This window comes from Ammospiza nelsoni, chromosome Z, assembly GCF_027579445.1.
Source record: "Ammospiza nelsoni isolate bAmmNel1 chromosome Z, bAmmNel1.pri, whole genome shotgun sequence".
Taxonomy (NCBI): domain Eukaryota; kingdom Metazoa; phylum Chordata; class Aves; order Passeriformes; family Passerellidae; genus Ammospiza; species Ammospiza nelsoni.
The window spans coordinates 6,097,053-6,241,231 of record NC_080669.1 but is presented as its reverse complement, the minus strand read 5'-3'; the positions used below and the strand labels follow the sequence as shown (position 1 = coordinate 6,241,231).

The window sequence follows — 144,179 nt, the reverse complement described above, 5'->3', positions numbered from 1 at the left end:
GTGGGCCATATTCCAAAAGCACTTGGGTCTGGAGTTTGTGAATGAAAGAAACCTTATCCACTTCCAAACCACATGAAAAAAATCATGAAAGAGAACTCCCCATCCTTAACAAACAACTGACAATTCGCAAGTGGATCTAGAGCTTCTTTACAGAATGAAAAGGAAGGCAATCTTCCAATGGAGTTGTGCTTTCTGGAGTCTTTCTTCTGACTCCCACTCACAGCTGGGGCTGGAAAAAGTCACCTCTCTGCCAGTGTCAGTGTCTTATGTCTGCCATCAATTGTTTTGCTGCAACAATCAGAACAGGCATCAGGCTGGAGAGAGGCTCAGCTGATGTTAGGAACAGGAGCTGCCCCAAGGAGAAAAAAAGAAATCAACTTTTATCTCCAAAACCCATCTCCACAGAGGCTCAAGCAGGATTCCTCTGGTTCTCAGAAATACAAACAAAAAGGGCTGAGAAGACCATCTGCATCTATGTGTTCATGCCCAAAATCTTTGCTGATGCCATTTGGGTTTTGCCTTTTTTTCTTTTCTACCATTTCTGTATTCTTTGCACATCTCTTTAGAGCTCTGTAGGGTACTCTATTTGTGACGACTTTTCCCAGTCCTTTTCCATGGCCTTTGCCTAAGCAGAAAGACAAACTTCCAGAGCTCCAAGCTCCGGGGGTTAGAAGGCCCCAGTGTTATCTTGGTTCTTCCTGGGACAGACCCCTGCCGGGGAGCTGTGGACTCACCATCCCTGAAAGCCTTTAAAAGAAGACTGGATGCGGCACTCGATGCCTGAGGTGTTAGGACATGGGTTGGAGTGATCTAGTTGAGGTGTTAGAACATGGGTTGGACTCAATGATCTTAAAGGTCTCTTCCAACCTAGAATTTCTGTGATTCTGTGATTCTGTGATCTTGAAGGTGTCTGTCTTCCAAGCCAGTGATTCTGTGATTCTGTCACTGAGGGAGCTTTTCCTGCAGCTCTGGAAAGGGCTGTAGGGGCCCTTGGCCGAGGACGGGGATCAGGGCTCCTGGAAAAGAAGCAAAGGGCTCAAGGCAAAGGCCGAGAGGGCAGAGCTGCCCCAGCGCGGCCCACAGCGAGCCTCATGTCCTCCTCCTCAAACTGCGCCCTCTGCGCTGCCCTTTGCGGCGCCGGAGGCTCCTGTGGCTGCGGGGCTCCAGGCCGTGCTGGGGGCCGGGCCCCTCGTCCTCAGGAAGCGCCGGAGGCTCGGAGGAAAGCGGCTGCTGCTGTGGCCGGTAGGGGAGAGCTGCGGCTGCGGCCCCGGGCACGGCGAGCTGCCACTAAGGCCGGCTCCTGCCTCTGCTCCGGCCTCTGCTACTGCCCTGTGCGCACAGACACGGCCGAGGGCTGTCCGGCAGCTCCGTGCCGCTCCGCAGCGGGCCCGGCCGGGCTGCTGCTCTCTGCGGCCTCTGCCCGCCGCTGCCGGCCCCGCCGCGCTCCCGCCTGCCTCTGCCGCGGCCCACACGGGAGGCAGCACATTGCAGCCGGCTCGGAAAAGCCCTGCCCGCAAAGCGCCCGCCACGGCCTCGGCGTCAGGGCACAGGCTGTCGGCGTCCTCGCAGCTGCGAGCCGGCCCGGGCCGCCTGCCGGCCTCGGCCACAGCTCCCGCCCGTGTCTCCATGGCCGCGGCTGCTCGGCACAGCGGGCTGAGCACAGCCAGCGCCAGCAGCAGCTCCTCACGGGCCCAGGCCCCGCGTGCTCCGAGCCCGCCCAGCCCCGAATTCCAGCCCTGAGGGGCTTGGCGTCCCAGTGCATCCCCTGGGGACAGCAGACTCGGCCGCTGAGCCCAGCCCATGGTGACACCAACAAGTGCCAATGGAAAATTCACCAAATCCCCATCAGAGACAAAAGAAAACTCCCATGGTGCCTGACAGCCTCAAACAACTGCCAATTACAGAACATTCCATCCACGTGGGAAAAGAGACTTTTGCATTAAAGCAGAAAAGAGTTATCTAAAAGGAGGTCAGGAACAAGCAACAAAGTTATTTGGACTCATGCTTCCTGTGTCTGTTTAAAAGGCCAAGAAAATGCAATCTTTGCTCTTCTGACACAGCTCTCTGTTCATGATGTGGGACAACAAGTGCGGATGTGCAGGAGCTGATGGAAGGAACAGGGACGAGGATGCAGCAGGCACAGCGCCAAGCTGACAAAGGGATGATCTCTCACAGTGGCACTGAAGGAGAAGAGTTTGCAGGCAAGACAGAAAATGGCTTTGTTTCACCTCTTCTTTCAGTGCTGCTAAGAATGTAGCCTGGAGCAAACTGGGAACACCAGAGCATGGAGCCTTTTCCAGGCAGGGCTGTGTCTGCTGAAGGGGCAGAGGGAGCCCAGCAGGGATCAGACAAAAACCTGCAGGGGACTGAGGAGCCCCTGTGGTGGCAGTGAGCAGCCTCGGGCTCTGCTCACTGCTGGTGGCATTTTCTATTGAACCATCTCCGAGGACTTCTATTGTGCTCTGTGTTTCTAAGGGTTTTCCCCCTTGGTTTTTTTTTTGCTTCTCTCCTGCACCTTTATTTCTCCAAATTTTCCTACCCTGTCAGCAGCAGCCCCTGTCCCAAACTGGCTCTAACATATGAGGAAAGCAGCTGGCAACAGCAATGTGTGGAATCCTGTGGATCAGGAAAACTTATGCCAGAGCGCTGCTTGTGCCTTATGCTTGTCAGCACCTCCTTCTCTGAGCAAAAACTAATCATCAGTGGAGGTTTTTTGCCTAAGAGCTCCTAAGAAGCAAATGTTGTGCTGGGATTCTCATGAGTGAATCTATTTAAGTTCATTGCTGGGAAACAGAAAGTAAGCCCAGCATAGCAGAGCAGCTGGAAGCTGGTCGCTCCCTGCAAAGGGCTGGTGTAGGATGGGGGGGACACCATGTTCCAGGATGGGTGAGAAAGGTAAATGTGCTCATGGTGTTGCAGGTGAGGTTTGGGTTCATTCAGAGGGCAGTCAGGGCTGGTGAGCACTGGGAGATCCAGCTGCAGTCCCCATCCATGTCCCTTTCAGTGCTGGCTTTAGGGTGTCTGCAGCCTGGATCCAGAGTGCCCTGGGAGGCTCCTGTGGCTGCCTTTGCACCCAGGCTGAGGATGCCCAGGAGCCGCTGAGGCCGGCAGTGGGGACCAGGGCTGGGGCTTGTGGCCTGGCAGGTGTGGCTCTGGGGGCTGTGACATGCCAGGGCATGGGTCACTGTCACTGCCTTCCGGAGCCCTGGCTGGCTCTCTTATGTTCCAGGGACAGTGGCAAGAATGAGGAACAGGCTAGGTTGGGGTTTTGCCTCAGCCAGAACCTCTAGGCCAGCTCCCCAGCAGTAAAGACCCCTGGAGGACTGAGTGAAGGAGGCAGAGGAAGCTCTTCTGCAGTGTAAAGTGCAGCTAATTTATTAGGAGAGGCAGGGGGAAGGCACATACGAAAGAATTGCCAAAGGAGAACAGAAGTTAACCCCTAGCAGCCCTGTGCACACGTTTTTAAAATCTTTCAAAACAGGGGGTGGACACCATATAGTAACTAATAAGCGACTCTCAGGGTGTGGATTCAAGGGCTACAATAAATCAGAACAAGGGGAGGAGAGAGGGTTGGGGTGGGGATTGGATCTTAGGGTGAGGGACAGGGAACTTTGTGGAACAAAGGGTAGGCTTTGGGCTGATGGATGGGCCCAAGGGGCCGGGTTGTCTTGACAGACAGGGAAAAGTCTGGTGAGGAGGGAGGGGATTCCTTGAGAGACATTTGGGTAGGAGGGCATAACATAGGGGAGAAACTAACTGTAGTAACTTGGGGAAGGCTTGAACACACACACACACACACAAGATAACAGAAGATTTAAGTCAATAAACTAAGACATCGCGACACAGAAATTCAGGCTTTCAGCAGCTGAGAGGTGGCACTGTTAGAACCCGCAGCATCTGGTGAAAGCCATCTCTCCCCTTCAGGTTCTTGCTGTGTGGGAAGGTGCTGCGAGTTGTGGTGGCTGCACTCCCCCTTTGCTGGGAGGATGATCTGTACCAGGGGAGAGCAGAAAGCTGCCGTGTGAGCAGAACATGCTCAGAGCATTCCAGTTCAGAGAATGGCACTGCTCCTGAAGGGCAAAAAGCTTGAAAGCATATAGTTCTGTGCAGAACCGTTGTACAAATTTTCTCTTCTAGAACGTGCCTGTTTTTGTATTCTGTAGATGAATACTCTGGGTTTTATAAAATACATGGGGTTTTTTTCTTAAGGTTTTTGGGAGAATTCTCAATTTATTTTTATTTGCATTTTACATCCAGCAAGTATGCAGATTTTTATTTTTTTTTCTTTTGTAAATAATTAAAGAAAAAATACCCAAGCATTTTAAATCCTTTGGGATATTGTGATTAATATTCTTAGAAAGAAAACCTTGTTGAACAAGTGTGAAAACAGAGGGAAAAATTGTATAAAAGTCTTTTAGAACAGGGCGTGTAATAAGGACTGCAGAACTGAGTAATTCCTCCAAGGGCAGAATTAGCAAGATATATTGCCAAGAATACCTATCAAGATACTTCCTTAAATCCAGGGAAATGTGACCTGCAGCCATACAAAGTACACTCAAAGCAAATGAAAACCTTTGGAAAAGAGGGAATTTTGCCAGTGACATGAGTCTGTCTGGATAACTGAGGGATGCCCATCAACCTTGCACTGCATTCCTCAATATTTGCAATGTCTTTTCTCCCAATTTCTGTGAAGTGAATAAGCTGCAGTTGTTTACCATTAATTTAAGCTCTTAGGGGAATTAACTAGCACCATAAATGTTTTTTTTGTAGCTGAGCAGGACTTGAGTTTCCCAAATCTTCTACAAAGTAGACGGAAACCACACAGTTACTTGTGCTAATATTAATGAAAGGTTTCATGAAAGCAGGTGAATGAGAACATTGGATTATAAAACTTCCACATTCAAGAAAACAGGAAGCACTAACAATAATATATATGAGGCTAACATAACATCAGAACAGGATAAAATGAAATTGCTAGACAGGAAGTGTATAATTTCTGATACATCTGCATGCATTTGCAAGCTAAAACAGATAAAGAAGGGCAGAGATCGAAAGGAATGAATATTTTAAAGTTGCACTGTGCAGAAGAGACACACGAACCACCACTGTAAACACAGCTGAGAGATTCAGCTTGCAGACGTACTTGAGTGAAATCCATTCACTGAAGGTTTCTGGTGCACAGGAGCGCTAAGACTGAGGAAAAAAGGAGAAAGTTTAATTTCTGAAAGCCATTTAGATTCCTGGAAGCATTTTCTAAAGATCTAAGGAGCTAAAGCCTCAGAGAATCTGAACCTAAAACATCCCCAAATGGGTTGGTAAGGTATTATGGGCACATCTCTGCTGTTTTCAGAGTCAATGAAATTGACAATGAGTGTCTGGAAATTAGAAATGTCAACCCAGATTTTATCTCCATTACTTTAAGAAAACCTTAATAAGGCACTTTAGGAACTGAACACTAACATTCTCACTCTGCTCTATTTAGTTTACATTTGAATACAGGCTGGTAGAAGGAGAGATCTGGCTTTAATCTCTCCCCAAGTTACCTGTTGCACATTTAGGTTAGGAGTAGATGTAAAATTCAGCTAATCACTCTCTCTATCCATGAATATTCCACTAGTGAACTGACATGTAGAAACATCCTTTTCTCTTGGTACCTTCCTAAGTGATGCCCTAATAAACAGGAGACTTGCATAAATCTCACAGAAAATCACCAAAATTGCTGAAATTAACCCTCAATTCCATGATAAAAGCTTCTGAGAAAAGGCTTGACAGGATCACCGAACAAACTAAAGCTTGGAAAAGAAACATGCATTTTAGCACTGATCAAGGGGAAAGAAAGAGAAATGCTGTAGAAATTCCAAGTGGAAGATAAGGAGAAAGACAGGCAGCACAGGAAGAACAAGGCCCTCCCTGTCAGATGACCTGTGGAAGGTAACTTTGTGCCTCAGCACTGTTAGAGGACATTCCTGTCATTGGTGCAAGCAGCTGGAGACATAAATACTGATTGATTTGGGGGCCACAGTCTTGGTAAATGCAGAGGTGGTTCAGTAACGTGACATGAGGGAGTTCCCTCAGAGCAACTGGGATGCCTGAAAGAAGTGAACAGCTCACCACAGCCTGGCCCGCTCAGCTGCTTTTCCTTCTGACCCTCCTGGGGAGGCTCTGACATTTCCTCTTCCCTGATGGAAGTGCAGCTGCTGCCAAGGGAAACGTCCCCATACTCACTCAGTGTTCCCTTTGCATGCCAGATGTCCCATCTGCTGTCCCTGTCCAGGAGAGCTGCTCTGCACGGGAGGAGGAGCCCGAGGGAGAGCCTGGGAACATCAGCGCTGCAATCCCTCCTGACCTCGTGCTGTTTATGGATGTGTAGAGTTAGACTTGGATAATTACAAGTGTAGGGATATTTACATACATTGACTGATATTTCTACGGGGATATTATGAATGTACATCTAGTTATGTTTATGGATGTTATGTGTACATATATATATGTGTGTGTATAAATATATATAAAAACATAGATATGTATGCAGTTATTTATATGTGTACCTATGTATCTAGTTATATTTATATATATAATGCATGAGGGCATACGTGGCCCTAAGTACGGCTAGCTGGAGGGGAGATGGCTGACGCCCTCACTGCATATAAGGCCAGCCGCCCTTGGCGTCCTGGCCTTGGGCTGGGCTGGATCGCGGACTTGGAATATGCATGCTGGATGAGACGAAGAGAAGGAGTGACCACTCGCTGGGGGTTGAAGTCGGTTTATTGGAAGGTAGAACCAACCAGCAAAGGACAACCAACAGATGGAAGGGACCCGAGCAAATGTCCAGGAATGAGGGAAGAGGCAAGGTTTTAAAGGGAAGGGGGTGGAGAAGGGAGGGAAGCCCAGCTAACCAATAGGAGAACATAAAGGGAGGTACTTAGCATAACAGACATCCAAACATATCCAATAAATACAACGCAAAGGAGGGACCCTGAGACACCAGCCAACCACAACCCCCAGAGAGAAGAAGGTTCTCGAAAGCTGGGAGGAGTGGGGGGTGATTGACTGGGCCCAGGGAGGAGGAAAAGTTTACTTATAAGGAGGAATGAGGGAGGAGAAATTACATAACTTAGTTGACTGACAAAACCAGGGGCAGGGGTAACCATAGCAACATAACTGTAAAGAGAGCTGTGGCGGGAAAACTGGGGAGGGAAGAACCATTTTGCAAAGAACAAGGGGGAACAATACATATAATGGGGGAGCAAAACAAGAAACTTAAAAACACACTACAACAATATAACACCTGTCTGTGTTCACTTTACATCCCTGCTTTCTTATATTCACATATGTATACAGTTGTACAGCAGTATAGTTCTACTGTTAAAGTTAAATGTATTTTTATATTGGTACATTGATATTTGTATTTATAGATAGGATTCTTATGTATATATTAATATATGTCTTGTTATATGTAATATGTAACACCTAATATATATTTATACTCTACATTGTTACGGTTGTGTGTTTAGTTCTATTATATTGAAATGCATATGCATTTGTATAGTTCTAAAATTGTATTCCTTTAATTCTAGGTCTAGGGTTATTTAGAGAGGGATATTGATATTTCTGTGCTTGTATATGGGCTGTACAGTTGTAGTATTATGTAATAAATTTGTTAGACTTCAATTGATATTTGCTTATAGTTAGTGTTTGTAGATAGTTTCAGTACATTTTTAACTGCATTTGATATTTGTAAATATTTCCATTGCATGATAGTAACAATAAATTTATTTTGTAACCTTAAATTGATATTTGTATGTTGGCAGCACAGGTGTAGTAATTTATAAAAAATTTCATTTTTTAAACTTAAGTTGATTTTTGTGTATTTGTTTACTGTCACAGCATTGCAGGGTGGTAGAAATGCTGCAACCTTCTTTGAGGTGTCTCATGCAGAAGCTGCTCAGAGGAAGGCCACGAGAACAGCCATTTCCAGTCCATGTGTGCATGGACTCATGGACTCACACATCGCTCAGCGGAGGAAAGACAGCAAAGGTCTTTGCATGAGATATTCCAGGGAGGGTTTTATTGCATCACTCACACCAGAGGGACCAGAGACAAAGGAGCAAACCATCTGTTCTGCACGACCTAAGTGTGGGGTCAGTGACCAATGACCGGAGGGTACAGGGGCAGGCAAAGGGCAGGGCCAAGGGCAACAACAACCTGTAAGGGGCATGAGGGATGAATAATTGGGGTGGACAGTGTCAACTAGCCAGTGGGGGAGGCAATCTGATGTAGATTGGCAGTAGTGCTGCAGAGCGTCATGGGTTAAGTCTTCTCTATCAGCCTGGGTGGGGAAAACTCTATGATACTGAGTTTGAGGGGGGGAGTCAGAGGATTCCACAACTCCTCTGTTTTTCCTGACTATGAAGACTTCCCCAGTGCACCTCTGCAGGCACTTAACTTAACAGGGAAACAGGGGTAAAAACAATGATTATAATCCAAAAAGTTCCTCTAAGAAACAATGAAACCTATCCTGTCAACCCTCATTGTCCAAACTGTTCTGTGGTAAATAGGTATGATTCGTACTGATAAAATTGAAAGAGTAATCAATATTGGTACGGTAATTAATATTTGAGAATAATAAAACAGTTAAAAGTTGTAATGCCAAGAACAGAAAGGGAGAGGAGGGGCTTCACCCCCCTCCTGGTAGATGTTCTCAAGGACCACAGGAAGAGGCTGAAGATACAGTTGCTAAAAATGAGCAAAACCTGTTTGGGTCCCAGAAAATGCTAATTATAAGGGATTTATTGCCTTGATATGTAGATGTAGTGATATGTTAGTCCTGGCTTACATTGTACTGGCTTGGTGCGCGTGTGTAACCCAAAGGTGAATTAAAGGACACAGAGGAACACTACGAAATCTTCATCAGACAACCCGCCAAAGACTTGTGCAACCACCGAACTAAGTGGTGGCACATGCACGGTAAAGGTGATAATGAGGGCGGAGATAGAAATATGATGAACCAAAAATAGGAGGATATGGTATTAATACATGGCATATAAGGGGTGATTTTCACTTGGCAAGCTTGTACGTGAGGTGGCACACGGGTCCATGAGCCCTGCTCTCCGTACCCCACGGCTACCTTTTGCTTATGCACTATTATTGGAACCAAATTATCCCTTTTTTTAATCACTTTTATTGTATCCAATCATTGTATCCAATTTTATATCTTTTTTTAACCATTCAATCAAAATTGCTACTACCTATGATATTGTTTGTTTTTTTTATGATGGGATAATTGGGCAGACATAACAGTTCATTGATGTCATCTGAGTTCTTCTTAACTTTTAAGTCCTTTACTTGCTCCTTCAGCCCTGGATGTTTATGAGCATAGATGTTGAGTGTGAAGCAAAGTTGAAGCAGAACATCCGCTCAAAGTCGTGGCAGCTGTGTCCATGGGCAAGCAGTGAAAAGTCTCTTGCTGCTGGTTTTATAGTGTTACATGCTTGGTGCCATTAGCATTTGTTAGCAGCTCATTTGGTGCTTAGGATGTCGCATTGGTTTGTTTCCTGAACTAGGAGTTTCAATTCTGTTAGCTTTTTTTTTTTTTTTTTTTTTACATTTTTTGCAGCAGTAACCCCAGGGACCAATACTGAGGCTACTATTTTCTTTTTTCCATCTCAAAATCAATTTTGTTTCTGCAGCCAGATTTAAACTGATGGACAAATCTGTTGAGCTTAATCTTTTTGGTCACAAATTATGGTAATGTTAGGTGCTGGCAGAGCAGGCCTCCCCAGGTCATGTGGGTCACTTTGGCCATGGGACCATTTATTTGCTGGTGGAGAGTAAGGTTTCCAAGAGGCTGCATGGGCAAGCAGGGCTCTCTTGGAGGTAATTTCTCAGAAAACAACCTGTAAATAGAATACATCTGCAAGAAAAAATAAATTGTAATAGGCTGCAAGATTTAGTAAAGACTGAGTATTTGAAAATTTCAATTCACGGATTGGTTACATCTAGAATACATAGACAAAATTGTATTTAGTTACACATCCTTTTAGTGAGGCTGTTAGAGTGTTTTAGCTCTCTGCTTCTCAAAGCCTTTGAAGACTCCTTATTCTTAAGACAAATTCACTTGGATCTTCTAATTATCATTATAAAAAGGAGACAGAGCTGTGCAGTTAGAATATAACAGAATTTTGAAAATGGAAAGCATTCTTAAAAGCTCACAAGAAATAGATATAAAAGAAGCTATGCCTTTTTAAATTTTTTTTTTATTTTATCAGATGACTTGTGTGTGTTTGAACAGTTGAACATTGGAATATATCTTTGCATGAAATTCACACATATAGAACAAAGAGTCTCATTCATGTGCAGCCACTCCAGTGGCAGGAGCGGCTCCACACGATGGAGTGCGATGCTGCAGTGCAGGAGGGGCTGCGGTGCAGGAGGGGCTGCGGTGCAGGATGAGCTGCAGTGCAGGAGGGGCTGCAGTGCAGGAGAGGCTGCAGTGCAGGAAGGGCTGCGGTGCAGGAGGAGCTGCGGTGCAGGAGGGGCTGCGGTGCAGGAGGGGCTGCGGTGCAGGAGGGGCTGCAGTGCAGGAGGGGCTGCGGTGCAGCAACGCCCGCTTCGTGGCCTCCATGAGCCGTATCCTGGTGGAGTATAATCGTCCCTTTGAAGACAACATACTTGTTCCCCTGGATGCTCTCACTTATGATACACCAGACAGACCAAAGAGAAGGGAGCAAGTGTCAAGGAAGGATGTTCAAAAATGGAAGGAAAAAACATTTAGGCATGATAGATGAAGTCAGAGAAATACAGAAGTACCAAAGAAACAGAGCAGTTGCTTTGATATTTCTGTATTTCTTTGATTTTTTTTTTTCTGTCAGATGACTTGCATGTGTTTGAGCAATTGAACATTGGTATATGACTTTCATGACATTCACACATATAGAGCAAAGAGTCTTCTAGACTTCTGAAGTTGCTGCAGGTGAGGTTTGGGTTCCCCTAGAGGGTAGACAGGAGTGGTGAGCACTGGAAGATCCAGCTGCAGTCCCCATCTGCTGGGTTTTTTCTGTTTAGGTGACCTGGAAAGGCCCGGGGTGGCCTTGGACAACCCGCACTTCAAAGGACAAGAAGAGGCTCCAGATCTTTTCTCGGTCTCGGTGTTTATTAATTGTTTATCTAAAAGATTTTCTGTTGGCCTGACAGAGGTCTGCTCAGCAGTCAGCCATGAGCACACTCCGAGAGCCCCCGGGGCGGTCACCTATCTTTATACTCGAAGTTACGTATACAATATTTATCATTTTTCCCCAATACCTTTTACCCTTATTAACCAGTGCACTTTTACTAATAACCAATCCCAAAGTGCCAACATCACCACAGAAGATGGAGGCCAAGAAGAAGAAGAAGGACAGGACACGCCCCAATTCCTCCATCTTACTTCTTTAGACCCCCCTGTACAGAAATCCTAAACCCTGTGTCTTACACTCTAATTAACTTATCCCTTCACCATTTACCCCAGTGAAATCCTCCTATCCTCATACAGGTGTCGTCTCCTGTGTAGGATCAAAGTCCAGCCACCAGACACTTCTGGCAACATTCCAGGACTCCCGAGCCCCCCAAGGGTGGTCTCGGTGCCTCTGCACCTCAGTCCTGAGGTGCTGAGATCCCACACCCATCCATGTTCCTTTCAGTGGTGGCTTTAGGGTGTCTGCAGCCTGGATCCAGAGAGCTCTGGGGGGCTCCTGTGGCTGCCTTTGCACTCAGGCTGAGGATGCCCAGGAGCTGCTGAGGTCGGCAGTGGGGACCAGGGCTGGGGCTTGTGGCCTGGCAGGTGTGGCTCTGGGGGCTGTGACATGCGAGGCCATGGGTCACAGTGGGAGCTGTTAGCAGGGGTGTTGAGAGTTTTTGCAGGACAATAGACATATGCAACATATGCACAATCCAGCCTTCATAGAAACTGAGAAAGGTCACAATGCCATTGAAGGACATGAAAGGAGAAAAATACACTGAGAAGCAGACAGTTCAGGATGCAAAGGCAGACAAGAAAACCGCAGCGAGACGCATGAAGAAGAAAGACTTACCCAAAATTAACTGAAATATTAAAATGAGTGTGTAAAAAGGATTTAACCAATCATGTATTACCTTGAGGTGTGAACAATAGAGAACAGCATAAATATAGTTATGCATATTGATGATTGCATGATGTCCTGTTACTGATCCTCCGCACAGGGGCATGGCCAGCTTGGCAGCTGAGTGACATGGTTCTGATGGCCGTGACATCACAGAGGACAGGTCACGCTGGCACCTGTGTCCAGGGGCAGCACTGGGCAGTTGGATTCTGGCAGTCAGTGAGTGCACACACAGGGGGACAGCTGGGCTGGATGGGGGCTGGGAAAGGTGCCCTGTGGATTTAAAGCCACAGGGAGAGTGGGGACTCTCAGGGCAGGGCACTGTCCCCAGGGCTGGGAGAAGTGGGGCTTGGGGCTCTCAGCATGGCAGGTGCCCAGAGAGGCTCTGGGGACATTGCAGTGTTTCCAGCCCCTTGCTCCCTCCCAGCCAGATGTGCTGAGCCCCCTTTCTCCCACCAGGCCATGTCTCCAACACTGGCCTTCATCCTGGCCCTGTTATGCACCCCCAGTGGGTTGAAAGCAGACATGAATATTGATAAGGATGTGGTCAGGCGGATGCGGGAGCAGGAGGAATTTCTGCATCAGAAGATGACTCAGCTTCTGCAGGAGGTGGATGACAACAAGTCTATCATGGAAAGCCTGTTCCTTTCTGCACGGCAGCTGCTGTGGCTGCCATGGCTCACCAACGCTGGGCAGAAGGTGAATCCAAAAACTGAAAAGAGTGAAGCTGAATGGATGCAGGAGCATGAGGAGTATCTGCTTCAGGAAAGGATTCGGCTCCTGCAGGAGATGGATGGCAACAATTCCGTCATGGAAAGCCAGTTCCTTTCTGCACAGCAGCTGCTGTGGCTGCCTTTGCTCATCGAGGCTGTTCTGCTGTCTCTGGCCTTCTGGCTGGTCAGGAGATGGAACCGTGGCTCTGCCAGCTGCAGGACGCAGGAGGGATCCAGCAGCAAGTGGAACATTGTCCGGAGGAAGTTCAGCAGTAAGGAGAAGGTCAGTGAGCATGAGAAGGACAAAGGTGCAGACTGGAGTGGCAGCATTTTGTCTGTGCCCAGCCCATCACCAATGGGCACATCCAGGATAAGGCTGGAGTGGGCTGTGAGCAACCTGATCTCATTGGGAATGTCCCTGCTCATTGCTGTGGGGTTACACTGGATGGTCCATAAAGGTCACCCCCAAGCCCAGCTGTTCTGTGATTCTGTGATTCTGCAGCAGGGCCTGCCCAGCACGAAGGTGCTGCAGGAGCTGGTGGATGAGCTCCTCAATGTCTGCCGAGTGCTGTCCCGGAGGAGCTTCATGCCGGAGCTGCACCCAGCTGTTGGGATGGACACCAGCCCTGCAGTCTATGGCATCCAGGAGAACAGCAGCACCTACCACACACTGGTCATCCTGCGGCCACCCCCCGGCCACTCCTTCAGCCTGGAGAACAGGAAGTGGCGGCCAGCCAGGCGCATCCGTGTGGCCCTGGAGTGCCTGTGCTCCGGGGAGCAGCTGCTCGGGCACACGTGCTTTCTGCACGCCTCTGATGGCCAGCTGCCTACAGATCAGGAGTGGTACCTGATGGACACCCTCTGCACAGGCTCGTACTTGGATGCCAAGAAAGTGACCCACTGGGTGCAAACGTTGGTGCTGTCGGCCTGGCTGCTCCTGCCGCAGTCGCGCCACTCCCAGCTCACGGCGCTGCCCTGCGGCAAGTCCTGCAGCTTCCGGCTGAGCGGCGCCTCTGGCCTGCACTGCAGCATCGAGATGGCTCTGGCCGTGCAGCGAGGCTGCTCAGGTGCCTGCCTGAGCCTGGAGTAGGCAGCAGCCGGCTCTGCCAGCAGCCCCGTGTGGGCCAGAGAGCTGCCGCCTCTCAGACTCACTGCTGTGATGGCACTGCTGCTGAGGTGACAGCACAGCCACCGAAAAGGAGTTGAGGAAGGTGAAGAGAACCATTCCTCATGGGACATATTTTGTTTTCTGTTAGGATTCTTTAGTTCCTTATTATGACATCTGAGAAATGTACCCAGACATTTTTTAATAATTGTGAAACCTCCCAAGGCAGAGCTGGGAAGGTTAACATGATTTCAAATGTGTAGAAATTTATGTTGCAAAAAATTATACATCCATAGTTTTCCTACACCACTTGTTTTTTCATTCAAAAAATAAAATGAAGTTTTTTGACTCCTATTTGGTCTCCCAACATGTCACTTGTGATGAGAATACAGACAAGTCACAAACATTAGTAAATTGTCAATAGAAGCAACTGTGGTGGCAATTCAAAATTTCATTGGCTCAGCCACAGCTCCATCTCAACTCTAGGAAGATTTCTTTGAAAAAGAAAAGAGAAAATATGGTCCACTAGATACCCATTATTAAAAGGAAAGAAAAATCTCTTGTATCTATGCCAAAAGTGACAGAGCCTAAGTGAAAAATGATCATCACATCTCAATTTAAAACTGCTGGCAGGTGCCCCACGCCCAGACTGGGTCTTCTGATCTTTAGCAGGGAGCTGGGGCCGTTCCTAGGAAAAGAAAACAACACAAACTTCCTGTGCAAAACCAAGCTGTGTAACTGCATCAACTTGGGATCTTTTGGGCTGGGTTCTAACTTGCATTGCATGAAGTGCTTGCTGCACTGCTCTTGTTGGTTCTCCCAACTTAATAACTACTGTGACACTACTTGCAAGCATAACTTAGCACCAACACTGAACCTCCTCTTTGTCTTCTTGCTGGGTTAGAACAAAATAAATTTGAAGAGGAATAGTGCCTGAAAATTTGTTCCTCTACAGCTGCAAGTTGATCCATAACAATTCTAACTAAGAGACAGCAAGAGACTATCAGCTCTTCCAGAAGCTCTTGCGTGGTCATGGCTGAGGGAGCTTTTCCTGCAGCACTGGAAAGGGCTCCAGGGGCCCTTGGCCAAGGACGGGGATCAGGGCTCAGGGAAAAGAACCAACGGGCTCAAGGCAAAGGCTGAGAGGGCAGAGCTGCCACAGTGTGGCACAGAAAAAGCCTCATCAATTTTTTCCTTTTATTTTTTGCTGTGAGGGAACGAAACCAAAGAAATTGGTCTCAACATGCCTTCTGGGACTGCAGAGATCCCCACACATCAAACCACAGGTGAACCTTTACCCATACTAATTAGACCAATTTTGCATTTCTCCCTCACTTACAAACTGTATGCAAACTCTGAGGCAAAGGCTTAGGGATGCCAGATGAGAGTAAATGGTCATTCAATATCTTTTATTTATGGTAAGTATCGCTGGCTGAGGGTCTATATACAAATAACGAACAGGATGGGACTGCTGTGGAACACGCCTTGAGCTGTTTTGTTTTTCAGCATCAGTCTCATTACATGACTATGACAATGGGCAGATGCCAGCAGCTCACATCCCAGGCAGCAGACCAAGAACTTAATGTTACAACTTACTTTATAAGATTTTTGACTAGTCACAAAAGGAAAAGCATATTGACTGTAGTTCTAGCCAACCACTATAAGCACATGTATCTTTGGTTAAAACAATGGCTGCCTATTCCAAATACAACACCTGCTTGTAAGCCTTAAAACACAATGCACAGAGCTCCATTATCAAGCTTCAAACTTCCTAATACCTTGCTAGATAAACTTTTCTGTAGCTTAGGGAGTAATTCTAGACAAGCATTAATATACAGACCATTGTTCTATTTCTCCTTGCCTTTCTACTTGTTAAATAATTTTTTGTTGACCTATCCTATGGCTGCTATACCTTCATCCACCATCTCTTTGAGATTTCAAGAACTCTCTGTGAATGCATTTCCTACCTCTCTCTCGTATGATAAAAACTTCTTTGATAGTTTTGTCCATCATTTGTCGCACACACTGAATTATGCAGGATATTACTACTAATATAACTACCAAAACACCCAATACATAGAGACCTATCTTACAAAGTTCCCTTAGTCAAGGTGCAAAGCTCCATTCTTGGAACAAGTCATCTAACCAGGACCCACCATCTTCTTTAATTTGAGCTGTCAAATCTTTCAGTTTTTGTATGCTTTTGTGGGTGGATTCAGAATGATCTGACAGGTTCATACAACACAATCTCTCAAATTCCTCACGACCATATCCTTGTGCCAGTAAAAGAAAATCAATTGCTGCTCTATTTGAAAGGGTAGCATGTCTAACACTGTTAACATCGGTCAACATATCACTGATTGCAGTGGATGTGGCATTAGTTTGTTTACTCAGTCAACATCCAAGCCGATCTAATTGTTTCAATGCCATTGCTGAAGCCAGTTGGGGTAAAAACGAACCTGCTGAAACCCTTTTCGCAGCCTTCCAAGACATGAAATCACTTCTACAGTTCTCATCATAATGACAAGCAGATCTTGTTCCCCTGTGTTTCTTCTTAATGACTGCTTTAGCAGCAGGTGCTAGCACAGTGAGCATTCCATTGCTACATAAGCCACCTTAAAGGTGTGATGGGATGCCCTGCTTAGCCCTATCTCCACAAATGAATCAACATCCTTTTGGCAATTGTCGTGGATATTGGTCCCTACTATTTGAATAATTACACCAAAAACTGTAATTTTGGTATGCAGAATAATGGGGAGAAACATTGTACTTGGGAGGATTGCCTTCTCACTAACCATTACTGTAAATGTAAAGCAAAAATCCATTGTTAAAGGAGCAAGGATTTCTAATTCTTGGGGTTCAGATACTGCTCTGGGAAGTTCTTTGGCCCAATGTTCCAATTCAATACAGGATGGCTCCCATTGTCAATTTCACCAGGCTCACCATTAGATTGTTTTTTGATCAAAGGCAAATCCTTTACTGGTACACTGACCAGACAGATTGAGAAAGGCTTTTCTGGTTCCCAGTTCGACAAACATATGGTATCTGGGCCTGCTGCCTTAGCTAAGATCACCCAAACATTTGGTTTTGGTTGTTCCACAAGCAAATCTGCACTACAAGAAGTAACTAAAACCCAGCAACACCAGCATATAATTTGATTTTGCTCTATTCTTTTCATAAACTAATCTTTTGGCAAAAATCCTCACATATATATCAATTTAATAACTTTGCTTTTTGACCTTAAAATAAGATTTCACCTTCGAAAGTCCAAAAGACAGGATCTTTAACATAACAAAACAAAACCCACACTTTTTCCAAAAATCAACTCTATGAAACCAACAATTGTCACACTTATAAATAACATAAAATCAAGAGTTTACAGGTTCCACTGATGAACAAAGAGCATCAGGCATGACCTGTGATCCCTCTGTCCGGCTCACGTCTGTGTACTTGCTTCTTCGGTTTTGGACTCGTCAACACATTTTTGGCTGTAATATGGTTTGATGTTTTCCTGCTGGGACCCACTTAATTCCTGCACCTGTAGAGACAGAAGCATACCCTTTGCCCCAAGGGATTAATTGGAAAGGACCTTCAATTGGTTCTTTCCCAGGGTTTCTAATTAAAACAGGGGGATTTTTTTACAGTTTCACCTGCGTGTTATTTGAAAAATGCCTAAAAATTGGTGGATTGGGTTCTGCAACTGAGCTGTTTAAAAAATTAAAAACATACAATGCTTTGTTCAACCTCATCTGTGGTGAGAATCTCTACTCCCTGCCTCTGTTGATTTAGAATGCGTTTTAATGTCTGATGTGCCCTCTCAATAATTGCTTGACTTGTGGGAGAGTGAGGAACACCAAGGATGTGATGAACACCCCAATCTTTTAGAAATTTGGCCAATTTTTGAGATATATATGTGGGACCATTGTCGGTTTTTACTTCTTGGGGCACACTCAATGAAGGAAAAGCTTGCAAAAAATGTTGACAGGCATGATTACCTGTTTCACCTGTGTGAAGAGAAGCAAAAACTGCACCAGAGAACATGTTCACTGAAACATGAGTATTGTTAAATTTACCAAAGGAAGGCTATTTAGTGATATCCATTTGTCGTAACTGCAGGCTTTGCAAACCTCGTGGGTTGACTGCTCCTGTAGAAACAGGAGGGTGCACAAGCTGACAGTCAGGGCAAGTACTGATGATAGCCTTAGCTTGACTTTTGGAAATTTAAACATTCCCACAAGTGCTTGTGAGTTTTGGTGAAAAAAGGCATGACTCAGATTTGTTTGTTCTAAAATGTTTGGCAAAGTGTTTGAAATAAGCACTGTCAGTTTGTCTGCTCTCGCATTTCCTTCCACTAAAAATCCAGGAAGCAAAGAATGAGGCCTGATGTGAGAAACAAAATATGGATTAGTTCTATATTGCAAAGTTGTATAAAGACATGAAAGCCAATGGTATAAAGTGTCATTACTAACATCCTTTAAAACTGACTCTTCTAATCTTTTAACTACATTAGCAACATAAGCAGAATCTGTGATTAAATTAAAAGGTTGTGGGAAGAGCTGGAAAGCCCAAACTACAGCAGCAAGCTCAACAATCTGAGGAGATCCTTCTACTATTTGAATGTCTGACTCTCAGGCATTAGTTGTTTGGTTCAGCCAAGTTATGACTGATTTGTAACTTTTGCCAGAGCCATCAGTGAAGAGAGTTATTGCGTTTAAAGGTTTTTTACCTAACATAGGTTTCTCTCTAAAACTCAGTTTTTCTTACAATAATTTGGGAGCTGGGTAATGAACAGAACAAGCACCTGGGAAGTCCAACAATGCATACTGCAAATCATTCGAATTTTGCATTGCCCAATTAAGATAATCTTTTCTCATTGGTAAATAGATAACTACAAATTCTTGACCTGCTAAACTTAACAATCTGGTTCTGGCTTTAATTACAATTTGTGCTATCATCCCTAGAACTTTAAAAACAGTCTTTTGAAACCTGTAGGAAAGAAAAATCCATTCTATTATCAACAAAGGATCTGTCTCAGAAGGGTCTCACTGAAAAAAGACACCACAAAGTTGCATTTTTTTCTCCTAAAATTGCAATAAAGAAAGGCTTTTCTGGAATACAGTGATGAGTTTGTTGTCTTTGGAGAACTCCCATGACCTTGTCATGGGCTGCACGAGCTTCAGGTGTTAGAATTCTAGGAGAGTTGATGTCGCATCTTCCTCTCAGTAAATTGAGAAGTGGACCCAGTTCATCATTGGTGATTCCCAAAACAGGTCTGACCCAATTCATTTCTCCTAGAAGCTGTTGCAGCTTGGTGACACTGGTCCGGAGCTGTATCTTCTGCAGTGTTATTGTTTTTTCAGTCATCTTCCATCCCAGATCCTTCCAGGGTGGAACTTCTTTGATTTTTGTTGTAGAAATTTTAAGTCCAACATTTTGGATTTCAGTAACAACACTAGGACAAGCTTGCTCCATCTCTTGCTCTCTTGTTGGAGCTGCGATGAGCAAATGATCCATATAGTGTAGAATCATGGATTTTGGATACTTCGGTCGAACTGGAAACAAAGCTTGTGCAAGAAAATACTGGCAAATTGTAGGCAAATTCTTCATTCCTTTTAGCAATGGTTTCCAGTGGTATCTCTGCATGGGTTCTCTTTGATTGATGACTAGATCTGAAAAGGCAGATCTTGGACCATCATCAGGATGAAGTGGGATGCTGAAAAAACAATCCTTTAAATCAACGACAGTGAGAGGCCAGTGTTGTGAGATCATTGATAAAGAAGGAAGTCCAGGTTGAAATGGTCCCATATCTTCAATCACTTCATTGATCTTACTCAGGTCCTTTCCTTAGGATTTTTCCTCCTGACAAGCTGAGAGGCCTCTGGAACAAAATGTAAACAATGGTTATCTGCTGCTGTGGAATGCAGCAGGTGCATCTGTGATTGGTCTTGTGTTGGATGTTTCTAATTAATGGCCAATCACAGCCCAGCTGGCTCAGACAGAGAGTCCGTGCCACAAACCTTTGTTATAATTTTTTTCCATTCTATTCTTAGCTAGCCTTCTGATGAAATCCTTTCTTCTATTCTTTTTGTATAGTTTTAATATAATATATATCATAAAATAATTAATCAAGCCTTCTGAAACATGGAGTCAGATCCTCATTTCTTCCGTCAACCTGAGACTCCTGTGAACACCGTCACAGTGCTTTTACCTGCCTTTGGTTTTCCTTATGTTCTGCTTCTGTTTATCTCTGCTCTTTCCTTAATTGCCTCAGCAAGAAGACAGTTGCTCCCCTTCTACAAGATGCACAAGGAAGAAGAAGAAATGCATCAGAAGAAGAAGAAATGCATCTTTCTCACTTTATCCCTTCCTGGAGTACTTTCATTTCTGTGACAGCTTTCTCAAATCACAGCTTGCAGGGTTTCATGCCTGTGCTTCCCACCTCTGTAAGGGATAAATGTCACAGAGCTCTGGCCACTGTTCGGAGGTGCTGAAGCTCCTGAACTCCTCCGGCCTTCTCCACTGCACAGTTCTGACTGAAGGGATGGGTTTGTTGGACATCAGTGCGGACATGGTGAAGCCACGGGGCACCAGCTGCAGAGAGTGATGCTCCCCACACCAGGAACAGATGTCTGGAGAGGTGCCACAGCAGCCAGCAGAGAGCTGGGCTCCAGATTATGGCCTTGAACTTTGAATAAGGATTACCAGGTTTAAATAAGTTATGTCTGCTAACAAGCAGGGAAACGGGTGCTGTGTGTGAATACCTGGTTTCTCAAAACCAGCCTGTCTCCCTTTTTCATGGACAGGTCTTTGGAGGATCAGAAATGTGGGTACAAAAGCACAGCTACAGCCTCAAATATTTGCATGCCTTTTGACAATAAGGGAGAAAAACCCACTCAGGTAAACTCCTGGCCCTTGTAACTTAGGATTTCATCCTCAGTGTTACATGCGGTATTCATGGATATCTTACCTATGTGCAAAGGAATATTTTCCACTAGGTCTACAAGGGTATATTTCTGCTTGGGGAATGTAACTATTCTCACTGAAAAAAACCCTCTGCACCAGGTTTGTATTGGGATGTGGACCCTCTGGAAGCAGGTCTACCTTGAATTCCATGTTAAACTGAAGTTATAAAGGAGAAATAATATTTTCATAACCAGCCTTGCTTCAGATCTTACACTCAGATAGAATACCACCGAGTGCAGTAGGGACTAAATAAATATTTCACTGGTAAACAACAAGCCTAAATTGTTTATGAAGCATAAAACAATTATCTTTGACTCCACCTGATGCTGCTGAGCAAGCTGTTCCTATTTATTGTGCTATTATTAGATGGGAATTTAGTGCATTGGACAGCATCTTTCCTGAATGGATGACATAACCAAGTCCATGTGGCACAGACTCATTCTCCAGCACAATTCCGAACTCTGTACACAGCCCATCATCCTGCATGGAAGGATTTCTTAAAAACCCAAACACATGTGAATGTATTTATCATTTAGAAAAGGGTGCCTAGACTTTCAAAACACTCCTGTGGATCTAGATGTTCTGACTACTACTTAAAGACTTGAGGATATAAAATGTCATTATATGTACATACAACTCTGATTTAATTTCTGTATGGAGACAATATTTCTGCAGAGTTCCTTAACACAAAGTGCAGCAAAAAAGCCATGCCAGTTTGCACTGTCAGTGATGAGAAATGAGAGGTAAAAAAGCAGATTTTGTTACCACTGGAGGTAACACTCACACAGGAAAAACCCACATGGAATCAGAAATTGCTTGGTGAGGTGGCCACATTTAAATAAAACCTCAGAAACAGCTCTAAAAATGGAACAGAGGGATCTTTAAGGCAACTGTCCAGGAAAGTGAAGAAATTGTATTTTTGGCAGTAAGCACTGAGAAAACCATGCAGAGAATAAAATAAAATAAAATGAACAGGAACCACGTGCCCTGGTTGCTGCCTTGGCTTTGGAGAACCTTGACCTGCTGTTGCACCATGTTGCAGAAAGCAAACATGGGTGAGCAAGAGGATGGTGTTCCAGTGCCATTTTATCAGTGTTCTAGTCTATATCAATATTTATTGATATTCTCTTGGCATTTCTAGTACGCTTACTACACACTCACCCTTTCCCCCTCTCATGGATCCATTCATATTCCTGTTTTTTGAGGCTCCTACTCTGACAGCTGGCAGAGCAGTGGCAGTGATTGCAGCCCCTGGTCCCTGTGCGTCCATGGGAGATGTCCAGAACCATATCCACTCCCATGGTGATGCCTGGGAGTGAGATGTCAGACACTGAAGCAATGATCTTTTAAAATATTTTGCGTCCCCTCATTGTTTCATATGTATGTTTTGGTTATTTTCCTGTTTTAGAAGCCAGTGAAGAGTAAGGCAGGCATATCTGTCACTCCATAATAAATGGAAGGAAGCACAGTCTTGGAGCACAGATCTAAAACCAGCTTGCTAAAATTTACAGTTAAAAAGCTGGAAGTGCACCATAAAGTGAAGATGCTAAATGGTTCCGTTTCAGAGGCAAAGGGCATTTAGAGAACATCCAGGAAAGTTTTAGAAGCATTTTGTAGCAGGTGAAAAGATAATGAAAAGGTAGAGGGAATGTTAAATAAAGCTGAAATGTTAAATAAAACTGAAGGGGCTGGAAAAATGCAGATGCAAAATGAAAATGTGTAAATAACTGTTTAACAAATTGAAGGAATTGCTGAAAAAGTACAATGTGCAGACCCCTGCATATGATTATTAGAATTGAATTGAAATTATTTTTAAATGAGAAATTGTACAAAATGAATAGCTGTATTTGAGGATAAACATTTGCCCACCATCTCCAGGGTGGGCAGGGTGCCCATTAGTGCAGCACGTCTGTGGTGTGCCGGAGGTGTCGGGGGACAACGCGCCGTAATCGCGCTGTGCCGCCCGGTGGGTCTCGGGTGAGAAGCCCAATTGAACAAAAAATCCTAAATTCACCTCGCTCTGCCCTCGCACCGAGGTGAGAGGGGGCAGAGCGGGGGACACCCGCAGGATGCCCCGCGACGGGGCTCCCCTCCCATCCCGCGAGCATCATTCCCTCCCTGCTCCCTCCAACTTGTGCCCGGCTGCCGCCCGCGGGGCTCCGGGGAGTTTAAAGCTCCCGGTCTCCCACCGCAGCCTCCCAGGGTCCGGGGGCCGGCCAGGGACGGCTCTCTCGGAGGGGACGGAACAGAGCGACTCGGCTCTTCCCCAGGGTGATAGTGGAACCCTGGAAAAAGTTAAAGATAGAATCTAAAATGTTAGGCTTTGTGCTTTCCCAGATCAACTGCACCTGCGTAAGCAGTATGATAAATTATATAATTGTTAGATGTGATGATTGTTTAGTAATTAAATGTAATTATTATATAACCATAAGAAGAATAGTAAGAAACTATGTTGGAAATTCAGAGAGGGGCTAAATTTATGCATACAATAGAACAATATAAGTTTAATAATTAACATGAAAGTTATGTAACGATAGAGTATAAAACATGATCATTTCGGATGTATGGTCGGAGTCAGATTTGGGTTGAATATACCCCAATTCCCAGAGCTCTTAATAAAAAGCACCGCATATAATCCCCCTTGATTATGTGTTTTTGAACGCTAACAAGGGGAGCGGGCGGGGACCTCTGGCTCTCCTTGACGGGTGCGGGCAGGGCGCTCCCGTTCTCTTTGGCTGGACTGGGCAGGGTCGGGCGGGAGGTCCGGCTCTCCCTGGAGGGGTCCGGGCAGGGCAGCTGGCTCTCCTTGAGGAGAGCGGGCAGAGTCAGGCAGGGCACCCCGCTCCTCCTGAGGAGACCGGCCGTGCACCCGCAGTGCCCCGGGCAGGGCTCTGCTCCGGCTCTCCCCCGGCAGCTCGGGAAGGAGGAGGAGGGCGCGGGCGGTGTCGGCTACGACCCCACTCCGCCTCCGCCCCGCCGGCTCCATCGCCATCGCGGGGCTTTTTTCCAGCCATCCCTCGGGCGCTTTTTTGGGATGCCGTGACATCAGCGTTGTCAGGGATGAGTAACCGCCGTGAGGGAGCAGCTTCGCCTCAACCTCCCGGCGAGGGTCCTGTGCCGGGCACGGCGCCCCCAGCGCTGGGACCCTGCTGTCCCCGGCCCGGCGCCGTGGTTGGGGTCGCGGCCAGCCCCCCTCCGTGTCCCCGGTGCTGCCCGCGGGCTGCCAGCCCCCTCTGGCCGCCTGCCCAGCCCCGCTTTGGGGCACGGCCGTGTTCAACGCGCTCCCAAATCCGTAGGTGTGATCCCAGCTATGTGAAATTGGATCCCACATACGTGTGATGCCACCTGCGCGGGTTTGGTCCTGCTGCCCTTGTAGCCTCTGCATTTGCCCGCGCAGCTGTCAAAGAGCCCGTCCTTATCAGAGTGGGGTATTCAACCCAGCCCCGCAGTGGGGTGTCTGAAGCCAGGCAAGGCTTTTCACACCTGTCCAGCTCAAACACAGGAAAAGCAGATAAAACCGGTGAGCAACCCGCCCACCTTGTCCTTGCTGAGGTGAGTCCATGAGTACTGTGGTCATTAGCACAAGTGCTGTGTAACTTGAGTCCTGCAGTTGTAATGACTGCGTTTAAGTAGCCCAAATGAAATTACTGCCCCGGCTTCTTCTAGCAGCACGCAGGCTGAGAGAAGCACTTGTTACTGGAAGAGTGCTTCCTTGTTTGGATTAAAATATCTACAGGCTGGTTTCTTGCTCTTTTGTCTTTAAGGCAGCGTGAACTCGTTCAGGTTTTGAATGTTGGTACTTGCTCACAGTGGGGAAATGCTTCCTGATAATTAAAGCACACCTGTGTCTTACCGATTTGTTCAATGAAAAACCGCTATTTATTCAGGCATAAGAGTCACCCAAGACGGTCCCGAAGAAGTGCTATTCATATCACTAAGAGACTTTCTGATGATGAGTGGGTAAGTGTTAAATTTATTCTTTTATAAATTTTTTTTTTTAATTCTGTCTCCTTACCACTAGCTTTGTAAAGAGGTCACAGGCAGGCCTTTCTCATTTTGCAAGTCTAATATATTCAGCCATCCATCCTTGTGCTGAATGATACTTAACTATTCTGTCATTCACAGGCAGAGTCTGACCCTCCCTTACCACATATTTTACAAGAGGTTTCCAAATTAAGATTTAAGGTGTGCAGCACCGGAATTTCAGATGTTGATGTGCCACCAAAGAAAATGTGAACAGGGAACCAAGGGGTGGATTCAAAGTAAAAGTCCATACATGCACTAAGTTTAATTAGGCCACATCTGTGCAATTACCATGTGAATTAGGTTTGATTTAAAGTGACTGAATATTACGTTAAAAAAAAAAAGAAGCAGGGATAAAGGGCTGATGTTCTGCTGGATTGGCTTCTACAACAAGCTAAAATCCCTTTTTAAAAGATCCATCACACATTCCAGACTTGCAGCTTTTCATTACAGTGATCTGCTACTGCAATCAGACAGCAGGCAAACTGGAGAGGGGTCTAAGGTACAACCCACTGGTGAAGCAGACCCCTCCTTTGTCCAGCTTTATTTCAGAGAGGAGCATTTCTGTTTGCAACCATAATGAAATACTGAGGTGCATGACAAATTTAAAGAGCAGACCAGAAAGCTGTCAGCCTCTCTTACAAACTGGGAAATGTCACAACAACAACATTTGATTTTAAGATCAGCATTGTTGCAACAATCACTGTGACAATATGAGCTGTCCAAACCATGAAGTAACCTAGTTGTCAAAACCAGCAAATTCTCATATAAGGACAAATCACTGCAGAATGAGTAATCTTCTATCTGGAGGTTTTAGATGCAAATGTCAACTAGGAGGAAATATTCTGTGTGGCAAGACAGGGTGTTTGTTTTGCCTGTTTTGTTTCAAAAGTGTACAATCTCATCTATTTCCTTGCAAGCAGGAACTGATCTAACAGTTAAAGTTGAAATAATCCTAAATTGGGGATGTTCAAACCTGCAGATTCAATCTAAACTAGCAATTATGCCTGTATGACCACATGTTCCATGTAGTCACATAGGTATTTCTATTGTAATACAGTGTTCAGGACCAGAGTTTTGGGTGCAGTCTTGTTGCAGAATTTTGTTCAGACATGGCTTATAGAAGGGCCATGAACACATACAGCTGGTTAAAAAGTAAAAGGCAGCTGTAAGCAGCAAGTTCTCAGGCTTTTCCCTTAAATAGTAAATACCGTGTCCTTGGCTACGTGATGAGGAAAATATGGTGAAAAACATGGAGTCCTTGAAAGGGTGTTCAATAACAAGTCAACAGCAGGATGAGAAAAACAAGTATTAGCCTCAACAAGAAACCACAGGTATTGACAACAAAGGAGGGGTTGGTGTGTAATCTGTAACCAATGATGAGCTCGGGTTTTGCAATATGTATGAACTAAATTAACACTACTATAAAAGTGTGTAAACTGGATCAATAAATCAGAGTTTGATGCTCATCAATGGGATGTGATCATCTCCCTTCACTTCGTCAAATGGTGACACCCAATCGTGATATGGCAACGCACCGCGGAGGAGTGAAGACACGGGTCGGGTCCTGAGAAGCAGCTGGGATGGCAGAAAATGCGGAGAAAAGAAAAAAAAAAGGGATAAAAAAGAAGCTGAGACGCATCGTGCCTCAGGCGATCGTAAAGGCAAGCCCGACCAATATTGCTGCCGGACCTTGAAGAGCTGCAATCAGGGCTGATGATTTAGATATGGAAAGGCAAGCAGCATATGATTTATTTACTGCCTTTTTACAAAAAAGGCAGGTGCAAAATGATTTACCAGGGCTATTGACTTATGGCTACGATAGGGGAGTTTTTATTAACCCCCATACAGTTCACGAGTTAATGGAATGGCATAAATTTGGTGATTTATTATGGGAGGCTACTTTAGAGGACAATAAAACTGCCAAGAAGTTAGGTAAATTATGGAGAGTCGTTCACAATGAATTACTGCAGTTTCAGGCCGAGAAAAAGGCTGCCCGGCAGGCAACAGCTGGTCATGGGCGTAATAAAGATTACGATCAGGACAGGGGAACACCATTAGCTCCTGCAATGAGGACGGTTTTATTACCTGCTTCGCTGCCCTCCTCTGCTTCAGCAAGCCAGTCTAAACAGTGCGCTTCTGAGGCTTCCGCACCCCCTGAACAACAGGAGCCGTGGCCGAGACCACCTGGTAATCTCCCGAAAATCAATGAGCCGATCCCTAGGGCGGAAAACGACCTAGTGGGGGCTATTGCAAGGGAACAGAGGTTGGCGTGGGCTGCGCTTGCCAGAGAAGCTACGGAAAAGGGGGATGAGGAAGTTATCAGTGCTGCTACCGAGCTGGCTTGTCCTGTGGTATTCCATCCGCAGGAGGGAGGAGGCATGCAGGCTACTATTACAGCCCTTAATTGGAAATTGCTGTCTCAACTGAGGCCTACTGTTAGTCAATTTGGAGTGAAAAGTGAGCCAGCCAAACAGATGTTAGATTATATTTTTGATACCAGTCTTCTTTTGGTGAATGATTGTCATGGATTAGCTAAATTGATTTTTACTCAACATCAGCAGTTGTTATTTAATGCTCATTGGCAGGGGCTTGTGAACAAGTGTGTGGCGGTCCAGAGGCAGCCGGGAGACCCTCTCCATGGCATAACTGTTAATGAGCTTATGGGCCTGGGACCTTTTCTTCGTACCGAGGCACAAGCTTTGTTGGGGCAAGAGAAGTGCCGGGAGGCTATGCAGTTGGTCAGGCTTGCTATAGAGAAGGTAAAAGAGCCGGGAGGGGTATCCGTGTATATGGGAATTAAGCAAGGGCCAGAAGAGTCATTTGGGTCATTTATTGATAAGGCTGCTGCCACAATCGAAAGGGCCGGGGTACCAGAATATCTTAGGGGGGCATTACTCAAGGAGTGCGCTCCTCAAAATTGTAATTCTACTACTAGGAGCGTGCTTAATACTTTGGGTGCCAATTGGACTATAGAGGAGGCATTAGAGAGGATGGCTTTGATGCCAACAGGACCACAAGCCTTTGTGGTAGATGCAATCAAACAATTAGGGCTAAGCTTACAAGAACAAGCAAAGACCTCTCAGAATCAGGTGTTAGCTGCTCTTGCACCACTTCAAACGTCAGCAGCACTGCCTTCAATGCCTAGTTGGTGCCAGAACCGCAGTGACCACGCACCGACACAAGTCGTCACTGCTGCAACAGCACCCTCTCCTGTCTCCAACCCACCACAGCCGGGAGCCTCGGCTTGGAACCGGCAGCCGCCATAGGAGTTATGCTGATGACCCCGCACCCACGAAAAATCCTGACAGGGATTCATGGACCTATTGTTATACAGGGTCAAGCTGAGTGCTCTGCTGTTCGGAAGATCATCTGCGTTGGGATTATTTGTTTTGCCGGTGTCATTGGTGTGGACTATATGGTTACAGTACATACCCCTTTCCCACCACTCCAAATTAACAAAGGACTGAGAATTGCTCAGCTGGTGCCACTTGAGCCAAATGACTAAGGGATTACAGGTTATAAAAGGACAAGAGAGGGGAGAAAATGGTTTTGAATCCCCCGGAGGACTTACCTTACTGACTTTGAACCTTTCTGAGAGACCCAAGAAAAGGGTGGAAGTGGAATTTCAAGGACAGAAAGGATCATTTTCAGGCTTGCTCGATACTGGAGCAGATTCCAGCATTATTAGCCCTAGCCGTTCACCTCCTCTCCGGGTTCGCATGAATGAAAAATAGCTAACAGCTTTCTTACCACCTACCGTGCAATGCCTGATAAGGCAGGACATTATGGCTCAGTTGGGGGTGGTTTCAACCCTTTGGGGTAAAAGCCATTGCTTGGACCGTGGCTGGGGAACCTTATAGGGATACTAGGTGTGCTTTTAATGCTTTTGCTTATTTTACCTTGTATTTTTAATTGTATTCAAGATATGGTCAGTAGAATGATAGAAAAAACCTGGCAGACTAACCTCCTTGAGGCAAAAAAAAACAAAAACGGGGAATATGTTGCAGAATTTTGTTCAGACATGGCTTATAGAAGGGCCATGATCACATACAGCTGGTTAAAAAGTAAAAGGCAGCTGTAAGCAGCAAGTTCTCAGGCTTTTCCCTTAAACAGTAAATACCGTGTCCTTGGCTACGTGATGAGGAAAATATGGTGAAAAACATGGAGTCCTTGAAAGGGTGTTCAATAACAAGTCAACAGCAGGATGAGAAAAACAAGTATTAGCCTCAACAAGAAACTGCAGGTATTGACAACAAAGGAGAGGTTGGTGTGTAATCTGTAACCAATGATGAGCTTGGGTTTTGCAATATGTATGAACTTAACACTACTATAAAAGTGTCTAAGCTGGATCAATAAATCGGAGTTCGAGGCTCATCAATTGGATGGTTGTCTCCCTTCACTTCGTCAAGTCTCTCCCTTTTTTGGGCTTGCTGCGTCCAATGAATCTGTTACCCCGGGAGGAATGAGCGTGTTCAATGCATCATATCCTAAAATTGTAGCAGAATGGACGTGATTGTATCATATTGCTACCAGACATTATTGCATTCTTGCATTCTCAGATTCAAAGTGCTGCAGGTGATTTGCTAAATTTACTCCAATTTCCATTTTATTTACCATCCAGATTAATTCCGTGGATAAATGAGATGTAATTATGCATTATATAAGTGTATAAACGCAGAGCAATCATGTAATGCTGTGTAGTTACACAGGGACCTTTGCACTGAGGAGCTGCTCTTGTTCAGCAGCAGCCTACTTAAAAAGATTTAGATTCAACCTTTAAAAAGAGAGAGAAAAAGGGAATCCTGTTTTTGTTTTTAAAATGCCTTCATGAATTTTATGATATGTTAAGTGTGAAAGTTGTGGTAAGACTTGGCTCTAGTCTGAGTATTTATCTGCTTTCTATATTGTTTGTTGTAAAACAGATAAAGGCTGTGAATACATTGAAGGGATATAATTATCTGGTTACCTACCTTCTTCTAGTATTTGCACTAGTTTCCAAATCTACTTTCTTGCAAGTAGATTTGAATTGAGAATTTTTTTACTGCTTTATGTATCAGTGATTGGAGATTTGGCATGGGGACTTCAGCTTTTGCTGGGGGTGGATGGTTGAAACCTCACCCAGCTGCTGAGTGACAAACGTTTTGCTTGTTTGCCTGACATATGTGCTTGGGAGTTTCAGCTCATTTCCCTTCAGTGCACTTGCTCCCCGTGAAAAGAAATAACAAGCATGGAAGTTGTCAACTGCTAATTACTGTTGGGTGGTGAAGAGGTCAAGCTTTGCTGTGGGCAGGGAAGAGAGATAGAGGTAATTACTCCAATGTGTGCACAAGTATGTATGGCCTGAGATATCAGTAGAGCAGTTTAAAATACCCACACTTGCATGGGTATATTCATCTTCTATGACCAAGGTTTGTGGGGGTTTAGGACTAAATATATGGCAAAGAGAATTGTAAACATGCCTAATGCAGATACTGTTTTAGGGGATTTATGTTCTTGTAGTGAATTTTCATTAGGCTTTCATTACAAAATTGCATTTTAATCAAATCCTACTTCTTAATCATAACTTCTGAGTCACTATTATCTCATATATGGTGATAGATGTCAGGATCATAAAGCTGCTCAATCACAGTAGATAAAAGGAACAGAATCTATTCACAGCTTGAAAGTAAAAGATTGGATATAAGGCATCCTCCATGAGAGGCCTGTCACAGGATCTTGGCAATCTTACTGAACCTGTTTTCTTTGCCTGCTTGGAATTTGGGATGAAAAGGACCAACCATATCTGCATCAGAGTGATTGTACAAGGATCAACTAATAATGTTTTATTCCCTTTCCAAAGAGAGCACACAGCACAGAGAGAGGCATCATCATCAGGATTTCATCTGAACTGGGTTCAGTAATGCATTCAAGGGCAATATACATTTAAAATACAACCTAGGCCCTTAGAGACTGCTGTGCCTGTGCACAAGGGCTGTGCAACTCGTTTGAAGCTTTATGAAAGCACGCTGAAGCATTTTGGCTTTCAGTTGCTTTAAGTGGAATTATGCTGGTGATGAAGTTAGTCTAATAGTCATAGCTTGCTAATTGACCACTTTTCAAAACACCACTAGGAAGGAGACTTGGAGGTCCAGCTGGTCTGTGAGTAACAGCATCATTATGATTGCTAGACTAAAGCCAGAGACAATCTTTCTTCTTGCCTTTTCACTCCCAGTAGAGAATGAATAAATGATAAGTAGGGGAAAGAAGCAGGCTGTGGTTTTCCCTGTTTCAGTAAGCACCATTGCTTAGATGACCTTCTAGCCCTACTACATGGTTTTATTTGATGCAAAAACCTGCCGTGTGTCACTCACAGGAGTTTCTTGTTAACTTGTATTTAATGATTTTCTGTGAATTGATTCTACAGTATTGTGATTTCACCAAGTTCTCTCCCCTAAATCTCACTGCAGTACAGTTTAAATAATCCTCTTCCCTGTACTGAATGCTGCTCATTTTGCTTTAGGCACCAAAATCTCTCTGTGTGACAAAAGCCCTTATACTCCAGGTTAAGAAAGTCCCAAATTGAAGAGGTTCACTTATCATAATTTTACAAATAATTGCAGGTATCATGGGCAGAGCAGCAGTATGAAAAAAAGCGAACCAAGCGAGCCGCCGTGACAGACTCAGCTGAAAGCCTTTTCAACGACCCTATGTGGAATCAGCAGTGGTATCTGGTAAGAATTTGTTGCCCTGTGGAACTGGGGAAGGTGGTTGTGCCACCAGCTGCATTATTTTACCAGTATCAGAGTGGTTGCACAGAGGGGAATAAATTAAAAGTATCTTTTGTTAGCGTATGCTGTAAAAATGAGTGATCTCTATAAATAACATTTTCAGACAACCTTCTCTCTTCTGTGGAATGTCACTTCTACAAAGATCCTCGATCCATTACCATATCTGAAGCCGGCCATCTATTTCTTTATTAAAATTGGTAGTACAGAATACATATACCGGATTAAAACAAAAGCATCTGCATGCATGTGACAAGCACCTTCAGCTATATGAACTAGGATTTCTGTGTTAGAGGGTCTCTAAAGCTTGCTCACATGCTCAAAACCTCAGGGAAAAAAAATTTCCTGAGCTCCACAGTTTCTATCATCATGTGTCAATTGAGAAATCCACTTGATCATTTAGATTTTACATGGTTTCTTCCAAGAGCCTGTGTTTCCATTGTGCATCTAGCTGTACCTTCAGTCTAGGATTCATTGCTTTTACAGAATAGGGATGGGATTAAAGGTGGGTATAACAAATCAGAAAGAAAGGTCAAGCACAAATGGGACCTGAGTGGCTGGAAATCATTTTCCTCAGCTCATCTTGGAAAAACAATATCAAAATCTAGGCTACTTTCCTTCTTTTGAACTAGGTAAGATGAATTATAAACCACATAGCACAAAATATTTCCTCGAAGATTCCTGCAGACTTCTTTTGAACAGAAAAAATATTGTTATCTGTAAGAATTTAGCTTTTCTTAGATCCAGAATGTCTGTTTACTTCCTTGCCGGTATCCAAAAAAGCAGGACATTTCCAAGATGTCTGTATTAGACAAATACACAAATGCACACATGATTCATAAAAGGAGTCAGGGGAAAAAAAACTGACAATGTTCTGCTCTCCAGGAGATTTAGTTCCTTTTCCCACCTATTTATGGTTTTCACTACTTTTCCCTCTAGTTTTCACAGATGAGAAACAAAAACCTACTGCTTAGCCTTGTTTGCAATGAACGTTGAATTTTTCTGATTAAATGCATAAAAGAGTTAGACATTTTCTTCCAAAATATGGTTTTTTGCCTTGTAGTGAATAACTGACTATTACCTTATTTTTATGATTTGATGGCAACAGTTTTAGCTCTATCCTGTGTACCTTCACACATCACCAGGAAAAAAATATTATTTGATGGATTCAAGAGAACAAAGTTTGAAATCTCAAATAATTTCCTGAGTGGAAGTAGTCGAGTACAGATAGCAAAATATGAAAGAAATTTCCCCCCATAACAAATTTCTTTTCCTAAACCTTATATTTTATGCAGTATTTCTTTGGAAACAAAGACATACAGAAAACCTGCCATCAGCTAATGTAATTGCACACAGAGAAGGAGAAAGAAAGTGCTTCTTCTTACATCTCTGCTTTTACGGGGGCTGTAAGCATGTTTTCTAAATTATGCACTGCTCCTTTAGCATTAGAGGGGGAAAATTACCCATTTAGGAGATACTCTTCAAAAAACTTGCTGCAGAAGAGAAGGCTACACATGATTCATACTTCCAGCTGATTTACCACAGGAACACCAATGAGGGTAGTAAAGAGAAAATTGTGATTCAACACAGTTGTTGCCAACCAAACGACTACCTTAATTGTTTTACCCATTAATTATTTTGCTCTGGCTAACTTTAACATCCAAGGAGAAAATGCACTTGGAGGAACTCCAGCTCACTGCACTGCGGGCACTGTCTTGGCTCCTCATCAAATGGAAAGAACAAACATTAGCAGGTCTGATTATTAACCCAGTGTTCCAAGGTCCATCAGTGCATCCTCACCACTCCTTTCAGTTTCTGCTGCCTACTTACCAAAAATACAAGGTGTTTTTTTGGTCTGGAGTGGTCTTCAGGGATATTTGTGCAGTGCAGTAAATCTTTTAATGCCACAAGTATTTGATGAAATTAATTTTTGGTTTGTATTTGCAAAATTTGAGTGAAATACACAAGTTCTGGCTGAGATTGTTTACAGCATCTTTAGAATATGACTTTGGATCTGTTTGGTATAAATGGATAAAATACTGATATATTTGAATCCATTCTGTCCCACAGCAAGATGCAAGAATTACTCCATCCCTGCCCAAACTGGATCTCCATGTTATTCTTGTGTGGCAGAAAGGATTCACAGGAGTCATCATCACAGTCCTGGATGATGGATTGGAGTGGAATCACACTCACATCTATGCTAACTATGTAAGTTTGAGCATTAGAATGCTGTGGAATAGATTAACCAGTTGTAAATTTGATAAACAGACACTCTTCCCCAGCTCATTGTCTGTTCTGTAAGTCAGCTCCTGCAGTACAGAGACTGAAACACTTGCCTTAGGCATGATTTGGAGCCTGGTCTGTGTCACAGGAAGCTGAATGTCACTTAGCAATGGTAGCAGGGCAGATATTTTGTTGTTTTGTTTTTTCCTGCAGTAGATTTAGTTCCCAGACGCATTTGTATGTAGTGGTTTAATGATAAATTATTACAGCTCCATGAAAAAGTTATGGAATTGTTAATGGCCATCAAATTCTACCAGCTTGATTCCTGCCAATGAGGCACATCAAGTAAATAAATACAGACTCTAGAACCCATTTTGTTAGCAATTTAGAAATGCCTTTTCTAGTTGTCTGAATTAATTCTGCTTCTCCTTTTTTGTTTTTTTTTTTACATTTAGGACCCAAAGGCAAGTTACGATTTCAACGACAATGATCATGATCCCTTTCCTAGACATGACCCAACAAATGAAAACAAGTGAGTAGCCTCACAGCTGTCTGAAGAGAACAAAACATTGCAGTGTTAGTTTGTGTGTTAGAAGATACAAGCGGAGAAATTTCTGTGTAGGTGTCCTGTGGCAATTATTTTATAAGAGGAAGAATTTGTGTAACAGAATCACTGCATGCTTGAGCTTGGAAGGGACTTCTGAAGGTCATCTGCTCAAGCAGGGAGCTCTAGAGGCTTCTGCCCAGCACGATCAGGATGGCTTTTGAATATTCCAAGGAGGGAGAGGCCCCAACCTCCCCGGGCAACCTGTGGCAGTGCTTGGTTGCCCTCAATGTAAAGAATCACTATTGGATGCTCAGAAGGAGCCTCCTGTGTTCCAGTTTGCAGGACCATTCTCACATAACATTGATATAAACACTAGGATAAAATTCCTAGATGAAGAACTTCATAATTGTAATCTCCCTATGACATCATCCCTATGATGTCCTGAATTTTTTTATGCCCCATGTAAGATGCTGAGGTATTTCCGCAAGGTGAAGGGAATAACCTATTCTTGTGCCTCTGTTTGTTTCTGGAATGATACCTCCCAAAGTATATTTTTACTTCAATACTCTGCTTTCCACTGGAAATTTCAAATTAAAAAGTCTCAATGGGTCTGTCAGACCTGGGCACATCCATCATAGTCCGGTTATGGATTTTGTACATAAGAAAGAGAACAGGAGGGACCTCCCTAGAAGCTGGTACACAAAACAGTCAATTTCTTAAACAAATTAGGATGCCACTACTCTCTGCAGATAGCAAGAAACTGATGCATTGGCTCCCTGTTTCCCATCACACAATACTGTAGCATTCACAAGATAAATCATTGCATGAGGGAAAAAAAGAAAGATCAGTCTGAGGATAATATATCCATGAATAAGACATTTGAAAAATAGCATTTCTACTTTGTTGCAGTGTTATTTTAGAGAAAGAAGCCATTATCCTCTTGTTATGATTTCATTATCTCTTAAATCTACCTGTATTGTCTCTAATCTTTATTAATAAGTAAATGGAATTCAGCCCAGAAGCATTGAAGCATGTCACTGAATAAAAATCTGTAGCATTACATAATACAATGCTCTTACCTTGAGACTTATGGGAAGGATTGCTGTATTGAGGAATTAGAATCACCCATGGGGAAAAAAAATTGCATAGAAAAGAGTTTGCTACAAGAGAAAACGGGGACAATTTCAAGGCTCACTGTCACAGACATCTTTTGTGAAAAATCCTTTCTTTAGGATTTTTCCCTCTTCTAGAAAGCTGAGGCCCCAGGAAGAGAATGTAAACAATGGTTATCTGCTGCTGTGAAATGCAACAGGTGCACCTGTGATTGGCCCATTGTGGAGAGTATTATTAATAATTGGTTAGCTGAGAAAGGCCACACTGAAATAATGCCGCTGGTTAAGCTGAAGGAGAAAAGTCAGCAGTCAGCAAGCTAAAAGGAAAGGTCAGCAGTGACCTTGCTGCAACATGAGGATAGGGAGTTGAGATTAGTTCTGAAATATCCTAAGAATATGTAGAAAGTATCAAAAGTAGAACCATAGGAATGTAGAAGTAGGCGTAGATGCTGATATGTAAGCTGACCAATCCTGAGCTCAACTTTTGCAATATGTATGAAGCTCATTATTAACTGTATTTAACCCGCCGTACTAATCAATAAAATTGGGCCTGTGATGATCAAACGGATGTCTGGGTCTCCTTCCGTCGACAGCCCATGTTGCATGTTTACAATTAAGGGCCAATCAGAGACCGAGCTCTCTCTGGGACAGAATCAAAGAGATCTCCTTTGATTATTCATTCTTTTTCTATTCTTAGCATAGCAAGCTTCTCAAATTTTCTCTCTATTCCTATTAGCATAGTCATAATGTAACATATATATCATAAAATAATAAGTCCAGCCTTCTGATAATGGAATCAACATTCTCGTCTCTCTCACCCTGAAAAACCCTTGCAAGCCCAGTAACAGCTCACTTTCGGAAATCCTACATAAATGCTGTGATTTAGAAAAGGCATATCTAAATGTGTGATTAAAAAGTATTGGTATCATATTTCTGCCTGAAGACATATTTTTAACTCCATAATTTTATGCCACTTTTTCACTCTGCTGAAATACTGGTATCTTCAGTGAGATTAAAGAAAGCATTTATCGTCTCATGGAAATGTTTCTTTTGAGCATGAAGTAGGTGAATTATATTTAATGAAGCTTAGGAGAAGAAAGTATTTTTGTATCATATAGATACAACTCAAAAGCTCTTTAATAACTGCATATTGCATTAATTGAATGGAAAAGTTTGAACAAATCAAGGTCCTTGACGAGTCTTTCTGTACAATGCAACAAAGCTGTTATGATGTGTTCTTTATTCTTGCTGTATTTATTCAGGCATGGGACACGGTGTGCAGGGGAAATTGCCATGCAAGCCAACAACAGAAAATGCAGAGTTGGAGTAGCCGACAACTCCAGGGCTGGAGGTAAGGAACAAAAATAATTAGATGTCTAATGTGAATGGAAACAAGACAGATGCTGAGTATTGCCAGATACCATTAATCTGAAATATGAATGATTGGTCATTCTTGGAAAACATTTATCTTGCAGTATTATAAGCTTCAAAATCCTGTCTGGCAACAGTGCTGAGTGACACCTGTACATGACAGGATTTCTTTAATGAAGTCTGGAATTGGATTATTAATAGATAGATAGGTAGAATATGTAACAAGAGCAGCAATAGTCCAGGTAAGATGATGATGATTATGATGATAGTAATAAAATTAATAATCATAATGTTAAGAGTATCAACAACAATTACTAATATTACCAACAACAAAAATAACAGCAACAACTTATAATTTACCTGGAGTTAAGACAGTATCTTTTAAGGAATGAAGGACTAATTACTTTTTATTGTTTATCCAGGGAAGGAGAGGGATTCAGTGGAGTGAAAGTAGGAGTACACAAAATTATACCCATCAATATTTGCAGCATATTGTTTCCATTTACACAATCACATTCAAAAGTTCATGTCAGCCAAGTCATGCAAACTGCTGTCCTTTTTGTTTCAACACCTTCCTTCTCTACTTCACCACAAGTTAAATTTGAAAACAAGTAAAGTCTTTCTTGCCCACCAATCAATATTGTTATTTTGCTTTTTAATCAGTGACTCAATCTGCTAGTTATTTATGAAATTATCATGATGCAGGTATCAGTTGCAAATGGTTATTTAGCTCAGAGAAAGTTATTTGTACAGTCCTCCTTTTTCCATTATTCCCTCTTTTTCCTTTTAAACGATGGGATGATGAGTGGCAATTGACACCCATAACTGTCGTTCCCACCATTTCAGCGTGGTGTTTCCTTGGCTCCCAGTCACTCCACTGAGCTGTCATGGATGTCAGTTTTGCAGTTTGCCATTGCCATAATGCATTATGCTGTCATGATCTGTTTAAATAAAATATCTCACTCATAATATGAAGACGTCAGATTTTCAAAGGAAGGCAAAATGGATGAAGCTGCAAAGATGTCTGAACTCCCACTGTGCCCATATTTTAAGGCTCTTGCATCTACTGAGGAGATTCTTCCACAGCTATTTGCATGTGATCCGTGCTCATTTGCAAATGCAAACTACAGATCTGTGCAGGATGATTTATCTAGGAAAGGGAAATAACAGGAGGAAAAGCAGTCTAGCAATCCATATTACCCAGCAAGCAACATACATTTGGGTGGGGGAGGAGGAGGAATGGGAAAGTTGAAAGAAATTGTGAGCTGTTAGATGTGACCAGGCTGATTAACACCCAGACAGGGGTGTAAGAAAAATATGTTCAAAGAGCAGTGGAAGATAAGAGAAGTCTTTAAAAGATTCACATAAATTTGGAGAGGCTAAACACTGGAAGCTTTTTTGATAATCCAAGCTCTACAGGATTCATTTCTCCAGAGGCTGGTTTTCCCCGTTTTTTTTTTTGTTTGTTTGTTTGTTTGTTTGGGGGTTTTTTGTGTGTTTTTTTTGTTTTGTTTTTAATCCATGAAATGACACATTTCTGGAAATGCACACTTGTACTTGACATTTGTTCAGGATGACTCCATTAAGTGGCTGTGTGCTTGTAGCAGTTGCCATTTTGGACAAATCCAGTGGTCCACAACCACTTCTCTCTGATTGTCAGCAATATCTGCTTCAGGGAAAGAAACCCTGACAATGTGGAACACCTTGCTCTCCAGCCTTCAGCATCACTGGTTGGTTTAACTTCACCTTGAGGGGTAAAACAAAACATTCCATTGATATTTTTTTTGTTGTTGTTGTTTTTTTTTCTGTGAAAGTACTGAGTTTAACAATCCTGAATGTTCTCTCTGGTCACATCAATGCCTGGCACTATTCTGCAGCACGGACTAGCCTCTCCTGTACTTTGTGGCTGTGAGTACCATGGGCTTCTCTGTGCACTGTGTGAAGAAAAAATACTCTTCATGCCAGTCTTCAAAGTGACACCTTTCAGTGCCCTTTAACATTTGCCTCTTGGTCTTTGTACAGCTGAGAAATGTGTGTCGATCACCTCCGGTAAATCAGAGTATTTTCGTGCATACCTGACCGTACCACTGTGTTATGATATTTCCATGGTGCTGCCATGGAAATTAAATTAAGAAGCTCCATTTTACAAAGGACTGGGCTGAGAGTTCGTGCACGGTGGCGTGTTGCTAAAAATAGCCCTTCTGCCAGGCAGATACATATATGTGTGTGTCTGAAATTGCCTGGGGCTTTGCCTGCTTTTGATTTTGTGGGACTGATGATGGGAGCAAGAATAGAAAAGAGTTTAGGCAAGAGGACGTAATTGGAATCTCCTTACGGGAATATCACTGCAGTCATCCAATCCCCGAGTTGACTTGAGCAATCAGGATTTCTGACAATCAGGAAGGCAAGGCAGTGATTTTTTTTCCTTGAGCTGTTTTCATCAGTGTGGAGTCATTGTTCTTGGGCGTTTTCTGGTTTTTGTTTTGTTTTGTTTTGTTCTGTTTTCCCCTTATTACATTATTTATCTGCAGACCTGTCTGTCTTTTTCTGTGGGAAGTATGTGCACACTACTCCTCCTCACGTTCCCACCATCTCATTTTGTATTGCAAGCTCTCACCTGGGGCTTGCAGCCGCTTTCACACAGGCAGATCTTTGCTTGGCATGAGAGAATCTGGAAATTCTGAGCCGACAGGAAAAAAAAGAGTAATCAAACCATTCTGAGTTTAAGACAATCCTGGGTAAGTGGTGTTTTTAGTACCTGAGGCACAGGATATACCTCAGTGGGTTTCCCAGCTTTGTGAGTGATAGTGGAGCAGCTGTGGTAGAGAGGATTAACTCCTTTTTCTGACTTTAACACTAATGAATATGAAATAATAAAGCTCAGCTTTATCTCGGAGGTATTAGGAGTATTAAGAGGTCAGTCTTTCAGGAAAATAATTATGCTTGCAGTCTTTCTTTCCTCTGCTTTATAGCATGAAAAAAAAAGAAGAAGACACCTAGCTACAAGGTTAAGTTTGGAGGTTTTTTGTTGTGGGGTATTTTTGTTTTTTTTTTTAATGGAATGACTACATTTTGCCTGCTGAGCTTTGGCAAAATTCCCGTTTTGTGGAAATACCAGAAAATGAGTAGTCATAATTCACCAACTGCCAGCAATGGTGCAGCTGCTGTAGTACTAACCTGCCAAATCCAAGGGAACCCAGACATTTTTATTGCTTGTAAACACAGGCTGAATCCTGACTGAGGTGACTCATATTGCTGCTGTTGCTGTGAGAGCCATGCCACAGTGGGAATTTTGCCAGATTTCTGCTTTTTCTGCTGTCTTCCAGCATTGGGCAGTAGTAGCAGCCCCACTGCAGAGCTGTGGCTTTGCACAGCAAAGGATCCAGTGCAGATGAACAACTGCCTGCACCTGAATTTTAAGTACCACTGAGTTTCAGGTTTGCTCTGAAGGAGATTAGATCATGCAGCTCCTAATAAATTGTTAATGTCTAGATATCTCTGGATTGCTTACAGCAGAAAAAAAACGTGGCAGAGGAAAAACAGTGAGTTGTTTTGTTTTTTCTGTGGTGAAGGTTGAAGAGCTGGTGAAACTGCAATGTCACAGAGACAGCAAAACCTTTAAGGACTGCTAGGGACAAGTGCTTTGGTCAGAACGTTCAGAATTACACCTTGAACTAAAACTCCTAGAACTCTTACAGACAAATATAATGTTGATAAAACCTATTTAATTTCAGCGGCATTTTAGCTGTTTGAGAAGTCTTTGTTGCAGATCTAAGAGAGAAGGAGGAAGAAGAAAGAGAATGCAATAAGAAAAAAGCAGGAACAGTAAGCAAGATCTCTTCTTTGGTCTCTGTAGAAGGAACAAAAAAAAAACAAATAGGAGACTAAGAAGATTTTAAGGGGTTTGTGGTGGGATTTTTGTACAAAAACACTGAGCTTTGCCAATAAAATCTAACTGCACTGTTTTACATTGACAGGAGCTCTCTTCAATACTTTTTATGTGAACAGCAGTTGGCTGTGGTTGCAGCACTTAAGGCTTAATTTTACTGGAAACATTAAAACCGGTTAACTAAGACAAGGAGGAGGGAACAGAAAGTAAATTCAGTCTGCTTCTGGGTTTTTTTTTCCCTGTGAAGGTATATGGATGCTGGACGGAATAGTCACGGATGCTATTGAGGCCAGTTCAATCGGTTTCAACCCAGAACATGTGGATATTTACAGTGCAAGCTGGGGCCCTAATGATGATGGCAAAACTGTGGAGGGGCCTGGGAGACTGGCACAGAAGGCTTTCGAGTATGGGATAAACCAGGTATGATACTTCAGGGGAAAATAAAGCAAAAAAATTTAGCAGAGAAGAGGGTTTTAAAATGGTTGACACCAGAGAAGAAATGAAATAGGTTTGTGCTGTTTTGCTTAAATATATTTGAATAGGTATAATGTATTTTAATAGTGCAGGTGAGAGAAATTTCCAGCCAGAAAGGACTTTTGAGAAAACACCATTAGGGCTTTCTAAACTGGTTTTTAGCTGCTAGTCTCCATGGATAACCTTTTTTTTTTTACACCCTTAATTTTGCTGCCTTGGTCTCACCTACCACCATTCTCTGCTGCTTGTTTTACACTGAACAGTAATTGGATTTCTGCACTGGAAACCCATACAATTTAATACAAATTCCTGCTTCATGAATAATTTGCTATGTGAAATAGTGATGCATTTTAGCACCCTGTGGATGAGCTTGTATTGCGCTAATTGCATTAATTTATAAATTGGTGCATGTCATGATCCAATTAAAATGAATATAGTACAAATGCATGATGAGGAGTACAGGGAGAAATATTTTTACGGGTTTCTTTTTTTCATGTTACACTCTTTGGATCTGTTGGGTGATAAATAGGGTACAAACTGAGAGCTGCCATGAATTTATTAGTCAATTTTCTAGCTCTTGCCAGTGAGGTGAAAAGATATCTAAAGATGGAGACGTACTAATAAAGAGAGGAAGAGTGAATCATAGATGGGAGAAGAGAGAAATAGCTTGAAGGACAAACAAAAAGAAAATTTTGTATAAAGGGCAATTAACATCATTAGGCAGAAGAAGAAAAAAAGAGAACAATTTAAATGCTGTCCGCTGACAAAGACAATATGAGGGAAAAATGGAGACAGAGTAGAGAGCTTGTAACAGGTTATATACCCATAAGTGTTGTAGTGTGTTTTGTTAGTTTATTTAATTGCTCACCCATTTTCTGTATTGTTCCCCACCCTGTTTGATAATGGTTCTGCCCTCCCTGTTTTTCCCGCCACAGACTTGTCTATTATGTTGTTCCCATGGCAACTCGCGCCACTGGGGTTGTCAGTCCTTTTAGTTATATAATTCCTCCTCCCCCTAATACCCTTAAATGTACACTTGTTTCTCTTCCCTGGGCCCAGTCAATCACCCCCACTCCTCCTATTTTACCAGAATCATCTTCCCTAGGGGGGTTATGATTGGCTGTGGTCTCGGGGCCCCTCCTTTACATTGTATTGATTGGGTTTTCCCTAATGCCTGTTATGTTAGGTTCACCTCCATGTTCTCCCTTATTGGTTCTGTGTAAACCCCTCCCTGAAACACCCTCTCCCTCTATAGCCTTGTTCCACCCTCCATTCCTGGTCTCTCCCTGGTTGTTGTCTTGGGCATCACAATAAACCCGACTTGACCCCATCGAGAGTCCAGCTCCTTATTTCCCGTCATGGTGGCAGCGAGACCAGTCCGCAGTGAGCACAGCCCAAGGCCTCCTGACGCCCAGGGGTACTCGCATTGGATTGCAGCTGGGTGTCAGCCTACCCTCTGCTAGCCGGACACTGACCTCCAAGGCCAGATACACCTCGCCGCAGATTGGCGCCCAATGTGGGGCCCGGCTGCACTTCTGAACAGCTGGACGCCAGACCACCGGACCCCGCAGACTGGATTTATAATTCCTTTTGGCCGCCAAGCTACCCCTGGTAGTAGCAGACCCCGTTCTAGGGGTAGTGCTCCCAGGGGACCCGAAGCCGCAACTCCCCACCCCTCAGGAGGGCTTCGGCGACGGGAACCACCTGCCCGAGTTTTGTTTGCACCACCACTAGACCAGGTAAGCCCCGGACTCGGTGGAGTTTCCCTGGGAGTCCATGCCCTGCATTGGGGACCGCTCTCGACCCTCCTTCCCTTAAGGGCTGATCCCCAGGCAGTGTTTCTTTCCCTCACTGCTCTTCTTCTTGGGGCAGTCCTCACCCCTTTTGTTTTTTGTTTTTCCTTTCCTGTGGGGTCTGTATCCCCAGACTTGGGGCCAGATGCCACCACCCTACATCCCTTCTTTCCCTTCGTTGAAACCCCAGACTTGGGGACAGCGGGGGGAGCAGGGGCCAGCTGTGTGTGTCTCATTTTAGTTTTAGTTTTCCTTGGGTGGGTGGAGTTTTCCACCATGGGATCTTGCTCCTCCTAAGGCGACCTTGTCTAGGGTACCTTAGGAGAACCATGGGTGGAGGGTAGAGCAAATGCCAGAAAGGAGTTTATTATGTTGTAAAAGATTTGGTACTTGGGGGAGAGTTTTCTGCCCCCAAGAAAGAGTTGAAGTTGTTGGTTAAATGGACTTTTTCTCATTTTCCCGAAGTTACCCCAGAAATTGTAAGAGAGCCACAGTTTTGGGCAGCCGTTCTGGCAAAATGAGATAGCTAAGTTAATTCCGGGGAAACACAACTATCTCTTGTGGCGTATTGGGCGGGCAAAGTGTTAACTACGCTGCGCCCGCCCGGGAAATTGAGCAAAAGCCCATCCTATTCTAGTTTGCTCCCCAGTTCTCCCAGTTGTCGTGCCCCTACCCCTCATTCCTTACCCTCTTCCCCCAGGCAGGAGCCCTCGAGAGGGATTTTAAAGGCCAGCAAGAAGCAGGGGGACCATCTCGCCCCTGCTCCCTCTCGACCAGCTCGGCCTCCTCCTCTGAAGGGTCTTGGCCAGACTCTTCGGAGCCCTCTTCCCGATCCCTCTGTTCCTCTCCCCAAGTCCCCAGTTGTATCTCCAAAGGTTGTAAGGTTTGCTGATGTTACCCAAGATGGCTCCCATGGAGCCCAAAATGGCAGAGACTGCATGGTCTTTCCCGCCTTTACCCCTTCTTCTACCCAAAATCCCTTTCTTCCAAAAGACAACCCCTTCCTTTCCCCTGACCCGTCCTCTTTTACCGTTGCTCCACCCTCAGTTCCTCCCTCTGTTCCACCCTTTTCTCCACCCTCGGCTTCTCCCTCGGCTCCGCCCCCTACTCCACTTATTGCTCTGCCCCCAGTTAACCCCTCCCCAACTCCTCCTCCATAATCTGCTCCACCTTCAAGCTCCACCCAGAAGGCGGAGAGAACTAATTTGCCCCGCCCAAGCCGGTGCCCCGCCTCAGCGCCAGGCCACGCCTCAACCTCCTCCACTTCCGGTTCCCACACTCCTCCTTCTGGTTCCCACAGTTTGCGTTCCGGGGGAAGGGGTGGGGGTGGATGACCGGAAGCTAGGGCAAGCGCCTTTATTGGAAGCTGCCCTGGTCATATACCACCTCAGCAGTGAGGGGGGCTCTCTGGCCCAATGGGTGCCTTTAGCACAAGCCCAGATTAAGGAACTGTGCAAGGCCCAGAGGGAGTTTTCCCGGGAATCTGAGTATTTCCGGGGGCTCCTTCGTTCGGTCCTTGCGCAGGGAGATCTGGTACCTGAAGACCTGAGAGCCCTCTTCTCTAGCCTTTTAGGCCCTATGGAGTTTAGGGTCTGGGTGGCTGAGTGGGGGAGGGAGATTGTGGAGGTTCTCCCAACGCTTTGGGGGAATCCTACCACATCTCATGACGCGGATGGCACTCAGGTGCTCTGTGAAGAACTTCTGGTGGGAACAGGGACTTGGGGAAGTGGGGCGGCGCAGGCAAGTGCACTATTCCCTCAGCAGCTTTCAGAGACTGGCAAGGCGGCAGGGCAGGCCTTCTATAAACTTGCTTCTGTCACCTCTCAATATGAGGCAGAGGAAATTAGACAGGGACCACAGGAACCTTACCTTGCGTTCGTAGAACGTCTCTATCAGTTTGTGGGTGCAGATGTTCCAGGAGACAAGGAAAGGGAAGAAGTGTTAAGACAGATGGCCTACCGGAACGCCAATGCGGCGTGTAGGGAGGCCATCCGGTCCCTCCCTCTGAGCCCACAGCCGACCATCGAGAAGATGATTGAGGCGTGCGCAAGGAAGGTTCCCCTGCAAGACCCCAAGGCTCGCCTCTGCTGAACATCAGTCGCCTTTGCCAAACTGCCATTCGAGGAATTCCCAGAAGCCGAAGCTGCAGCCACCAGTGGACCATTAACACCGGGTCCAGCAGGAGGACCACGGCCACCCATCCCTGCCACCTGTACAGGAAGATGGGGCACTGGATGCCGCAGTGTCCCATGAGGCAAAAGTTCCTGGAATGTAGGAGGAAGGAGGAGGAGGGAGAAAAACAACAAAAAAACTAGTCGTTGAGCACAGCCCCTCCCTGCACGATGACAGAAATGTGGCGGGCACAGTAACATCTGGCGGGGAGGGGGGAAAGAAGGGAGAGCCACCACACGCCCTACCGGACTTGTCGTATTTAATATCGGACTTGACAAATTGCACCTGTGGTATTCCACCCCAACCTGCACTTACCACCTGGTTGTCTGCTTCCCCATACAGGCTGCAGCTCACTAGAGAAATTCACCTCCCTAATAGTGATATTCAGCTGGTGTCTGCTGACCTCCAACATTCCGGTCGCTGGAGGAAGTTAGGACGTTGCAGGTGGACCATTGTCGGGGACACAAAGCACACACAGCAAGACCTTTACATCGTCCCAGGACTGGTCACCACAGACCAGGACAGTTTCGCGGTAGGGCTGTACTGTGTCTGACCCCCACTTTTCCTCCCCAAAGGTCAGGTCATCGCCCAGGCCATCCCAGTTCCACATGAGACTCACTGGACCAAGTCATCTGAAGATTCATCACCTCCGACAGTGGCCTGGGCGCAAGTAGTGGGGAGGGAGAAGCCCCGCCTAACATGTCAACTCTCGTTGGGCGGGGACTGTAAAATCATAAGGGGTCTTATAGACACAGGGGCAGATGTGACGATCATTCCGTCTCAGAAGTGGCCATCACATTGGGGCTTGCAGAACGCAGCCAGAACCATTCAAGGTGTAGGAGGGCTCCAATTGGTGAAACAATCTAGGAGCATTGTGGAAATTACAGGGCCAGACGGGCACTTGGCTCCAGTACGTCCGTTCGTAGTGGATTACACCGAGCTTCTCTGGGGGAGAGACCTAGCCCAGTGGGGAGCCAAAACTGACCTTCCAGAGGCTCCCCAGGTTTTTTGGGCAGTGGCCACTGAGGAGCACCAGACCTGGAAGCTGGAATGGCAGACTGATGAACCAGTACAGGTCTTGCAGTGGCCACTTAACAAACAAAAATTGAAGGCACTCACCGAGCTCATTCAGGAGGGCAACTTAGGGGCAACATAGTGGAGACTATGTCTCCCTGGAATTCTCCAGTCTTTGTAATCAAGAAGCCCAACAAAGATAAGTGGCGGCTCCTGACCGACCTCCGCCAAATTAATGCACATATTCTAGACATGGGGTCTCTCCAACCAGGGATGCCCTCCCCAGCAATGCTCCCCCAAAATTGGAATCTGGCTGTTATCGATATCAAAGACTGCTTCTTCCAAACTCCTCTACACCCTGATGATGCCCCGCGTTTCGCTTTCACAGCTCCCTCCATCAACCGTGAGTCCCCAGCCAAGCGCTATCACTGGTGGGTCCTCCCACAGGGAATGAAGAATTTGCCGGTGATCTGTCAGTGGTATGTCGCTTCTCTGCTGTTCCCCATTCATACAGCCCTCGGGGATGCCGTCGTGATACATCACTACATGGACGACATCCTCGTTTGGGCACCCGAGGATGATCTGCTTGCCCATGCGCTTGACCTAAAAACCAATGCGTTGGTTGCTGCAGGGTTTGAGCTCCAGCAGGACAAGATTCAAAGGATGCCACCTTGGAGGTACCTGGGCCTTGAAATCACAAAGTGGACCATTGTGCCGCAAAAATTGGCAATTCGGACTAAAGTCCAGACTCTAGCGGATGTTCACCAGCTGTGTGGGTCTTTAAATTGGGTGAAACCCTGGCTGGGTATATCCAGCGAAGACCTGGCCCCCCTTTTCAATTTGTTGAAAGGGGGAGAGGGGCTTAGTTCCCCTAGGAGTCTCACCCCAGAGGCTCGGTTAGCACTGGAAAGGATCCAAAAAGCTATTTCGGCCAGGCAGGCCCACCACTACCATCCGGGCCTGCCATTCAAATTTATCATACTGGGAAAGTTGCCACACCTCCATGGCATTATCCATCAGTGGGACAGAAGCCTGAAGGACCAGGGCTGAAGAGATAAGCTTTTAATCATAGAGTGGGTCTTTCTCAGCCACCATTGGTCCAAAAGAATGACAAGGCCACAGGAGCTGGTAGCCGAACTGATCCTCAACGCAAGATTGAGGATCAATCTTCCTTGAGGAAAGGAAAATTAAATAAGCTCTGATAAACTTGCCTTTTTTTTATTTTTTAAGACATTTTTTTCTAGAAATGATGAGGATCAAACAGCAGCATATAGAAAAAGTTACTCATTGAACCCATACTCTGTTTTTAACTTGAGAACCTGAGGAAAGCTGCTGTATCAGGAGCACTAAACCTAGGCCAATGAGATCAAGAGTTGGGCTGTAGGGTGAGCAGTGGGATATTGCAAATAGCGGGTTTATTCTGTCTCTGTCTGTCGCAGACATTTCTCCACAGAAATCCTTTCTTTCAGATTTCTGCTTCTTCGGGAGGCCAGAGGCCCCCGAAGAGAAGGTAAACAATTATTATCAGCTGCTGGGGAATGCAACAGGAACACCTTGATTGGCTCATTTTCTATGTTTATAATTAAGAGCCAATCACCAGTGCAAGCCAGGGGACTGAGTCCTTGGCCACAGCTTTGTTGTGGATTCTTTTCTATCTATTCTTAGCTTAGCTAGCAGCTCTGCAAAACCTCTCTCTATATTCTTATTAGTATAACTATAATGTATTATATATATATCTTAATAAATCAAGCCTTCTGATCAAGATACAAGATTCACCGTCTCTCTCTCACCAGCTGCACCCACACAGGTGCGGTAATATCTGGTGACCCCTCGTGTAAGAGCAAAGATTAATCTGATAAGACCAGAGGAGCAAAATTGCTGCACTGAGTAAAAATCCTGTATGTGTAGCATTTGAGGGTTGCTCTGAAGTGACCTCAGAAAGTGGATTCAAGCCAGGAGCTGAAGAACCGACGATCCTGGTTTGGACAGAGTTCACAGCCAAGGCTGACCACAAAGAGAACTTTCTTCTGGAAAACCATCATGAAAGATGATGGAAAAGAGCAGCAGACCTGTGGAGCTGGCCAGAGCAAGCTGGATTCTTGAAAAAGGTACTGTTCACTTTTCTATCCCTGAGGGTTCAGCCGCAAGAAAATTATGGCTGTTTATATGGGGGAGATACCCTTTGAAGTACGTGGTTCATTTTACTCCTTCAGAGAAGAAACTCATGGCCCTCTGGAAATATTGGTGCAGGGAAGACGGTTTCCTTTTGTCAGAAACAGATATCTATGAATTCTTTCGATGGGCAAAGCTTTTTGGGTTCTTTGCTGATGTCTTATATACTTTAGATGTTTTTGTCTGGGAGTGCATGGACTCCATTATCCAGCGTGTCTACATTGAGGGACGCGTGTTGCCTTCTATCTACCCAGCATTTATAAAGCTTTTCCCAGTCCTGAAACACAGAGCAGCTTGTTTTCAATGGATCTCTAATTGTTATGGCCAGGCTCCGTTTCCACCGCCCTTGGCAGAAGACCCGGTGGGTGATGACTTTGGGCTTTTTTCCCCCCACTGCTTCGCGGCGGGGGGGGCTGAAACTTCGCGGCCCGAAGAAGTTTTTTTTACTCTTGCTCCGGAGCATGCTCAGATGGAGTCTCCTCCTCCCCCCCCTTCTCTCTCTCCGGGGGGATGGGAGCGGCCGCTCAAGCCACAGCCGGCCTCTCAGACTCCGCCTTCAGACATGGGGGCGGCACCGGTCTCTGAGGTTTCCTCCATGGCCCTGCTAGAGCTGTCACTCCAGGAGATCCCGTCTCCGCCTCTCCAGGCGGTCCCGCCCGCGGTTTCACCGGCCTCCCTGCCCCCGCCAGAGCCTGTGTCGGAGAAGGCAGAAGAGACAGCGCTTTTGGTGATTGACCTGTTGCTAAGCAACAGCGACGCTCCGCCGCTTCTCCCGGCTCTGCTGCTGCCGTGCCTGCTGCCGCTTTCAGAGCCAAGGGACGCGGCGGCGGCGTGTTCCCGCGCATCCCCGCCGCTTCAAGCAAAGACAGTCCCAGAGTCAGCGGCAGAAAACGCCGTTGAACCTGCGGGACCCTCGGAGCAGCTCGCGGCGGATCCCACGCTCAGCGCGGTTCCCTCCCCAGTTTCGGCTCCCTCCCCGCTGCTTCCACCGGACATCCCAGCAGTCGCCCCGGCGGGGGGTCTCTCCTTCCATGGAGCGGGGGCTGCCCGCCAGCTGACTGTTGTGGCAGTCCAGCTGCCTGTTTTTAAGATCAGCATTCTCGGCGGTTTGGGGGGTGGTTTTTCGGGGATTGTCCCATGGAGGCCGCCGCCTCTCTTGTGTCCTAGTGGCATGGGGGGGCAGGTGCATCCAGAGAGTTCTGCCTTTGATCCCCAGCCCGGAGGGGATGGGGATGATGCCACGGGGCGGATGAGAGACAAACCCGATGCATTGCAGAGGGAGAGGGCACAGTTGGAGGAGACCATAGCTGTTTTGCTGTGGGAAACGAACATCTCCAGACCCCAGATGGGATTGCTGGGGAAGGCTTCTATTTCCCTGCTGCTGGCATGCTTTAGTGGTTTAGGGGAAAGGAAGCGTCTCACTACCCGTGCTGCCATTGTGCTGGCAGCTGGGTTCAGGCCTGTGGATATGCACAGCCTTCCTTATGGGTTTGGCCTGGGCCGTTTGGCTCAGTAAATTTCTGGGCCGGGCCCACTGCGAGGCCTCCTTATGTTTTTGGGGATTCTGGTTTGTCCTACCGGTCCGGGTCCCCCTTTGTGAGCCAGTTTTGTGGTACCTGGTCCAGCATGGGCCAGGGCCCCCAGGGCCTTTCCTTCTCTGGCACTGCTCTGCTCGGTTGCTGCTTCTTTTTGCTTTTCGATCAAAAAAAAAAAAAAAAAAAATTAAAAATTAAATAAAAAAGATTGAAAATACTGGGCAGCAGCTCTGAAGCGCTGAAGCACTGAAAGGCCAGCAGAAAGGACATTTCAAAATTCTTCAAGTTGTTTCAAATTGTTTAAAATTGTATTAAGACTGTCAATGGTTTTTGATAACTATTGATGGAACTCTTTTGCAGAAGTCTGTTTCAGGACCAAAAGGACTCTCAGATATTCCAAGGGAAACAACTTCGGCTCTTGGACTGTTCCTGAAACTCAGCTGCATGGACTTGAATTCTCTTTGCATTGTTTCTTGCAATTTTTCTTATATTGTAGGATTGTTTTAGTGATTTGTGAGTATTCTATATTTTATAGGTGAAGGAATTTCCTGTTCATTCCACATCAGCATTTTTCTTTTTTTTTTATACAATTTATAAAGGTGAGATGTCACAGACATTTCTCCACAGAAATCCTTTCTTTCAGATTTCTGCGTCTTCGGGAGGCCAGAGGCCCCCGAAGAGAAGGTAAACAATTATTATCAGCTGCTGGGGAATGCAACAGGAACACCTTGATTGGCTCATTTTCTATGTTTATAATTAAGAGCCAATCACCAGTGCAAGCCAGGGGACTGAGTCCTTGGCCACAGCTTTGTTGTGGATTCGTTTCTATCTATTCTTAGCTAGCCTAGCTGCTCTGCAAAACCTCTCTCTATATTCTTATTAGTATAACTATAATGTATTATATATATATCTTAATAAATCAAGCCTTCTGATCAAGATACAAGATTCACCATCTCTCTCTCACCAACCGCGCCCCACGTTGGGCGCGGTAATATCTGTCTTCCACAGTGCTTATGGGAATTGCTCCTCTTCTATGTTTGCTATATTAGGCTTTTTGGGGAAAGGAGTTGTTAAGGATACATTCTGAGATCTGAAATATCTTTGATAACCGTTCATTTCCTTTTTTTTTTCCTAGGGCCGAAATGGGAAAGGCTCCATTTTCGTGTGGGCTTCAGGGAACGGAGGTCGCCAGGGTGACAACTGCAACTGTGATGGTTACACTGACAGCATCTACACCATCTCCATTAGCAGTGCTTCTCAGCAAGGGCTCTCTCCCTGGTATGCAGAGAAGTGCTCCTCAACTCTGGCCACAGCATACAGCAGCGGGGATTACACTGACCAAAGAATTGTAAGTTGTTTTTACCAGTTTCAGAACAAACAGAAAAGTATGATATATGCAAATAATAAACAAAACATCCTAAATGCTTGGCTTCCAGTGCCTGCTTTATGTTTTGTGGTTAGTGCCTTTTGGAAAATTTAAGGGATCTGCGATCCAAAAGGTGATTGTATTCCTCTATTCTTCTACCTTATAGCAATGGTTAAATGAAATCATTGTGTCGATGCAGTCAAATCAATGTGCTGAATTTGTCTGCGGTTTGTGTATGAATGTGGTCTCTGTATGCTTTGATATGGCACTATTCTTCACAAAGGGCAAATGAAGAGAGATTTAGAGCAAAAATAAAATCTGTGATGTCAGGGCCGCTGCTCTACCTTGTCATTACATTTTTTAATGCAAGGGACAGCAACCACAGTGAGTGGCTCCAAACCTTCCAAACTCGGCAAGCAGGCATGCCAGTCTGTGTGCCTTCCTTAATTGTGCTGAAGAAAATTGGTGTGGCACAATAGTGCTGAAATACCTGTAATTTCTGTCCAGCCCTGGTTCATGTTAATTTTACAATGCACTGCACTGATGGTGATTAAAACAGCGTCATTCCAAGTTAGCTGGAGATCAGTCCTTACTATGTGGCTTCTCTTTATAGGCAAGATTTAGATAAATGGGCTGATGAGTTTGGTGTTTATTCATTACAAATTATAGTTCTTCTGCTGAAGAGGGAGCAGAACACCAATGCTAATCCTATGAGTAATTTCCTAGTAAGCAGTAATTTTGAATGTTCTAGGCCCAACACAATGATCTGTTTTCATGAATCACCAGTAAGGCTGAAACACTTATTGTGAAACCTTTAGACTAAAATAAGATATTCAGAGTGGGAGTATTTTGTTCCAACAAAAAACGTTTTGATACTAAAATTATAGTTGAAGTAAAAAGAGTGGATTGAAATATGAACAGATTTAAACACTCATCCCTTTTTCTTGCTGTGAGGAGTGTATTAATACGCACCAAGTAAAGGACACATAGTTGCGTTTGCAAGTATGGATACTACAGTATTTACAACTGTTTATTTATGCTTTTTTTCTTTTTCTTTTTTCTTTTTTTTTGGTAAGTTTTATTGTTTTCTGTCAGACAAGTGTTGATCTTCACAATGAATGTACAGAAACTCACACAGGGACTTCTGCATCTGCACCTCTGGCAGCAGGAATTTTTGCTCTGGCGCTAGAAGCAAAGTAAGATGTCACACCATCACCTTTGAAACTTCTTTCTCTCAGCCACCCCACTGACTTTCCCAAAATGCCTGCTGTAAGAGGCACTACCTCATACTGCAACTCCACTTTTTATCAGTCAGGCAAAAGTCAGTCCACTTTTTGTTTGCTCAGGCTGATGACTAAAAAATGAGCAGCTACTTGCCCCAACACCTTCCTAGAAAAGCAGAACCAATGCAAATAAATCATGATGACTGAGGAATATTTTGTGTGTTTGTGTGTTGGCAACAGCATTTACTGATTTCTGGTCAGATGCATCTAAAAGTGAGTGTGCACATGGAATCAGGAGAATGTGATTTGAAGACAATGGGCTGCAGGAGTTTAAGCTAAGCCTCAGCAAATGTGCAGAAGAATTTCTGCCAGTGACAAGGCATAAAAGAGAAGGTGACCAAGCTTGTCTGTCAGAGCAGGAAGGGAGCAGGCAGGTTTGGATGCTGTAGGGCAGGTAGTCAGAATTTAGGCCTTGGGGAAGCTAAGAAAGGATGGGACAATGACTTTTTTTCACAGAAAACACTTCAGGCAATAGTGCACAGGTTTAATGCTTGTATTATGTAGATTCAGCTCCATTTTCTACTGCACATCCCTTTGATGACATGAGCCTATATGAAATATTAGATGTTAAAAATCAGATTTTTAAAGAGTAGAGTGAGTCACAGATGGAATCAAATACCCAGTTTTCAAAGTCCTGGCATTAAAAAGTGAGGTAGAAAATTCTAGTGTTGCTAGCTAACTTTGAATACCCAAATTGTTTTGGAGGATTGGACTCTTGCTAGATACCCATTCTTCATGGACACAGAAATCTTGTGCTCCCAGAGAGGTATTGTGAGGATAAGTGCAAAATGCTGTGTGTTATAAAGCAGTGGGACGCCATATGCATTTGAAGCACATTCTGTTTCAGTCTAATAATTGATGGAAAAATGATAGATAGCCCTGAAACAACTAACCAGGAGCATTTTCCAAACAGCCCAGATCTAATGTGGAGGGATATGCAGCACTTGGTAGTGTGGACCTCAGAATATGACCCACTGGCTGGAAATCCAGGATGGAAAAAGAATGGAGCAGGACTGATGGTCAACAGCCGATTCGGGTTTGGGCTATTCAACACCAATGCCTTGGTGGATTTAGCTGATCCCAAGAGATGGAAAAGTGTACCAGAAAAGAGAGAGTGCATTGTCAAAGACAAGAGCTTTGAACCCAGGTAAGGATTTGCAGTTACCTATTGTAATAAAGCCTGAAGGATCATATTCTTCACAGATTGCTCTGAACAGAAATAAGGAACTTCTTTTGATTCATTTAGTTTTGCCAGACTGTATTCCCCAGAGGCAGGCAAGCAACATTGCTTCTTGGTTTGTTTTTTTAGTGTAAGACTGATGGAAATTACTAGCATGAAGCCTTAACAAAGACTAAGATTATTATATCTGCTTGTGCAGACAGTGTATAAAAGAATGATACCATGAGGCTGAGCCCAATCAGCAAGGCTGTGAATTTTAGACAACCATCAGAAGAGAGATGAAAAGATACTGATGTCTCACAAAGATTTTTTAAAAATAAAAGTGTCTGTAATGGGTCTTAGCAATTCTTCTCCTGTGACAGGCTTGTATATGTTGTAATCAAGGTGATATATTTAAGTTTAGTAATGTCTGCAGCATTTCTCTTATGAAACACAAATCTGTCAAAGGCTCACTGAAAAGTCTTATGAGCCACATGCCAACATCACAGTGAACCTGAACAGATAGATTAATTATCATTACTCCTTGGGCTGGTTAATCAATAAGGATACCTAGACTCTTTTTGTCTCTGCATGTTGGCATATGGATTTTTTCCAGAAAAAAAATATCAGTTTCAATGGCTGAAATTATACCATGTATACCATGTATGTCATTCTTTTTCTATATTTATGGTGTTGCCTTTAAATATATTTATAAATTGTGACAAGGCTCCTTGGGGCTTCTCTGCTCCTTATTATGTAAATATTGCTCCCTTGCTTTTTTTCTTATACATAAACAAGCCAAACAAAATTTCTCCTGTGCAGTGGAACCTCTTTTGCTGCAGAAATGCTTTATGAGCTGCAGCATTTTTGCAATAATAACAATGCAAATGCATTTTTTCACCCTGTTGGAGGACCAGGCTGTAACAATATACATCCAGTCACGAAAATAAAAAATCTCTTAACCAGTGAAGAAATCATGACAAGTCTGTAGTGGTTTCATAATACTGTATGAGTTTTACCTTCAAAACTTCCATTTCAGAAGTTTCTTGAACAGCTCATCGGTGGGAAAGACTGGTTGTGCCTGACATCTTCTCCTTATGCTTCTTTTACTTGTGTTCACTACCTTTTCGTGCCAGAGATAGAACACTGAACAAGATGTACCTTCTTGGTGCGACCTAACAGCTTGTGCACTCCTAAGCACTGCTGTAAAAATAATGACAGGAGCCACTGCTAAAGGAGGCACTGCTGAGCAGTGTATTTTCCAGGTCACCTCTGCTCGAGGCAGTGTGCAAAGCTGACAAATATGAAAAGTAGGAGCAGGCAGCACATGGACAATCAGAGTGTTGATCTTGCACCCACACAGGGACCAGCACTGTCTTACTGGCTGAGAGAGAGAGGGACAAATCTCCCAATGGATTCAAGAACTGGGACTTCATGTCTGTCCACACGTGGGGGGAAAATCCAGCAGGCACCTGGATTTTAAGAATTACTGATATGGTGAGTATGCCTGTATGCTAACTAGCTGTGTTTGGGAGCTAAAACAGATTAAATGATCACTCATCACTACAAAGCACATTGAGTAATGAGCCTGCTCATTAAGCAAGATTATGAGAGGCTATTGACGATATCCAGCTGGGTTAAGGATTAAAGAAAAAAGGTAGGGTCAAATTTTCTTGTTCTTTACATATATGCAACGCCCCATTCCCATTTCACTAGCCCATACCTCTAAAAAAATTTCAAGCTTGTTTTTTTCAGACACATATCACCAAAATTAATCACTTGATAAAGTTTTCTTTGATTCTTGGATAGAAATATTAAATGAAATTAACACATGGTTAACTGGAAATTCTTTTCTGCAGAGAAGAGCACAGCATGGATCTAGTCTTCTTTTGGTCCATATACATAGCTTTCATTACCTGGGAACCTTTTGAATTAATGATTTTTTGGGGGATCTCAGTGATCTATTCTGATGTATACATTCCCCTAATTTCTTTCTGAGAGTATCTAGTGCTGAACAACGCTTAAGGATTAAAGCTGAGTAGTCTACAGATATGAAATAAATCAGTTCACTAAAGCTACCTGGGGAATATGGATTAGAACAGCAAGACACCAGAATTAAGCTGCTTGGTAGGCAACTGAAAAAGAATTCCCTTCAAAGAGAGAGTGATCAAGCTCACTCATTGAAGTTGTCTGTTAATAAGCTTGTCCTTAAGGCTCAGATCTTGCCAAAAACTGAAAGCTTCCTGTTGGACACCGAGCCTTCAGCCCCTATTGGCCTCAAATTGTAAACAGGAGGGTGTTGCCAAGAGCTGAGCAGATGGACAAGGCACTGGGAGTAAATATTACCATCAGCAGTGTAGTGTTAATGCTGCAGGCTCATAGATAGCCCCATGGTTACAGATATCCTGCTCTTTGAATGCATTTTTGTGGAACAAAGTTGAGAAGAGCATTTTGTTTGTCAATTAGCCCTCATTTCAAGTGAGAGCTTCCTGAAACTTACAATAAAGCAAGATTTTTGTCCTCAAGGCATAATACACTCAATCCTCACCTTGTAGGTTTTTTCTCTAGTTTTTTCTCTACTTGTCTCTTCCACTTTCTACTTCTATTTCTACTTCCACTTCTATTTCTACTGCCACCAAAATTTATAAATAAACATTTGCTGCTTTCTTCCACACACTGTATTTCAGATTGCTGTTGTACACCACATAATAAAAAAGAATAGTATTCTACATTGCCATTTCCAATGTTAAGTTTTATAAGGAATGACCAAGGAACAGCCTAGTGAACAAGTTGTAATAATGCAAAATACTGCTTCAGTAACTTCTAGTATTCTGTGTTATGACAAAATTCCATTGATGCTTACATGATGAATTAATAATTATGTTACATTAAAATGTGAATATTTTATGTGGTTAGGCTATTTTATTAAATCCCACATTCTAATATACTCTGTCTCTACTACATCTGGGGTTTTTGTGCTTATGAATCATACTCCATAGGTAGGTATTGAAAGCCTGATAATTTGCTTTGGTCGCTTCTGTGTACTTTGCATTCAAGTGTGTATTTTGCTCTTTTATGTCCTGAGAGCCCATTCTGATGCCATGCTTGTTTTTCAGTCCAGGCGAATACAAAATGAGGGGAGGATTGTAAACTGGAAATTGATTTTGCGTGGCACTGCTACCCAGCCCGAGCACATGAAGCAGCCACGTGTGTATACATCCTACAATGCTGTGCAGAATGACAGAAGAGGAGTGGAGAAGATGACGGATCTTGTGGAGGTAGAGTTGTATTGCATTTATTCCTTACATGTTTTTCAGTGTATAAAAAAATGTTGGTTTTTTTTGGTGAGGTTTTTGGGGTTTTTTTTTGCCTAGTAAGAAGACACATATTTATTTTGTATTCATTTCATCTAACTCCTGATTGGTTTTGAGTGTATATTGTAATTTTGCCCATGTCAACAACTAATATTTTTATGTGTCTCTCCTTCAAATTGCAAAATGTAAGGAATTTGGGATCATAACAGGAAATTGCTCCCAAAGCAAGGAACTCTGTGGCTAATGCAGCTGAGTGGTGGAAGGAGGGAGGAAGACACCTCTGACAGACACACTAAATTGATGTAATTCTACTGAAAACGAGTGTCACATTCTAAAGGAAATTTTCCTGCTGGAGAGCTTCCAGTGAGTTTGCAAGGAATTTCAGAAACAAAAGGCTTGAGAAAAATCAGGGACTCTTTGATTCAAAGGTTTGGCCCAGTGGATCTGTTGCTGCCAGATCCTTTAGCACCCCCTGTTTACCCTACAGATAGCAGTGCTCTAAAAATACAACAAGGCAGGGTGACCCTGGGTTGCAGGATGCACAGGATGGTAGTAATGCACATTTTCATAGTGCTTGACTATGTCAACAGCATTAGAAAATAATCCCATCACATCAAATTGTCTCCCCATTAAGTAATTAGGACATCCATAAAGCACAGATAGTTTAACCTTCCTCAGACAGGTTATGAAAGGTGAGTGTGATAATGGTCTCTAAATCCATTACATAAATGTCCCCAGGTCTGGCAGCTGCGGGCAAAAAAAAAAATTGGAAGAAAGTAAAAGTGGATTCAGCATTTGCTGTAGTAGAAAATGGGTGGACATGGTAAAAATTACATGAAGATAAAATGAGTGTTCAGTTAGAAATGCCATTCTGGTTTGAATGAGGAAGCTCCGCAGGCATATACTAGTGTTGAAATAAGATCATGCCTCTCACCAGCTGCTCTGTGAACCTGTACTTGGGATTGGCCTTCCAAGGTCTCCTAGGTTTGTGTTATGCTCACCCATTTGCCATACTTCACTGCCTTTTTCTCAGGTGAGATCATCTACAGAGAAGGTTTCAGGGAAACACTGCGTCCATCCTTTTCCTGAGAGTACAAGGCACAATCAGAACTGCAATCACCACTGCATTTTATGTTTCCTTCATTTAGAGTGCTGTGTCTCATGACACAAGAATTATTTCCTAAGACTGGGACAAATCCAAATACTATAATATGTATAAAATGAAATGTTGTATTTTGCCATCTGAATTTATAAATGCCTGTATTGTGGAATCTGAATTTATAAATGCCTGTATTGCGGGAGGATTTGATATTTTTTACAGTGTAGTACTTTCAAAAGTTTGTTTCGGTTGATGAAGCCATTTATTATAATGGTTAATAGCTTCTGAAAAATAAAAGAATTAAAAGACACTCAAAAATATATTAAGGGAATTGCAGCAGTTAATAAATAACCTAAAATACACTTTCAGGAATAACTTTGATCAGATACTTAGATAAGGCAATGTAAAAATACACTCACAATATTTGGATAGGTAATCTAAAATACACTCACAGAAGAAACTTTGGAATTAGAATATTTGAAGAAGAAGAAGTGGAAGCCAATAAGTTAAAGTGACCTGCCAACCCGTTAGGATCAAGCCAAGTACAACAGTTACTTCAGCTAAGTCATGGAAAAACATGCCAAGGATAACAGGAAGAAGACCAAATTAGGAAAAGCTTAAAATTTAACTAAGGAAGACCAAGAATTCCCGGAAGACTCCGCCTGCCTATGAATATGCATGTAATAAATGATGTAATCCTTGTTTAAAATTGTATAAAAACCCGCTTTTGCTGTACATAATTTAGAAATCCATTTTGTGATTTCTCTGACGCATCGTAATAAAATACCTTCTGCTTATCTGACTTAGGCTGAGTCTCTTAAGCAGTTATTCTCGCCTTTTGGGGCAAAATTCGGCATCATTGATAATGGTCTACTTGTTTTCTAGATGCCCAAGAGGCTCCTGAATGAAAAAATGACATTTTCCCACACACAGGTGGAGATCACCATCCAGAGCAAGCCTTAATCCAGTCAGTCTTTCATTGACACCTGACCTTTTTTCATGCTAATCTGTGTTCTAGGACCATACCACACTGGAGAGCCTGAGTGAAAAACCCAAGGCCACAGAAGACACCAGCAGTGACAAAGCAGAAGATAAAACCCCTTCAGAAGCCATGCTGCATTTACTGCAAAGTGCTTTTAGCAGGCAGATGGATCAGAAGCAGCTGCCAAAAAAGACTGCAAGCGAGAAGTTAAACATTCCATACGAACACTTCTATCAAGCCCTCAGAAAATTGAACAAGCCCTCCCAGTTAAGAGGCTCAGAAGAAAGTCTGTACAGTGACTACGTTGATCTTTTTTACAATGACAAACCTTACAAGCATAGAGATGATAAACTGCTGCAAGCGTTGGTTGATATCATAAATGAGGGAAATTAACTGTAGGGTATGGCACTGAGTTGGAAATATTCGTTCTCCCCACCTGTAGTTTTTTTTCCAAAGTCTGTGTACACTCTAGTTGTGTGATTGCTGCTTTGATTGCTTCATATTTAATACAAATATCAAGGAGGGGAAAAACGGGTGTAAGGGGATAAGACAGGAAAATTACACTTTTTAGTATAATCTTTTTTCAAAACCTTTCTTCAGAGTAGATTTGCCCTTTCAGGCATGAAATGCAGTAGTACTCCCCTGAAAACCCTAATACTCTATTTTAAACAATTTTCACATTGCTTATTCTTCCACCCTCTTCACTTAAGCATGCAGTAGAATTCAAAATCTGAATTACCAAGCAGTTTTGAACCAAACTGCCAAAGCTATGGGGATATATTCTCATCCATGGATTTGTCATGAATATTGCAGTCTTTGTTATATTTGTCATTTATTCCGATTTAATACTTGCAGCCAGTACTGCTTCCGTCATAGGTGTTTTGTTCCTCCTCCAAACAAACGCTCCCTTGCCCTTCTGTTCTCCTGTAGAGGAACATCTGGGAGGCTGGGGTTGGACTGGGGCATCGGTGAACACTGATGAAGTTATTCACAATTTAGATACAGACAGAAACACCCAAATTAAAAAAGAGCCGCCGTGGAGGCATCCCAGACCATGGGATGGCATTCTCTCCAGCAGGCTTGGAACTTACCCAAGTGAAGTGCCTGAATTATGGTCTTTCTAGACCCCATGTGTTCAATGAGGGCAGAGTCTCACTTCAGAGTACTTGGCTTTCTTTTCACGAGTTATGCATCCCCTGATGGAGCACTGACCTGTTTGTGCCAATTATTTGAGCTTTGGGCTCCAACCTCTGACCCGTGGAGCCTCAGTCAGGTCTCCAAAGCAGTACAAGGCTGCCTTCTGAGATGCCTACATCTGCAAGCAGCCAGAGACTGTTGCAGAAAAGTCCACCCAAAGACTCTAAAATTCCCAAAATTTCTAGGAAGACGAGGCAAAATTGTCTGAGATTTAAATAAAAAAACAAACAGTACCCTGAGAAGGGTGAGCATGGAATGTGGAGTGGTAAGAAGAGTTTGTGAGGCAGAGGTGGCTGTCAGAAAACAACTAGGGTAAGTAACCCCCTAACATTAGCAGTTTTCCATACATACCTCTTTAATTAGAGTCAAAATTATATATTATTTTGCTTCTAATAAATGAAAAAAAAAAAAAAAGCCATGTTGGAGGCTCAGAAAAGCTAGGGGATCTAGAACAAGGAAATGAAGATTCCTAGGGGATAGTTATCTCATTGAAGTACTAAAGAAAACCCAAAAAAGTGCTGACTGCTTTTTACTTTTCTTCCTCTTACCTACTATTGAAATGTGTTTTGTAGACTCTCTAGAAATATTTGATTGGATTCTTTCTCACTGTCTATTCTTTAAAATTATGCAAGTATCTCTAAGACAGGAATTTTACATTCTGCTCATAATCCATCAGTTCAAATAAAAGTTTTTCAAACTTCACACTAAATCCTGTAATTTAAAGGTAAACCTATTTACTGTAACTAATTAAGAATTCTGTGGAAAAAAGGACTTCTCTAAAGACTTTGAAAATTTTCTTACCAAATGTAAGATATAAAAAACATTCTTTGTCGTGGCTTCATGCCTGTCTTGGGCTTAGCCTGCCTTTTTGCCAGTTTTAAGGATTCTTTAATATTCTTCTAGTCAGCAGTTGAAGGATAATATCTCTGCTACTGAATGCTGCTGGTACTGAATCACTCCCTCTCTACTAAGAAATTTGCTTAGGAAGAGAAGTCATTAAAAAAAAAAATAAAAAATTCCTGCAAGTGGTCCAGATCAGAAAGCTTTTCCCTTTGCTGTCCTTTCCATGCAAAAGCTTTCTGGCAGTGCATAACTAATGAACAAGCAAACCATGAAAATTTCTAATTGCTGCTATTACAGAATGAGAGCACTTATTTTCACTAATGTTTAATTTTCAGAATAGGCTCATATGGCAAGGTAAGGGCCAATTTTAGTCCTGTGCAATGAAGCTTAGAGGCTGGTTCCCTCAGATAACAACAAATTTAGCTAGTCCTCATTCAGGTATATTACAGGGAGGAAAGTACTAACAACACTCCATCAGGCCTTGAAAGAAATGTTCAGGTTAAAAGGGTGGGAAACTAAAGACCCTCCTTTGTTTTAAGATCAGTTCCTATGCTGTAGCCAAAGTTTCAATAGATTACAAGTTTAAAATCTCTCTTTTGAATGTTTCCAACCCAGATCAGCTTGTATAGGAGTAAATTATTTTTATTGTTAGTCTTTCCTTGGTGCCTGTGTGGGTTTTGTGAAAAATGTAAAAGTAAAAAAAAAGTTTTCTCTCAGAATTTTAAATTATCTTTTTGTTACAGGTATTTATAATATAGCAAAGATTTTATTGAACAGAGAGAATTTTAAAAGGCATAATAAATTATATTGAAAAACCAGATTTTTTCTTGAGAAAGAGACAATTTCATCCAATAAAACATATTTTTTAAAAGGCATGTTACAACAGCAACTGCAACATGCATGCGATGTGATGTTAAAATTTGTCTACTAGTAGCATAATACAATGTGTTAGCAGTGCTCAGTGTGTGGTCTTAACATTTGTAAAGAAAACAGCAAGATAAAGTCAAGCTATTGACTTAAAAGGAATGGGAAATTGAGTTTAGAATGAAAAATAATGGTTTGGGGAAATAATCAGGATTGGGTGGAAAGAAATGTGGAATGTACTGAGAATGAGGGCTTCCAAGGGATCTCTTCAGCAGGAACACTCACTTGTTTCCTTCTCACAACAGCAGCCAAGTAAGGTTTGCTGTGGACATCACTGACAGCAGCACTGTCTCTAATTCCGACAATTAAAATAATTCTGCCTATTTAATACACAGATGTGTGTGTCAGAAGCACTAAAATGAAATAATGCAGCAAAAAGAGTCAGGGGGTCAGGTTAAACACATGGGTATTCTCTTCCTTGCATGAAAACTGTTGAAATAATTGTTGTTCCCTCCACTCACATTGGCAGCAAAAAGAGCCCTTAAACCCTTGTACACTGAACAGTGTAACCAACTACCTCTCATTTACAAAATCTTCTTTGTCAAATGCCCTAAGGATAATTAAAACACTCTTAATGTGATTTCAACAGACACATTCCCTTGTGAGAAATACTGACAGTAAATGTACACAGAAAATTAACTTCTGAAGTAGCTTTAAGAAAAGAGAGAAATCTAAGCCTAAATTAGAGCAAAGTACCTAGCTTCCACACTAAACAGTATTTTTTCCTTCAAGTTGACTGGCTTTTGAAATGCTGCATTTGAACTTTCTACCTTCCCCAGCTTTGAGTTTTCCAAGCAGAGTTTCTGTTAAGTCACATCTTGTAACCCCAAACTTGTTAATTTAGATTTCTAATGAAGTGTCCTCTTTCTTACTTCTCCCTTTCCTCTCCACTCTGAAAACAAGCATAAACATTTTCAGTAAATAGAAGGCTAATTTAAGAAAGAGAATGTGGAGCCTTACAAATAAAATGCTAGCTCTAGTTTTTCTTATTGAATTACCTTAGTGTCATAGATTAAATGAGGATGAGGTCTGTTTTTTAAAGAGCACATTCACAGGAAGGGCGAAAAAAATCAACCTAAACGTTGATATTTTTTTTTTTTTGTGCATAGATCACACTATGGAGGTGACAGTCACAATTAACCCCTTGTGCATCAGAGCCTCAGGAGGGACTGCACTGTCCCTGAGAGTCTCCTTCTGCAACATTAAGCCAGCCTCTGCCACTGCAGTTTTCCAAACATTAAAAATCTGGAGGATTTGTAATTCTCCAGAAGAAAAGTTGGCATCTGAGTTAGTACAGTTCTGAAAGTAATTACAGAAGAAAAATTATAGGGAGAAAAGCAAAGAATTATTATACAACACAGAGTACCTGCACAGCCTAAACTCTTTCTGTTTGATCAAGTATTTCCTTTCAGGAAGTCCATTTTCAAAGCTCTGAGGGACCATTCCATTCACAGCAGCGTTTTAGAAAAGGAAAACTCTAGAAATGTGTATTTTGCTTGGAATCAATTGGCTATCTAATATTTCTAACTGCAGACTGAAAAGGTTCAAACTCCAATCACTCTAGGCACTAATAAAGATAATTTCTGTGAACATTCTTCTATTTAATTACACAAGTACCAATTAAAAATATCACTTCTCCTATTGCATTTGTGAGAATAATGTAACCAGAAAGAATGAGAAATTTTGTTTCCAGAAATGCACTAAATGCCTACTGGAAAAAAAAAATCTAATATGTTCCAAGTCCCCCATTAAGATACCAGAGAAAAATAAATAGATAATATATGAAAGTGAATGTTTATCAGGAAAATATATCTTAATGTATATGCCATTTCAGCTATTTGACCGCCTCCAATCAAATGTAGCTAAGCATGTATCTCTTTCTTTCTGATGTCATATTCTTTCCCTAAAACAAATGAATTGGTTGCTGTTGCATGCAGCATTTTGTTTGACTATGGCCACATTACCAGGCAGTGTTTCAAACCATAAACATGCAGCATAATGCAGTGCCATATATTCTGATAAGGAAGTGCACTTAGGACCAGGGGTGTGCAGCCCTGCCTGTGCTGCTGCACAAAGGGCTCATGTGAAACAGATCCATAAAGGCTGGAAAAAGAGGACAGCCAAACGCCAGCCCCATTAGATCCACTGAATTAATTCCTCTCTTCAGAATAACGTTGGTGGGGTGCAGAGCACCACAAACATCCAGGATGTCAGGACTAAGCTTGGCCCCACAGTTCAACAGGGAGCTCAGCTACTTCCGCCCTCATTCACTGCTCATGAGAGACATATTAAAAACTGAGGATTTAGTATGAACTCTCAGCTATGAGCTTCTCCTCTTTTACATTGTATTTTTCTTACCTCACTTCAGAGAGGTGCACTGCCCTTCAGTGAAACCTTTTGAAAAATACCAGTAGTTATTAAAAACACCACTTCACCCAAGAGTTTCAGGCATCAAGCTGTCTGAATGCAGTTCATTGCTTACATTTTTTTACATAGAAAAATACACACGTGCATATGTAGCAACCCCATCCATGTACAACTTCACATAAAGTCTCCTTGATACTAGAATGTAACAGTTCTTAGCAGGAAGGAAGAAAATGCAGCACTAATTTGGTAAAACAGAGTTTAAAGCTAAATTTCAGCTTGGATTTTCCCTCATAGTGGTATTAATAGTGCAGGTTGTTTTGGAGTGGGACAGAAGGGAGATTTGCTTGTTTGGTTGTCCCTTTAGCAATTAGGGGTAAATAATTTCCCAAAGAATTCTGTGTTTTTGCAATTGATCTAACAGGAAAATAATTCTACTCTTATAATGCAAAAGATAGCTATAATTCTGCAAGAGTCTTTGAACAGTTTAGACAGTTAAACTTTGCTGACTTTGTAACACAACCAATAAGTGTGTATTGGGCACTGCAAACACAGGATCTTGAGTCTCTAGCAAAAACATCCAGTCAAAATTCTTTCAAGACTGTGAGCATTGAATTTGAAGCTTTTCAGGAAGATGTATTCATAATACCTTGAATATTTATTTGTATTTACTTTAAAATTAATAGGCATAGCCTCCTTTAGAGTGTCTGTATGTTCCAGAGTTCATTCTGAGTCACACTATGGAGGAGACTGTCTGTCTCCAGATCTATACAGCAATTGTGAATCACACTCTTCATTCAGGCACTGAATTTATGTGTCTACAGTTAGGCTGTGTTAACATTGCCATCATCTCTTCCCCCTTCTGGCTCCCAGGATGGTGCTGAGCCATGCTGAGTCCACCTTTTGTAAAGCTGGGCTGAAGCTCTTGCCCTGAGTGTTCAGACAACGGAGCACTACAGTCCACTGATGGTTATAGAAAATTTGCAGGGATCTCCCACCGCTGTCCAATATTGTCTCTGCAATTGGATTGTTCTCCTTCCTCAACCCCACCAGGCTTGAGGAAAATCAATTCAGAAAACAAAAGGCATTCTTGGCTTTGGAAAGTCATTAAAGCACAGGCTGCGTGTGATGCAAAACCATTAAGCCTGCACTTAATCCTATTTTCTTGCTTAAATCAGTCTCCTGTCCTGTTTAAGTGCGTGTATGGGATCAAGTACCTCCCTGAACACTTGGCTGAATCAGAAAGGATTACTCTTGCATGGTACTTCTGCAGGGAACAGGGGGGATATGATGCTAAAGTTCTGCTCAATTACTGCAAATACCTCCTTGCAATCCCATATTGAGTGAGTGAGTAATGCCTGGATTTCCATACACTGTGCCACCAAGTCCCATGAGCTGCTTACATTGCAGAGTGCTGGGTTTTAACCTGGCATGGTGAATCACCTTCCCTCTGGGAAATGTGTGCACAACCCTCTTTATTAGGGAAACAACACTTGCAGAGCCCCTGACAAGCATCATGCATTTGGAGACCTTACTTCCACACAGTCCTTAATAAACACGTCAGATAATAACTTCACATCCTTAGCAAACATGTCAGACGTTCAGTCATTTCACACCTGTGTGACCTTACTCTTCTTTGGAAGCTCAGGGGATGCTCTCCATTTATAAGAAGGTAGACCATGTGCAGTGTATTATAAAGTTAATTTATTTTCATATTATAGGGCTGTACAGATTGCATCCAGAACAGTCAGAAGACAGATGCTTTGTTATTAATTGCAGAGCCTGCAAGGCTTAAATCTGCAAGGCTCACTCTGAAGGCACTCACATACCCAAGAAATGAAAACAGATGAAAATTATTTGACTTGGGTGTTATTCCACAGCAGCTGAAAAGAAAGAGAAGGCAGTTTGGACACAAAGACAGGCAAAAGGTGTACATTTTGTGCATTTTGTACTTTTCCATCCTCTTTATTCAAACAGCTCTGTTACAGTACCCTGGCATCAAAGGACAAATTTTAGAGATCTTCCTGCTGCTCATGCTGATGAGTCAGATATTGTTTGTTTTTTGACAGAATTAATGGCTTTCTTGATCTCTCATGTCTCTCTTTCCTATCAGAAGCCTAATCATAAAATCCAAAGCCCAGCATTTCCAGCTATTCAAGGTTCATCAGCTCTGCAGTTTGTGTTAATGAGCTTGGTTCTTTGAATTCACCCCTGTAATTTTATACTAGCTGAGAGCCTAAGCCATTATCCATTTCTGGGAGCAGTCATCAACATGTACTTACCTTTAGATATGATGAGAGTTTACCTTTCTCAGAAAAGCTAATGGCAATTTCCTCAGCTGAGCCTGTTGCACTGCTCAAAAACCCTACAGAAGCACCTTTCAGAAGCATGGCCACCACACATCATGCTTGCACATTGCACCTGATGTCTAGATCACCCTGCCCCATCATCTCCTCTTTTCCTGAGTCACAAGTGGAGCTCATCAGCTCAGGCACTTTGTTTTCATCAGCAGTACCCCTGTCCCTCAGTAAAAACCAAATTATGAAAAAGATTACCAGCCTCCTGGGATTTAGACATTGAAAAACAGCAAGAGTTTTGCTTCATGGAGGCTGCCCTCAACCCTCTTAGCCTTCACCTTCAGTGAACGGTGGAGTGAAATTAATAACAAATTTGATGGAGTGGAATTAATGACAATTAATTCAGTATCTCACGCATTTAATTCCCATTGCCATCACTTGGATCTACACATTGTTTGCAAGATTTGCAGATCCTATAATGTGTGGGCATATGATGGTTCTCTTGTAGGTTCCAAAGCAGATTTCAGACAGTAACTAATCTGAAAAAAAAAATCCTCAGGACCTGAAAGCTGTAAAACAGCCAAAGCTGTTGGATTTGAAACAGGACTACCCAGCTTAAAGGTAGTGGGCATTGTCCTTAGAATTGCCAATAATATACACTAACAAGCATGGATATATCTCTTCATAAATCAGGGGAAAACGTCTAAAGGTAAGCATCACTAACTGCTCTCTTGAGTAGCATTAATTTTCCTTTGGTGACAATGCTTCACACTTTTTTGTAGACAGCAAATGGAGACCAGAGTGGCAGAGCCCTCCTTTTTCAGCAGCTGCCATGGTTTTTAACTTTTCCCAGCCCATAGGTAGCCAGGAGAAAGACTACAGAATCATAGAATCATGCTGAGTTGGAAGGGGCCCATAAGGATCATTGATTTCAAGCTCTGGTCCCGTGCAGGACATCCCAAGAGTGACATCATGTTCCTGAGAGCATTGTCCAAATGCTTCCTGAATTCCGTCAGTCATGGTGCCATGACCACTACCCTAGGTACCTGTTCCAGGGCCCAAGCACACCCTGGGGGAAAACCTTTCCTGGTATCCAATCTTGCTGGGAAGGATGAAAGTTTGACAAGAAAGTCTCAGAGATAAATATGTTTAGCAAAAAGATTTTTGAATGTAGAATCTGAAGGAGGAATAGAGATGGAAGCAAGTTTTGATATAGAAGAAAATAATTGCTGAGCCAGTCTTACTGGATAACCAAGGAGGCAAAGGGTATGTTAGTTAGAAGGGGGTTTTATGACTTAGAGCAAAGGATAAACCCACCTCAAACAAGAAGATGTTTTTCTAAGCAGAAAGAAAGCACAGGCAAACAAGTCAGCAAATGTTACAAGTAGAAAAAAGGTTTCAGAATTTTCCACGGCAAGAAAAGTTAAAAACAACTTGTAGCTTAAAATGTAATGTACTAGCTTTTAGTGGCTGGAGAACAGTAACATGAATACGGTAATTATAGTAGTTATGATAGTCTATAGATAATAGTTAAGGCATAAATTGGTTCTACTGTATTGATGCTCAGCAAAGAAAAGTATATAATGCATTTGTAAGCTAAACTAAGGGTCTCCAGGCCTGCCCGCAGCTGGAGCTGACAGCTGTAGGCACAGGCTCTGTCACCCACCACCCTGCACTGCTGTAACCTCTTGCATGGAATAAACTGCATTTTGAAGAGTCCCACATCCCTCATTTCAGCTCTTACACAACCCAAACCTCCCCCAATTCAACTTCAGGCCATTTCTTGGAGTCCTGTCACTGGTGTCAGAGAGTGAGCAGATTGGAACCTGCCCCTTGCAAGGATGTTGGAGCCCTAGTGAGGTCTCCTCTCAGTCTCCTCCAGCTGAACACACCAAGGTCCTCAAAAACTCCTCATCTTCATGCCCTTCAACATCCTCATGGCATCCTTTGGTCTCTGACAGTTTAATGCCTTTTTTATGTTCTGATGCCAGAACTGCACCCAATATTCCAGGTGAGGCCGGCCCGGCCCAGCGCAGAGCAGGACAATCCCTGCCTGGCCCAGCCGGCCTGGTGTCCCCAGGACAGGGATGTCCCTGCTGGCTCCAGGGCACTGCTGGCTCGTGTCCTGCTGGCCACCAAACAGGATTTCCAGGACCATCCCAGGTGCAGAATCCAGCACTTTCCCTCATGGAATTTCACACAGGTGGAGATTGTCCAGCCCTTTAATTTGTCAAGGTGGCCTCTGCAGGGCCTCTCGTCTTTTGAGGCAGACAACAGCTCCTCTCAGCTTAATGCTGTTGTCAGACTTCGTGTTCCTTCCAGGTCTGCATTCAGGCCATTTGTGAAGATGCTGAAGAGAACCTGTCCTAAGATGGAGCCTTGAAAAGCCCCACTAATGACAGGTGACCACTCTGGTGTTACCTGATTCTCTAGAACTCTTTCCTCCCAACTCATGAGCCAGCTGCTCACTCATCGCATGATGTGTTTATCCAGCTGTGGGATTTTGTCCAGAAGGATCCTGGGAAAGACAGTAGGGAAAGCTTTGCTGAAATCCAAAAAGATCACATTAGCTGGTTTCTCTTGATCCACAAGGGGAGGTATTTTATTGTAAAAGGAAATCAGGTTTGGCAAGCAGGACTTTCCCCTCATAAAGCTATGCTGGAATTGTTCTTCAGGTGTTTTTCAATACCTCCCAGATAATCTTGTTCATGATTTTACCTGTCAGAGAAATGAGACTGACAGGCCTGTTGTTTCTGGGGTTTTCCTTCTTGCCCTTCTTGAAAATCACCACAATGTTCACCCACTTCCAGGCAGCTGGGACCTCTCCAGCTCCTGACTGCTCAAAAATCCTTGAGGGAGGCTTTGGGATGACATTGGCAACTGAAGATTCTCACACAAATCCCATCAGGCTCCACAGACCTGTAGGGATCCTGTTGGAGCAGCAAATCCCACATAAGGGTCAGCTGGGAGGTAATTGCTTTTGCAAATGTGGTCTTCCAGCTCAGGGCACTGAAACTCCTGTGTTCCATCATCCATGCTGAAGACAGAGGTAAAGAATGTGTTAAAAATCTCCGTCTTGTCTCTGTCTCTGTTTGTGAGGTGACATCCTCATCCTGGAATGGGGTAATGTTATTTTCTACATTGGCTTTTGTCATGAATATATTGGAAAAAACTCTTGTTAGATGAGCAGTAGCACTTCAGCTAACCAGAAAAATAACACAGGCGGGGGTAGCATCACCTATTGTTTGCCCTGAAGAGGGGAAGGCTGAGTCATCTTCCTATACATATCATGTTTAATAGCTCATTGTGCCATCTGTGTGACTGCTGTTCAAAAACCTTCTGATCTGGGGTAATGCTTGGCATATCCTCAGTAGTGCTGCTGACAAATAGGGTTGCCCAGAAGTCCCTCAGCACGATTAAAATGTTATTTATGATTTTTTTTTGCTTTGGGTAATACATGAATTCCCAGCACTGCTTTCCTCTGCTAGAAAAAACTTTGGCTTTATCCTGATAAACACTCGTGGAACAAGATGAAGCTGGCTGCAGGAAACAGCTGGCAGACAGGATTTGTATGACAGTGCCTGCACTGAGCAGACCAGAGCTGGATGAAGCAAGAAGAAGAGTGAAAACGGTGCAAGAGACCTGCATGGATGAACAAGGAACTCCTGCCATTATGCAACAGTAAGCAGGAAAACACAGGAGATGGAAGCAGGGTCAGGCCACTTGGAATGAACACAAAGAGGTTGTCAGAGTAAGTGGACATGAGACAAGGAAAGCCAAGGCCCATCTGGAATTAAATCTAGCCAAGGATGTCAGGAACATGCCAAAATTCAAGAAAGGAAATGCAGGGTCCTGCAGCTGGGCAGGAATAACCCCAAGCACTAGCACAAACAGCTCTGCAGAGAAGGACCTGCAGCTCCTGGGGGACAAAGAGCTGTCCCTGAGCCAGCAGAGCGCCCTGGGGACAAGGAGGCCAAGGGGATCCTGGAGTGCCCTTGGGAGGGCATTGCCAGCAGGTCAGGGAGGGATCCTGCCCCTCTGCCCAGCCCTGGAGGCACCTCTGGAGGGCCGTGTCCAGCTCTGGATCCTCAGGGCAGGAGGGACACAGAGCTCCTGGAGAGGGCCAGCCAAGGCTGTGGGAGTGAGGAGGGGCCTGGGGCATCTCCCTCACCAGGAAAGGCTGGGGGAGCTGGGGCTCCTCAGCCTGGAGAGGAGCCCCAACTGAGAGGGGCCTCAGCCCTGGGTGTCCCTGTCTGCAGGGTGGGGCAGAGCAGGGTCCAGGCTCTGCTCTGTAGGGACAATGGGACAAGAGGAATGGGCAGGGACTGATCCCAAGAACTTTCAGCTGGACATGAGGCAGAGCTCCTTCCTGTGCAGTGACCAAGCCCTGAACAGACTGCAAGAGAGGCTGTAGAGTTTCTCTTCACTGGAAATATTCCAGGACCTGGACACAATCCTGTGCCACATGCTCTGGGGTCACCCTGCTGGGGCAGGGACTTGGATAAGATCACCCACCATGGTCCCTTCCAACCTGACCCATCCTGGGATTCTGTGAATGACTTGCTTTCTTCTGCTCTTAACAGGAAGGCTCCAAGCTGGGAGCTGCCAGCTTCCAGAGCTCTTTCTCCCTGGATGTTGCTCAGCAGCTTCCCTGACATGTCTGCTTTCTGCTCAGGACAGGCAGAAAAACCTACATCCCACTGCTGCCCAGACACAGAATAATCCTCACTGCCTTTGCTGCTCCTCTGCAACAACAATCTTCAGTTTTGAACAGAGAGGTCCCTCCACTGAGGGGATTTCATAGATTTTCTCTGTCATTACAATTTACTCAGATTGCCCTTATGTTCTGAAAGGTTGGAATTTCCATGTACACCATGGCCCAAATACTTTGGAAAGGTCCCATCTTCCTTGCTCAGCAGACAAAGCTGTGGTTTTAATGTTCTCAGCTGCCTTTTGCTTTCCTTTGCCTCCTTCCTATGCTTCCCCACCGTCTTTTCAAAGCTGTGCCTTTCCCAATCTGTTCTACTGCAGTGAGGCTGCAGCACTTCCAGGCTTCTCCTGGAGATTGAGCTACCCAGCTCCTTTCCCACTACTCCCATCTGAGTTCCAGCTGCAGCAGGGATGTGCAGGTTGAGCACGATGGTGGGAATTAATTGCCAGTATGGTGCCAGGAGCCAGAGGTGTTGGAGCTCCTTGCTGGGCACTGCAGATGTCACTGAAGCATCTTTACAGCAAAGCTTGGTCTATGATAACTTGTCAGCTCTCCTGCTGATATAACTTCCCATGTTACCCTTTCCTAAGTTTCCTCTTGATGGATTGATATTTACTTTGCCTGCAATTCCCCCAGGTTTCTCTTTATTAAATTTTGCTTTCCACCCGTGTGCTTTGTGCCTTTTGCATTTCTGGGCCTGTGATTCTGGTGTCTGTTGCTTTGCGTTAATTTGCTCTCACCAATTTTAACTAATCCTCCCAAGTATCAAATCTCATTACTCTCTGCTTGTTTCTTCTTCTGAATCATTGATGAGGGTGTTAAAATAGAGCAACTCCAGACATCTATCCCTGTGCCATTTTATTATACAATCACTCTCCAGTTTGCTATATTGTCACCTATCATTTTGTTCTGGTCCTCCAGCCAACTTTGAAATGAGAATGTTCCTTCCAAGCCTGATTTACATTAATTTATCACAGAGGAATTTCATCAGTGTGTCAAGTGTTTCATTGCAGTCAAAATCTGGTTGGTTTTGCCCTCCTGCAAGTGTGCCCTCTAGTGCTTTCTTTGGCTTGGATCCTTTCAGAATAAAAACATCTGTGATACTGCCAGGCAACACTTGTTACTCACTGCTCAGGAGGTTTTGGCCTTCTGAATTCCTGGTGGTACAAAACACTGTGTGTAATCTGTCTTTCACTTCTCTGCTAAAACCCAGAGAGTCTTTTCATAGACAAAGTTCATCTACTACAATTATCAGGTACAGGGTATGGTTTCTTGAGCATTACCTACCACAGGAGTAATATTTTCAAGGAAGCATGGGAGCAGAGGAAAACACGGATTTCAGATGGCTGTTTGGTTTTCATCTTGTTCAGCTGCAAACCCTTAGGTGCGTTCCTTGCTGTTTCAGGTAGCAATGTAGGAAAAGCTGGGGTGGAAATGGAGAAAGGCAGGCTGTAAAGCAGCTTCTAAGTATATAAAGCTGGTAAGTAGATGTAAATTAAGAAAAGTTTCCTCTTTGCAGCTCACAGCTCGGTTTTGGTTGAAGGGTTTCCTGGTGCTGCTGGTGTCACTTTGTGCATTGCAGCTGGCTGTAGCAAGCCAGTCCCTTCTCATTCTGCTGCTGCTGAACTTGACAGCAGCTGATCTGATGGGAGTGCCCATGCTGTCAGCAAATTCTTCCTCCTGCCCTGGGGAAGCGCCAGCCTCCCCCGGGGCTGCAATCTTTATCAGGAGAGTCTTTATTTCTGGATAGACATGCAGTGCATCAGTGGTACCAGAGTTAACACTGCACCCAGAATCATCACATTTTTGGTGGCAGCTGTCCCCCCTGAGTGACACAGAACTCTTTTAACTGGGCATCACTTTGTCCCCTGGTAGGGACTAATAAATAACACCGTTTTTGAAGTGGAAGGGGAATTGGGTAATGTTTGTTTTGTGTTCTGGTGTGAGAAAATGTGATGTGTTTTTCACAGTCAGCAATAAAAAACACCCTCAGGCCTTATTTTCCTAGTTAGCAAGAAGACTGTGTATAATAAAAACACTGAATGGTGCCTTCATATTCAGCATGCTGACACACCATGCAGAGCACTCAAGCTGCCTTGAAACTCATGGAACATGTTAAAACATTAAAAAAAATTATACCAAATAATTGGACAATTACGAATTACTGAGAACATTCTTAATTTTATCAGCAGAAAATTACACCCTTAACTGCAAAGGTAATTTTGATAAAATCAACACTCTGGGCTATGAATTTATCAAGCAAGCAAAGGTTGATTACCATTACTTGATAAAAGCATCAAATTGTCAATAATAATGTATTATCAGCATGAAAACCTCTTGCTCTCTCTACTTAACAAATCATCTTATCTATTTGTGCAACAATTGCAGCATACAAGTTAAAATAGTAGTCTTGATTTCACCATCAGTTAAATGGAGGGAAAAAAACAATATCACTGTGAAGAGCTGAAAAGCTGTTTTGTAATTTTCATATTGCCTTGGGACCTATGGAAGGAACTGTTCTCTTGCAGGAAAAGCACAGCACATTTTCTTCAGCTGGTCTAAGCCATATGTTTAATTTCTAATTAAAGCATGACCTTGAAATGAGGATGGCTGCCACCTCATCATTAGCTGCATGAAGTGTTCCCCCTGACTTCCCTAGGTTCATCAATGCCATGATTTATTCCATCTTTTCATATTTCTCTATGGTAAACAAGTGTCCTGGTTTAGGACAAATTAGGGGAAATCTCCAAAAGGGAGCCCCCCCCCAAAAAAAAACCTCCAACCACCCCTCCTCCAAAACCGGGTTTGGGAAGGAATTTCTCGGAGGAGCAAAGTGGAAAACAAAACCTATTTATTGACAAGTAACAAATGAACACTCCCCAACACAAGAAAAGAAAAGAAACCAGGCAGTGTTGTGGAGGGCGCTGAGCTTCTCTCGCTGACTCCGGGGGTCCTGGACGTCCCAGATCAGGTCCAGAGCCGGTCCAGTATCTTCAGGGGAGGGTAAGAAAGAGGCAATGAAAGAAAAGAAAAAAAACGGTGCAGAAAGCAGAAAGCAGCAAAAAAAAAAAAAAAAAAAACAAAAAAACAAAAAAGCAGCTATCAGCTAGGGGCCGAGGCAGGAGCAAGCAAGCAAGCAAGCAAGCAACGGCAAGCCAAGCCAAGCAGCCAAAAGCCAAAAGCGAAAGTGCCCGGTCGCATTCACTCCTCCCTCCCCGCCCCGCCGCGGCAAGATGGCCAGGGGGGTGGGGGGAGAGAGAAAAGGCACAGCTGCCAGACACAACACACGATATTGGGATAAAGGCTGTCAGCCCATGACAACGAGTTTCTCTCCAGCTGAAAACATTTTTTTCTTGTCCTCTACTTCCCCATTCTTAAATGTAACTCCCTCCACAGCAAAGTGGATATAATCCATGGTGTTTACTGGGCAACATATAACCACAGACTCATGGGATCACTGAGGTTGGAAAGGCCCCCTAAGATCCTCAATTCAAGCTGTTAAACCAACACTGCCAAGCCCACCACTAAACTATGTCCCTGATCACCATGTTTACAGTTTTTAAATCCCTGCAGGAAAGGTGACCCTGCCACATGGCAGCCTGTCACAAGGTGAAAGGCAGGTAGTGAATGAAAAAAATATTTATAGTAGAGCACAGAGTAAGCCTTGTGATCAGAGACCATTTTTATTAACCATTTTTATTGACATGTGTTTTACTTCCCCCAGTTTAAGTTTGTTTGAGATCAAGTACTTGCTCTGCATTACTCAAACACAAACAAAACAGATAAGAATCTTCCTCATTATTAGGGAATGCGAAATCAGTGACAGTGGGCAGATGCTACTGAAATGCTGGCATTTAGAGTAGAGACTGCTGGAGCTGGGGCTTTCTGATTCCAAACCCAGCAGGGCCCAGATTCACAGTGCCAGCCAGAGGCACATCACCTCTCCAAACTGATTCCAAAGGGCTGGGATGAGGGGCTCAAAGCCCAAGCACAGGGCTTGGGGACACCACAGAATCCCTCAGAGCAAATCTGCTTGGAGCTGCCAGGACTGAGCCTTGCAGCTGACACAGGGACTCAGAGCACCTGGAGCACAGCCCAGGGAAATGCTGCAACTGCAATCTCCCTCTGCAGGAAGAAGGACAACCTCTGCCTCTCCTCAGCTGCCTCTATAGCTGATCCTCAGGGACCTCATTCAGGCTCTGCTGAAGAATGGCTTTTGATGCACCAAGCATGAACCTGGATAGTTTTGGAGGAGTTCAGCCATCACCCCAAAGCAGGCTCACTTTAGATGTGCAGCACCAAGTGGAACATTTTGGGGAGCAAAATGTAGCCCCTTATTCCCCAGAGATGCTCAAACCAAACTACAAGACTAAGGAGAGGGATGAGCATCTGGTTACACCCAAAAAAAAAAAAAAAATCAGCTGTGAGACTCTGGAGAAGGAAGGCAAGAAAGCAGAAGATCATGTATTAGAAACACTCATGTTTTTTAAAGCTATGCTTTTATCTGAGAGGAGATAGATATCTCAAGTCAGAGAGGCATTAATTATTTTCTGACAAAAACTTATATCATTTTTATTACACCTTAAAATAACTGCATCTTGAATTTCAGCAGTGTTCAGTGATGTTTAAGTTGCTTTTTTGCAGCTGAAAATCTGGCTGATGACATCAAACCCAAAGACATCTTCTCCAATACCAGCACCTGTGACAGTGATGACAGCACACAGGGCATGATTTCTAGCAAGGAGAACAGCTCCTTTCCCAGGAAAATTCAAGTCAGGGTTAAATGTCTCTAAAATCCTTGGCTGCAACAGAAGTTTAATTCCCAAAAGCAACAGAGAATAACAGGGTTATTAAGTAAGAGGTTTTGCTCTCAGCCACGGGATTTAAGGCTAAAACCTCTCCAGCATTTTCTGCTTGGTGTAACAACCCTGAAACAACCTCTCCAAACTCTCTGTTCCAATTCTCCCCCTGTGGTTCATTGTGCAACGTCCATGCCTCAGGAGCTGATGGATGGAGAGTAAACTGATGAATGCTTCAAAACTCAGCTTCCTAGAATCAGTCCCAATTTGTCCAATTTATAACTACCATGCTTTCATGAGGATTTCTCTTCCCACTGGCTAACTGGCTCAGAACAAAACAAACCATCATTATTCCTGCAGAATTCAGAGTGGCCTCTGGAAGAAAATTATTTTCTCTGGCATGTTTTCTTTTTAAAGGATATCCATGATAATCAAGGCATGTGATTGCTGGGCTCCAGAGTAATGGTAAGCTGCCACAAACAGATCTGCTGCCTTCCAAATCCTCAGTAGCTGGGTCTTGCTGTGGAAACAAAATCTCATATATTTCGTATGCAAGAGTGGCTGGGAAGTTGCTCTTTATTTTATTCTTCCTTATTTGCAGCTTTGCTTAATGGTGGCATTTTTTGTTTCTCTCCATGCATAGAAAACTTCCATAAGCTTCTAATTCTTCTTACTTATGAACTTCAGGCAATCTCCGAAACATTAGCAGGCAATTAAAAAAAGGATTTAGAGACTGCAGCAAGTAGGAGTGGGCAAAAAGGAGCATGGTATGGCTGTGTCCTCTCTACTCTGTGCTTATGTCTTTCCAAAGAGACTCTCTCCAGGACCAGGTCAACATCCAAAAATCAGTGGAACAGAAAATCAGGAGCCTAATTAATGCTCTCCCTATTAATGCTGATGAGGAAAACAAACGAGATGAAACAAGGCTGAGGAAAAGAAGACCCAAAGGCCTGGTTTATGTGTTCCTAGGAGCTGTGATTGCAGTTTTGGCAGCTAAAAGGGTTAAAGTTTTAGCCCAGTTTTCTTGCTCCCTTTTCACCTGGACAAAAGGGCTTAAGAGGAGGCACTGGACTTCAAGTGTGTGTAGGAGAATCCAAACACAGGCATAATCTGCCAGTTTGTGAAAATGAATAAATTGACAGCTTTGAAGCACTCAGTTAATTAAATTAACTTCAGTTAATTTCCCTGCTGCAATAATCAGTTCCATGACTGAACAGCAGAATGCTGTTAACAAACCAAAGTCCTGGCTTTGTGGATATTTAAAAATAGGTGCAGCCAGAAAATCCTTTTCAGAAATTATGGACAAGCTGAATGTAAAATTGTTCCATTAGTCAGTTCCACAAGCCCACAACAAGCGCACCACTGATCTGGAGAAAAAGTCCTTGTCTGGAGTGTGGATTGTGTGACAGACTGTCCAGTATGAAAATCATACTTGCAGAAGGCAATATTTGAATTTGCAAGAAGGCTTCATGCTGCACAGATGGAACACCACTCACTACACCTACAACTTGCAGAATTCAAATGGAATTTCAGTAAGATGAAAAAAAGAAGTTGACAAAGCCAGAGCCTGTGAGAGCAATTAAATGTTGTTCAGCAAAGATTCATCACACATGAGAGGTTTGACAGTGTAGGAGAATTAAATAATGCATTACATTGGAAGCATCAGGTACAATCACTTTTGAATGAACAGGAGTAACAGCTACAGGAGTCAAACAAAAAACTAGAATTGCACTCCAGTGAAGAAGCAGATAAAAGCCAAGCCTTGTATGAAACTCTAAAAGATGACACAGAGAGCATGGCCATGGACTGGACCTGACAACTTCTCTTCACAAAAGGAAATAGAAGACAACTGTGAGAAAGTCTGCATTTTATAACTCAATCTTTATTTCACATATCCAAGCTTAAACCTTACTTGTGTGTGATTTGTCCATGGAGTTAGTTTGTTATTATCTGCTTATTTTAAAATCACAACCTTGTGCACTAAAATCTCTTGGAAATAATTATGAAAAAATTAAGCAACACACAGGACACCCTCCATCCCCCCCTTACTTCATTTGGTACGGTATCTTTAAAACGACATGACATAGAATTAACAAAATTATGGCTGAAAGCCATTTGCAGAGATCAGGTCACAAACAAATAATGAAGTTTTGAGAGTTATCCCAGAGAGTGTGGAATGTTGTGGAGTTTTTATCTCTTGCAATTAAAACCTTCAGTCTGGGTATCCTGATGGATGTGTGCCATAAGACAAAACCTTAAAAAAGCTCAGGATACCATAGCTGGTGCCAGCAAATAGTTAAATCATCTGCACTCAGAGTGTGCAGACAGAGACAATTTAACAGGAACTTCAAAAACGGAGCTGCAGAAAACACATCAGTGCTCAGAGAAGGAGGAAGTGCTTTCCCAGGATACTGTAGAGTGGGTTTTATTCAGTTGGTGTTTGACACACCTGGGGCTTGAAATCTCTCAGCTTGAGAGGTTTCACAAGAACCTTTCCCTAACCCTAAGTCCCTCCTCATGGAGGGAGATGTGCTTCCGTGATCCAGAGAGCCCCTGCTCTGAATTCTGTCCACAGACATTCAGAACTTTCTGCCTGTTTGTTCCTCCCCATAACCTGGGCGCTGCCCTGGGGACATGCACATCAGCCCGGCTGTGGTGTCAGTGGGTCCTTTTGGCTCCCCGCAGTTACGTTTTACCGTCGGGAGTCCTTTTGAAGCCTTTAGACATTTCTGGAGGCGGCAGAGAGCGGCGGGAGCCCCGCGCTGCGTTCGGGGCGCTGTGACATCACCCCGCGTATCCAGGCAGCCGCGGAATTCCCGTCCGGGGCTCCGCCTGGCCCCTGGAATTCCTGCGGCAGTCCCAGCTTGGCATGCTGGAGGGCGAGCACCATCGGGACAGCTCCAGAACTCCGGTGAGTTTCTGTGGGCTCACTGCGGGTTTGTTATAGGTCGGGGCTTTTGCCTGGTTTAAGTTGGCGCCCCTTAAAATCACGGTTGGGTTTATCCTCGAGTGTTCTCCATCACCTTCAAACGGCGCGGGACCTTCAAATGCCGTCCTGTTCCACCCTCTGCCGTGGGCAGGGATCCATTCTGCTGTCCCAGGCTGCTGCTCCAAGCCCTGTCCAGCCTGATCTGGGACACCCCCAGGGATGGGGCAGCCACGGCTGCTCTGGGCACGCCGTGCCAGGGTCTCAACACCCTCACTGAGGAGAATTTATTCCTCACATCTAAATCAGGGGCCTATTGGGAAGTATTCAGCATCTATTCGGAAGTTTGCAAGAATAAACTGACACAAGGTTTTAGTGACACATCAAACGTAATTCCCCAAGCAAAAACTTCCTCTGCTGTTTTGGTTAATTTTGGAGCTCCCACAAGCTGCTCCATGGCACTGGAATTTTTTTTTCCTAAGTGAAATAGCACATTTTCTGAATTTATCCTTTGTATGCTAGTAAGCTATCGATACATATTTTAACAGAGGAATGTTGCATATTCAAAATCTTTAGCATTCTCAGGTGACACTCTTCAGATTCAGTTTTTTCTTTTCCACTATGTGACTTCAGAGTAATTTAAAGAAGTTTTAAAACTTCAGAATGATGTGGATGTGACAGAAAACATTTTGATTCTGTTATGAAACTACATTTTTTTTCCTGTTCATTATGAGATTTTGGTGTAAGTTGCAATAATAAAAAGAATAATGTTATGAAAAACTAATTTGTTAGTTTTCAGGGCTACATCTTAAAGCAAAAATTCTGCACAAATTGTGAAAGACTTAGCAGCCTTTAACATAGCAAGTGTTCTATTAGGCAGGCAACCTTGGATATCTGATCTACTTAAAAAATCACAGTACCTTCATTTATCTCCCTTAGAATTGTGTAGAATTGTTTTGAAGAGAAGGAGAGTTTGTAATCTGCTTAGGAGGAATGTAGCTCAATCTATACAAACATAATATTTTTTATTGGTGTTCTGAAAACTCTGACAGTGGATATCCTGCTATATATACATATTTATTTCTCTACAATAGTCAGGCTTAGAAGAATAGCAGTACAATTCTATTTCCCAAAGCTGATGTCAAATTGCAGTTGTGGTAATTGTTCACGTGACATGGTAGTATGAGTGGTTTAAAAAATCAATATTTTAGTAGGCTGACAAATAAAGCAAAGCATGTCTCTGCTAGATGCCTTGATAGTTTAATGATATAGAAGAAGCTGATCTTTGAAGCTCATTGAGTAAAAGTATATATGGTGAACTGTGTTCTTAATCCTCCACAGTTTATAGACTTCAAAAAACCACAGTTTGGAAACCATGAGTTCAGCCCCTTCAGACAACGTCGCTTCCAGTCAACCTATTAGGTAAGGTCCAGTTCTGGATTTTTTAAGCCTAACAGATTAATTCCTGCTTTTTTGGCTTATTTATTTTCTGAATGCCTGAAATGATACAATTCAGGTTGAGTAAGAACCAGATATGCTGTGAGAGATGCAAACTGTCATAGAGTCATCAGGAGGTAGAGACAGTTTCTGCCAGCAAGCAGGAACACTGCCCAGGAGGCACAGGAGGGTTTTCCAAATTAATCGGGGTGGTAGAGGTTGGCTTTAAATCATTTCATGACCCCTGTGTTTTATAACCTGATAAAAGTTTGATCTTTGGCACAAGCAATTTGTCTCTCTTTAGTCTGTACAAAACTGCCAGTTATATGGGAACTGCAAAATTTTACAAATACGGAGTTGGTTAGAAAATCAGACTGCAGTCTGCTCCCTTAGCTGCAGAAGTTTAGCAAACTTACACTCCTAGGTAGTAAATGAAAGAACATTCCTCTCAATTGCAAAACTACTCTGCATTTTCTGCCAGCTGTGGAATTGAACCTATTGAAAAGTTGCTTTTCTGCAATGGTCAATGCTCCCTGTAAGCAGCAGGCTTGTGAAGTGAAAACTGAGAATTTAGGTTTTGAGCTACAAAATACCTTCTGTGATGTAGAACTCAGGAGCTATTTCACCTGCTCATATGCTTTTTTGAAAGCTCTTAAATTCCTGTTAAAAATGGTGTCTTAATAAAAATGGTATCTTATTAAAAGCTGTAGTTGGTAAAAAATGTATTTCAGCTCAAAATCAAGAGTTGATGAACAACTAATATATGAAAATGGAAGTAGAAAACATTCTCTGAATTTTGTTAGGCTGCAAATTGTGCATATTTTGAAACCTTCTAGGGACTTTGTGCAGTTTTGCCTTTGGCTGAATCTTCTGACAGCTTTGTGGTTGTCACACTTCTAGCTGTTAAATGAAGATGGGAGGAAAAATCTCCTAGAAGTGGTAGTAGAAAGTTTTCATAAAGTACTGCACTTGCTGGCCATGCTGTGTGTGGTGGTTTGACCAGGAAGAAGGGGGAATTCTGGGATGCTGTGGTCAAACCAATGGGTGCTCGGATTTTGATATTGGCACCTGGTGTGGCCAGTGGGGTTTGGACACACCTCCGAGAAGACACAGGGGTTAAAAACCAGAGCTTCAGCTGTAGCAGACTCTCTTGGGACTCTGAGGCAAAGAGGTCGGATCTTCCTTCCGCCGTCCAGATGCTTCTGCTGGGCGGGGCGGGGGAGGGGCAGCCATGTGGTAGGCCTAGGCCTGGACAGAGATGGGAGTGAGGAGGCCCTTGAGGATGGAAGGGTGGAGGAGCCCCAAGAGACATTGGGCAGCCACCCCCTGCCCCCCAGGAGAGAGAGAGGGAGAGCTGGCGACGACGGAATGTGATAGCAGCCAGCCCAGGAGGAGAAGCGGGGGGGAATGCAACGAGGAGGTGCCGGCTGGAGCAGCAGCAAGTGTGGGAGTGCTGGAGCTCTGGGACAGACAGAGACTGAAATGTTTAACCCTTTTTCTTACATGATTGGGACCTTGCAAAAATGCTGATCCTCCTTGGACCTGCATAAGAAGAAAGATAGGAAATGAGATAACCAAGGACTAGGCCCGAGGGACGTGGAGAAGACGGGCTGAGTGGGAAGAGATTTGATTGGAGTGGCCTTTTGGCTGGACTTTTCTTGTGTAGCCATAGACTCACGCAGTATTATTCCTGTGACACAGAGACTGCATTTAGGGGGAGGCAGTGCTTCAGAACCAGGAGGGTTCATTGTGGGGACCCCTCGGCCCCAGGGGGTGGGAAAAAATGGAGGGGGACAGATGTCCCGAAGGAGAGACTGTACCTTTTTGGAGTGAGACAAGGCATCCTTAAAAGACAACCCTAGAAGCAGCTCTGGTCCATGCACAGTGGTGAGAGCACTGGGCATGGAAGGAAGATGTCACAAAATGGCAACAGGACTTTCCGGGCGGTGCTGAGTGACATGGAAGCACACGAGGTTTCAGCGTGTTTCCAGGGAAAGCCTATGGTGCAAGAAGGACTCCTCTCCTCTTCATGGACTGAAGTTTGAGTATTCTAAAGGGTGGTGCCAGACTGGGCAGTTGGTGATTTGGGGGAATGTATCAGATTGGGAAATTTTGGTGGTGGGAAGGAGGAAAGTGCTTTTGTAAGGTTTTCAATTTTTTCCCTTATAGTTTTTTTCCTTCTTCTCTTGTAGTTTAGGTAATAAAGTTTTCTTTATTTCTAAGTTGGAGCCTGCTTTGCTTATTCCTGGTCACATCTCACAGCAGACACCAGGGAGAGGGTATTCTCATGGGGGCACTGGCTCTGCGCCAGGCCCAAACCATGACACTGTGACAATTAAAGAAAGTACCACAGAAACAAAAATCCTTAAGGCTAGTTTCCATTTTATTTGAAAATGTATAAGCAGACAACCAAAATGAAGGGGGCAGCATAAGCAATAGTTCAACAGTTCTGACACTGGTCGGCTGGGGAATTTTTTGTTCATTTGTTTGTTTTCATTGGTTTGAGGGTTTTTTGGTTGTTGATTTTGGTTTTTTGGGGGTTTTTTGTTTTTTCTTTTTTCTTTTGTTGTTGTTGTTGTTGTTGTTCTATACTAAGAAAAAAAATAGGGTTTTCTAATATATATCTTTAAGTTTCCACCAATTGCATTGTGACTTCAGAAGCTGTGCATAAAATGCTATTTCAAAAGGTGTCTAATGCTTTTTTTGCCAGTACTTAATATTATGTTCTCTGTTTTAATGCTTTAATACTAATAAAGCATTATTATTTAATAATAATAATGAAATATTTTTCATTTCCATGGCATCCTTAATTTGCTAATGCTTGTGTTCTCACATAATTTCTGCATGGTATGGATTTGGGTTTTTTTTATTCTCCCCCCCACAGATTCAGTTAAGCAGAATAGTTTATTGGATAGATAGTTTCTCCTCTAAGTTTTAATTTGTATCTCCATTATGATTTTTTCTTGGTGGATATTTCATAGGAGAGCTGAAAGAAACAGATTTCTTTATCTCTGACTGCCACACAAACCAGTGTAATTTAATTAACTTAATTAGTAAGTTAGTTAATTTTAATTAGTTAATTAAAAGCCTTAAAGGTTTTTACAAAAAGTCATTTTTCTCTTGCTTCCATTCTGTGTGGCCTCCATGAAAATAATATTACATCTCACCAGGTTTAAATAAGGTAAATTACTCCCCTGCTGCCTACACACCAAATAAATGGTTACCCTTTCCATAACCCTTTTTCTTGGACCAAGTCTTCCCCAGTTTTCAGTTTGGGTTTCATTTTTCCCCCTTGGTGCTGTCTGGCTTTTAGCTATTTTCAACTGAGACTGGTACTTTATTCATCATCTCTGAATGATATTACTTGCCTTTATTTCTTCTGTGTTTTCCCCAGAAAGAGAGAAAAAAGGGCCACTCAAACTTATTACATGATGTCCACAAACAAGATTTTATTCAGCTTACAGATGCTCTAGCTCCTCGGGTTCTACTTATTTCCAAATCTTCTTACTGCAGGAGCTGAGTTGCACTAAAAATAGTGATTTTAATTGTTGTTGATCTCTTGCTCTTTGATTCATGTTGCTTGCTTTGGGTATGGCTTTGGTAGTAAGTACTGAACACTAATAATGCAGTGCATGCAGGTTTTGATGATTATTGTCTCTACATTTATTAAATATATAAAATGTATTAAGAACACGGCACCTTATGGAACAATTTCTGATGACATATAGCTGTTCTGATCTGACAGATGATGTCTGTCTTCTTTTTAAATGGGAAAATACTTACTATTTATTCAATTATAAAATATTTATGGTCTGCAACTAAAAAACTGAAATTTCCTTAAGAGTAATAATGTCTTTAAAGGCAAGATTTAACCTAAGTTACAGATCCCCTTATTGATAGTATTTGTCTCTTTGGCCAGTCAAAAAAAAAAAAAAAAAAAAAGAGAAAAATATGTCATCAGGTAAATTTTTGGTCATGAAAAATGTTAACTGTGCCTATACACAAATCTAGGGGTAGATCTTCTAAATAAAAAGTGACTTTTTATTTAGAAGATCTAATATTTAAATGCCAGTATAGTGTTACTTCTGTAAAAAATACTTCATGTAGACAAAGGTATTTTGGTAGTTACATTTCTGCATTATATGATACTAGTTTAGTGCTTAATTTAATCATGTTTCTTTTATCAATGTATTTCACATTTATTGCCCATAAACTCTTGCACTTTTTGTCTGGATAAAATAATTGTTTCAGTCTTACATATTTAAAATAATGTGAAAATGAACATATGAAATAATGTGAACACTGATATTCAAGAACTGAAATAACTGAAAAATTTTCCAGTTTGAAGTTATAATAATTTCACTTTAAATTATTTACCTGGTTAATAAATAAGTTTTTTATGTAACTGTTTATATGTATATGCATACATATATATGTATCTGCATATATTTATGTGTGTATGTATATATATAAATTTATATATCATATGTATAAATTTTTCACTTTATATATAGAAACTTGGTGTTGACTCTTTTGTTATTGTTTGTGGTGCTTGAGGACTGATTCTGCTAATTGCCAAGTAGATTTTGTTTTAACTAAAATAGTAGTGGAAATTATGATGAAACAGGGTAGTTTGGGGGACTAAGCCTTCAATTTGTGTCGTGTCTGTGATCAGTTGCATGTCTGTGGTTTGAATGTATGTATCTCAGAAGACAAAGTCTAAAAAGAGAGGGTTTTCCCACATCTGTGCATTTGTTTCGTGACAGAGATGGTTTTGAGATGGTAACTAATGTTAAAAAATGAGACTTTTTGTGGAGACAAAAAGCTTGCAGTTGTTTTAACTCACATAATTGGAATTACATTTCTATGCCTCCTGGAAGTTAATTATCAAAAATTATGGAAGTTCATTATTGGAAACAAAGATACTGAAAAATAATAATGAATATGTTATGCTTAAATCAACTTTATTAATCCAAAGTGAATCTCTCTTTTAAGTTCCTGCTGCCACATATCTCATATCTTGCACAATAAGCAATTCTATATAATCCTTTCTTCAAAGAGCAACAGCAAGAAGAAAACTGCACAAAATAATTTTACTTATGTGAAGGTTTAAAACTCTGGACCCATGATTGGGGAATTGAAATAAGGAAGCATTAAAACTTCAAAGAAATGCTCATGTGTTTTCAAAACACATTTTTCAGCTCAGATAACCAGTTACAAGAGGTACCATTGCATCAGGATTTAAATAAAATGGAAATGAACACTGTTGAAGATCTGAGAAGAAAACTCCAAAGTCTGGAGAAAATAAATTTGGAATTAAACAATCAACACAATAAAGAGGTAAGGGTTTTTTTTTTGTTTCCTTTATTTTACCCTTAGAATAAATGTAATTTATTCTAAGGGTAAGAATAAAATTAATTTCCTTAAATGCAATTTGTTTCCTTGAAATGATCCTCTCATCAGGTGAGTAAAAATCACATTCAGAAGTTGGAAAATAACAAAGTAGCACTGTACAGATATCTCATGCCTGTCCCTAGGAACTGATATCATTTTTAGTGTCATTGCTAAGAGCTGAAGGTGTGTGTAAGAAACCTGAGCACTACACAACAGTACAAACATGCAGAGGAATATTTTGCACCCCCAGCTTTGGAATTCTCAGCATAAGATGTGGTTTGTTTGTTTGTCTGAGTGTTTTAATCCCAGTAATTCCAGGGGTCCATTTTACAGAATCACCCCACCATTGATGGAGCAATGGGATCAGGACAAGGGCAAGTCACTGTGTAAGAAGCAGCAATCCTTAAACAAATGGATAGGGAGCAACAAACTTGGTTTATTGGCTGTATTTAATAGGAAACAGATGAATGAGCATCCACACCAGATGCCCCTAAAAAACTGATAAGAGCAGAATTGTTACTTATATCAGTAATAAAATTCAAACTAAAGAAAATTTTAATGAAGCATTTTCTCACTGCTACTTCATTTAGGTACCAGTTTGCCACAAGAGCATCAGGGAAAATCTTTGTAAGGGGGCTAAATTATTTCCTATGAATGGAGCATGCATTAAGGATGCTGCTGCTTTGTAGATGTTCTGAAGAAATTCATGTTTTACTTTCCACCTTCTTGAGTTCTAATGGCTTGAATGTGGTTTCCTGGGTCTAGTTTTTGGCAGCACTGACTAGACTATCTTTCTTACACCAGATAGGAGTCCTTTTTGAAGCCTTTTCTTTGTTTTGTTTGTTTTGTTTAATGGCATTCTGCTTGACTGCCGAACATCATTGGACTAAAGTTTGTGTTTACATAGTGAGTTCTTAGGTGTCTGATAATGTAATATCCCAACACAACTGCTCTTCTAGTTGCTAAGTACAGTTACCATAAAATTGCCTGTGGAATATAATTGTAGCTTTTATTTTCTTAAGGCAGAGCACATTTGGAAAAAGAGAGGTACATTTAAGGTACATGAAAATGATCTAGGAACAGAATCAGTTTGCATTAAAAAAATAAAAGTATTTAAAATGTGTGCTTTCAAGACTGTATTTAAAAATCAGATGGGATAAGATGGTAGCTGTGAATGCAATCTCTGAAATATTTATTTTCTAGATGTCTCGCTATGAAAAAGAAATACTGCAATTAAGGTTGGAACTTGAGAAAGGAGAACTTCTTCGTCAAAATCTGGAGAGTGAAATGAAATTTGCTAGAAAAGAAGCTAATTTACAGCTGTGTTCTGCAGAGGATGAACTGTGTGATGCAAAAACCAAAGTTATGGAACTTCAAGGTAATTTTCAAAAAAAAAATAATCATGGCCAGAGGATACACCAGTCCCAAGTCATTAAAAAAGCAGAGATTGCACAAGGTTTTACAGTTACAGCATTCTTTGAAAGTCTCTTATTTTCTTATTTTCCCATGTGTTACTCATCTGCTTCTATAAGCTCATAAGATTTTGCAGAACACTTGCTGTCTCGTATGAATTAAATATAACCTGCTATGCCTATCAATACCTTTTTTTTTCTCTTGCTCCTTACCTTCTGTTATTTCTTCCTTCAGTGTGTACAGAATTGTAATTAAGGAGTCCCTCTCCCCATCCTGCTTATCACTATGTCCAGCAGTTCTTCCTTTTTGTTTTCAGGGGGAAAAAAATAAAATCAAATCCTGTTTATTTGTTTACACTCTTTCCAAAAAGCTTTTTCTTTCTACCCTGGAGTTCTCATCGTGCTGCTTTTTTCTTTCACCTTTTCAGATATTTCTAGCTTTTTGTTGCTCATATCTGGCCTCTTCATGTCATCTTTGGTTTTGTTTAGTATGTGGAAAGGAATGGTTTTACCAGCACATTTTTCCCCTACTAGTTTGGCATTCAGAAACTCAAATTATTAATTCTTCTCAAACAGAAAGAGATTTCTCACTCTTAAAAGCTGGGGAGATTTTTTTGTTGTTGTTGTTACCTAAGTAGATAAAATGCTGTTTAAATTCAGTACAGGAGATGTATTTGTGAATCTTTGGTGTTCACTGAAAAGACCTGAGCACTCATGAACTTTGTAACTTTACAAGGATGGAAGGAGACTCTGAAACTTAAAAGTGCATTTATACTGCCATATTTTTTAAAAGATAATAAGAATTCTGCACTTTCATTCATTTGGAGAACACACAAATTACAAAAATCTTGGTTGGTTTAAATTTCTCAAGCTGTTTTTTGTTTGGTAGGGTTTTTTTTTTTTTTTTTTGTTAGTTTAGTTTAGTTTAGTTTTATTCTGTTCTTTGCTGGTTTTTTTCCCCCGGTTTTGTTTTCATTGTGACAAATGTCAAAGCCAAATAGTTGCCGTGTTGCTTCTCATTTCTTTTTCAGTTTTTAACTTACTGCTTCTTCTTCCTTGTCTCTTGGAGCCTTGCTCACCTCGTATGGTGTTTTTGACACAATCTCAACTTAACTTCTTGGACAGAGCACCTCACTTGTGGCCTGTCTTTATATCTTCTCCAAACTGTTTTTCTGCTGTTCTTCTTGAGGTTCGATTCCTGACATCTGACAGATCTTTTCCATCATTGTGTCCACTAATTCTCTGTGTTTCCCAACACGTCTCTTCTGGTTTTCTCCCTCTTCTCCATCTAGGAAGAAATTTCAGAAGAATGGGATGAATTTGAAGTAAAAATCTATTAGAAAGTGGTGATCACATAAATGCCAACATAACTAGTTGTACTCAGCAACATAAAAAAAAAATACGACATATTTTGACTGAGTCTGTGAAATGAAGCAAAGTTCCTAGTAAAACTGCTTTTAGGAAAAGAGCTCTTCCTTGGCATTTAAGCTTTCACAGAGAAGTAGATCCAGTATTTCCCTATCTTGGGGCAACCATTGGGCTGAAGATTTAACTCTCTTGAGCAGCAGTAAATTTCCCCAGAAAAGCTAAGCCTTTGCTCATTAGCCCAACCTGCCTAAGGTTTTCCTAGAATCATTTTCATGTGGCTGGTGTTTGTCTTTATTGATACTTAAAATGAGCTTGAAATTAATTGCTACAGACTGAAGTATCTCATAAATATTTGGAAATAAGCTAGCCAAGTGTTGCAGAAAAATGTAATTAAGTTATTAAGTTCCCTATGCTATAGAGGCCTCACTTGTGTGAAAGATGCTGCAGGAACACAAAATGTGATTGTTTCTCTGTAGTGAAACTGGAAGTGTTACTGTTTCACAGGATATCACAATACACAGAGGAACTTATGTTCATTATACTTTTTTTTCTGAACATGCTAATTTTCAGTGATATTTTTCTTTTTCTCTTTCTCGCTTTTTTTTTTTTTTTTTTGTAAACAACAGTAATCAATGACAGACATCAGCAAAAAGCATCAGAGATTGACAAAATAGCTCAAAGTGATCAGTGGCAGCTTCAAGCAGAGCAACAAAGATGTGCAGTGGAGAGGGATAACATCCACAGAGTACACCTTGCTGAGCTAGAATTCCTCATTAGAGAAAAAGCTGAAGCAGAAATGGCTTTTCAGGTATGATGTATTAATAGATGGAAAGTTCCATGAGATGCTGGCTGAAAGTTTTTTGGTGCAAAGTGTGGGGTGGGTTGGAGTTTTTCTGCTTTAAGGGGGAAAAAAAACCCAAATAGCTAAATACTGCAGAATAATTCTGAAGATTACAGAAGTAATGAAGTTACAGAATTATGAAGTTATTACACTTAGTGTGTAATGCTGGTTTGGGGCTTTGATGGAAGGTGTTGTGCCTGTTTGTCATGGTAAACACCTAACCCAAATTATCAGTACTCAGTGGTAGTGAAAAACAGAGGAGCTTGGGGACAGGACATGGTGTCCTTCTCAAAACAAGCAGAAACACAAACCAGTTTTTATTCAAAGCTGATCCTTGTAAAGCTGGGCAGGATATCGGCTGTGAAGAAGCCCACTTTTAGGAAGAGTTTTCCTTTTCAAGATGCCAGGGGCAGCAGGGTAAGCTCTGAGTTCTGGCCAACAGAAGTGGCTGAGTTAGTTTGAGGAGGCTCTGGAAGGGTATTGCCTTCTGTTGTGTACAGTGTTTTATAGGAGCTACATTCAGAGAGTTTAATGCTGCATCAAAAATCAGCATTGAAAAAGTATGCCATGCTCTGTCGAGTGATGTTTGTCCTTGAAACAGGACAAAAGGAGCAGTGTATGGCTCAGGACATTGTGTTGTCTGTCAGTCCCCTGGCAGTGTTCTCTGACAGTGGTTGTAGAGGAAGGGGTTTTGTTGGTAAATGTATTAAAGCTACAAAATTGTAGGAAATGTAATTAGCATGAGTAGACTAAGATTGCCATGAATACATCTAGTTAAACAGGCCAGAGTGAGCTGTAGGGTTTCAGAATCTTGATGTCACTGAACTCAAAAGTCTTTAAAACTCACTGAAATGAAAATGTGATTCACTGGTAGGTGCCAAACCCTAACCTGCTTCAGTAATAAAAATGTTAAATTGTTCCACTGCCATCACCCTAGAGTTATGTTATGTATAGTTATAAAATTCCAGGAAATGAAAATTCTTACATCTGGGCTTGACTGCATTGAAAGCTGAATTCATTTAAACTTGTCAGATGAACATCAGAAATGTTTGGGTTTATAAATTATGACTTTGAATGCATTGCAGTATTTTGTGTTGTGTATGTACAGGCCTGGCTTAAATCTCCTTTAATTATTCTGAGTTACAAAATGAAAGCTAAGGAGATTTAATTGTGGTCTTAATAAGTGCAGAGAAGTGGGATTCTGAGCATGTAGGCAAATCCTGGCTGGAAAAACTGCAGGTCACAAACCGTAATTCTGAACTTGGCTGTGAAAATGCTGAGGTAGGCATGGGAGTGGAGTCATGGAGTATTGAAATGTGCCTCTGGAATGAGCATGCAGGAAAAATCACCTTCTCTGCTTTGTGACAGGATCTGTTGGGCGGATCCTGGCCCAGGATAGGAGGGCTCAGATGTGATAGGAAGGGCAGTAGCATCGCCTCGTGGTTAGGCAGGAGTCCATGGCCCTTCACGGGTTTTTCCTTCGAATACCTGGGAGATTGTGTCATTTAGAAAAACAAACAAACAAACAAACAAAAAACCCACAAAAACCCAAACAGCTGTGTTTTTCATGAGCAAATATTATGGGGATAGTATTCAACAGTCATATCACCTCCGAAAAGTTCAGAAATTCTTCAAAATTCTGAAATCCTGCAGCTCATTCTGACTTGCTAAACGGGCTTGATATACTCACGACAATTTTAGTTTTCTAATGTTAATTATATTTCCAGTAGAAAATGTTTTTAGATTTTTTGTAGTATTTCACAGCAAACTACCTGCTACTTATTTCACATTCCCCAGTTCAAATTTGTTAATATTAGGAAGATAAACCTGATATTTCTGTATCTTAATAGGTATAGAGTAGAAATGTTAGGAAATATAGAAAACAGTTAATTTTTGTTTATTTATTTATCTTGCATTCTGAAGGGAAGAAAACTGTCTTGCTGGACATTCAAAGCTAGAGGATTACCTTAAATTTAAATGAAATTCATATGGACAATGGGGATTCTGTAGCAGTGATTTCATGGAGCTGCAGTGTCCAGTAATTGAAGTAATGCTTCCAGCCTGCAGCTTAGTTCAATTTCTGTATGCAGAAATTGAGTGGGGACCAGATTATTTTATTCTACTGAGGACTAGATAGTAGCAAATCCTTTTCAGAATACCAGAAATCAAAATTATTTAGTCTGTGGGACTAACTGTTTCTAAAAAACCTCTGATTTGACGTTTCAGCAATCAAAATCATAACAAAAATATCCCCTGTGGGGGGACAAAAGTTCACCCAATGAACTCTGTTTCTATCATTGCCACGGAGCTGGGAGACAGAAGAGATTGGAAGGGCTGTACTCTTTTAGGGAAAGATGTCCTGTGGAGATCTGGTATTGATTTTAGTGTTACCACAGAAGATCATGTTCACAGTGATTTTTTAGGCCAACATAGATTTCTTGATGGTGAATCAAAAGCATCTCTGCTGTTGGGTAAACACTTCTGTTGACATGTGCTGGCGTCGTAGATTTTAAAATTCTAACATCATCTTCTGATGCAGTCTCCATTTCTCTGTTGAACTCTCAACTGCAATACTTTATCATAGAAAAAGCGCCTCTTGGCATATTTATTTATTCCTTTACCTGTTTACCTTTAGAAAACTAATGCTGCCCTGCAAAGCATTGCCAAGAAGCTGAAGGACATGGAGGCAGAGCACAATGGCTGCGCCAAGGTGCTGAGGCTCCAGGCCAACTCTCTGGAAATCAAGAACAAACGGCAGGAGAGGCTCCTCAAAGAACTGGAGGTAAAGCTTTCTGCCTGCTGCTGGGAGCCTCAGCAAGCACAGGCACAACTGAGCAGTCTCATTTCTGAGGGGTGAAACCTCTGAGTCAGGCTATGAGTGCCCTGTGTTTGGTTAACAAAATGTGGAGTGTCACTTGGCAGGAAATGTGGATTCACAGGTGAATGCTGTGAGCCTGACCTGAGAGTGGTGTTTGAACTGCAGATGGAAAGGGGTTTATGTCACTGGGAAAGCAATCTTAGCAACATAGAGGTATAGAGGAAGTATTTGTGCAGGATTTGTGAGTTTTTAAAAATTTTTTATTTAAGCATGTTAAGCAGATAGGTCTTGTGGGAGGAGGCAAAGCTTAAGCCTTTTGGCTGATGCTTTTGTGGAGGGGGTTTGGTGATCTCTGTGCTGTGACTTTTTCTTTAATAGGCCTTCCACAGATCTCTGTTTCTCAATTATTTCCGTTTGTGAATGTGCGGGCTTATACAGAGTTTAAATTTATTGCCAACAGCTAGTATGTAAATTTTATTTATTTATTTATTTTTAATTTAACGTTTCCCTAACTGAAGTGCTTAGAGTTAGGATTCAGTCTCACATACTTGCTACTTTGCTTTACCTGTCCAAAATCAATGACTTTACTTGTATCTGTGTAACCTTGAGTGTCTTAAATTACTTTTAATATTCATGTCCTTTTCTTCATCTTTGTGGCATCACTTGAAGGCAGAAGTCATTTTGGGGTGTATTGTTCTTTTCAAATCAATCATCAGTCAAAGTGAGATGATGTTTTTGATAGGAAACAATGTAATTAAAATTTCATGTGAATTTCTATTATAGCAGCTCTGTAGTTACTGCTTTTGCTAAAAACATTTTTTCAATTGAAATATCATGTCCAGGCCTTTATGTAGAGACACGTATCTGTGACTGTAAAAACTGTAGCAGGAGCATAATCCTACATCAATTTCTTTCACTAAATAGAAAATATTACTTTATATTCTGGATATGTAATGATTTCCTTTCATTTGTTTATTGACATGAGTTTTCACAGTTCCAAAGTGCAAGTAGTTCAGATACCACAGGTTGGTTCATGGAGACCTAATAAACTGAACAAATAAAGTTGTCTTTGCATGATGTTATCATCTTTCTGGACTTAGATATTTTTAAAATGTACTTTTAGGCAGCTGCAGTGAAAATAAAGGAACTGGAGGATGATGCTGCAGCAGCAAGACTAGCACATGTAGAATGTAAATACACTACAGATGTCATGCAGGTAAACTTTTGATTAAATATTTGGTGGAAGTTTGCAGTAAAATAGAAGATGGACTTGTAAAGGTGCAATCTTCCAAAGATGTTAAGATTTCCTTGCTCCAGTGAAAACTGGAGTAGATATTTTTGCAATGATTGTCAAAACTGTAAAAGGTAATAGAAAAACATCTCCTTTATTTCCAGGGAACTGTCAAGTTAATAGAATCAATATTAAAATAAAATATCACATTCTTATGTTTTAGAATTCAAAGTAGCATTGAAACAGTGAGGGGAAAGGAAATGTTTCACAATAGTTAAACTGCTAAAATATTCTGTCCTATATCTCTGGAATGGGCACTAAGGTAATTTCAGAGATAGAGTGCACTCACCCAACTTCTCTAGGTGTGAGATATTAATGCATCCTGAGACTGCAGTTCCAAATGTAATTATTCAGAGTTAATTTCAGCTATTACATCTGCTGTTACTAGAAAAGTCTGAATATATGAAAAAATGCGATATGTATACTTGAATATTCAATTTTTGTATTACTAAACCCTGTGTGACACAGGGTTTGATCCATTAAAGCAATTAGGGTTTATTTAAAAAAAAAGTGAAAAACCTGAAAGATGATTGCTGAGTGATCTTTTGATCTGCTGAGTGATCTGACTAACAGTGGAATTTTGAAAAACTAAATGAGAAAACAAAAGGGAATGTCATTAATTTTTTCTTATTTTCTGAGGAACACAAAAAAGCATTTCCACTTCTTCAGTCAGTTATTTTTTTATTACTTTTTCTAAGTACAGGTGCTTGGATTTCTGAAGTGATGATTAAATAAGTAATGATGATGCAGGTTTTTTTTATTCCTTCTGTACTTTTACAACATACAAAGGGAAAGGTAACATTCCTGGAAGTTAGAGATTTATCTTCTTTGGGTGAAGAACACAGCAGGTTTTCTTCCTTGTTTATGTACATGAACAAGCTCCACATGAGCTTTGCTCTGAGTGCAAGTGTAGCTTTTACTGTTTATCCTACACTTTTATGAGCCTACTTAATGAATAGAATTCTCCTGGAAAACTTCAGTAATATAAATAATTGAAATCAGGAAAATCCAAACACCACACAAGGACAACAAAATGTGCTTTTGGTCAGCATATCTATTTCTCTCTGTTTTGAACTCTATGTATTAATACATTTCTATGTGTGTTCAATGCTTTCTTATTCCATACAGAATTAATAGAATATATTCACCTGTAAAAAGCAGGTGAATATATTCTATTAAAAGAACAGAGCAGTGAACAGCATTAAAGACCATGGTAGCCTTTCCTAACTTCCCTTAACTGCTTTCTTAACACTTGGTAGTTGAGAATTCAAGAACTCGAGGACATTTTGAATGAAGATCAGCGCGGCAGGAGACAAGCTTTGCCAGAAGGAGTAGCAAGGGAAGATTTCAGAGAGCCAGTGAATGCTCTTGAGACAGGAAAAAAAGCGTAAGTTTCCTTTTAAAGCCATTCCAAAATGGCAGTAGACAGCTTGAGTACAACTCGTAGTTTTCTACAACTCATAGAAAATTCCCTGCAATTTTCAGTCAGCAGAAAATTCTAGGACAACGTGCCAAACCAAGCTAAAGGTTCAGAACCTGGCAGTCCATTAATAACAGGCCCATATCAGTAACCAAAGCTATTGTGAATGGTACAGATAATAACTGGCCTGCTACAGAACCAAAAATTTTGAAAATCATATTTATGGTAGGGTCCAGCCTCCAGTAGTGTTTGGGGTGAGTGTAGGAATAGATATCCAGTAGATATCCAAAAGATGTCCAATTCTTATATTATTATGAAAACATTGTGTTCCATTTCAGTGAGTCAGTTGGATCTCTAAGACTCCTGTCAAGAAGTTGGGTATCATTTATAGTGGGTAATCTTTGTTTTCAACTTTTGAATGACTGTAGAAAGCTTTACATGGTTAAAAAATATTGAAAAGTGTGAGAGCACAGGAAATCTCTTGGGATGTTTCCACAGCACAGTCTGCTGTGCCTGTGGTCGCAGAACTTGGGTGACCTCTCTTTCAGCCTAGAACTATTTGGGTCTGTATACACAGGTGTTTCTTTTGACTTACTCACACAAGGAGTAGTGGAGAAGGAAAAAAATCAGTTTTCCCAGAAGAAAGGAAGTTTGTGGTCCAAGCAACTCATTCAAGATTCATGATTATGGACATGTTTTTAGTAAGATACTTAAAACTTGAGCTGGAGAAACCTTTGTCATCCTTTGCAAACATCATTTTTAAGCAAGCTTTTGGCTTTCCTGATACCATGCTTAAATACTCAGGCAATCTTTTAAAATTCTTCCTTGCATTCCCTCTCTGTGCTTCTGTGTTGTTTATGCTGTTGTTTGACCTTGTAGTTTCCTCATCAGCTGCCTGGTTAGTCATGCCAGGCTCTTGATATGTCTGTTTTCCTGACTGACACAGTAGAAGAACAGATTAAAATTCTGGGTAGCTTGCTTTCAAAGTCAGACCAGAGTAGGGTCAGGCATGTGGAAATCTTAAGAGCAAGAACTGTAGTTGAAATCAGGGCTGATGATGCAAGATGCGACATGGTCTCTCTGAAGACAGCTGTTGTGCTAATTAAAATATGAAGAATTCTGTTTGTTATATGTAACTTTGAGGCCACATTCCAAATAATCTTATGAATTGCATGACACCAGGCTTGGTAACTGAAAATATAACCTCTTGAAAAATCTTTCTTAGAAGGAATAGAAATGTCTTCATTCAATTAAGAAAGGCAAGCAGCTTCAGGATCCATGTGATGTGCTAAAGTGGTATCTGCCATATCCATTGATTATCATTTAAAAGAACATAGAGCATTCGACAAAAGTAATTTTGGTTAAAGTATCTTTTTTGTGGAAACTTTCCAGTTCACCAAGACAGCATATAACCTACGGTATGGAATGGAAAGACAAGGTTGAGGCAATGAGGAGAGCTCAAGATCCCAATGCCACATTAGTGGTTCCTCCAGACAGCTTCAGCCTGCATGAAGGCTCAATAGTAAGGAAAAAAATCCTCAATAGTAAATTGCAAATACAAATAAAAAGTGCTCAATAGTAAGGAAAAATATGTGACACACATTGTTTAGGTGTTTTAAAACATACTGTCAAAATATTTACTGTGGTAAGGATTTGCTGCATTTGCTGTGCTGAGCTGCGGAAGAACTCTGCCATTCTCTCACCCTTTTTGTTATTATGTTACCTTTAAAAAAATTTACTACATGAATAAATGTAGCCAATGACTTGGAGAAGCTAATTTGAAAATATTTTTAAAGTATGGGTAGGATGTACTGGCATTTCTAATTAAGGCATTTTGTAGATATTGATTATTATATCATGTGAAGAATGTTCTTTCTACCTAACTTTTTTGTCAAGTTTCATTAGCTACCATTGTAGAAATGCTTATTTCTATTTCATACACCCTTTTAATTTTAGTGCAAGTATTTGACTGTAAAAATTTCCTGAAAATTGTTTCAAGCTTTCATGTAGAAAAGCAGAGGGAATTTTCTTGTTGTTGTTTTGTTTTTTACTTGTTTTGCTGTGGATTTGGCACATTGGATGTATTTTGCTGGATTATTTTCTGAAAACTTTCTCCTCTTATGTGACCACTTTGGGCTTTTCTACTGTCTTTACCCAGCTACACCTTGAATAACAATTTTGTCATCATTTTGCATAGCAGCAGGGACTAAGGAAAGTTGTCAGCATGTTTAGAAAATCTCTCCTTTCATAGTGTGGTAACATTTGCTCTCTTTCTACTCTTAGCAATATAAATATTTTTTTTTTTTCTGGTGGCTTGGAAACTTCTCCTCTTTCTCTCTCAGAGCTCTGAGCATGGAAGGTACATGAGGTCTGTTCCCTGTGGACAGGAGCAGAGACCTGCATCAGAGAGTCTTCAGATTTGTGGGTGTCTTTTGTTCAGTTGATGGAGTGATTCCACATTTTGTCTCAGTGCTGTCCACTGCCCAGGCAGATCTGTGATTCACAAGCTGTAGACAAATAAAATCAGGATCTTCTTTTTTCTTTCTGGGAGAATAACAGCTTCTTCCATGCAAGCATTAATGTATTAAAAGATATTTGCTGGCCTAGTTAGCCTGAAAAAGTAATTTCATCAGGCACAAAAGGAATACATACAGACGAAAGCAAATGTCTGCCCTAACTACAGGCATTAATGTTTGCTATTTATAACTACAAAACAAAATTGCAAGCTGAAAACATTCTACTAAAATTCTTGCTTAACCTAAAGTGCTTGCTAGCTGTTGCTGTGGCAGGAGTTTTCCTTTTTATTTGTATTCCTTAGTAAAATATATGACACAACAAGAATTATGGACAAGATTCCATTCATGATCAAGATTTCTAGAAATGGAAACAGTATTTAATGGTAGACTCAAAATTAATGTTATATTATTGAAAGGTTAAAAAATAAAGGGTTGTCTCACTGTCATATTCATAGAGCTGGTTGTTTTAATTGTTTTACTCAAAGGATTTCAAACCACAAGACTGTCCTGAGCAGGTGATAAAAATGCTCATTTTTGGAAGAGTTGTATTAGTGGTTGCCTTATGAGATCAGGTATTTATTGCCTTGGATGGCTTTGCATTTTCCCAAAGCTGTTTGTATTTGTTTGGGAAGCAGAAGTGCCTGTATGTGATCCTGTTTACTAGTCCATTGAGACAGCTCTGATTTTGCTTCCCAAAATGAAAAAGCAGAAGACTGTAGCAGAAACTAAGTATAGATAACATTTAATATATTGCTGTTAGTCTCTGCTATACCTATGTTTAAATTGTGTGAAAATGCCACTGTGTTCTCTTCCATTCATTTTCCCCTCCTGCTTTCTTGACCTATACAGTATTTTTCCATATTTTATACCATTTTTATGCTTCCTGAATATGTTCTTTCCACTCTAGTCTGATAATCTTATATTGATCTCTGACTGTACTGATACAGCATTTGAGAAACAGCTTTCTGTTATCTTAAGGCACTTGTATGAACTGAAAGTATGAACAATTGAATTTCTACTGCATGCTGTTGTTGCTAAAATTTATTTTTAATCAATTTAATATACTACTGATTAAAATCACTGTAAATAAATGAGGAATGGCTTGTGGAGCTTGACTGAAGGAGCTGTAGGCCCATTTTGGCCAGCTGATTAATCATATATAATCCACACAAAACAAATTTTTAAAGGAATTTAGAGTGTATTGTGCTGCCAAGCCAAATGGACAGTTTTCTGTGTGCTGTGCAAGTGTTGGGGCACAATTTGGAGGCACCTCAAGGTATTAACATGGGTGAATGAATTGCATCCACTAAGAGCATGGAAATTTTTAGCTGCCAGGTCATGGTTGTGGCCCCCACAAGACTGGGATTTACTCACATACTTTATTTACATACTGTGTCTAACTAGATAAATTTTGTGAAATCTGTTTTCTTACTCTGCTGTAATATTATGCAATATTATGGCTGCAATTATTAGAAATGAACTGAGGAATTTTTTAAAGCTGTGAGAATGAACCTTAAGGGCTCGTTTTCAGCTGTGCTCAGCGCTGCTACCGCACATATGATGCATCTCTTTTGATTTTAACATCGCCCAGCTACAGCAATTAATTTTTTTCTTTGTGTTCCAGAGGGAGATGTCCATCCTCCTGAACTTATACCAGACCCTGGCAAATGCCCAGGTGCTTTCCAGACAGACAAACGTCCCCCTGGAAGAATTACCTTGGACAGAGCTTTGTGCACTCTTGCATGAGAATGTTGAAGCCCTGGTCTCGAACTTCAACAAGGCTAACCAGAGGGTGAGTGTTCCCAGGCATCAGCTGCCTCTGCTGAGCTCAGTGACATTTATTCACACTGCAATCTCGTTAAAAAGGACTGATATTCATCCCCCCAAAAAAGGATTTGGACACTAACGAATGAGCACCATTAATTATGGCTTGTCCGCTGCTCAGTTTTTTGCCAGGGGCATTTAGATGTGAGTAGAGTGTGCATCAAATCTCCCAGCTCCACCTTCTGTGCAGGATATTCTGAAAGGACAATTTGATAGTAACCACAGGGACCTAATTAAAAGACAATAAATTCATCTTACTGATGAAGAAATTTACTGAACATAGTCATTTACAGTCATAAATCAAGTCTTTATTTTACTATAATCCAGAGGCAAAATACACTTTCTCAAGGAATATCACCTTTTAATTATGTGTTTACGATTTAAATGTACTATTTGAAAGAGTGCCAGTGAGGGGTTTTTTGTTTAATTGTAACTTTAGATTATGACATTTTTATTCAGAAACAAACAGAAATACCTATTATAAAACATGTCAGGATCTGTATGAAGGAGGAGCTGTATTTTTCTGAAAGGTTTTGAAGCAAATGAGCTTACATGGCTTTTCTCCCCAGAAAACCTTGTGGTTTTAGGAAGGAAAAAGCCCCTTCTAAAATAACTCAGCTGGCTCCAAAGGCTAAGCTATGCCTAAAGAGCTCTTTAGGGTATCACTTTGTGTTCTGGTTTGTTTCTCTTTTGAAGGAGATGAGGAAAGGGAAGGGAAGGTGAACACTGTTGGCAGTGTTTGTAGGGCTTGTGTCTTATTGTTGCTTGCTTTTTAATTAAGGATTGTTATTAAGACTGATTGTGAGGTCTCTAGGGTTCTTCTCATGTACTTAGCAGCTTTTGTGGGATTTTAGACTGTGCTGAAAAAGCTTTTTTTCCACACAATTCAGTGTGAGCTATCTGGAAGTATCTTGATATTTTCTAGGAACAGAAAGTTCAGGTGTGTGCATTTGGGGATCATTGTTGGCTTGGTTCATTCCTCCATTTAGCTTGCATGAGAAGTGCAGTGTTAAACCACAAGAGTGAATCCCTTCATATTTGTTGAAAATACATCATAAACATATGAGCTATTTGTAAGGAAAAAATTCTCTGTGCTAGAATTCCCTGAAATTGTTTTAAAACTTAATAATAATCTGGAATGTCTTGACTTTTCAACAGAAAAAAAAACCCAAAAACCACAAACAAACAAATAAAAAATTAAAGGCTGTGTTTTAATTATTGTTTGCAATCATCACAAACTTCTAAAGGATATATTTGGATTAATAGTTTACTAAAATTTAATACAATCATTAAAAAATATTATGAATTGTCTGGCTCAGGTTTCCTGCAAAGAGGGTGACAAGGTGGTAGAAGGATAGCAAAACCGAAACCAAATAAAATACTTTGTTTCAAAATATATTTCAGTTTTGTTTTGAGAACCAAGTAATTTATCTGCCATGAAAGGGTTTTACTTAGTTTTAATAAAATATTGAAAAAACTGCAGTTTAGATTTTATGCTGGAATAGTTTGTGATTAACTTAAAGTGAAAAGGTAAATAATAATTTCTTCTGAAATGCTTGTCACACAGATATCTCACCTAGAATATATTTGCAAGCACAAGACTGACACTATGAACGACCTTCAGCAGAACCAGGAGGATGCTTTGGAGAAAATGTCTGAACAGTTAAAAGCACAGGAGCACTGGTCGCAGAAAGAAAAGCAATATCTTGAACAGCAGTACTCAAACGCCCTTGCAGAAATTCATGCAAGATCACAGGTATGGTGCTGTGAACTTCTAATTTTTTTTTTTCTTTAAAAATTGAATGGATTATTTCAATAGTTTAAGCCTCTTAGCAGTTAAAGGTCATTTGGGAATTTTAGTATACATTTAAAGTTTAAAAAAATCCCAAACCAAACAACAAACCAACCCATCCCTGCGCTAATATTAACATCACTTAAAATAAGAAATAAATTACTTTGAGGAAGCATTTGTTGAAGAGAATTTAGTCTTCAGGCCCAGCTGAGAAGCCTGATTTCATCTGCAGATAGCAGTATTCTTTTTCTGAGAATGTTAAAGCTGTAAGATCAACTTTCCTTGTTTTAAGAATTACTGAGGGCAGCAGCTACTTTTTCAGCATCATCATTTGCAGAGATTGTATAGAATAACAATAATGTGGTATCACCTGGGGATAAATTTAGTTACATATGTACTGACCCTAAGAGCAGTGGTAGATTTCAACGGCGTTAAGCAACTCTGTTTTTCTGATACTACAGTGAGGAGCGGCCTAAAAGTGTGAAACTGTCACTCCTTGTTAGATGAGTTATTTGCAATCCAAAATGTTCCCTGTTATTCCACAACCACCATTTACTGTCTTTATCATCACACTCCTTCATACCTGTTTCAATTAAAAGCATAGTGAATAAAGGAAATAGATGTCCCTTGTTATTTGTGAGTTACTGCAACTTACTTTAGAGAATAATGCTGTATTTGATGCAGATTTCAGGACTGGAAGTCTTTGCATGCTGAAAAATTCAATCTGTCAACTTTCATGTTCCAGACTTCCTTATGTTTTTCCTCTCACTTACACTGGCTTTCTGCTTGGTACAGCAGTGTTCTCTCTGAAATTGGAGGATGTTATTACTATTGTTAAGTCAATTAATAAAACTGTATTGTGGGCAGACAGGTGGTGTTGGACCTTCTGTGAGCTGTCACGGTGTTGGTGGATTGTTTTCAGAAATCAGGAGTCCATTTGCAATTGATTATCATGTAAATTTCCCTCCTACCACTGTTTTTGTTTCATACATCTTATTCTGTAATTGCTTACTAGAAGAGACACTTTCATCACGATTATTACTAACAACTTTTGCCCCTTTAATGCATCATTTGAATGGCAAAGCTAAATTTTCTTTTCATTCTTGTCTAGGTAAAAACCATGTAGTTAATGTTTCGTCCATTATAGTTTGGTTTGTTTCTGTTGCAGGAATGTGAAGAAACGGTTCAGAAAAACAGGCAAAAACTCTATGGCCTTGAACAACTCTCCGACAAACTGGCCCAGGAAAACAATACCTTGAAAAATTCATTATTAGATGCTTTCAAGGCACGCTCATTCCTGCTGGCAGCCTCTGCACTGCTATCAGGGGCCTTGTGCTCTCTCTACGGCCGACTGTGCGCCATGTCTTGCCAAAGAGACATTCTCCAGGAACAGGTGAACCAGCAACAACTATTGAACCACAAGATCGTCAGCCTCCTTTATGCTCTCCCTGCTGTCATGGAAAGAAACCAGGACGAAGTCAGGATAAGGCAAAGAAGAGCCAAGAACCTGGCTTATGTGTTCCGAAGAGCTGTGATTGTAGCTCTGGCTGCCAACAGGCTGAGGGGTCTGGCCCGATATTCTTGTACCTTTTTCGTCTGGTCAGACGGATGCAGAGGAAGCCCTGGAATTCAAGTTTGTCTGGGAGAATCCAGAGGCAGGCATCCCGTGACCCGTAAGTGAAATGTTTTTAAAGAGTTACATCAAATTGCACGTTTAGGGAATAACAAAGAGGAATATTATTTTTAGTGCTGGGGCATAAAAACATATTTAGTGACATTTTGACAAATGTTATTTATGGATTTATGTTTTTTATATTGCTTGACAAATGCATTTCACTCTAAGAGAAAATGCCTAGTCTTAGGTTAAGAATTGCAGGTAAAATTTCAGTTATGCTCATGAACTCAACACTATCTGATATTTTTGATATTTGTGTTATGGATTTCAGACCTAGGTGCTACAGCATCTTCCCTGTGGTAAATATCTTGCAATGTTCCTAAACGATTTTCCTTTTTTTTGGAAAAGGTATTTCCTCTTTTTTTAAAAATAATTTTTAATATTTATTTCCTAAAAACCCACAAAAATTGCTTTCTGATTCAGGTAAAATATTAGCATGGAATTTCAAAATTTTCTTTAGAGATTATGTCTATTTGCTCCTTTCTGTTGCCAGACCAGTTTATATTTCTCTCTACAAGGATAAATGGTATTAAAAATGTTTTCCAAATTAGAAGATTCATCTACTTTTTTTTTTTTTTTAATGTCATTCTGGAAGCATGCTTCAAACAGTCTAAATTGTCCTGACTAATTTCTTGTTTATATGCTTATTTTTGGTTAATTTCTTAAAGAGCTGGAGGCAGCAGTGTGCCATATTTTTGTGATTTATTTATCCTGCTAGCTGCACTTCTGTTTCACAGGTTTTGGAGAGGAAGGAGTTGACTGTATTGAAGCAATTAACTGGTTGTGTAGCTCTAACCTCTATACTGCAATGATCAATTCTATCTCAGATCTGGAGGGTGTTCTCAGCAACCAAGGTAATTTTAACTGTATATTGTTGTAGCAGAAATATATTTAAAAAATAAATAAGTCAGGGTGGTCATATAATTTCCATTTTTATGATTTTATCTAAACTATTCTGTTTAGATAGCTCTGAAGAGATATTTCTGAATATTTATGATAGACACCTTTGACTAGAGTTTATGTCCTGAGCTAGTCAATACAAATTTAAGTGGGGCTGTTTCCCTGAAAGAGTAATTTTATTGCAGGCTAAAATAATAACCCTTTTCTACATTCTCTGAGTGATCACATTTCTGTACTGTTGGAACAGATTAATTTTCTTGAACAGCTGATAGGATATTTTATTGTTTCGGTATATAGAGGCCATGGAAGCAGAAGGCTGTTTCTGGAGTTTATTTACAGTGAGAACTGATACAGGTTCCCTTGATTCATCTGCGTTTCCGCCACCCCTGGTTCTTTATTAACCTGTAGTTTTAGAGTCCCTACATTTTTGTCACAGAAAAAAGGATAGTAGAAGGGGGATAATTTATGTGAATAAAGGGAAATAGCAGGAGAAAGACAAGGTGATGCATTTTCCAGAAGCCTAAACACTAAATTGGTATAAAAGTTGCCATTGAATCAAGTGTGTTTAGATTCAGTTTCAGGCACTTTCTTCTTTGATCACGCTCTTTTCAATAAATTGAATTCATATCCTTTAAAAGCAAAGTTTGAACAGTGTTTCAGATTCAGCATTCTGTGTTTCAGAATATTTACAGGTTCCATCCTGTATAAGTGAAAACGAACGTGATATTACAAGAAATGGGAACTAATAACCTGCTTGATGTTTCCTTTTTGTTGTTTTTTTCTTAAAGATTCAGAGCTGTGGCTTTCTAGTAACTCGCTGATTGGCACAGCCAGGAACTGCTTTGCAAAACTGATGGACAACCTGAGTGTTCTGATGGAGACAGTTCAAGGGAACACTCGTGGGTGCAGAGCCTTCCTGGAGAGGGACTCCCTGATAGACCGGCTGGCTCGTGGGCTCCGCAGACTAAATGCCCAGGCCCTGGAAGCTGGATTGCATGACAGACTGCCCAGCACAGTAAGCAGACTTGCAGTCCTCCTTCATGGAAACAGGAGGTTTACAGCAACAGTGAAGCTCCCTTGATAGCAGCATTTATTTTGTTTCAGACTGGTGATGAGTCCATGACAGTGAAGTGCTACTATATGGACACTCAGAAGTTGATTTGTCACACATTAGGGTGTGAATAGGTCTTTTCTTTTATTGAGAAAGAATTTTTGGAGGAGGTTTAGTGTATCCAAGTAAAAGATTTTTTTTAAGTTCGATCAGATCTTTATTAACTTATAAGCACAAATTTGCTTTTGGCTTGATGTAAATGTTAAGGTTGCTTTTTATTATTGTTTTCTACTTTCTCATGTTTACCATCCTTTCTTTCAGTAAAGATAACCTTCTTCCCTTTAACCAAAATGAAAGGATAAACTCTTTCTCTAATAATCTTTTATTAGAGATAAAAGATTATTATTCATCTAAGTAAACCTTAGATGAAAATAGTACTTCCTTGTAAACAGAATTTTCAGTTACCCTTGGTAGGTAACAGGTTCAAACTTTTATCCTTGTGTATGTCTTTTAGAGATGGAGGAAAAAATTATGTTTTGTCTTCTTTTTCTTGAGTCTTAAATATTATTTATTTTATTGCTAAAATAGCAGATTTTATAGCCCATCAACTTGTTTTTGTTTGCTGACAGAGAAACATAGCCACTTTGCAGCAAGAAATATTTGAATTTTCACGAAGGCTTCATGCAGCAGAAGTAGAGTCCCGCTCACTGAACCTGCAGCTTGCAGAATGCAGATGGGCTTTCAACAAGATGCAAAAAGATGCTGAAAAAACCCACAGACTGCAGACCCAATTAAGTGAAGTTCAGCAAGTAAGTGCCTTTGACTTGGAGGCTCTCTTGCTTAAAAGAGATTCTCCTTTCTACACATTTTTTGATTTGTGTTCTTTTGGAAAACAAGCATAAAATTGATTTACTTTCAACAGAATTTTCCAGAAACCTTGCCTTGTAAATGTCACTAAATCAGAAGACAGATTTATTTAGAAATGTCTCTTTTCCACTGGAGTTATCTTTTGATTTGTAGAAGGAGGTATCCTGTATAAATAAGAGTTTGGTCTTCAGCAATCCAGGTTCTCCCATTTGCTGGAAATGTTGATCTGATTTATATATCCTAAAAGAAGATTTCACTTAACAGAATAAAGTCAGTGGGAATGAGGGTATTCAATAAGAATGTTAATGAAATATAAACATAGCAGTTTAAACTCTGTATGGATGTTGATGAATGTTATAATAAATACAATGCAAAGTTTAGCGGGTCTGTTTCCCTGAAGAAGTAACTTTATGGCAGGGGGAATAAAGCTTTGGTCTATATTCTCAGTAGCACGAAATTCCCCTGAGCCTTTTGCTGTTGGTGATTGACTTACTGAGACACTGTGGGTTCCCTAACCTGAAGCCTAGTTGGTAGAACCTGTCAGGGGGTCCCAATCCAAACACTTCTAAGCAAAGAATATCTGCTAGATGCTAGATAATGTCTCGCCCATTGTCCTTCTTGTTCTTAGCTAGTAAAATGGATTTTTTTTAAAACTCAAAAATATCTAATCATCTTCAGTTTTGTTCTTAACAGGTTTTATGTCCTTAGTGGTTTTGGACTGTTAGATGAAAATTATCACATATTAGATTGTAGTTGAAATGCAGATGACAGCTTTCTTTGAAGAATTATTTCTTTCTGGAACAGTTTTTGGACAAGAAGAACAATCCACAAAGGTGTTTACAAGGGTTAATAAGCTCTCCACTAAAATTCTGAACATTGATCTGCATATTTTTCCTTCTAAATACTGAAGTTTTGCATCCCATAGTGTTAATTAGAATAGAATAATGAATGGCAAGACTTTACATGAATGTTCTTTATAAAAAACACAGCAATTAACTGGTCGGCCATCTTTTTGTTCAGCGATGTCTTCATGTTAAAAAACCTCAATACTAATCATAAGCATGCATTTATTTAGAATTTGATATGTTTGCAAGTGGAACTTACTCAAATGGTAGGGAAACCATTGAGTATAGTTACAGAATCAGGCACAACTTGTTTCTCTTTCCAGAACATCAACAAAGACAATGTACAGGAGGAGTTACAAAACGCTTTGCAGCGTGAGCATGAGGCACAATTGCTTTTACAAGAGCACCACCAACGGATTCAGGAGCTGAGTAATAGACTGGAATCACACGCATTTTCTGAGCTAAGTAAAAGCCAAGTATCTCCGACGGTAAGATTATTCTTCTTATAATATATATATAAAATAAATTCTTCTTATACCAGAGTATTACTTTTCATTAAATAAGCCAAATAGTGCAGTCCTTGTGTAAATAAAATAATAGGTGTAAATACCACGCACTACTCAGTCTGCTGGAACTTCAGGCTACTGAGAAAACACTTCAAAGACTCCTTTTTTAATTTTTTTTTTAAGCTAATGGGGTTTTTTTAAAAGTTTAAGAAAAAGTCTTCAATGGGGGTTTCTTGTGGTTTTTTTTTTTTTTTTGCCTACAATAATTTTGTTTTCTAAAGCACATTTATACGTAGCAAATATACTAAACACTAGGGGGGTTCTGGGTCAGTAATGCTTCTGCTAGGAAATTCATAAAACCTTAGGATGCAGTGGTCCAAATCTACTTAACAATCAATTTATCCTTCACATTGCTCAGTAACCAGTGGCATAAAGTAAGTTTATTTGGGCTACAGAGTAACTCTGCTCTCTGTCTGCTGGCAGGGCCTCCCTGATGCAGCAGAGGAGCTGAGGAAAAGAGACCAAGCTCTGGATCAACAGGAGAAACTCCTGAAAGAAATGGAGCAGGACCAGAAGCGGCTGTGGGATACTCTCGAGGAGGCCGAACGTGCCCTTGATCAGGGAATAAAGTGAGCCCTGGGGCCTGGGGGATGTCACCTTAAAATGAACAGAGATTTAAATTCCTACTTCCAAGGGCAGAGCTTTAGCCCTGGACAATGTAAGATTAGAAGAGAAAAGTACATCTGTCTCTTTTATTTTTAAATTCAGGGATAGTCTTCTAAAAACAAAAGTGTTAGTTCAAAATACTAGGTCATCCATTTGATGCAGTTATCCCATAATAGTTCTTCAAATTCTGGGTGCTGAAATAACTGGCAAAAAAAAATACCTGTGCTATCTTACTGATCTGACATATCTTTGGCAGATCCTTAAAATTCTGTTTATTTAAGAAATTATTGTTTGTTCTCTGTGTTTCCATGCCAACTTTTTCTAGACAGATACAATTTATTTATAATAAATACAGAAGCATCACCTAGGGGACAGGTCTTCACTGCCAGAGAGACTGAAACCCTTTCCTGTGGTACAAGATAGATCTTCCTGCTGATTTCAGGGAGTTTTGGATTTAGACCTAATCCCCACACCACTTACACCATAACCTGGAGAGGAAGGAAAGGCTCAGGCACTGGTCTTGAAAAGATTGGTAGTCAAAAGGAGCCGCCTTGACTTGAAGCATATTACTAACTTATTCTTATGCCATTTGAAAAAAATAAGTCTTTGCCGACTTTGTTTTCTATCACTTTTCATAGTATGAAGTAGGTATTATGAATATTGTTGTTCCATGGTTAGGAACTAAAAAACTTTTAGTTAATTAAAATTTCTCATCATACCTGGGATCATTCAACTTCTGAAGAACAATATCTGAGAAGCTTTAAGGGTTTTATGCACCAGGGAAATAATGCAATTTGTATGGTCATCAGTTAAATGTTTAACAAGCTAATTAAAATGACAAATGTTATTTGGTATGATTTGATCAAAGCAGGTGTCACCTGCAGAAAGATTTGTACCAGAAAGCTTGCCCTTTTCATCCTTCCCCAATCTATTTTGGGCATTTCAGTAAAGATCATTCCTTGTGGCCATATATATATATCCAGAAAAGGTTATTCTAATGTGAAGTAACTTTAAAACTGGCTTTTGTTTTTTCATGTATATAGCAGCTGAACATCAACAAAGAAAGCTACTCTTCCCTCCATTATTACAGCAACTCTTCACAACTAATAGTTTTTATTTCTCCCTTTGGAATATAAACAAAACAGATTAAATAAACAGAATCTGTCTGTGGTTTCCAATACAAGAATATAATTCCATCCTGCTAGAGACTTTTTATGACCTCTATATCCAAGCCATGATGGTTGTTCATTGATAGACCTATAATTATCTCAATTTTAATTGCTTGTCCTCAACAGAAGCATCTTTCGTATGGAAATGCACCAAATAGTGGTACATGAATTATTTTTAGAGTTTGCATTGGAAATATGAAAAAGAGAGAAAATCCTAATAGTTTGGGTTATCAACAATTATTTTACAAGACATGACAGCCATAAAATAGCAGAAGATTAATTTCTCCATTGGCAGAGCTTCAGTTCCATAAAGTTACTCCATTGTTCTTGTTTTGTTTTATTTTCTTTTATAATAGAGACAAAGAGTTAATCATTGGTCAAATGAAAGCTGTGGAAGCTGCCCTGAATAAGGTAAGAATTTGAACTGTTCCCTGTGATTTGTGTTTTTAAACATGCTAAAGCCTTAGAACTGCTTATTCTCAGGGGAGGGGAGAAGTTGTTGCAAAGCAACTTCCTTTCCTTAGTGTTGAAGTTTCCCCTCTCAACTTGTTCCATCTTAAAAAACCACAGTGAAATAAAATGCAAGTTTGTAGTACATACACAACTTTTACTGAATGTAGATGTTATGACAAAATTCACTAGCCTTCCCTCACTGAACACTTTTTCTGGTTGACAAGTGAAGACTAATGAACACACAAAAAATTGGCAATTGTTGTGGAGTTACCCCTCTACTGAATAATAGAAAGTCACATGCTTGGTGGCCATATAACATTTGGCTTTGTGTCTGCTACTTTAACCTATGAAACATCATAAATAGGAAAAGAAAAGGCAGGGAGTAGTAATCTGTGGTCAGAAACTTCCATAGTATTTCTTAAAATAATATTTTAAACTTAATAGTAATCTCAAATTTTCCCTCTGACTTGTACGATTGTGCCCTAATATAGGACTATTTGATGGTCCAACAAAGCTGTATGTATTAATTATTTAGGAGAAAGGACTATTTTCAACTATAGCTCTCGTGGCAGATGGTTTCATAACTGTTTTTAATCTAGAGCAGCACAGAGCAACAGTGATTTCATTACGTGGGAGTGTCAATTTCCCTTACTATATCTTTAATTCCCAGCAATGTGGGAATCTCTATTTTAGTTTTGGAGTTCACAAAAACTGTTGCTATTTATTTATTTTCAGATCTCTTTTTCCAGTCTCTTTCCTTTAATGTTCATGGAAAGTGACAGAATCTGAACTGCATGTTTCTCCTACAGCAAACTGTGCTGATAGAAAATTTCCTTTGTGCCACCACCATCTCCATACTGGCTTCTTTCAAACTTTGGAAGTGAATGTCATGCAGCAAGTGCTGTGTTTTTACAGTAATACATATTTGCCATATCCTTGGCCTTTCTCTTTTCAGACCAGGGCAAGGTGCTTTTTTTTTGGTAGCATTCTCTCCCAGCACTTTGAATTAGAGACTTATTTGCAACGAAAATTCAATCAGTCATACTTTATTCATGGATGTTAGGTCCAGTGATCAAAGCAAGTCCACTCAATGGGCTCAAGGAGACACCGTTCATCCCAGGTGGTGTGTCTGAAGGAGAATTACCACTGATGCTGGGGTTTTTTTCCCTTTAGGCCAAAGAGCAGGCTGCGGCGTCAAGTGCTGAAGCAGCCGCGCCACTCCCCAGCCTGCAGCTGCAGACCCTTCCAGAGGAAGCAACGGCGGGCAGGCCAGAGGCTGCCTCATTACAGGTTAAAGTCTAAAACCAATCCTGTTTAATTTTTTTAAAATTTTCTTTCATTTTTTGCATCTGAGATACAACTGCTCTGAGCATGGGGAGAGCAAAAAGCTTCAAAACTCTTGCAGTCAACAGTTGAAAGACTATTTCCATGTATACTCTTGCACGTGGTATTTCAGAGATGATGGTAACTTCTAATTTTGCAGTTACAGCGTTAAATAACTGACAGCAATACAAACATGGACAGAAGCATACATACCTGAAAATTAATATCCCTCTATCCCTCTCCCTTTTCTCCCATTAATATACAAAAGACTAATTAAAAAAAAAAAAAAAAACAAAAAACCACAAACAAAACCAAAACCAAGATCCCCAGAAACAAGCAAAACCAACCAAACAAAAAAGACAAAATTTTCATATTCCTTCTTGGTCAGTATCAGATTTGTTTTCAACCCACAGGTTTAGAATCAACTGTGGGGTCTTGAGCATTCCTTATTTAAAAGAAACTGCTCTTTAGAATGTTTAAATATAGAAGCTATGTTGCTCATGTAGGTTTAAAAACTTGCACATTTCAAAATACTAATTTTGTTAGGATAAAACAATGAGTGGGAAAAAGGAGAAATTAACAGAAGATGTGCCATATTTTCAGCTCTGAACATAGATTCAGTGCAATGCCTCCTCATTGTTTTTAAGTTTGATGTCTTCTACAGAAACTATATTAGTCTTTATAGCTGGGCAGAATACATTAGTGCCAAGACAGATTTTTTTTTCCCAATGAGAGAACAAAAGGCAAAGTGAGTACATATCTCTTTCATTGTGCTGCTCTGTCTGAATTAGAGAGAGGGCAGGTAATCAAGTAAAGTGCAAGGAACTTAGGCAAAGTAAATATTGCATACGGTGTGTAAGCTTCTGCAGTAATTCCTTCAAATTTATTGTAGATTTTCAGTTCTGGTGCAGTATATAATTGCAAGATCAGGGTCACAAAATCAAACATTCAAGAAAGGCAGATTCTAAGCTGGAAATTTTTCACTGTTGCCCTCTTGCATGCATACATACATTTCAATATGATAAAGATATAAATTATGTGTGCATTATCATGTTTCCACACTAAAATATGGAAATATGGAATATGTAATGCCTTGAGATTCCCATGAAGCTTAATTAGCACAGATGAACTTTTCTGTCAAAAGGTAGAATTACATACAAATTTTTCCCCAGTACAGTGATGATCCATTTTAGAGCTTCACAAAAGTTCCTATGTGGTGGAACTTTCCACAGGAGGCATTGTGGCAATTGCCAGCTTTTAAATCCTGCTTTTCTAATTTGGTAGTCGATGGTGCCTTTTTTTTTTTTTTTTTAAGTCCCATCTCAACTCCCATTCTTTTTAGACCTCACAATGATTGCAGAAGCATCTGCAACCTGTTCCCTCTTTCTCTCCAGAAGAGAATAAAATCACAAAAAGTTGCGTTTCGTATTTGCACAAGGTGCTTGTGGTACAAATAATATAGTACAGTGTATGCTGGGGAGCTCGCTGATGGGGCAGAACTGTAAACTTTTTGTTCACCTGGCAGCCTCAGGTGCACTTGGTAACTCAGGACATATACAAACAGCACCAATGGCTCACAGTCTGTGTCACTGTGACCTTCCTTTTCTTCATCCTTTTTCCTTTTTGTCCTTTCATCATCTCTCCCTCTTTTCCCCCTCTCTCTCCTCAGCCCTCATCTCTAGTTCCGTTTGATTTCTTTCCAATCTCATTATTGAGGTTGCATTACAAAATTTGCCTTTTATGGACAGAGGTCACCTAATGGATTTTAGTTTTACTCTATGCCAAACTGTATTAAGGGCAGTCCTGCAATCTTGAGTGAGGTAAGCAGCTAGGAATGACTTTAGGGACTATTGTCATTAAAAGCAGTGGAGTTTGTTTGCAGGCACATCCTCTAGAACTGCCTTAGTTAGTCTGTGATGAGAACATTTCCATTAAATGCTTTATAATCTGCAATAATCCTCTTTTGGGACTAGGACCACAGCACCAAGACAATTTGGAGATTCTTTCTGATGAGAAGAGATGTGATATGGGTTAATTTGCCACTGCTGTTTCCTAGACACCATGATGAAATAACCTGATTGATTTTAGCTGCGTTAATATCTATTCTGAAAATTGTCAAAGTGATGAAAGGAAAGGAAAACTGCAAAATCTTTGCAAATCCCTGTTTGTGATACTAAGCTGATTTTTGTCTGTATCACAGGTTACATTCAAAAGACCAATGTAATACTGTCTGAAGGGAAAAATCATAACAAATAAAATGTGATTAACCATTGTAAAGAAGACCAATAATTTCAACAGTTAGTTGAGACTACTAGGGGTAGATATTAAGTTACCAGTACTGCCAAATCGTCTGTGCTCTCTTGTCCTGCTAACTTTATGATCAATCCAATAAATGTAACAAAATTGGGACATTCTTCCACTGCATACATGGAAACATCTATATTTTTCCAGTTATAGTGCAATCATATTATTTCTTTTCAGAAGTCTGTAGGTTTGTGATGTTTCTTTTGTTCCTGCCAAGTTTATTGTTTTGCTGTGGAGTGGAAGGATTAGTAAATTGATTCATCTTGAAGTGCGAACATTAGCCTGCAACTGTGTGGTAATTGTGAACAGAAATTGAACCTGCACTATGTTTTGTATTGAAATAAAATGAAGAAGTTGTTTCAAGAGCTCAATGCTGTATTGCATGCTTGAAAACATCTCATCAAAGCATCTCCTAACTAGGGTGTAGAGCAATTCCCTTTTCCTCAATGATATTAATATTCAACATTTTAGAAAAAAATAGAAAATCCACTGTTAGATGTTTTTGATGTTTAAGTCCTGGGACTGACATTCTCCCTGGCTTGCAAACTCTATTTTATTTGTCCGCTAAAACAAACCCCTGTCTTTTGTAAAAAATTTGGATATGTGCTATTTGCCATTTAAGTGTAGTTTGCCTGGCACTAATGATTCCTTCTACTTTTATTTAAGAATGTGGTTAGAAGTTTTGAGGATCTCTACTCACTGGCAGCTTCCAAAATTGACGTATTAAGAGCAGGAAGAGATTCTTCAGGCTCTACCTATGGATCCTTAACAGCTGTTGGGAGTCTGTCTGCTGAGGGTAAGTCTGCTCTTCAAGCAATTGTAGTCACTGGGATGTGGGTTCCTAGCCAGCATCTCCCTTCGTGCTGCACAGCTTCTGTAGGCCAATACAGCAAAACTTAATTGTAAACATAATGGAGAGCAATAAAATTAATGCAAAGAGAAACATCCTGAGATATTTTCCAGAAAAGAAAGGGGATGGTGAAAGCTAACACAGTCATTGAAATTACTACTGTATATTTTTTTCTATTGATCACTATTTGATTGTGTTTTTTTTTTTTTTAGTTCAAATTCCTTACTTGATTGGTTGGATTGTTTTTTTGGTTTTGGGGAGTGGTGGTGGCAGGTGGGTGGGTATTAGTTTTTATTATTTTTATACGTTACCTTTATTTCTGTTCTTTTTTGTCTCTTTCTCTTTTTCTCTTTCTCTTTCTCTTTCTCTTTCTCTTTCTCTTTCTCTTTCTCTTTCTCTTTCTCTTTCTCTTTCTCTTTCTCTTTCTCTTTCTCTTTCTCTCTTCCTCTTCCTTTCCTTTTTTTTACCAAAGGATTTTCCTTTCTTTCTGCTATAAACAATAACATTTCTGTAATAATCTTTTTTGCAACCATAACCCCTTCAGTTCTGTCTATGTCCTTGGTTCTTAACATTTACTTTCTCTGAACAGAATCCTCGCAAATTCACTTTGCACCTGGACCAGCTACTTCATCTCCTATTCCTATTACTCCTCCTGCTCCTGCAGGTAAGTCTGCTTTTCAAGAAATTATAGTTTCTTAGAAGTGAGTTTCCATGCTGCTCAGCTTCTCTAAGTAAATACAACAATACTTGATTTTAAACATAGTGGTGCAATAATAATGATAAGAGAAATAATCTGTGGCTTTACAGGAGAGAAAGGGGATGGTGAAAGATAAAACAGGCATTAAAATTACTACTGTTATTTTTTTTTCTATTGGTCCTGATCAGCTTAGATAATTTTGGTTTTAGTTTGTGTTTGGTTGGTTGAATCTTTTTTTATTGGGTAGTAGTGGTGGTTGTTGGGTGGATGTTTTCTTTTTGTTTTTGATGGGTTTTGATTTTTGGTGGGTTTTTGATTTTTGTTATTTTTGTCTTTCATTTCTTTCCTGTCACTTTCTTTTTTTTTTTTTTTTTAACGAAGTCTTTTCTCCTTTCTTTCTGTTAGCAACCATTAACATTTCTGTATTGGCCTTTCTTTGCAACCATAACCCCTTCAGTTCTGTCATTTCCTTGCTTTTTAAAATTTCTTCCTCCGAGCAAAATTTTTACAAGTTCACTTTGAATCCAAAGCAGCCGGATTTTCTCCTCTTTCTCCTGGTGGTGCTATTCCTCTTCCTTCTCCTATTAGTGTTGGTAAGTCAATTGTCAAGCAATTGTAGTCATTTGAATTTGGGTTCCTAGCCAGCATCTCCCTTCATGCTGCACAGCTTCTGTAGGAAAATAGAACATCAATTTTTAATGTAAACATATAGGAGCAATAAACGTAGTGCTAATGGAAACGATCTATGACTTTTCAGAAGAGAAAGGGAATGGTGGAAGATAGCAGAACAATTAAAATTACTACAGTAATTTATTTTTTATATTGGACCCCCTTTGTTTGGGTTTTTTTATTTTCCTTTGGTTTTGGTTCCTTGCGGAGTTGGACTTTTTTGGTTTTGGGAAGTGTTGGCTGTGGGGTGGGTTTATTTGTTTTTTTTGGTATTACTATTTTTTGTCCTTCCTTCCTTCCTTCCTTCCTTCCTTCCTTCCTTCCTTCCTTCCTTCCTTCCTTCCGCCACTTCCTTCCGCCACTTCCTTCCGCCACTTCCTTCCGCCACTTCCTTCCGCCACTTCCTTCCGCCACTTCCTTCCGCCACTTCCTTCCGCCACTTCCTTCCGCCACTTCCTTCCGCCACTTCCTTCCGCCACTTCCTTCCGCCACTTCCTTCCTTCCGCCACTTCCTTCCGCCACTTCCTTCCGCCACTTCCTTCCGCCACTTCCTTCCTTCCGCCACTTCCTTCCTTCCCTTTTTTTTTTTAACAAAGGCTTTTTCCATTCTTTCTATTAGAAACCATTAACATTTTGTAATAGCCTTTCCTTGCAGTCACAACCATTCCAGTATTGTGCATTTCCTTGCTTATTAAAATTTACTTTCTCCAAACAGGATCTCCACAAGTTCACTTTGAACCTAGTGTTACACCTCCTGCTCCTATTCCTCTTCCTCCTCCTATTCCTGCTTCTGTTCCTGCTGCTTTTCCTGTTTCTGCTCCTGCTCCTGTTCCTTCTGCTGCTGCTGTTCCTGCTCTCACTGGTAAGTCTGTTTTCCAAGCAATTGTAGTCACAGGGATGTGGGTTCCTAGCCAGCACCTCCATTCAGGCTGCACAGCTTCTGTAGGCAAACAATATTTAAATATAAACATAAGGGAACATTAAATCTAGCGCTAAGAGAAACATTTTCTGAGACTTTTTTCAAAATAGAAAGGGGATAGTGAAAGCTAACAAAGGGATTGAAATTACTCCTGTCATGTTTTTTTCTCTTGGTCCCTATTTTTGATTTTAGTTTGGGTTTGGATGCTTAGCTGGTTGGATTTTTTAGTTTTGGAGAGTGGTGGTGGTGGGTGGGTGGGTGTTTGATTTTTTTTTTTCTTTTATTACTTCTTTTTATTTCTCTGTATTTATTTTAACTGAAGACTTCTTCCTTTCATTATGTTATGAACCAGTAATGTTTTTTTAATCATCTTTCCTTTCAACCATTACCATTTCAGCATTTCCTTGCTTTTTAAAATTTCTTATCTGAAGAAAATTTAAAATTTACTTCTCTGAAGTCAATTTACTTTCTCTGAACAGACGCCTTTCAGCGTCGCATTTCACCCCAAGCAGCTGGAAGACCTCGTACTCCTGTTTCTGCTCCTGCAGGTAAGTCTGCCTGTCAAGCAATTGTAGTCCCTTGGATGTGGGTTCCTAGCCCGCATCTCCCTTCACGCTACACAGCTTCTGTAGGCAAACAATACTTAAATATAAACATAAGGGAGCATTAAATCTAGTGCTAAGAGGAATGTTTTCTGAGACTTCTTTCAGAAGAGAAAGGGGATGGTGAAAGCTAACAAAGGGATTAAAATTACTACTGCATTGTTTTCTTCTATTGGTACCTATTTGCTCAGTTATTTTTGATTTTAGTTTGGGTTTGGATGCTTAGCTGGTGGAGTTTTAGTTTTGGGGAGTGGTGGTGGTAGGTGGATGGGTGTTTGATTTTTTATTTTTTTCTTTTATTTCTTCTTTTTATTTCTTTACATTTATTTTAACTGAAGACTTCTTCCTTTCATTATGTTATAAACCAGTAATGTTTTTTTAATCCTCTTTCCTTTCAACCATAACCAATTCAGCATTTCCTTGCCTTTTAAAATTTCTTCTCTGAAGTCAATTTACTTTGTCTGAACAGACGCCTTTCAACGTCGCATTTCACCCCAAGCAGCTGGAAGACCTCGTACTCCTGTTTCTGCTCCTGCAGGTAAGTCTGCCTGTCAAGCAATTGTAGTCCCTTGGATGTGGGTTCCTAGCCAGCATCTCCCTCCATGCTGCACAGCTTCTGCAGGCAAATACAACAATATTTCATTGCAAACATCATGAACTAGTAAAACTGGAGCTAACAGCAAAGCTGTAAGACTTTTCTCAGAAGAGAAAGATGATGGTGAAACCTAACACAGGGATCGAAATTACTACTATAAATTTTTAGTCTCTGAGGGTGTGGCACAGCAGTTTGCATAGCACTTCGCGCAGGCAGGGTTGCAACTTTTCTTGCCAGTAAGGTTTGCTGTGTGTTGTTTGCAGTGTTTCTGTTGGTTGGTGAGTTTTGGGGTTTGTGTTAGTAATGGTTTTTACGCAATTGAAAACTGTAGTTAGTACAAGTGTACATAGTCAAATGGAACCCTCCAAAAAGGTTACATCTTTCCAGACCCATTCTTGTGCAGAGTGTTTGAGCTTAGCAGCAGTTTCAGGGGCAGTTGTGGAGGAAACCTGCCTGCAGTGTGAACAGGTGAACAAACTCCTTTCACTGGTGGCTGAGCTTAGAGAGGAAGTTTAAAGACTAAGGAGTATCAGGGATAGTGAAAGGGGAATAGATTGGTGGATTTGCCCTTCCATCCTTGAGGGAAGCCTACCAAGAGTCAGAGGATTCCCATGCCTCTCACTGTCAGACAATAGAAGGACACCTGGTAAGTGAAGGGGAGTGGAAATGGGTACCTACTTGAGGAGGTAATAATAAAAATTCCTCCCGACCCCCAAGCCAGATGCCACTTCAGAATAGGTATGAACCCCTGGATCTAGAGAGTCAGACAGATGATTTAGAAGAAAATTATCTGCCCAGTGAGCCTCCCAATAATGACTCATCTGTGAAAAGGATTACCACCTCTGGCATCAGGAAGAAAAGAAGGGTAATTGTAGTGGGTGGCTCCCTTCTAAGGGGAACAGAGGGCCCCAAATGTCAACAGGGCCCACCCCACAGAGAGGTCTGCTGTCTCCCTGGGGCCTGGGATATCACTGAGAGACTTCCTGGGCTGATTCAGCCCTTTGATTATTACCCACTGCAGATATTCCAGGCTGGCAGTGATGAGATTGAAAAGAGGAGTGTCAGCACAATTAAAAGGGACTTTAGGGCACTGGGACAAGTGGTTGATAGGACAGGGGTACAGTGAAAGGAATAAAAGAGCTCACATTATCAACAAATGTCTCAAAGATTGGTGTCATCGGCAGAATTTGGGTTCTTTGATCATGGGGCAACTTTTACAGCACCTGCTCTACTGGAACCACATGGGCTCCGTCTTTCTGTTAAGGACAGAAGGTTTTTAGCTCATGAACTGGCAGAACTTGTTGAAAGGACATCGAACTAGGTCTGAAGGGGAAAGGGGATGCATCTGGGCTGTCTGGAAGCAGGCCCAAGGGTGGTAAGCCTGAGACAGGAGTGAAATCAGCAGCCCAGCTGAGTTGCAAGTATACCAATACACGCAGCACGGGTTACAAACAAGAGCTGGAGGCCATGGTAAAGCAACAAAGCTATGATGTAATTGCCATCACAGAAATGTGGTGGCATGACTCACATGGCTGGAGTGCTGCACTGGATGGCTACAAGTTCTTCAGGAGAGACAGGAAAGGGAGAAGAGGTGGAGGGGTGGCCCTTTATATTAGGGAGGCTTTTGATACCATGGCTATTGAAAGTTATGAAGTTGAATGCCTACAGGTAAGAATTAAGGGGAAGGCCAACAAGGCTGACATCCTACTGGGAGTCTGTTATTGTCCACCCAACCAGGAAGAAGTGGGCTAGAGAATGTTTCTGGATCATCAGCCATTTTTCTTGCTGGCGATTTCAACCTGCCGGACATTTTTTGGGAACTCAATACAGCTGTAAAAAAGCAGTCCAGGAAATTTTTTAGAGTTTGCAGAGGACAACTTTTTGTCACAGCTGGTGGGTGAGCCCACCAGGGGAGGGACAACGTTAAATCTGTTATTTGCAAATAGAGGTGGACTGGTGGGAGATGTGGTAGTTGGAAGTCACTCAGGGCACAGTGATAATAAAATTATAAAATTCTCTATATTTGGTTAAATGAAGAGGAACATTAATAAGACTTTCACAGTTGACTTCTGGAGGGCAGACTTTGACCTGCTCAGGACACTTATTTAGAGAATTCCTTGGGAAGCAGCCCTTAAAAACAAAGGAGTTCAGGAAGTGTAGGTGAGCTTCAAAACAGAGATCTTGAGGGCACAGGAACACACTGTCCCTGGGTGCTGAAAGATCAGTCAGCAGGGTGAATGTCCAGCCTGGATGGGCAAGAAGATTTTGGAGGAAGTTAGGAATAAAGAAAAGGATGTATTATCTTTGGAGGAGAGTCAGGTATTATCTTTGGAAGGAGAGTCAGGTCTCTCAGGAAGTATTTAAGGGGGCTGCTAGAGCATGTAGGAAAAAATTAGAGAGGCCAAAGCTCAGTTTGAACTTAAAATGGTGACTTTTGTAAAGAATAATAAAAAATGCTTTTGTAAATATATTAATGGTAAAAGGAAGATTAAGATCAACCTTTGTGGTTTATTAGATGCAGAAAGGAACTTAGTAAATGCAGATGAGGAGAAGGCAGAGGTGCTTAACACCTTCTTTGTCTAAGTTTTTAGTGGGAAGGCTTGCCTTCAGGACAACCGTCCTCTTGGGTTGCTCGATGATACTAGGGAGCAGAATGGTCCCCCCATTTTCCAAGGAGGCAGTCAGAGAACTGAGCTGCTTGGATGTTCATAAATCCATGGGTCCAGGTGGGATCCATCCCAGGGTGATGAGAGAGCAGGCAGATGAGCTTGCAAAGCTGCTCTGTATCATTTACTAACAGTCCCGGCTCACTGGTGAGGTTCCAGATGAGTGGAAGCTGGCCAATGTGTCAATCATTCATAAAAAAAGGGTGGAAAGGAGGATCCTGTTAATTATAGGCCAGTCAGCCTGACCTCAGTCCCCCAGTAAGTTTATATGGAGTATCATCACATAGCGCTTAAAGGATGGCCAGAGTATCAGACCCAGCAAGGTTTTAGGAGGAGTTGGTCATGTTTGACCAACCTGGTCTCCTTTTACGACCAAGTGACCCACCTGGTCAATGTTAGAAAAGGCTGTTGATGTTGTGTGTCTGGACTCCAGCAAGGCCTTTGGCACTGTCTCCTACAGCATACTCCTAGACAAGCTGGCAGCCCACGGCTTGGGCAGGAGCACTCTGTGCTGGGTTCAGAACTGGCTGCAGGGCCAGGCCCAGAGAGTGGTGGTGAATGTTGCTGCATCCAGCTGGCAGCCAGGCACCAGGAGTGTCCCTCAGGGCTCTGTGCTGGGGCCAGTTCTCTTCAATATCATCACTGATGCCATGGATGAGGGGATTGAGTCTTTCATTAGTAAGTTTGCAGACAACACTAAGCTGGGAGCGTGTGTTGATCTGTTGGAGGGTATGAGGGCTCTGCAGAGAGATTTGGAATGGTTGGATGGATGGGCAGAGCCTAACAAGGTGAAGTTTAATAAATCCAAGTGCTGAGTCCTGCATTTTGGCCACAATAACCACCTGCAATGTTATGGGCTGGGGATGGTGGGGCTGGACAGTGCCCAGGCAGAAAAGGACTTGGGGTTACTGTTTGACACTGGCTGAACATGAGCCAGCAGTGTGTCCTGGTGGCCAAGAAAGCCAATGGCATCCTGGCCTGTGTCAGGAATTGCATGGCCAACAGGAGCAGAGAGGTCATCCTTCCCCTATACTCGGCACTGGTGAGGCCACACTTTGAGTGTTGTGTTCAGTTCTGGGTCCCTCAGTTTAAGAAGGAAGTTGAGATGCTTAAGGGATAAGATGCTTGATGCCTCTAGAGGAGGCAACAAGGCTGGTGAGGGGCTGGGAACACAAATCCTGTGAGGAATGACTGAGGGAGCTGGGGCTGTTCAGCCTGGAGAAAAGGAGACTCAGAGGCAACTTTATCACTCTCTACAACTTCCTGAAAGGCGGCTGTGCTCAGGTGGGGGTTGGTCTCTTTCTCCAGGCAGCAACTGACAGAACCCAAGGACACAGTCTCAAGCTGCATCGGGGGAAATATAGGTTTGATAATAGGAAAAAGTTTTTTATAGAAAGGGTGATAAAGTACTGGAATGGTCTACCCAAGGAGGCGGTGGAGTCACCATCCCTGCATGTGCTTAAAAAAAGACTGGATGTCGCACTCGGTGCGATGGTTTAGTGCTTTAGTGGAGGTGTTAATGCATGGGTTGGACTCAATGATGTTTAAGGTCTTTTCCAACCTAGTCATTCTGTGAATTCTCTGAATACTGTGGTTTTTTTTTCTATAGGTCCCCATTTGCTTGGCTATTTTAGGGTTGGGTTTGTTTTGTTTTTTTTGGTTGTTTTTTTTTTGGGTTTTTTTTTTGCTTGGTTGCTCAGATTTTTTTTTTTTGCAAAGCAGCAGTAGTAAGTGGGTGGGTGTTTGTTTTTTGACTTTTTTTTCTTATTTTCTCCTCTTTTTTGCCCCCCAAAGGCTTCTTCCTTTCCTTTTATTGTAAAGCAATAATGGTTTTTAATCATCTTCTGCAAAAATAACCATTTCAGTTCTATACATTTCCTTGCTTTTAAAAATTTACCTTCTCTGAACAGATCTATTTTGGATTAGACCACCCCGTACACCTACTATTCCTGTTCCAGTTCCTGCAGGTAAGTCTGCTTGTCAAACAATTCTAGTCCCCTGGATGTGGGTTCCTAGCCAGCATCACCCTTCATGCTGCATATCTTCTGTAGGCAAATACAGCAACACATAAGTGAAAACATAATGGAGCATTAAAACTAGTGCTAACAGAAATGTTGTCATATTTTTTAAAGAAGAGAAAGGGGATGGTAGAAGCTAAAACAGGGATTAAGATTATTACTGGAAAGTTTTTTCAGTTGGTCCCTATTTCCTTCTAGTTTTTGGGGGTTTTGTTGTTTTTTTTTTAGTTTGGGTTTGGATGCTTGGTTGTATGGACTTTTTTGGTTTTGGGGAGTGGTAGAGGTGGGTGGATGGGTGTTTGCATTTTGATTTTTTCCTTTTATTACTTCTTTTAAATACTTTCTTTTTAATAACAAAAGGGTTTTTCATTTCTGTTCCAAACCATTCAAATTCTGTAATAGCCTTTCCTTTCAAACATAGCCACTTGCAATCTGTGCAATTCCTTGGTTTATAAATCCTATTTTTACTCAAGAGATAATATTTCGCCTTGTGTTTCACCCCAAGCACCTCGTACACCTCCTGCACCTCCTCCGCCTCCTGTTCCTGCTCCGGTTTCAGCTGGTGAGTCTCTTTCTCAAGCAATTGTAGTCACTGGGATGTGGCTTCCCAGCCAGCATCTCCCTTCATACTGCACAGCTTCTGTAGGAAAATGTGACAACACTTAATTGTAAACATAATGGAGCAATAAAGTTAACGCAAACAGAAACAGTCGAAGACACTCTTCAGAAGAGGAAGGGGATGGTGAAAGCTAAGATAGGGATTAAAATTAATGCTGGAGGAGTTTTTGTTAATAATGGGTCTTTAATATGCTTTGATATTTTTGATACTACTCTAGGTTTAGCTGCTTGGTTAGTTGGTTTATTTTTGATTTTGGGAAGTGGTCGTGGTGAGTGGGTGGGTGTTTGATTTTTGATTTTTTTTTTTTATTTCTTCTTTTTGTTTCTTTATTTTTTTAACTGAAGACTTTTTCCTTTCATTATGTTGTAATTGTAAACCATTACCATTTCTTTAATCATCTTTCCATTCAACCATAACCATTTCCATTCTGTGCATTTCCTTGGTTTTTAAAATTTATCTTCTCTGAAGTAAAATTACTTTCTCTGAACAGAATCTTTCTGGCATCACTTCAAACCCCAACCAGCTGGTATCTTGTACTATGTACTAGTTTGAAAACAAACTAGTGTCAGATTCCAAGCCAGAACTACAGTTTAATAGGACAATTAAAATACAGGCAGAAAACACTGGCAGGAAACCTAAAGAGTCAGGATACAACCTGACACCCAGTTGGACGGGGTGGTGGTAGCAGTCTGATTAAATGGTGGCTGCAGTCCTGCCGGAGTGATAGATGTGGTTCTGTTGATGTGCTGATCCTGTAGAAGGGTCTGGTCTTCCTCTGAAGATCCAGTGGTGGTTATGTAGTTCTTGTCCTCTGGGAATCCAGTCAGTAAGGCCATTCTGATGTTCCAAACCTCAGATTGTATCCAGGAAGGAATGCTTGGTTCTCCCCGTTGGGCAGAGCCTCTAAAATGGGATGGTGTAATTTTATGGGTGATGCAGTGAGACCTTGATGGTCCATGAGCAGACATAGGCCCCTGGAAGGAGTTGTCAGTGATGAGTCATGGAGACAATAAAGAATATTGCCCCATTTCTTTAAACAGCTGACATAGATGGTAATAGACTACACACCTCTGGGTTACATTTTCGGTGATACCCTAAGTCCCATTCAACCCCAAGGACCCGCTACACTTTGTACTCCTGCTCCTGATGATAAGTTGGCTTGTCAAGAAATTATAGACATTTGGATGTGTGTTCCTAGCCAGCATCTGCCTTCATGCTGAACAGCTTCTGCAGACAAATGCAACAATACTTAAATGTTAACATAATGGAGCAACACAACTACTGCAAAGAGAAACATTCTGAGATATTTATCAGAAGAGAAAGGGAATGGTGAAAGCTAACACAGGGATTAAAATCATTACTGGAATGTATTTACTCTTAGTTCCTATACCTTTTGTGAGTTTGTTTTGGTTTTATTTTGGGTTTCGATGTTTGGTTGCTTGGACTTTTTTGGTTTTGGGGAGTGATTGAGGTGGGTAGGTGGATGGGTGTTTGATTTTAGAATTCTTTCTTTTCTAAATTTCTTTCTTACTTTCTTTCATTCTTTCTTTCATTCTGTGTTCCCTTTTTTTTTAATAACCAAAGTGTTTTTCATTTTTATCTGATATAAAACATTCCCATTTTGAATTAGGCTTTCCTTTCTAACACAATCATTTCCAAACAGTTCATTTCCTTAGTTTTTAAATCCTACTTTTACTCAACAGATATTTTCCAGCCTCGTGTTTCACCCCAAGCAGCTCATGCAATTCCAGCTCCTGTTCCTGCTCCTGTTCTTGCTCTGGCTCCGGCTCCTGTTCCTGTTCCCATTCCTGCTCCTGCTCCAGCTCCTGCTCCTGCTCCTGTTCCTGCTCCTGCTCCCATTCCTGCTCCTGCTCCTGCTCAAGTTCCAGCTCTTGTTCTTCCTCCTGCTCCTGGTCCTGCTCCTGCTCCTGCTCCAGTTCCTGCTCTCGTTCCTGCTCTGGCTCCTGGTCCTCGCCCTGCTGGTAAGTATCTTCTTCAAGAGAGCAGTCACTGTAGTCACTGGGATGTGGCTTCCTAGCCAGCATCTCCCTTCATGCTGCACAGCTTCTGTAGGCAAATACAGCAACACTTTAGTATAACGATAATGGAGCAATTCACCTAGTGCAAAGAGAAATGGTCTGAGACATTCTTCACACAAGAAAGGGGTGGTGTAACTAATACAGGGATTTAAATTTATGTCAGACTGTAGAAGAAGTTGGATTCCTTGATTAAAAAACAAACTTTAGAATTTATAAGGATGAGGCGATAAATATGTCTGTGAGAATATGTAGAACTTCAAACAATGTGTGATTACAATACATCCTAGGGCAAGACAGTTCTGCAAATGCCCTTTGTCTATTAAGGACCAATATAGAATATTTATATGAAATGTCTTTCAAATAAGCAATTAAGACAAGGAGCAAACAGTTGTAAGTACTTCAAATACATACTCTTGTCAGAGCTTTTTAACAGCAAATGTAGATTCTCTCCTGATTTTTTTCTATTCATTTTTTTTATTCCAGCATTCTGGGGACGCCCAAGATTCAGAACCTTTACTGTGTCTGAAACCGACTCAGACTACAGTAGTATGACCCCCGATGGAACCTATACTGTGTCTGGAAGCGACTCAGTCTTCACTTCATCACCCAGCAGATCCTATAGTTTATCTGGAACCGACTCAGGCCTCCTTAGTATGACACCCGGCAGAACCTATACTGTGTCTGGAAGCGGCTCAGCCTTCAGTACGTCACCCAGCAGATACTATACTGCGTCTGGAAGCGACTCATTCTTCAGTACATCACCCAGCAGATACTATACTGCCTCTGGAAGCAACATATTTGGAGGTGTGTCATCCTACAGAACCTGTACTGTCTCTGGAACCAACATTGCCTTTCCTTCCAACTATTAGCATTTCCATTCCATACATATCCTTTCTTTTTAAAATTTACCATCTCTGAAGCAAATTCACTTTGTCTGAACAGACTCCATAGGGCCTCCCCAAGGAGCCAGTACACCTCATGTTCCTATTCCTGCTGTTGGTGGTAAGTGTGCTTGTGAAAACATTGTAGTGATTTGGATGTGGGTTGCGAGCCCTCATCCATGGGGAGGGCTTGAGCTGGGTGGGTGGGTGTTTGCACTTTCAGTTTTTTTCCTTTTATTACTATTTTAATTGCATGCTTTCTTTCTAATTATTTTTTTAATACCAAATATGTTTTCCTTTATTTCTATTACAAACCATATTTATTCTGTAATAGGCTTTTTTTTTCCAACCATAACCATTTCCAATGGGTGCATTTCCTTGGTTTGTAAATCCTATTTTTCCTCAAGAGATAATATTCAGCCTTGTGTTTCAGCCCAAGCAGCTCGTACGCCTCCTGGTCATCCTGGTCCGGGTCCTGCTCCTGCTGCTGCTTTAGCTCCGGCTCCTGCTCCTGCTCCTGCTCCTGGTCCGGCTCCTGCTCCTGCTCCTGCTGGTGCTGCTGCTCCTGCTGCTGGTCCTGCTGCTGCTCCTGCTGGTAACTCAATTTTTCAGGCAAATCTATTCTGTAGGATGGGAGTTCCGAGCCAGCATCTCCCTTCTTGCTGCACGGCTTCTGTAGGCCAATACAGCAACACTTCATTGTGAATATAATGGAACATTTCACCTAATGAAAACAGAAATGTTATGGTACCTTTTAGAGTAGAAAAAGGTGGAAGCTAACACAGGGTTTAAAAGTATTATTGGAAAGTTTCTTTCCATTGGCCTGTATGTCTTTGTGGGTTTGGTTTGGATTTTCTTTGGGTTTGGTTTTTATTTGGGTTTGGATGCTTGTTTGCTTGGACTTTTTTGGTTTTGAAGAGTGGTTGAGGTAGGACGATGGGTGTTTGACTTTTTATTTTTTTCTTTCATTACTTCTTTTAAATACTTGTTTTTAAAATAACTGAATTGTTTTTCCATTACTTCTGTTACAAACCATTCATATATTTAATCATCTTTCATTTCAATCATAACCATTTCCAATTTGTTCATTGCCTTGGTCCTTAAATCTTACTTTTACTCAAGAAATAATATTTAGGCTCGTGTTTCACTCCTAGCAGCTCATAGACCTCCAGGCCCTGCTCCTGCTCATGCTCCAGTTCCTGCTCTCGTTCCTGCTCCTGCTCCTAGGCCTGGTCCTGGTCCTGGTCCTTGGCCTGGTCCTGCTGGTAAGTCTCTTCAAGAGAGCAGTCACTGTAGTCACTGGGATGTGGCTTCCTAGCCAGCATCTCCCTTCACGCTGCACAGCTTCTTTAGGCAAATACAGCAACACTTTAGTATAACGATAATGGAGCAATTCACCTAGTGCAAAGAGAAATGGTCTGAGACATTCTTCACATAAGAAAGGGGTGGTATAACTAATACAGGGATTTAAATTTTTGTCAGACTGTAGAGGAAGTTGGTTTCCTTGATTAAAAAACACACTCTAGAAATTATAAGCATGAGGGGTATAATATGTCTGTGAGAATATGTAGAACTTCAAACAACGTGTGATTACAATACTTCCTAGGGCAAGACAGATCTGCTAATGCCCTTTGTCTATTAAGGACCTATATAGAATATTTATATGAAATGTCTTTCAAATGAGCAAGCAAGACAGTTCTGCTAATGCCCTTTGTCTATTAAGGACCAATATAAAATATTTACATGAAATGTCTTTCAAAAAAGCAATTTAGACAAGGAGCAAACAGTTGTAAGTACTTCAAATACGTACTCTTGTCAGAACTTTTTAACAGCAAATGTAGATTCACTCCTTGTGTTTCACCCCCAGCAGCTCACAGACCTCCAGCTGCTCCTGGTCCTGCCCCAGTTCCTGCTCCTGGTCCTGCTCCTGGTCCGGGTCCTGGCCCTGGTCCTGCTGGTAAGTCTCTTCTTCAAGAGAGCAGTCACTGTAGTCACTGGGATGTGCTTCCTAGCCAGCATCTCCCTTCATGCTGCACAGCTTCTGTAGGCAAATACAGCAACACTTTAGTATAACGATAATGGAGTAATTCACCTAGTGCAAAGAGAAATGTTCTGAGACATTCTTCACACAAGAAAGGGGTGGTGTAACTAATACAGGGATTTAAATTTTTGTCAGACTGTAGAGGAAGTTGGTTTCCTTGATTAAGAAACACACTCTAGAAATTATATGGATGAGGGGGAAAATATGTCTGTGAGAATATGTAGAACTTGAAACAACGTGTGATTACAATACTTCCTAGGGCAAGACAGTTGTGCTAATGTCCTTTGTCTATTAAGGACCTATATAGAATATTTATATGAAATGTCTTTCAAATAAGCAATTAAGACAATTGTTAATTGTCTTAATTAACAGCAATTAATTGTTGTAAACAGTTGTAAGCAAACAGTTGTAAGTACTTCAAATACGTACTCTTGTCAGAACTTTTTAACAGCAAATGTAGATTCTCTCCTGATTTGTTTCTATTTATTTTATTTATTCCAGCATTCTGGGGACGCCCAAGATTCAGAACCTTTACTGTGTCTGAAACCGACTCAGACTACAGTAGTATGACCCCCGATGGAACCTATACTGTGTCCGGAAGCGACTCAGTCTTCACTTCATCACCCAGCAGATCCTATAGTTTATCTGGAACCGACTCAGGCCTCCTTAGTATGACACCCGGCAGAACCTATACTGTGTCTGGAAGCGGCTCAGCCTTCAGTACGTCACCCAGCAGATACTATACTGCATCTGAAGGCAACTCACCCAGCAGATACTATACTGCGTCTGAAGGTGACTCTACCAGCAGATACTATACTGCATCTGAAGGTGAATCACCCAGCAGATACTATACTGCATCTGAAGGTGAATCACCCAGCAGATACTATACTGCCTCTGGAAGCAACATATTTGGAGGTGTGTCATCCTACAGAACCTGTACTGTCTCTGGAACCAACATTGCCTTTCCTTCCAACTATTAGCATTTCCATTCCATACATCTGCTTTCTTTTTAAAATTTACCATCTCTGAAGCAAATTCACTTTGTCTGAACAGACTCCATAGGGCCTCCCCAAGGAGCCAGTACACCTCATGCTCCTATTCCTGGTGTTGGTGATAAGTGTGGTTGTGAAAATATTGTAGTGATTTGGATGTGGTTAGAGAGCCCACATCCGAGGAGACTGGTTGAGGTGGGTGGGTGAGTGTTTGCATTTTGATTTTCTTCCTTTTATTCCTTCTTTTCATTGCATGCTTGCTTGCTTTCTTTTTTCTCTTTTTTAATAGCAAAGTTGTTTTTCCTATATTTCTATTACAAACCATTCATATTCTATAATAGCCTTTCCTTTCAACCATAACCATTTCCAATGGGTGTATTTTCTTGGTTTGTAAATCCTATTTTTCCTCAAGAGATTATATTCAGCCTCATGTTTTACCCCAAACAGGTCGTACACCTCCTGGTCATCCTGGTCCTCCTGGTCCTGGTCCTGGTCTGGCTCCTGCTCCGGTTCCTGCTCCTGCTCCGGCTGGTTAGTCTCTTTTTCCAGCAATTGTACTCACTGGGATGTGGGTTCCTAGCCAGCATCTCTCTTCATGCTGCAAAGCTACTGTATACCAGTACAGCAACGGTTCATTGTAAACGTAATGGAGCATTACAACTATGGCAAACATATATGTTATCATACTTTTTAGAGAAGAGTAAGGGGATGGATGGTGATATCTAACAGAGAGTTTAAAATTATTATTGGAAAGTTTTATTTTTCTAATTGTTTCAAATTTTTTTTGTTTTTCAAATTTCATTTCAAATTGTTTTTTCTTTATTTCTCTTACAAACCATTCTTATTTTTAATAGCCTTTCCTTTTAACCATAACCATTTCCAATCTGTGCATTGCCTTGGTTTTTAAATATTACTTTTAATAAAGAGATTATAGCCTCGCGCTTCACCCCTAGCAGCTCATAGACCTCCAGCTCCTGCTCCTCCTGCTCCAGTTCCTGCTCTTGTTCCTGCTCCTGGGCCTGGTCCTGGGCCTGGTCCTGCTGGTAAGTCTCTTCTTCAAGCAATTGTAGTAATTGGGATGTGGATTCCTAGCCAGGATCTCCCTTCATGCTGCACAGCTTCTGTAGGCAAATACAGCAACACTTTAGTATAACGACAGTGGAGCAATTCAACTCGTGCAAAGAGAAATGGTCTGAGACATTCTTCACATAAGAAAGGGGTGGTATAACTAATACAGGGATTTAAATTTTTGTCAAGACTGTAGAAGCTACTTGTTTCCTTGATTAAAAAACACACCCTAGAATTTATAAGGACGAGGGGTATAAAATGTGGTTGAGAATATGTAGAACTAAAAAGAACCTGTGATTGCAATACTTCCTAGGGCAAGACAGTTGTGCTAATGTCCTTTGTCTATTAAGGACCAATATAGAATATTTATATGAAATGTCTTTCAAATAAGCAATTAAGAGGCAGACAGTTGTAAGTACTTCAAATACGTACACAGAGCTATTTAACAGCAAATGTAAATTCTGTCCTGATTTGTTTCTTTGCAATTTTTTATTCTAGCATTCTGGGGACGCCCAAGATTCAATACCTATAGTCTGTCTGAAACCGATTCAGGTTACAGTAATATGACACCCGACAGAACATATACTGTGTCTGGAAGCGACTCTGTCTTCACTTCATCACCCAGCAGATCCTATAGTTTATCTGGAACTGACTCAGGCCTCCTTAGTATGACACCCGGCAGAACCTATACTGTGTCTGGAAGCGGCTCAGCCTTCAGTACGTCACCCAGCAGATACTATACTGCATCTGAAGGCAACTCACCCAGCAGATACTATACTGCGTCTGAAGGTGACTCCACCAGCAGATACTATACTGCATCTGAAGGTGAATCACCCAGCAGATACTATACTGCATCTGGAAGCAACATATTTGGAGGTATGTCATCCTACAGAACCTATACTGTCTCTGGAACAAACATTGCCATTCCTTCCAACTATAACCATTTCCATTCTATGCATCTCCTTTCTTTTTAAAATGTACCATCTCAGAAGTAAATTTACTATCTCTGTCTCAACTCCTTAGGGCATCCCCAGGAGCCAGTACACCTCGTGCTCCTATTCCTGCTATTGATTATAAGTCTGCTTCTGAAAAAATTAGAGCCATTTGGATATGGGTTGAGAGCCCACATCCATGGGGAGTGGTTGAGGTGGGTGGGTGGGTGTTTGCATTTTGATTTTTTTCTTTATTACTTCTTTTAATTGCATGTTTGCTCGATTTCTTTTTTAGTTTTTGAATAGCAAAATTATTTTTCCTCTATTTCTGTTACAAACCATTCATATTCTGTAATAGGCTATTCTTTTCAACCATAACAATTTCCAATCAGTGCATTTCCTTGGTTTGTAAATCCCATTTATCCTCAAGAGATAATATTCAGCCTCGTGTTTCACCCCAAGCAGCTCGTACACCTCCTGGTCCTCCTGGTCCTCCTGGTCCTGGTCCTGGTCCGGCTCCCGCTCCTGCTCCAGCTGGTAAGTCTCTTTTTTAAGGAATTTGTAGTCACTGCCATGTGGATTCCTAGCCAGCATCTCCCTTTCATGCTGTACAGCTTCTGTAGGCAATTACAGCAACACTTCATTGTAAACATAATGGAGCATTACACCTAGTGTAAACAGAAATGTTCTGATACTTTTTAAAGAGAAAGACAATGATGGAAGCAAATAGAGTTTAAAGTTATTATTGGAAAGTTTTTCCATTGGTCTCTTTGTCCTTCTGGGTTTCTTTTGGTTTTATTTGGGTTTGAATGCTTGGTTGCTTGGAATTTTTGGTTTTGGGGAGTGGTTGAGGTGATTGTGTGGCTGATTTTTTATTTTCTAAATGATTTATTTCATTTAAATACTTTTTTTTTACAGAATTCTTTTTCCTATTTTTCTTTTAATAACAATTCCTATTTTTTAAAAGCCTTTCCTTTCAATCATAACCATTTCCAATCTGCATTGCCTTGGTCCTTAAATCTTACTTTTACTCAAGAAATAATATTTAGCCTCATGTTTCATCCATAGCAGTTCCTAGACCTCAAGCTCCTGCTCCTGCCCCAGTTCCTGCTCTCGTTCCTGCTCCTGGGCCTGGTCCTGGCCCTGGTCCTGGCCCTGGTCCTGCTGGTAAGTCCCTTCTTCAAGGGAGCAATCACTGTATTCACTGGGATGTGGCTTCCTAGCCAGCATCTCCCTTCACGCTGCACAGCTTCTGTAGGCAAGTACAGCAACAGTTTAGTATAACGATAATGGGGCAATTCCCAGAATCACAGAATCACAGAAATTCTAGGTTGGAAGAGACCTTTAAGATCATCGAGTCCAACCCATGTTCTAACACCTCAACTAGATCATGGCACCAAGTGCCACATCCAGTCTTTTTTTAAACTCTTCGAGGGATGGTGACTCTACCACCTCCCTGGGTAGATGATTCCAGTATTTGACCACTCTTTCTGTAAAATACTTCCTCCTTAATTCTAGCCTGTATCTCCCTTGGCGCAGCTTGAGACTGTGTCCTCTTGTTCTGTCTGTTGTTGCCCGGAAAAAGAGACCGACCCCCAGCTGACCACAGCCACCCTTCAGGAAGTTGAAGAGAGTGATAAGGTCAGCTCTGAGTCTCCTTTTCTCCAGGCTGAACAACCCCAGCTCACTCAGTTGTTCTTCATATGGCTTGTGCTCCCAGCCCCTCACCAGCCTTGTTGCTCTCCTTTGGACACGCTCAAGCATCTCAACGTCCCTCCTAAAGTGAGGGGCCCAGAACTGGATACAATACTCCAGGTGAGGCCTCACCAGTGCTGAGTACAGGGGAAGAATGACTACCCTGCTCCTGCTGGCCACACCATTCCTGATACTGGCCAGGATGCCATTAGCCTTCTTGGCCACCTGGACACTCTGCTGGCTCATGTTCAGCCGACTGTCAACCAGCACCCCCAGGTCCCTTTCCACCTGAGCACTGTCCAGCCACACTGTCTCCAGCCTATAACGTTGCAGGGGGTTATTGTGGCCAAAGTGCAGGACTCAGCACTTGGACTTATTGAACTTCATCCCATTAGATTCTGCCCATAAATCCAAACATTCCAAGTCCCTCTGCAAAGCCCTCTGTCCCTCTAACAGATCAACACACGTTCCCAGTTTAGTGTCATCTGCAAATTTACTAATAAAGGACTCTAAACCCTCATCCATGTCGTCAATAAAAATATTAAGCAGAACTGCCCCAGCACAGACCCCTGAGGGACACCACTGGTGACTGGCCGCCAGCTGGATGCAGCACCATTCACCACCACTCTCTGGGCCTGGCCCTGCAGCCAGTTCCTAAACCAGCACAGAGTTCTCCTGCCCAAGCCATGGCCTGCCAGTTTGTCTAGGAGAATGCTGTGGGAGACAGTGTCAAAGGCCTTGCTGAAATCCAAATAAACAACATCTACAGCCTTCCCTGCATCCACTAGGCGGGTTACCTGGTCAAAAAAGGTGACCAGGTTGGTCAAATATGACCTACCCCTCCTACATCCATGCTCGCTGGGTCTGATACCCTGGCCATCTTGTAAATTTTGCGTGATGGCACTTAATATAAACTGTTCCATTATTTTGCCAGGTACTGAGGTCAGGCTGACTGGTCTATAATTACCAGGATCTTCCTTTGCACCCTTTTTGTGAATGGGTACCACATTGGCCAGCTTCCAGTCATCCAGAATCTCACCTGTGAGCCATGATTTTTGGTAAATGATGGAGAGTGGCTTTGCAAGCTCGTTTGCCAGCTCTCTCATTACCCTGGGGTGGGTCCCATCTGGTCCCATAGATTTATGAATATCCAAGCATTTCAGTAGTTCTATGACAGCCTCCTCTTGGATAATGTGGGGACCATTCTGCTCCCTGTCACCATCAACCAGCCCAGGCGGGCAGGTGTCTTGAGGGCAAGTCATCTTCCCACTAAAAACTGAGGCAAAATAGGCATTAAGCACTTCTGCCTTTTCCTCATCTTCAGATACTAAGTTCCCTCCTTTGTCCAATAAATAACAAAGGCTGCTCTTACCTTTCTTTCTACCATTTATGTATTTGTAAAAACATTTTTTATTATCCTTTACAAAAGTTGCCATTTTCAGTTCAAACTGAGCTTTGGCCTCCCTAATTTTTTTTTTTGCATGCTCTAGCAGCCTTCTTGAATACTTCCTTAGAGACCTGACCCTTCTTCCAACGCTGATACATCCTCTTTTTATTCCGAAGTTCTTCCAAAACCTCCTTGCCCAGCCAGGCTGGACATTTACCCCATTGACTGATCTTTCGGCACACAGGGATGGTCTGTTACTGTGCCCTCAAGATCTCTGTTTTGAGGTATGCCCACCCTTCCTGAACTCCTTTGTTTTTTAGAACCACTTCCCAAGGGACGCTCTGAATAAGTCTCCTAAACAGGGCAAAGTCTGCCCTCCGGAATTCCAATGCAAGAGTCTTACTGGTGCTCTTTCTGACTTCACCAAATATTGAGAACTCTATTATTTCATGATCACTCTGCCCCAAGCAACCTCCAGCCACCACATCTCCCACCAGCCCATCTCTGTTTGCAAACAGCAGATCTAACATAGTCCCTTCCCTGGTGGGTTCCCCCACCAGCTGCAACAAAAAGTTGTCCTCCATGCATTCTAAGAATTTCCTGGACTGCCTCTTTATTGCTGTATTAAGTTCCCAGCAGATGTCTGGTAGGTTGAAGTCACCCACAAGAACAAGGGCTGATGATCTTGAAACATTACCTAGCTGCTTATAGAATAAGTGATCTACCTCTTCTTCCTGATCGGGTGGACGATAACAGACTCCCAGTATGGTGTCAGCCTTGTTGGCCTTCCCCTTTATTCTTACTCATAGACATTCAACTCCATCTTCCTTAGTTTCAATTTCAATGGCATCAAAAGTTTGCTTAATATAAAGGGCTACTCCTCCACCTCTTCTTCCTTTCCTGTCTCTCCTGAAGAGCTTGTATCCATCCAGTGCAGTACTCCAGTTATGTGAGTCGTCCCACCATGTTTCCATGATGGTAACTACATCATAGCTCTGCAGTTGCACCATGGCCTCCAGCTCTTCTTGTTTGTTGCCCAAGCTGCGTGCATTGGTATACATGCACCTCATCTGGGCTACTGACTTCACCCCTAACTTAGCCTTGCAACCCTTGGGCCTGCTTCCAGACAGCTAAGCTGCTTCCCCTTCCCCCTTCAAACCTAGTTTAAAGCTCTCTCAATGAGGTCTGCCAGTTCATGAGCTAAAAATCTTTTGCCCTTAACAGAGAGATGTACCCCATCTGATTCCAGCAGAGAAGATGCTGTAAAAGTTTCCCCATGATCAAAGAATCCAAAGTTTTGCCAATGACACCAACCCTTAAGCCACTTGTTGATGATGCGGATTCTTCTGTTCCTTTCATCATTTTCCTCCGCCACCTGAGGGACTGAGCGGAACACTACCTGTCCTCCTGCCCTATCAACTACCTGACCCAGTACCCTGAAGTCCTTTCTAATTGCCTTGACACTCCTCAGTCTCATCACTGCCAGCCTGGAGTATCAGCAGTAGGTAATAATCAGAGGGCTGAATCAGCCCAGGAAGTCTCTGAGAGATATTTTGTACCTGGGCCCCAGGGAGGCAAAAGATCTCCCAGTGGGATGGATCTGGCCAACATATGGGGCCCTCAGTTCCCTTCAGGAGGGAATCACCTACTACGATTACCCTTCTTTTCTTCTTGATGCTAGAGGTAGTGATCCGTCTTGCAGATGAATCATAACTGGGGGCTTCCCTGGGCAGGCAATTCTCTCCTAAATCATCTAGTTGGGTCTCTCTATCCAGGATCTCATACCTATTCTGAAGTGGTACTTGGCTGGATGCTCAGCCACCAGTGAAAGGAGGTCATTCACTTGTTCACACCGCAGGCAGGTCTCCTCCACAACACTCCCTGAAGCCTCCGATAAGCTCAAACACTCTGGACACGGATGGGTCTGTACAGACACCTCCTTTTTGGAGGGCCCGACTTGGTCACTTATACCAGCCAGAGCTTTTGACCGTGTAGAAACCATTACTGACAAACACCTCAAAAATAACCAGGCAGCAGAAAGACCTCAAACAACACAGAGCACTCCTTACTAGCAAGAAAGCTGGCAACCCTGGCTGCTTGGCCTGCCTGCATGAACTGCCTTGTATACTCCCCAGAGACTCACCATGCTCCTGTTCGCCGCGCTCCGGGTCGCCGCGCTCCCCAGACACCTCTTATAATCAGCCACTCAGCAGCAACTCAGGAAGCTCCACCCTCTGCTCCTCTCCAACTCCAATGCAATCGGCACACCTGCTCAATGATCTATTATATACTTCAGCCACTCAGCAGCAACTGAGGAAGCTCCACCCTCTGCTCCTCTCTGACTCACAATGCAATTCACCTAGTGCAAAGAGAAATGGTCTGAGACATTCTTCAGATGAGACAGGGGTGCTGTAACTAACACAGGCATTAAAAGTTTTGTCTGGCGGTAGAAGAATTTGGTTTCCTTGATTAAAAAACACACTCTAGAATTTATAAGGACGAGGGGAAAAATATATCTGTGAAAAGATGTAGAACTTCAAACAAAATGTGATTACAATACTTCCTAGGGCAAGACAGTTGTGCTAATGCCCTTTGTCTATTAAGGATTAATATAGAATATTTATATGCCATGTCTTTCAAATAAGCAATTAAGAAGGAAACAGTTGTAAGTACTTCAAATACGTACTCTTGTCAGAGCTTTTTAACAGCAAATGTAGATTCTCTCCTGATTTTTTTCTATTCATTTTATTTATTCCAGCATTCTGGGGACGCCCAAGATTCAGAACCTTTACTGTGTCTGAAACCGATTCAAACTACAGTAGTATGACCCCCGATGGAACCTATACTGTGTCTGGAAGCGACTCAGTCTTCACTTCATCACCCAGCAGATCCTATAGTCTATCTGGAACCGACTCAGGCCTCCTTAGTATGACACCCGGCAGAACCTATACTGTGTCTGGAAGCGGCTCAGCCTTCAGTACGTCACCCAGCAGATACTATACTGCGTCTGAAGGCAACTCACCCAGCAGATACTATACTGCGTCTGAAGGTGAATCACCCAGCAGATACTATACTGCATCTGAAGGCAAATCACCCAGCAAATACTATACCGCGTCTGGAAGCAACATATTTGGAGGTGTGTCATCCTACAGAACCTGTACTGTCTCTGGAACCAACATTGCCTTTCCTTCCAACTATTAGCATTTCCATTCCATACATCTGCTTTCTTTTTAAAATTTACCATCTCTGAAGCAAATTCACTTTGTCTGAACAGACTCCATAGGGCCTCCCCAAGGAGCCAGTACACCTCGTGCTCCTATTCCTGCTGTGGGTGGTAAGTGTGCTTGTGAAAACATTGTAGTGATTTGGATGTAGGTTGAGAGCCCACATCCAAGGGGATTGGTTGTGGTGGGTGAGTGGGTGTTTGCATTTTGACTTTTTTTGCTTTTATTACTTCTTTTCATTGCATGCTTGCTTGCTTTTTCCTTTAATAGCAAAGTTGTTTTTCCTATATTTCTATTACAAACAATTCATATTCTGTAATAGCATTTCTTTTCAACCATAACCATTTCCAATGGATGCATTTCCTTGCTTTGTAAATCCTATTTTTTCTCAAGAGATAATATTCAGCCTCCTACACTTCCTGCTCGTCCTGCTGCTTCTTTTAAGTCACTTTTTCAAGCAATTTTAGTCACTGGGATGTGGGTTCCTAGCTGCCATCTCCCTTCCTGCTGCACAGCTTCCCTAGGCCTATCCCGCAACACTTAATTATAAACACAATGGAGCTTTAAACCTAGTGCAAACACAAATGTTATAATACCTTTTAAGATGAGAAAGGGGATGTTGGAGGCTAACACAGGGATTAAAATTAATTCTGGAGGAATTTTTTTTTCCTACGTGTCCTTTATTTGCTTAGATATTTTTTTTTTTAGTCTGGGTTTAGCTGCTTGGTTGGTTGGATTTTTTTGATTTTTCAGTGTGGTCCTTGTGGGTGGGCGGTGTTTTATTTTTGATTTTTTTCTTTTAGTGCTTCTTTTTAATTGCATTTTTGAAACCAAGTCCCTTTTCCTTTCTTTCTATTATAAACCATTAACATTTTTGCAATAACTTTTCCTGTCAACCATAAGCATTTCAGTTCTTAGTATTTACTTGTTTTTTAAAACTTACTTTTTCTCAACAGGTAATTTTCAGCCTTCAATTTCATCCCAAGCAGCCAGTACACCTGCTGGTCCTACTTCTCTTGATGGTAAGTCTGCTTTTCAAGAAAATGTAGTCATTTGGATGTAGGTTCCTTGCCAGCATCTTCCTTCATGCTGCACAACTTCTGAAGACAAATACAACAATACTTGATTGTAAACATAATGGAGCAATAACACTATTGCAGATATTTTGTAATAGCCATTTCTTGCAACCATAGCCATTTCTTGCAACCATAGCCATTTCAACTCTGTACATTTCCTTGCTTTTAAAAATGTACCTCCTCTGAAGTAATTTTATTTTCTCTGAACAGCCTCTTTTCAGTTTCCGGTTTCAGCCCAAGCTGTTCATACACCTCCTGCACTAGCACAAGCTCATGATGGTAAGTCTGCTTGTCAAACAATTGTAGTCACTGGGATGTGGGTTCCTAGCCAGCATCTCCCTTCATGCTGCACAGCTTCTGCAGTCAAATACAACAATCCTTAATTGTAAACATAATGGAGCATTAAAACTATCGCTAACAGAAATATTCTGAGACATTTATCAGAAGAGAAAGGTGTGGTGAAAGCTAACACAGGGATTTAAATTACTACCGTGGTTCTCCCTATTGGTGCCCAATAGCTCAGCTGTTTTTGGTTTGTGGTTTTTTTTTTTTGGTTGGTTGCTTTTTATGATTTTTTTGGTTTTCCAGAGTAGCAGTAGTGTGTGGGTGGCTTTTTGACGTTTTGAAATTTTTTTCCTATTTTCTTTTTGGTTTTTTTTGCCAAATGCTTCTTCCTTTCATTATGTTATATACCATTAATGTTTTTTAATCATCTTCTCTTGCAAACACAACCATTTCAGTTCTGTGCGTTTCCTTGCTTTTAAAAATTTACCTTCTCTGAAGTAAATGTATTATCTCTTAACAGATATATTTCAGGTGAGCTTTGGACCCAGAGCACCCCGTACACCTGCTACTTCTGCTCCTGCTGGTAAGTCTTATTTTGAATTTTTTCTTTTCAAACTTAGTTTAATTACTTTCTTTCTTTCTTTCTTTTGTTCTTTTTTTCTTTTTAAGAGCCAAAGGCTTTTTCCTTTCTTTCTGTTATAAAACATTAACATTCAGAATAAGTTTGTTTCCTTGAATAAAAAACACAGCTTTGGAGTTAATATGATGAGAGGTAAAAGATGTCTTTAAGTGAATACTTGCAGTACTTCATTTAAAGTGCTATACCAACTACTTATGGGGCAGGATAATTGTGCTAATGTCCTTTGTCTATTAAGTATCTATATATAATAATCAGGTGCCATGTGTTTCAAAGAAGCATTTAAGGAGCAAATATTTATAAGTACTTCACATACATGCCCTTGTAAGGAGCATTTAACAGCAAACATAGATTCTCTCTCGATTTTTTATCCTTTTGTTTACTCCAGCACAGCGGAGAGTGCCTAGACACAGAGTCCACACTGTGTCTGGAACCAATGTACCCCCCTTTGTGCTACCAGCCAGACCCTACAGTGTGTCTGATGCCAACATCGCCTCCGGTGCAATGCCACGTAGAACAGGTTTTGGGTCATCAATGGAACCAGCCATCAACCTGATCCCAACCAGATCCAATATTGGGCCATCCATGGATGCATCCTCCCACACGAGACAAAACAGAGCTTTTACCGTGCCGTCAAGCAACATGCCCTCCCGCCTGACAGGAAACAGAGCTGGTATTGGGTCTTCATCCTTCAGTTTCAGACCACGCAGAACCAGTTCTTTGCCTTCAGTAGCTCCTTTCAGGCAGGATGTGTTACCCAGCACTAGAAGAAATAAGGAAATTTAATTATCAGATGTGAGAGAGTTCTTCATAGAAATACTAGCTTCTCTCCAGAAGCAAAACACTCCAGCAATACAAAAAGATCTAAATAAAGTACAGTCTTGCCTACCTTTGTATTGTAGTTCACTATATATATTTTTTGTAATTTAATATTTTTATGAAAATGTCATCCATATCTTCACATTTCTGTGTTTCTAATTAAAAAGTATTTATTTATATAACTCTTTTTATTGCAGTTTTTAATTTATATGTAGTATATTTTAAAATGTTATAAAACAACATCTTCTGGGTAGTTTTCCCCATTCCTTAAAAAATAATAAATCCACAAGCCATTTTAATCTCTGTCTCTCAAAGGTTTTTCATATCTGTCTATTCTAAACCAGGATTTCCATACTTTAATAGGATTGGGAGAGGTCCATGATATGTACACCAATGACTCCTCTTGTGGAAAGGCATGGCCCTGTGCTTTGGTTTGAAAAGACAGGTGTCTGCTAAGAAAGGAAGGAGCCTCCCTTGAAATGGAAAATGCAAACTCCCTCTCTCTGAATTATCATTTTGAAATTACGGGGCTCTCAGGCAAAGACATGGGAGTAGGAATAGTAGTTCTTTATTAGGAAAATTAAAATACAAATGCACTAGTACAAAAACAAACTACTGACAGAGTCAGAATATGCCCTGACACTCTGTTGGTCGGGGTGTTGGTAGCACTCAAAAGCAAACAGTTTCCTACTTTCTTTGTCAAGGGGGATGCAGAAAAAAGCATCTTTTAAATCAATTATGGTAAACCATTTATATATCTCCTTTACGGATGCTAGCAATGTATAAGGATTTGTTACCACTGGATAAATGTCCTTTGTTATTTTATTTATTGCTCTCAAATCCTGCACTAATCTATATTCACCATTTGGCTTCTTTACTGGAAATACTGGTGTATTAAATTCTGATTCACATTCTTCTAAAATTCGGTATTTCAAGAATTTCTCAATAATCTTTACTATTCCTTGCCGTGCTTCTGGTTTTATGGGATACTGTTTGACTTGTACAGCCCTTGCCCCTTCTTTTAACTCTACATGCACTGGTTGTGCCAATTTAGATTTCCCTGGTATATCTGTCTCCCATACAGAGGGAATCACTGCATCTTCTACCTCCCTAGGGATAGAGGGAACAGGTTTTACTTTGATCATTAATATCTGTCCTGTCTTTGATTCAGGTATTTTCATTATAAGCTCTCCATTTTCAAAGGTTATTACCACATCAAGTTTTGCTAGCAAATCTCTTCCTAAAAGCGGAATTGGACACTCAGGTACATATAAAAATTAGTGTGTTATAACCTTGTTTCCAAAACACAAATCTAGGGGTTGCAGGAATGGCCATTTTTCCTCTTTCTCTGTAGCGCCGACTATTGTCATTTCCTTGTCCCCAATCTGTCCTTGCAAATCATTCAATACAGAAAAAGAAGCTCCCGTATCTATTAGAAATCTGACCTCTTTATGCCCTAACTGTATATTTATAACAGGTTCCTTAACTTGTTCTACCGCTTCTACGTCTAGTCAGCTGGACCATCTCCTTGGTAGCCTGCTGGAACCAATTGCCCTGGTCAAACTGGTTATTCAGACTTGGGCAATTTCACTTCCAATGTCCCACCCCCTTGCAATATGCACATTGATTCAGGCTTAACCCCTGGGTAACTGGTCTCCTACCCTGACCATTCCTGTTACGCCCCCTGAAATTTGGGTTCCCTCTCCCGTGTATTACTGCCAAAAGATTCTGCTGCTGCCTTTTACTAGCTTCTTTTTACCGATTGTTATACACCTTCCAGGCGACCTCAAGTAACTTATCCAAATTCCTTAATTCCTCCCCTTTTTAATTTTTGCAATTTTCTACGAATGTCATCCTGTGATTGGCCCAAGAATATGAGAGCAAGCTGAACCTTTGCTTGTTCTGTATCCATTTGGAGGTCTGTATATTTCCTTGCTACCTCCTTTAGCCTCTCCAAAAACGCAGTGGGAGGTTCCTTCTTTTCCTGTCAAACCTCATATAGTTTGGACCAATTTATAGTTTTGGGCACAGCATTCTGAACTCCTGTTTGGATCCACTCTTGATATTTCCATAATCTCCTCATATCACACAATAAATTAGGGTCTCAATTTGGATCCTCAATTGGGAAATTTACATCTAAATTCCCCGTTACCAGCCCATTTCTAATATCTTCTCTTGCCCTCTCTTTGGCTGCCTTAAGTACCATTTCTTTTTCAGTAGAATCCATCAGAGTATCTAATATTACTTGTATGTCATCCCAGTCAGGATTTTGAGTTTTCATAACCATTTTTACTACGCGTGCCACTTTATCAGGATTTTCTCTATAAGTTCCGGCTGTCTGTTCCAAATAACTACATCTTCAGGGGAAAAAGGCACTTTTACAAATACTGGCCCTTCCTCTCCGACACCTCGTCGCAAAGGGGGCAATCACAGTCTGTTTTTGTTTGCTTATGCCTTTTCTATGCACAACTGGAGAAAGCTTTGCCCGACCCCGGGTTCTATGGGCTATTGGGGTCACTGATTCATTACCATTGCTATCTTTTTCACTCACATACCTCTTTCCCCTTTCTATCACAGTTAGATTTTGCTCATCTCCCAAGGAAGAGGGATCGGGTGATGATGGGAGAGGAGGATAAAGAGGGAAAGGTGTACTAGACGAGACAGGTTCAGGGGGAGGTGGGTGAGGAGCAGGTAGTGGGATAGGGACAGATGAAACAGGTGGGATAGGGTTAGGTTGTCTTGTTCCCATTGGAGCTACTTGTAAATCAATATCTGTATAATTTTCCCTACTCAAGCTTTCTCTTAACGCCAAGTGTTCTAAACAACGTTCCTCACAAACCCCACACTTTGCAGATGTTTTAACCATTAATAATCCACATTCATCCTGCCATTCTGGCTTTCCCCATAAGTAGAAAAACAGATCAACATATGGTACTTCATCCCATTTTCTTTCTTGTTTACAAAACTACATTAACTGCGAAATAGTGTTATATTGCAGAGTACCGTATTTTGGCCATTTTTCGCCGTTCTCCAAGGCATATTCTGGCCACCATGAATTACAATAATCAACTGAGTTTTACATAATCCTTCCCAATAGTTGCCCTGTTTCCAATGTGCTAATAAGCACCCCTTTTTCCGCACCTGAGTGGGTGCGGCTGGTGAGAGAGAGACGGTGAATCTTGTATCTTGAATCAGAAGGCTTGATTTATTAAGATATTATATATAATACATTATTACTATACTAATAGAATATAGAGAGAGGTTTGGCAGAGCTGCTAGCTAAGCTAAGAATAGATAGAAAAGAATCCACAACAAAGCTGTGGCCAAGGACTCAGTCCCCTGGCTTGCACTGGTGATTGGCCCTTAATTATAAACATAGAAAATGAGCCAATCAAGGTGTTCCTGTTGCATTCCCCAGCAGCTGATAATAATTGTTTACCTTCTCTTCGGGGGCCTCTGGCCTCCCGAAGACGCAGAAATCTGAAAGAAAGGATTTCTGTGGAGAAATGTCACCTTTCTAAATTGTATAAAATAAAAGAAAAATGCTGATGTGGAATGAACAGGAAATTCCTTCACCTATAAAATATAGAATACTAATAAATCACTAAAACAATCCTACAATATAAGAAAATTGCAAGAAACAATGCAAAGAGAATTCAAGTCCATGCAGCTGAGTTTCAGGAACAGTCCAAGAGCCGAAGTTGTTTCCTTTGGAATATCTGAGAGTCCTTTTGGTACTGAAACAGACTTCTGCAAAAGAGTTCCATCAATAGTTATCAAAAACCATTGACAGTCTTAATACAATTTTAAACAATTTAAAACAATTTGTACAATTTTGAAATGTCCTTTCTGGCCTTTCAGTGCTTCAGCGCTTCAGAGCTGCTGCCCTCTATTTTCAATCTTTTTCATTTAATTTTTAATTTTTTTTTTTTTTTTTTTTGATCGAAAAGCAAAAGAAGCAGCAACCGAGCAGAGCAGTGCCAGAGAAGGAAAGGCCCTGGGGGCCCTGGCCCATACTGGACCAGGAACCCCAAAACTGGCTCACACAGGGGGACCCGGACCGGTAGGACAAACCAGAATCCCCAAAAACATAAGGAGGCCAAGTGATGGCCCTGACCCAGGAACCTCCTGAGCCCAGCATCCCAGGCCAAACTCATAAGGAAGGCTCTGCATTCCCGCAGGCCTGAACCCTGCTGCCAGCACAATGGCAGCACGGGTAGTGAGACGCTTCCTTTCCCCTAAACCACTGAGGCATGCCAGCAGCAGGGAAATAGAAGCTGCCCCGAGAATCTTCATCTCAGGTGTGGGAATGTTTGTTTCCCACAGCATCACGGCACCAC

General features: G+C 41.7%; 2 protein-coding genes across 2 annotated transcripts; both read left to right on the top strand.

The window, feature by feature from the left end:
• The first annotated feature begins 31,594 nt into the window (after positions 1-31,594).
• Positions 31,595-59,968, top strand: LOC132086429 (neuroendocrine convertase 1-like). The gene is made up of 12 exons (XM_059492100.1): positions 31,595-31,633; positions 33,758-33,898; positions 34,369-34,445; positions 36,835-36,923; positions 41,080-41,252; positions 51,128-51,340; positions 52,454-52,554; positions 53,555-53,788; positions 54,937-54,968; positions 55,164-55,297; positions 56,917-57,078; positions 59,232-59,968. Exons 1-12 carry the CDS (start codon positions 31,610-31,612, stop codon positions 59,586-59,588), a joined length of 1,737 nt encoding a protein of 578 aa, XP_059348083.1. The 5' UTR covers positions 31,595-31,609; the 3' UTR covers positions 59,589-59,968.
• A 19,231-nt stretch (positions 59,969-79,199) lies between these two features.
• LOC132086427 (coiled-coil domain-containing protein 171-like) lies at positions 79,200-128,294 on the top strand. Its single transcript, XM_059492096.1, has 27 exons — positions 79,200-79,241; positions 87,291-87,465; positions 89,494-89,675; positions 92,344-92,490; positions 93,650-93,742; positions 95,077-95,204; positions 96,630-96,759; positions 99,378-99,545; positions 101,145-101,333; positions 102,538-103,042; positions 103,782-103,898; positions 104,733-104,959; positions 105,625-105,804; positions 107,031-107,195; positions 107,697-107,842; positions 109,405-109,459; positions 110,675-110,791; positions 113,795-113,924; positions 114,568-114,642; positions 116,743-116,811; positions 117,335-117,403; positions 122,037-122,093; positions 122,650-122,706; positions 125,286-125,606; positions 126,911-126,948; positions 127,551-127,640; positions 128,226-128,294. Exons 1-27 carry the CDS (start codon positions 79,200-79,202, stop codon positions 128,292-128,294), a joined length of 3,741 nt encoding a protein of 1,246 aa, XP_059348079.1.
• The last annotated feature ends 15,885 nt before the right edge of the window (positions 128,295-144,179 follow it).

Excerpts from the sequence above, each read along its gene's own strand:
- LOC132086427 (XM_059492096.1), top strand. The coding sequence starts at position 79,200 with ATGCTGGAGGGCGAGCACCATCGGGACAGCTCCAGAACTCCG. Across the intron at positions 103,899-104,732 it reads GGGTGTTCTCAGCAACCAAG|ATTCAGAGCTGTGGCTTTCT; the intron begins GTAATTTTAACT and ends TTTTTCTTAAAG. Across the intron at positions 126,949-127,550 it reads TCCTTGGCCTGGTCCTGCTG|CAGCTCACAGACCTCCAGCT; the intron begins GTAAGTCTCTTC and ends TTTCACCCCCAG.
- LOC132086429 (XM_059492100.1), top strand. The coding sequence starts at position 31,610 with ATGTGGAATCAGCAGTGGTATCTG. Across the intron at positions 36,924-41,079 it reads CGACAACTCCAGGGCTGGAG|GTATATGGATGCTGGACGGA; the intron begins GTAAGGAACAAA and ends TTCCCTGTGAAG. Across the intron at positions 41,253-51,127 it reads TCGAGTATGGGATAAACCAG|GGCCGAAATGGGAAAGGCTC; the intron begins GTATGATACTTC and ends TTTTTTTCCTAG.